General features: G+C 39.8%; 1 protein-coding gene, 1 long non-coding RNA gene and 2 pseudogenes across 2 annotated transcripts; 2 read left to right on the forward strand and 2 right to left on the reverse strand.

The window, feature by feature from the left end:
* Nucleotides 1-2401: 2401 nt before the first annotated feature.
* On the reverse strand, nucleotides 2402-93633 carry LOC101976104 (uncharacterized). The gene is made up of 5 exons (XM_078027916.1): nucleotides 93437-93633; nucleotides 73422-73548; nucleotides 61091-71342; nucleotides 15104-15230; nucleotides 2402-10353 (listed from the first exon to the last, which is right to left on the reverse strand). The coding sequence occupies exons 1-3, from the start codon at nucleotides 93521-93523 to the stop codon at nucleotides 68290-68292; spliced, it is 3267 nt and encodes a 1088-aa protein (XP_077884042.1). The 5' UTR covers nucleotides 93524-93633; the 3' UTR covers nucleotides 2402-10353; nucleotides 15104-15230; nucleotides 61091-68289.
* On the reverse strand, nucleotides 40318-42044 carry LOC101975824 (ribosomal RNA processing protein 36 homolog pseudogene; annotated as a pseudogene).
* A 10210-nt stretch (nucleotides 93634-103843) lies between the features above and the next one.
* On the forward strand, nucleotides 103844-105982 carry LOC144368970 (uncharacterized). Its single transcript, XR_013428377.1, has 2 exons — nucleotides 103844-103997; nucleotides 104542-105982. It is a non-coding gene; the product is annotated as an uncharacterized LOC144368970 (long non-coding RNA).
* A 7274-nt stretch (nucleotides 105983-113256) lies between these two features.
* On the forward strand, nucleotides 113257-114378 carry LOC101976392 (coiled-coil domain-containing protein 43 pseudogene; annotated as a pseudogene).
* Nucleotides 114379-126463: the final 12085 nt, after the last annotated feature.

Below are 126463 nucleotides of genomic sequence, written 5' to 3' on the forward strand. Positions count from 1 at the left end.
TGACACCTACATCTAAAGACACACCAATGCCCAAGTCACCACCAATGTAGTGATTGGTCAGAGCTTCTTGCTTCAGTACTGGAAGGTGTGGGTCATTCAGAGTAGCTTCCCACATATTTTCCCTTCTTAATTTGAAAAAGTACATGATGGGTCACTATTTCAAGTCCCCAAATTCTTGTTCTAAAGGCTGGTCATCCTACAATTAGAATACAAGAGAGAATTAGTAGCAAAGAGAACAGTACAAGGATATACCATGCAGAATATGTAAGAATGTTACCAGGGTTAAATTCATTCAATTCTTTAAGTATTTGATTATCTAAAGAAGTAAGATCTGAAAAATCAATCTTACTTTTTTTGTATATCTTGAATATGATGATTTAACACCAAAAGATCCATGCTGTTATTATTATTTTACCAAATACCTAACATGGTTTTTAACCTCCCATTCCCATTGGGAGGCATTGTACTTGGCAGCAGTAACATACACATACTTATAGTTAACATGAGTCTTTCCTTGAATTTCAAAGCTGAAAGTCCATTACCAATATTTATGACAGTAGCCTCTGAGGCATTTAACTTAGCCTCAATCCTTTCATCAATATTTATTTGATTATGAAGAGCCTTGGAAGTATTCTAAGCTAAATTTTAAGAAAATTTGCATGTTGAATATTTTGAGATAGGGCCACTGAAGCTGTGACCCTTGAAGCCATAAGGGAAACTAAAGCAACAACTCCCACTATTACAGAGTCCAGGAGCACATTTAGGTCTCACTAGCTGGACATGTAAATTGTTGTAAGCATCAACATGAAAACCAGCATCAACATTAAAACCAGCATCAGCATACCACAGCTCTAAAATGTTAGCTGGCAATGAGACAAAAGAGGGCTAATGAAGTGTCAATGTTCCTTTCCCTCTATTATATCTGGTGATACACTTTGTTAAATTACATTTATTACATGTACAAGATATCTATCATCCTTTCTTTTAACTTTCACATTTCCAGTAATTAAAATGTCAGGAGATTGAACATAGGCCCATAGGCCATAACAGGAACCCTCCTGTTATTTAGTTTTTGCCTACTAAATCTGGTAAAGGTTTGTCAGTAAAGAATTCTGAGGCAGAAATTAAGCACCAAACATCTTTTTGAATGCCACCTTTGCTGAAGGTCAAGATGTTATAAATCCTCCAGGAGTCTTGGTAATACCCTTGCACCATTGCCTTTTGTCAATTTTAGGAGACCAGTCCAAAATATACCCACTATTTCTAGATAACTTATGCTGTACTGGAAAAGTATTTATACAATCCATCTTATGAAAGATGACAATTTCTATCACAGAATGATTAGGAAAATGAGGTATTTGTGGACGTTCTTCTGAGATGACTGGTTTGTTAATGAGAAAGCCCCATTTTAATAACTGATGTGATATAAGATTTTGAGTCTCCAGGAACAGTACAATTAGCTGGTCTAGGTCTCCCAAATGCTGTCTTTTTCTCAAAGGACACTTTTAGACAGCAGCAAGTTTATTGTGGGACCAACACAAAGGCAATTGAGCACTATAGCCAGAATAATTAAACCCAGTCACATGATTGGGAGTAATATGGGTGTCTGTAAATCCTCTCATCATATATGAGTCATTAGTAAATACTGAGAAGGATTCTCCAGTCCACACTGCTGGGTGTTCTAAAGGTGCATCTGGAAAATATGTCCAATAGATTTCTCCCTGATTCCCATTTACCTGACAGCTCAATAGAGCTAATATTGCAGCAAGCATCATCCTTAGAGATTTAATTTTTTCTTGTTGTTGAATCATTTGTTAAGCCTACAGCATCAGATTCTTCAACTCCTCCCATGAGGGTAGCTTCACCATTGCGTCTCTCTGGGCCATCTTCCTTCCTCTCTTCCTTTGACAGTTCTTCTTGTTGGGGGAAGCCAGGTCTGGCATCTCTGGGTCAATCCTTAGTAGTTTGAATCTTGGTTCTAAGTCCTCCATGCCTTATGGTGCCTTCAGGTACCCAAATAGAATGGAAAGCACCTTCTGGGAAAATACAAGCATGACCTATACCCCACATAATCACTGGATCTGGTCCTTTCCATTGGCCAGTCTGCAGATCTTTCCACCAAACTTGGCCTAAAGGGCCTGTTGCTGTGGAAGACATGTGTCGCTCAGCTGCAGTGCAAACTTCTGAGTCACAATTTAGAAAATTTAAAACAAACAGAGCATGACTAAGGTTATTTGGGGGCACACTAGTCCTATGTCCCCCTTTTAGTTTTTGTAATTGTAGCTTAATAGATAAATGAGCTTGTTCTACAATAGCTTGACCTTGAGGGTTGTAAGTAATACCTGTTTCATTGTCAATATGAAACTCTAGGCAAAATTGTTGAAAAAAGGAGCTAAAATAAGCCAGTGCATTACCAATTTTAATCTGTAAAGGACATCTTAATACAGCAAAAGCAGTCAAACAATGAGAAATAACATGTTGAGTATTTTCTTTTGCATGGACTGTGGCAAAGATAAATCTAGAATAAGTAACTACAATTACATGAACATAACATTGTTACCAAATTGAGAAATGTTAGTTACATCCATTTGCCATAATTGATTTGGTTTTAATCCATGGGGATTTACCACAGATGGTAAAGATGGAGTATGTATAACACCGAGAGCAGTGATGTACAATTTGATGAGCTTGCTCTCTAGTAATGTTACATTTTTTATGTAAGTTAGAAGCATTTTGACAATATAAATAATGTGAAGTTTGTGCACACTCAAAGACATTTGTTGACAATAAGCTACCAATTTATCAATCTTATCATTACTTGATGTTAGAGGCCCTGGAAGATTAGTATGGACCTGTATGTGGCCTGAAAAACATGGGTGCTTTCACATTTGAACTTCCCTTTGTAGAGTATGAAACAAATTGAAAACTCTTGTGATGATGTACACCCAATAGTTAAAATTTAATTTTTTTTGTAATTCCAACTGCATATAAACTGTCAAAATAAATATTGATGGGCTTGTTTGCAAAATGACTTAAACCACAAATGACAGCTTATAGTTCTGTTCATTAGGCAAAAGTATATGAGGTTTGTATCACCTTTGTACGAGCATGACTATAAATACCTGCTTTACCTGAGCTTGAGCCATCAGTGAATATTGTTAGTGCACCATCCATTGGTTGTGCACATACAATCCTTGGAAAAATAAATGGAGTTACTAATGCAAATTGAACAATTTTATCATGAGGATAATGACTCTCTATCTGACCAGGAAAATTAGCAATAGCTACTTGCCAAGTATTACAAATTTGAAAAAGTCAATCATTCTGTTGAGAAGAAAATGGAATGATTATAATATTAGGTTCTGATCAAAGAAGCTGTAAAACTTGTTCTTCTCTTGATCACTAATTGAGCAGCAAAATTATGAAAAGGAGTTAATGACTTTTGAGAAGAGTGGGCTAAATGAATCCACTCAATAACTTCCAATGTTTGTGATATTGCCCCTGTAGGAACATAAGCAGTTGGAAATATCAATAAATGTATAGGCTCTTGTGGGTTAAATCTAGTAAGTTGAGCATTTTTAATAGCAATTTCAACTTTTCTTAAAGCCATTCTCACTTCGGCTGTGAGCTGATAAGAAGTTGGAAAAGGATATCCCTATAGTATCTGGAATAAAGGACTTAAATATGATGTAGTTAGCTTTAAATATGGCCTCAGCCAATTTATACCTCCTAATAGTTTTTGAAAATCATTGTTGTGCAGCTCCTTGACTGGGCCACAGTCTGAGGAGACTCAGTCAGAGGGTGAGGAAGACCTGGAGGAGGGCTTTGGTAAGTTATGTCTGGCTGGCCCTGCACCCACCATTCAGATCCAGCCCCTCTCCTCCAGAACAAGGTTCAGTGACTACTCTGAACTGGCTATATCCTTGCTTATGCCCCTCCAATGTGGCCTTAGGACAGCGCAGGAAGTCGGGGAGGACATTACAGGTTTTCAGCCTTTTAAAGTCTTTGAGCAGATTAACGAGCAAAATCAGCTGTCTGTGTGCACACTGCAGTTCCTTTTAAGACTCTAAAGGAGTTCAAAAGTGCTTGCTGTACTTACAGTCCAAATTCAGCCTTTGTTCAAAGTTAGCTTGATTTGTTATGCAACGAGCCTTTACCACCATGTGACTTGATCTCTATGGCCAAGATTTGTCTATCAGGGGGTGATTATCTCCTTTGGTGATCTCACTGAACTGATTATTGCACCAAACAGTCTGAGAGAAACCAGAGGCAAGGCTTTGATGCCCCTTTGGAGATGTTAGTGGGTGGGAACTGGGGAATTTACAGACCTAGAGAGATAATTAAATTACAATATGGCCATTTATGATCAGTTCACTGAATGTGCCAAAAGGGTGTGGCAAAAATACCTTTTTGGGATCAGCCTACTTTGGATTTTAGTCAGATTAAACAGGATCAGAATAGCAGTTTTCCGATTTTGTGGCGCGTCTGTACCAGGCAGCAAACAGATAAATCAGAGACTCAAATGCCTCTGAGTTCCTGGCCAAACAGCTAGCATTTGAGAAAATCAATAAAGTTTGTCAGAACATCTTCCAACCTCATTAAAAACAAAACAAAACAAAAAAACAAAACGGATGGATTCTGAGTTCATTTGCCTTTGTGCAGATGTTAGTCCTACCCAATTACAGAGTTTTACACTCAACATGGCTTTAAAACAGACCCTCCAGCCTCAATTTCAGAGACTCCATTCTCAAGGGTGGTGTTTTAATTGTGGCAGGACTGGGCATTTGGCTCAGGACTGCGGGTCTCTGTGCAGTAGGGCAGAGACCTCTTGCAGTTAGAGCAAATTAGGCCTATGTTATCTGGGGGTGAAGCCAGAGTTAGACAGGCAGTCAGTATAGATAGGTAAATCAAGTCAGTTCAAATCTAGGAGGCCAATTTTGAGTGAGTCTAGGAAGTTAGAGACAGTCCTCCTGAGGGATCTTATCAAGAACCTGCCCCTGCTCCAACCTGTGCCATGGTAACCTGTCCCAGGTATTTCCCCTCCCTACAGGGAGCTATAAGGTTGTTAATGTGTCCTTGGATACTCCACCCTGCCCTTCCCCCTTCATCCCACCTGGTTCCCACTTTTTGTCCCTCCCAGTGAGCATTCCTGGGCCTAGTCACCGAGGCAGGAAAGAGAAAGATGAGGGCGAAAGGCAGGAGAACAAAGGAAGCCTAGGACACATAAAAAGGGCAGAATACCTCATTTCTTGGGATACCAGGATACCAGCTAGGGCCCCCTTCTCCTTCACAGGAGAAGTCTATGTTATCCCTTATTAAATAAACCCTGATTTATATGCTTTCTTCAGCATGCTTCTCTAAAGTTTGAACTTCAACATGTGAGGAAGCAGAACTTGTCACCTATAATCAGATAACCAGCATTATCAGAGGTATTGGATCATGAATCACAATAGGAACTCACTGTAGTCCCATTTCAGGTATTAAAGTTCTTGCCAGGGCTGGTCATAAGTGCACAGTATGGGTGGAGATAGCTGGTAATAGTGAAAAGCTGCCATGGCCTGCAACACATATTGGAGTGCCCCTACTCTTTGGTGAGCCTGGGGGAGGCCTTGCCTTAGGTTTTTTGAACCCTAATAAGGTGGAAGTGAGGTCAGAAATGGAGGTGGCCATTAACACCACATCTGTACCAATCTTCTCACGCCATGTGGTCATCTTGCCAGTAGCACATCTCACATTTAAAAAGGATATATAAACTTCCCATTCCAAAGCCTGCCGTCATAACTTGCTGATGAGCACATATGGTGGCTTTTGGTGTCTTGGTGCCTATGATAGGGATAGATACCAATGGGGAAAAGAGGAAGATATTTGGAGTGACTGGGCTTTTCCATAAAATTTATAAACTTGCGATCCAGTTTTCCCACTTCTGGATATGTGTTGGAAGCAAATGATGAGCTCATAAACATAGTTTTATGGGAAAAACAAGCTCTAGGGCTCTAGGGTCCAATTACACAGTAAGGTGAGTACACATAGGAATGTGTGGTACATTCACAGATGAGAAGGAAAAACTCTCAATATTTTCTCCATAATGATATTTGAGGTGAAAGATATTTGAGGTGAAAGATATATGATGTACTAATTGGATCATGTAAAAACATATATCAACACTTCCCTCTGAACACAATATAACAATTCTAACCTGTAAATTGAAAATTATTCCAAAAATTCTGTACCTTTAGCTGGGGGTATAGCTCAGTGGCAGAGCACTTGCCTAGCACATGTGAGGCACTGGGTTTGATCCTCGGTACTATGTAAAAATAAATAAATAAATAAATAAAATAAAGGCATTATGTCCATCTAAAACTAGAAATAATCTTAAAAATTGCAGTAACCCCCTAGGCACTCCCAAATTACAACTTAACCTGCCTTAGAAAACTAAAATGACATCAAAACTAAAGCAGTTCTCTGTGTGAGACTACTTTTAGTAGAGAAAAGAAGAAAAGGTAGAGCCATAAGCCCCGGAATGCAGAATGGCTGATGACTGTGTAGCTGAATCTGAAATCCAAGGAACCCAAAGACACACACTGCTTCCTTGTCTCCTATGCATAAAATTTATCTATATCCTGCAATATTTACATATCCAATTAATTTAGATCAAAGTGATAATGTGAGTGTTCCATTGACCCAAAGGGTTAACACAAAGAAAAAATGTAAGGTAATATGTATTATTTTGCATTTAGCTTTTTTGTTGTTTGTTTTTTGATACTGGGGATTAAATCAAGGGTTGCTTAATCACTGAGCTACACCCCTAGCCCATTTTTGTATTTTAGTTTGAGATAGGGTATCACTAAGTTGCTTAGGACATTGCTAAATTGCTGGCACTGGCTTTGAACTTGAGATCCTCCTGCCTCAGGTTCCTGAGCTGCTGGAATTACAGGCTAGCGCTACAATTCCCAGGTGTGATTAGCTTTTGAATATGACTTATCTATACTCCAGTGTCTCATCTAAATAAGAACTTTGATTTTTCCTGTGTGGTGGCAAGTGCTTCTGTTCCTGTTAAAACCTAAAAGGGGACAGGTGTAATCTGGAGTATCTCATAAAAACTCAGTGGTAGAGGAGTTTGGAGATACTTTGCCATATACTCTCTATCTTTTAATCCCCAATGTAAAATAACCATGATAAATTATAGAGTAGAGTGAAAAGTAGCCAAAGTCAGATTGTATATAAAATTATATAAATTATGTGGGAGGTTAAAATGCTCTATGAGTATAGCTTTTTTCCCATATTCATTATTGGGCACTTGTTTCTGGTTATAGTTCCCTTCTGGTTGTTTCAAGGCTAAATAGGTATTTGTTACTGGGCAAAAGTATTTTCCTAAATTTTTTAATGTGAGTCTAGACTCCTTGGGGGTTATTCCTGAGGTCTTCATGAGGAAATCTTTGGCTTCTTCAGTATTTTAGTTGTTTCCTACCACACATGCCAGGAGCCAGGATGGGTCAGTGTCCAGCTGACCACATGGCTTCCTGGGCAACCATTGGGATCTCTCCCTCCAATGACCCTTCTTTTCACAAAATTTGCACTGGTGGCTCCTGGTTTCTGGGGTATTAAAAGACCCTGTGTTGGAAAATTGTGTTGCTCTCCAAAATTGCAGGGCCCTTAGGAGTTCTCTCATTGTATAAGGTACAAAAAAATTGGGAGGTATCAAGAATTGAAATCCAGGGGTGCTTAAACACTGGGCCACAATTCCCAGTGCTTTTTAGTTTTTATTTTGAGATAGGGTCTCATTAAATTGCTTGAGGCTTTGCTAAGTTGCTGAAGCTGGCTTTGAACTTGGGATCTTCTTGCCTCAGCCTCCTCAGTTGCTGGAAAAAATGGTGTCCACCACTGGGACCAGAATGTGTAGGGTAAATTTGAGAGTAGTAATTCAAGATAGAGAAATCTGGGGCTTATTTTCATGTTCTTATATCTTACCTATAACTGTCTTAAGATCACCATAATTACAAACAGAAAAAAATAACTGAAGATCTGATTTATGTGAATACTATTCTCTAAATGAGCTAATGTTTCTAAAAAGATTAATGGAGATATTTTAGTATGTTTTTACTATCTGTTGCATGAAACCTTTAGTAAACAGGAATACAGTATTTTATAATCCACTGTAAAGACTTGAAATTGTAGATTAACAACTCTGAGGAACAAGCCTTCTTCTGCTAAAAGAATCTACTTTTTCTCCAGTTTTTAAAAGTGAAAGTATTGAAAAATCTTTGATTTATAATAAATTTGCATCCTTCCAGAGACAAGGTTTCTAAACTATTTTATACTACTTATGAGAATTTCTTTATTTCTCCCACATCACCTAGGGTTGTTTAACAAATTTTAGGCAAAAAAGGCAATCCCTCATTTCCCTCTCATGGTACATCAAGAGAAGTTTTGCTATATTTCTTATATTTCTAAAGGTGTTTTCTTTATTGTAGATATTTTGCTGTCTTTTAAGCACATATTTCAGGCAAATATCTTTCCCCATCCCCTATAGGTATCAAGTTTCTAATGTTAAGAAAAATTTGAAATTTGAGTAAAGACTTGGGCACAGTATTTACACTGTTTTGGGTTCTATGTACTATGACTTCTCCAGTGATAAGCCACGTTTGTGCAATTGCTAAAAGTTCTGCAACAGTTTTTACACTTGAATTACCCCTCCCTGTTATGATTAGTCTGGTGAAGGGTAAACCATATTCTTTCATTAAAACCTTTCCCACATTCTTCACATTGAATCTCTCCATTATGAATTCTCTGGTGCTGGGTAAGGCTTGATTTATACCTAAAAGCTTTCTCACATTTAGTACATTGTAGGGCTTCTCTCCTGTATGAATTTTCTGGTGTTGAGTAAGGCCTACTTTTTGAGTAAATCGTTTGCCACATTGTTCACATTTATAGGGTTTCTCTCCAGAATAAATTCTCTGGTGCTGTGCAAGGCCTGCTCTTTGAGTATATTCTTTCCCACATTCTTTACATTTGTAGGGCTTCTCTCCTGTATGAGTTCTCTGGTGTTGAGTAAGGCATGATCTTCGATTAAAAGCTTTGCCACATTCTTCACATTTGTATGACTTCTCTATAGTATGAATTACCTCATGTTTGGTAAGGCATACATTATTTTTAAAAGCTTTCCTACATTTATTACATTTGTAGGGCTTGTCTACAGTATGAATACTCTGGGGTCGAGTAAGGCATGATCTTTTATTAAAAGCTTTGCCACATACTTCACATTTATAGGGCTTCTCTTCTGTATGACTCTTTTGGTGTTGACTAAGGGTTGAAAATGCCTTAAATGTTTTTTCACATTCTTTATATTTGTAGGTTTCCTCACTGCTATGCAATACCTGGTGTTTAAAAAAGAACTTGCCACATTCTTCACAATTGTAGGGTTTCTCTACACTATGAATTCTGGGGTGCATAATAGAGAGTGATCCTTGATTAAAAGTTTTGCCACACTCTTTAAATTTGTAGTGTTGACCACTGCTATGGTACCTGTGGTCTTTAGAAAGTGGTGTGGAACTTCCTGCTTGAACATATTCCTTAAATATGTGGGGCTCCCTTTCAGGATGAGTCCATTGTATTGAGGAATGCTTGCAGTTGGATAAGAAGCTCTCTCACATTCCTCACATTTGCAAGGCATCTCTTGGCTCTGAGTACTTTGATGGTGCTTTGAGCAATGAGGAGGGACTTTCTTACATCTGTCATCTTTGTGAATGTTCTGGGCACAATTACCACACTGATGTTCCCTTTGATTGCAACTAAATTTATTATGTGTTTTGCTAGATTCATGCTTTTTTCCTCCAATGTAAGGGCACTGGTAATTGCTTAGCATAGAGACCTGGCTGAAGGTGTTGCTTGTTTCATCACATGTGTTGCACACTTTCCAGAAATCTGTATCTGAATTTTGATTAAGCAGTAGGGAGTACATAGGGGCCTTCCCACAATCATTAAAAGTGTATCTTTGAGTACAAGAATAAATCTTTTGTTCATTGCAGAATGATGGACAGAGTGTAGAGAAATTTTCAAAATCAATATTTTCAGAAACTTGTCCTTCAGTTATAAATTGAATACTTTTCTGAGCTATTAAATCTTCTCGAGGACTGTCGATATTATTAAGGACATTTTTATTAAAAACTGTCGCTATTAATGTGTCTTCTTTATAATATAATTTCTGATCTTCATTGTTACTTACACTGTTCTGTATTTTATTTTGTTGTAAATACTCAAGGTAACAATTTTTATATCTTCTCTTTATCACTTTTATAAATAAATGTTCTCCGTTCAGTTCTGGTAAAATATCCTGGGTATGATGAGAGGTCATGGCTAGAAAAAAATGAATATAACAATTATTTTACATATTATACTTATAATACACTTTACAAATCTAACATACAATTATAGCAGTCAGAACTTCAATAGTATGGCATCAAAGACATAATTTCTCCATAAATATATGAACTAAATAACAATGGACAGACAAATGTACTTTGTAAGAATTACCCAAATCATCTGAGAATTCAATGTGCAAGAGAAGTACATCATTAAAAAGAGTAATATAGCAGAGAAAAGGAAAATGTGTTTCTTTTATTCACTACAGGCCTTTTTCCTCAAGAATGTACCATTCTACAATTAGGAAAAATCAACCAACTTCCTTCTTTTCTCTCAAAAGGAAAAGGAAAATGTAAACATGAACATTTTTGGCTTTCTTGGCGACTGCCTGAAAAGCACTTTCTGTCTACCATGAGAAACCTGGATATAACAAATGTTGGATGACAATAATACAGATATTCAATAGGGGCAGAGAGTATATGGTCTCTAAGGAGAAATATGAAAAATTCTTTTTATTGGTAAGCACACATTACACACAAACACACACACACAGGCACAGCCTATGTCAGTATTACCTAGATAAAGTCAACACATGGAGATCAAGATAAATAACTTGGTGTTTAATTTTATAACTTTGGTTATTTACTGATTCATTTCATTAACAAATTAAATTTGTTAAATTCATGAATTTACCAAGTATTTAATGGTATTTGAAAATATAATATATGGTGCAATGACTAATTCTAGCTAAGGAACATTTTATCTAATCATCATTTTAGTGTTTAGAAATCATTGTATTCATTCAATTAGCATTTGTCAAAAATACAGTACATTTGCCAGTGCGGTGGTATAAGCCTTGATTCTGCACAACTCAGGAGTCTGAGGCAGGAGGATCCCAAGTTCAAATTCAGCCTCAGCAAACTAGTGTGACTGTAAATAACTTAGCAAGACCCTGTGTCAAAATAAAAAACAGTAAAAGGGCTTGGGATGTGGCTCAGTATTTAAGTGTCACACCATGGGCTCAAAACTTCTTATGTCCTTTAAAATAATATATTGGGCTGGATGTGGCTCAAGCGGTAACACGCTCACCTGGCATGCACAGGGCGCTGGGCTCAATCCTTAGCACCACATAAAATAAAATAAAGATGTTGTGTCTACCGAAAACTGAAAAATAAATATTAAAAAATATTCTCTCTCTCTCTCTCTCTCTCTCTCTCTCTCTCTCTCTCTCTATATATATATATATATATATATATATATATATATATATATATATATCTCCCTCCCTCTCCTCCTCTCTCTCTTTAAAAAAATAATAAAATAAAATAAAAAATATATATAGCGGTCTTTCATCAACACTTCGAACATGCAGGAGTTGGTAACCATTTCACTCTCTGCACTTGTGAGTTCCACATGTGAGTCAGATGAGGCTGCAAATTATTTTCTGTGGCTGCCTTATTTCATGCAATGCAAAGTCCTGCATATTCAACCCTTGTCACTTTAATTGAAAAGATATCTCTTTTCTATTAGTAATTGATTGTGTATAAATACCATCTTTTTTACTCATCCAACTCCTGATGAGCACATAGGTGGAGTCTATGTCTTGACTACTGTGAACAATATTTGCACTGAAGCAGTAGGGAGCTCTCTCTTCAACATGATGATTTAATCTCCTCAGGATACCTATTTAGAACTTGTATTTCTGGATAACAGGGTCATTCCACTTTTAATTTTTTATGTGTGGTGCTTAGGATTAAGCCCAAGGGTGTGATACTATTGACTTACTACACAAAACCCTTTAAGCTTGCTAATTTTGAGACATGGTGTGACAAGCATCTTACATGTTCTCCCTATTACCTAAGATTTCAAACATGTAGCACTGTGCTTCCTGTTTTTCAGTTCTTTACTAACTCCCATATTGTTTTCCAAAATGACTATTAATCTACTATTTGCTGGCTGTTATATGGACAAATCCAAAGTTGTACAATACTCAAGGAAAAATGGACACTTGCTATCAAAAGAAAAAGTTATGAACTAACCAAAAGACCTAAATAGCCTTGTGAAATAAGTTTAGTTTAGTGAAATAAATGAGAACACAGAAAACTGAGTAAAATTCAGATAAAAAAATCATTACTAGACACAAGCAAAAATTGTGTACATGAAAGACTTCTTAAGAAATAGTGTCTGAGAGAGTGGGGTGGGGGTTGAGCACAGCTGCAGTCTTAGCAAATTGGGAGAATGAGCCAGAGGGGCCAGCCTCAGCAACTTAGTGAGATTGTCAAAAATTAAAAATGAAAAAGGCTGAAGAAAAGAACAATGGAAAAACAACTGAGTTCAATGTCCAGTATCAATTTTAACAGTCTGAGAAAAGATAAATATGAGCAAAAAAAAAGAAGTCAAAATTAAAGAAGTTCAATTATGTCTAAGTAGAAACAAAAAGATACAAAGTGAATTGTACTCAATTTTTCAGTGATCTCAAAGAGAGAATCTTGAGAGCACCAAAAGAAAAATGTGCAACTGAGAAGGGTAGTTGAATATAATTATTAGTCAATTTATTAATGGAAGCCTTGCAATACAGAATGAAACAGGAGAATAGCATCAAAGGGGTGATAAAACAAACTTCCCAACTGAGAATACTATAACCAGAAATACTATACTTCAACATAAATAAAAATAAAGATTTTAAATATGTATAAGTGCACCCAAACATTATAATTACTTGAACTTTTTTTCAAAAGATACTAAAGTGAATTATTCATATTGAAAAATGAAATAAATGTGCACAGCAACACAAGTCATATAAAATTTTAAAACTTTCATTGTAAGGAAGATTCATGTACCAATACAGAATTCAATTTTACTGGACTAATGGGTCATAGAACACTTTTTCTATAGAATTTAAAGTATAAAAACATAAAAATCATCATAAACCTCTAAATATGTATGAAATATAAAAATAAATGTGTCATCAATAACATAATTTTCAAAGGATACATAAATATAATAAATTTTGTTATGAATTGAAGTCAACTTGTTGCCAGTTAAAAACCTAGTGTAAGTTTAAAATCACTTTTTAAAATTTTTTTTTATTATTAGTTGTTCAAAACATTACAAAGCTCTTGACATATCATTTAAAATGATTTTTATAAAATATCAAAGTAAAAGACAAAATACTCATAGAATAAAGGGAAGTGAAAGAGGAATCAATTAATGTCATGATAACAATCTATGAACCACAAGATAACCCAATTAAAAAAGAAGGAAAAGAGAATTAAAGGAAGCAGAGGAAACAAATAAAAAGTTACAACTATATGCAGATTATCAGAGACTAAACCTAAAGATGCAATTTGAAGGCAAAAGTGTATAAGAATATTGCACACAAAAGTGATCAGAGGCTGCTGTGAAAATGATTATCGTATGTGCAACATACTTTAAAACAAAAACTTATGAGATACAAAGTATTTTATCTCAAATGTAATTTTATTGGCAAAAGAAAAAAATTAAAAATTAAATAAAAATAGAAGCAAATATAATTGTATTGACAATGGAAACAAAAATCAGACATAATTTAATTTCATCTTACTTGCCCTAATTTGTGAAATATTGGAAATGGCCATTGAATTATAAAGTGTAGGTAAAAAAAATAGAAACATTAAATGAGGGAGGAAACCTACAGTACAACTCAAAATCTACTGTATAAAATGAAATACAGAAAAGGAAAAAATAAAAAGAAAATTTAACTAACAAAATTCAGAACAACCATTGATTGATTATTGTGCAAACCCTTTTATATAACTGTAGTTATCACCTATAACCATATAAGCAAAATGAACAGTCATTCACTAATGACAGAAAAGTTCCACAGAATATTCATTATAAGTATTTATAATGAGCTCTGATAAGGAAATTTCAAATAATAAAAACATAAGGATAAAAGAGAAACTACTTTCTGATACTACTATATTATAATAAATTCACCTATAGGTCTCCAGAAATGTGCACAGATTTCTGAGAGACATGTCAAATGATGAAAATGCCATCAGATCATGCTGACCTCATAAGCAAAGGGGAGTGCTTGGGATGTTGATTTGACTCAACACAGACATCCATGGAGAAGAAGGAGGACATTAAAGAAGAGCAAACCATGCTCAATATAGGACAGTACAAGAAATAAACCTAAGCTCCTGCAAGACCATTTCTGTGGCATAATAACTTCTCCACCAACATTTGAATTTGGCTTCTTCCTTGCCTTTGGACCTCTCAACTGTGTCCTCTGTTTCATGAATTTCTGCCCACCTGGGTACATAGCTAAGGGCTCTCTTCTTTGCACCAGGGGAGGGTGTCCAAATACAGCTTAGAGGCAATGTGTTCATTGGAAAATGAATTGAGTATCTGTTGGGATTATTACTGAGAATATTGATGCTTCTATTCTATCTATAAAGGGAAGAATTTGGATTTTGACATGTAGGTCACATCTTTCTATATCGCTGCATTACTATAAGTACCACGAATTTTAAGTGAAAAATATACATCATTTCAGGAAAAAGAAAGATTAAGGACTGAAATAAATGGCATTAACATTTTCTTCTCTGTAACAAAAATTTCCCAATCCTTTTTCTTGAAAGCAAGAATCTGAAACTCATTCATGAAGAGCAGAAGTGCTCAATAGATATTCTGCAAGGTACGAAAATTATACAATTAGGAGTTCTGATTTATTTGGAATTCTGAAGGGAACTCTGCTCACCCAGGAAGACCAGGTTTCTGTAGGTCTCTAGCATCACTTCTTTGTATAAGTTCCTCTGAGCAGGCTCCAAGCATTCCCATTCCTCTTCAGAGAAATCAATGGTCACATTGGTGAATGCCAACAGTTCCTGAAATAGGAATAGATAAATTAAGAGCACATTGACCATTTAATCATTCACAGAGCTTGAAAGTTGGCCGAAGATGAAATGATAGTTAGTAGACCTGGCTCTTAACTGGTGAGTGTTGTTTATTATTCAAGAAAATACTTCATAATAGTGATTTTCTCTATTATAAAACTCTGAGAAAAGAGTGTCACAAATCCACAAAAAAGTTTTTATACTCTAATTTTACAAAATAAAATGAAAAATTAAGGCATCAACAGAGCATATTCATTTTAATTGTGAATTTATATATCAAATGATAAATTGTCTATTTCTCACAGAAGAAAATTGTGGTGAGAAGAAGGGTGATTTTAAGTGCACAACCATTATATAAAATGAGGTTAATGTCTGTGAACTGCAGGTAGAATAAAATGAAAGCCTACAGGACTGTGGTCTATTTCAGGACCTCCAGTAATAGAGCCAATGTCTGTATGAAACAAAAGGCAGCAGAGGTTGCATTCCCCAAAGCAAGCCACAAAAATAAAAATTACTAAGAAAAAGAGTTTCTGTATCAAACATGATGGTTTATGTAGATTATTTAGAAAATCCTAACAAAACACCTCAAGTCAAAGACAAAGAAATATAACATTATAGGGAAAATGTGGCAGACAGCATTTAAACCAAGCAAATAAGGTTAAAAGAGTTGAAGAACAAATAGAACAAATTGGTACAAAGTGTCAGTCAATATAAAAGGACACATCATCACTGCTGTGATGTCTGTGGCCAAATCAAAACTAAATGACATAATAAGTATTTCAGCAGACTTTCCATGGCATTGTAGAGATTGAGTCTCTTCTAATCATTCTGTTCTTTTAGGACTTATTTTGTTATTAGGGGAAATGAATGTGCATTTTATTAAGTTTTGTTTATATATAGATAGTGGAGCATCCAGATGGAATGAAAACAAAGCAGGGTTCACTTCTTCTAATGACCCAGAAACATCCTCAATGGGAATCTAGGAAACCAAGACAATCCGATGTCCATTTATCAAAAAGAAAACCTTTTGAATCTCGCAGGTCACGTATGCCTGGCCTGGCTTTGATGAAAGTAAAAGAACAGAGGGCTCCTGATATCAGAGGGATATGTGTACCATATATGTTTTAAACAGAGTTCAAGTTGACTGTTGTGATAAGAAAGTGAAGCAAATTGGATTTAAAACATGTTAAACACAATACTGGAACAGTGGAGAAGTAACAGTCTGCATATTCCATAGTAGTTTGGGAGGAAAATTCAATGCTGCCCCTGACCTGGGAAACTCCTGGAAAACAACTACATCTTCCTCCTACTTCTCTAGGCTTCCTTCTCAGGAATGATTACCTACCATTCAAATCCATATCGGGAAAATATGGGACTTATTAAAAAAAAATGAGTCCCAAGGATCTTCCTTTGTAAGCTCAAGATTACCTTACCTACTAATCACTGAGCTCAGACCTCTCTGCTTTCCAAATTTATTTATTTAGTTTTAGATGAGAAAGAGCCACTATCTGAAGGTAAAAGTATTCATACTCAGAGGGATTTTGTTTTCTGGTTAGGATTGAATTCAGGGACTGTTTACAGATTTACCACTAGCAACATCTTTAGATCTTTTTACTTTTTGAAACATGGTGTCCCTAAGGTTCTAAGACTAATCTAAAATGTGCAATTCTCCTCCATTAGTGTCCTGAGTAACTGGCATCTCAGCCATGCATCACCCACTATGCGTGGCCAAATTCCAGTCCATGGGAAGCAACAAAAGTGTAAAGAACTTACATTTGTCCCTGAAATGGAAAAGCATCCATCTTTTTCAGAAAGTATGTGTAATATTTGGTTACTATCTCCATGATAACCATTTACTAAACAGAAATCATGTGAATAATTCTAGGATTTGCCAAATCTTATCTCACATGATTCAATATTAATCTCTAATATTCAGATGATAAGATCTATGACAAGTTGATTATCACATGTCTTCATGGATGAGGAGGTGATAGCTTGGTCTATATGAAATTCACCTAGGCAGCTACCAATCAATTTTTAAAACCTACATTCATTTCTCTGCCACCATAATGGTAGATTTTTCCTATTCATTATTTTTCGTAAAATTTCCAAAGCTAAGCCCTGAAATTCCACTTGAAATCACTTTCCAAAACACAGAGCACATGGGAATCCCATGAAGAACCCTCTGTAGAAGAATAAATGCAAATAAAACATTTAAATAAAGTAACATATGTCTGATTTTTTTCCTAAAATTCAACTTTATCCTGAAGTATTGGATATATATTTTTAATTTGAAGACTGATAGTAAAATACATCTTACAATTAGGGAAAAGTTGAAGCTGAAGTAAGTAAAGACATCTTTTGAAGGTGACAAGCCTGGGAAGAACCGTACTGAATCAGACCCAAGGTTAAAGTCAAGGCATCCTGACACTTTGGACATTCTTCATCCCCATTCTTACTCACTGAAGTACATTGTGGTTTCCTGTACACCCAGAGGGTGTGCGTTTTTTAGAATACTCTCCTGGAACTCACAACTCAGAGAAAATATATAGAGTAGAACCAAAATTCTTTATTACCCCTACAACATAATTTATAGGCCATCAAAATCTCCATATAATGGAAGTTAAAGGAAAAATATTCATGTTACAAGGGGTTACAATGTAGATAAAATGATAAAAGAGGTTCCTCTAGGCCCCAGGTCAATCAGTGTTCCCCCAAGTCTCCACTTGGAAATCTGTTTTCTAGAAATAGATGATCAGGAGGCTGATGGTCAACAGACAATCTAAGAGAAATACCCCCATGGGTACCAAATGTCATCCCAGACGGTTCTGAAATCCAGCACCAGGGAAAGAATAGGACACTGGATAAGGACATGCCACCTAGTAAAGTTTCTGTTGTACTGAGCTTTCCACTAGTGACATAAATATCTAAAAGTCACAACTTAGGAGTGGAAACATTTATTTCAGCTCACAGTTTCAGAGCACTTAGTCCATAGTAGTCTCACTCCAAGACAGAAACATCATAGAAGAAGAACATGGAGAAAAGCTGTTCATCTCATGACAGCCAGGCAGCAGAGAAGGAGGAAGATGCTGGGAGAAGATGATTCTGTTCAGAGCTACCCCAATGATCTATGTCCTCCAACTAGTTCTCTTCCCAATAGTCCAGTCAGTTGTTAGTGGACTGGTCCAAAAAAGAAGTCAGAGCCCTTATGGTCTACAAGCCCATCTCTCCACCTTGCCGCAACTGGGGACCATGTTTCAACATATGAAATTTTGGAGACATTCCACTTATAAACCAGAATACTTGTCAAAGATATGGTGATAAGATGAGTGTGCCTAGGAAAGAAAAAAGAAGGCACAAAGATTTTCAAAAGCAGATCTGGTGATTATTCTCTGCTCTCAAACTATGTGAAACATTAACCTCCTAAAAACATACATTTTCAAAAACCATCATCCATTACTTAGGGGTAAATGACAATTAAGATAAAGCATTAGCTTCAAATATTGCATGGGTAAAAATTGTTAATAATCCTGTGATCTGCAAATGAAAAAAAAATGATATTTTGGAATCTGTAGAGGAAACTCGAAAATAAAGAATTTTTTTGTCAGCCCTGTGAGCAGCTATCTAAGTTTTGAGATCCTACCTCTCATATTGTGGGAGAATCAGAGAAAATAAATAACCCTGGGGAGAAAGGAAAAGCTGATTTCTGATGCCAACAAAGCTCATCCTACACAAAGACCACATCCACCAAATTGGCTTCTCCCAATGTGGTGCTCTGTATCCTCTGACAAACTGTGAAGACACAGAGATATCAAAAGATGGCTCTTTGTAATGACAGATGCCCACACTTTTCAGCTGCTGGCTGTTCTCCCACCCTATAGTCCAGAGAGGTCAAAGGGCTATCATTCCATAGTAATGAACTTAGATCAGCTGAATCTGGCTCTACTTTTATTTTTTTTTATTTATTTTTTTTTTATTGTTGGTCGTTCAAAACATTACGCAGTTCTTAATACATCATCTTTCACAGTTTGATTCAAGTGGTTATGAACTCCCAACTTTACCCCGTATACAAATTGCTATATCACATCAGTTACCCTTCCATTGATACATCAGACACTAGAAAAGCAATATGGCTCTACTTTTAGGCAGGATATTTTCCCTCCACAGCTGATTCTCCCTTTTACAAAAAAAAAAAAAAAAACAAAAAACTGCAGATTCTACATTTTCTAACATTTTAGATATTCCAGCACTATTTTTAGATTTATTGTATGACTGGGCCTCACAAGCAGAGGCCATTCCAGAATTTACACAATTTGATGAAACTGTGGAAAGACACCCCTTCCTCTCTTACTGCAGGCCTGATTGGAGAGTTTCCTCCCAGAATCCATGAATGGGGAGAGGCCCAACACAGGCACAGAGTTCCAGGAGGTACAATCCAAACCCTGGCTGAATGATGTCAGAGTGGCACACTCTTGGCCACAGCTTTTCTCAGCAAGTTGCTTGCTCAGAAAGAACTTTTGCATCTTGGCACAGCTTCACTCTAGGCTTCAGGAGATACCAGAACTGTCCCCTTCTTCTTTACTGGGCTACTCCTGTATCTTTCTTCTACACAGGGAGTCACAAGTGTGCATGTGTAGTATTATAACTCAGTTGATGCAGCAAGCCAGCTCTGGCCTCAGCACAGGAGAACAGCAAAAGCCAAGCCTGGCTATACCAGCAAGGAGGGAGCTAGGTGAGGCTAGTGTCTGCATGACCAAGGCTTCTGACACTTTCTCTCTCAGTCTATTTCATCAGAGCAAAAATAGATAAATAAATAAATAAACAAACAAACAAACAAACAAATAAATAGTAATTAACCCCCCCAAATACAATTATTAAGCACATATAAAATTGTTGTCATACAGCAGGAATACTTTTAAAAAATGAGTTCAAAGCAAGAAAACACATATTTTAGCTAGCTCATGTAAGGAGTCTGCATAACCCACATTTCAAGAAGCCAACCTATTTAGAGGAATAAACCTGTATGCAGAGGATAAACCTGTTTGCAGAATTCAGAAGCTCTGGAGACAGATAGATGGATGACATGTATCTCCAGAATGATTCAGTCTCTGGAGGAGAGGTTTGGAAATCCAAGGATTTAACTCTGGGAGCTCAACACCTTCTCCTGTCCTCCAAAAAATTTATATAAGAAAATCAAGCAAGTTCAAAGAACAGATTGATAAATTCAACTCAATTAAAATGTAGAGAAGTTCATGAAAATGTAGTATGAAGTGAAAGGAACCCTGCTCCCTGAGAAATTATCTGTATGAAAAAAATATAAATAAAAATGCATTGTCAGTAAAATATGTAAAGCCGAAAGAATTAATAATTAAATGTAATAAAATGATGGAAATTGAGTTAAAGTAAAAACCACATGAGAAAAATGCTGAATGTCAGATTATGAATAAAAGTAATGTAAAATGACATCAAAATAAGTAAGGGTAAGTGTTCATGAGGAACAAACACACATGAATGAATGCTCAGATGATTGGCACATTTCACTGATAGTTACTAGTAAATCTGAATTTATGTATAATATACAACCCACTGTATTTCCCAATGAGTAAAATATTCATGAAACATTAATATTTGGGAAAAAATTAAGAAAAAGACACTGTCAACATCATCACAACACAAACTTGAAACAATTCCAGATCCACAGGCAGTGCAAGGAGTAAATTAATTAAGTAGAACAGAGCTCCAGACAGCAGCACAGCATCATGTGTTTAAGAGAGCCAACAAAGAAGTGGTTAAAAAAGAAAAGAAAAGAAAGAAAGTCTTAACATAATCCTAATGGAATAGCAATGAGAAAATTAAGTTATACAAAGCTCAAAACTACTACAATCAAGCAAAAACAAAAAAAAACAAAAAAGAAAAGAAATTATTCTAAGAAATACATGGTAAAATTATGAGCAGTGACTAAGTAGTCACAGGACTGTCATTATCTCTGTGCAGAAGGAAGAGGAGGTCCGTGAGACACACCAGAAATGCCAAAACCCTTATGTTTATCTAATGAGGACTTCAGGGGTGTTTGGATTCTCATTTTTGAAACACAGCATTGCTTTATGGAAAGAATCTTGGTTTCTTCAGAGCATTTCACCTAATTCACTCCTATTTTAAACCATAATTAAAACTCTTAAACTCATATCAAAAAATAAAAATTTCAAGTACATGGATAAACTAGAATTGTATGACTAAGATTTTATGAAGGAGACAACAGGGAAATAAATCAGGTCAGTAGCCTGTTGTACTCACTGTTCAAAAGGGAACTCACAAATTAGAATAAATGCATCCCCACAGTTAGGGAGCATTCACTATAAAGTTGCAGCCCTGCAGGGGTCATTCCTAAGGAGTGAGTGAGGACATTCTGAGCAGCTAAGGAGAAGTTTCTCTGAGGTCAATGCACCCTTTTCAGAGTGTGGAAATGCTCCCTTTTCTAGGGTTATGATTCTCACCAGTGAATAACACATAGCTAAAGTTAAAGTCCTGACATTTAATGTCTGCTTTCTGAAACCACTTCTATCAAAAAAGAGTGTGAATTTCCACAACATCAACCAATATCCTAACAACTGATTATCCAATAATTCAATTTTGACTCTTGGTAGAGATCCCACAAGTTTATGGCTCAACCCTGCAGTACTTTGCCTAACTGGGATTCCAGTTACCAACCTTATGATATCATCTATCCTCTTATCTACTTCCCATAAATTGGGGGACCCTACAACTACCTTACATGTTGAATAATTTGATATAACTATTGACTCAGAATAAAGGAAAACATTTGACTTTGTGTACCATCTTTTCATAACTCAAGAAATTAACACAGAAAAGATGCACGGAGCATGAAATGTGGCAGTATATGCAGCAGGTTTGAAATCCTAGGGAACTGTCAACTGAATACATTGATCCATCCATCCTTGGTGTTCTTCCAGCATCATATTAGAGACTCCCCCTGCCTAAGCTGGGCATGGTGGCGCACAGTTGTAATCTGAGCAAGTTGGGAGGCTGAGACAGAAGGATCAAGAATTCAAATCCAGGCTCAGCAACTTAGAGAGGCCCTAAACAGCTCGGTGGAACCCTGTCTCTAAGTAAAATATAAAAAAGGGCCAAGGACATGACTCAGTGGTTAAGTGCCCTGGATTCAATCCCTGGTACCCAAATTTAAAAAAATAAGTAAAAAGAATCTCCCTACTGATTATAACTTTGATGATCCTCTCTATGTTAACTAAAACCATCCAAACACTCACAAACAAATAATTGAACAGTTTGCTTTTAGTGGGCAGAACAAAATATTTGTTAACTTAAAACTGGCTTATGGGCTGGGGTTGTGGCTGGGGTTGTACCTTGCACATGTGGGACCCTGGGTTCAATCCTCAGCACCACATAAAAATAAATAAGTGATATAAAGGTGTTGTGTCCAACTACAACTAAAAAATAAATATTAAAAAAAAAAAACTGGCTTAAATTTCCATCCTGCCTCTAGCCCCATTGATACCGACTCACCTCATCCTCAGCTAAGACACACTCTTTTCCAGTCCCTTCCTAAGTACCTGCTGGCTTCATGGAAAAGCATTCTTTGATCTTATTTCTGAATTTCTGTTGTTGTTGTTGTTGTTGTTACTGGGAATTGAACCCAGGGGCAATTTACTACTGAGCTTTGTCCCCAACCCTTTGTATTGTTTTGACCTTTCATGGTTTCACAAGTCCTCCAGGCCGACCTTGAACTTTGAGTTTCTGGCCTGCATGTCTGTGTCCCTGAGATTCCTGGCATTCACTTTGATGCCCAGATTGATCTAAATTTTCTGTTCTTCATCAACCTCACCCATTCCTACCTGCCATGTGTTCTCTAGAAATGGGTCAGGGTCCACTTCATGCTTTGTACATAACCCTTTCTCCTCTTCCACTGAGACTTATTTTAAAACTGATTTGAATTTTTCTTCTACTTTTTCCTCTGTTTCCTAACCATGAGGAAAACTAGATTAACCTACTTCCTGTCTTAAGTCAGAACTTAAGCCAGGTTTTATGTCCTTCAGCTCATGTACCACTGGAACCAAGAAATCTGGACTTTAGAGCTGATGCAAGAAGTTCTGAGAAATAGCTCTCTCAAGGCTACAAGGGAATTATGACTTCTGACAGGGCACAACTGGTGGGTAATATATATTTTTTATTTTTAATTGATTTTATTTTTTAAATACATGACAGCACAGTGAATTACAATTCTTATTACACATATAGAGAACAAATTTTCATCTCTGTTCTGGTGGGTAATATTTGAGGCACTGCTTAAAATAACCTCTGTTCACTGGCAATTAGAATCACATTCTTTGGGACAGGAGTCCCTCTATTTTCTTTAATTCTTTTTTTTTTTTTTTGTAGCATAGCAATAACACTTTTATTTTTTTCCTCAAATCCCTTTTCTCTGTATTGGAAAAGGACTAGGGACAAGGACTAAGATTTTGCTATCATATTTGGTCACCATGAAGAAAAATGAATGCATCTCCAGCCTTCTCAGGCAAGCCTGGCACTCAGAGCAACCCCACTTTCACACTGAGGATGCAAGGTGCTGATTAGTCCATTGACAGCTGAGTCTGGAGAATTAGGAGACAAATGCATTTGCCTCAGGTTGTCCTGGGTGAGGGGTAACTGTAAGTAAAGGAAAGGTCTGATGGGTCTTTCCAGGACCTGCCAAGGATCCTTGTCTTCTCTTCATGAATGGTGTGTGTTGCTCCATCATGGGCCTACTCTGGGAAAAGAAAACTTAATGCAGTGAAGTCATGCCAATATGGACAACGGGTAATCTCCTCAGGAGGCACACTGCAACCCCTGGATTCTACACATCAGATTATCTACAGGGAAATATCTGATCCCTCTGTGGACATCTATGGCATAATTGGTGTCCAAGTTGTGGTAAAATAGCATTAGGGGACCTAGGAAATATTTCCCCAGCTGGTCTGTTTTCAGGGGTCCCTTCTGTTGACCAGAGAGTGGGAGAAAATCTTTACTACAAGGACATCAGATAAAGCACTACTTTCCAGGATATTAAAAGAACTCAAAAAACTTAACACCAAACTAACTATCTATCTATCTATCTATCTATCTATCTATCTATCTATCCATCTATCTATCTATATCCCAATCAACAAATTGGCTAAGGATCTAAACAGACCACTTCTCAGAAGAATATATATAATTTATCAACAAATCAATTTTAAAACTGTTCAACTTCTCTGGTAATTAGAGAAATGCAAATCAAAACTACTATAAGATTTTATCTCACTCCTCCTGTCACAATGGCAATTATCACAATAAAGAAATAATAAATGTCAGTGAGGATGTGAGGAAAAGGGTACATTCATACATTTCTGGTGGCACTGAAAATTGTGCACCCAGTATGGAAAGTAGTCTGGAGATTCCTTAGAAAACTTGGAATGGAACCACCATTTGACCCACTCCTTGCTACCCATTCCTTGATCTATACCCAAAGGACTTAAATCAGTATTCTATAGTGATGTAGCTACATCACTGATCATAGCAGCTCAATTCACATTAGCTAAACTATGGAACCAACCTAGATGCCTTTCAGTAGATGAATGGATAAAGAATCTGTGGTATTATATACACAATGGACTATTACTCAGCATTAAGAGATAAAATTATGGCATTCCCAGGTAAATGAATGGAGTTGGAGAATATCATGCTAAGAGAAGTAAGCCAATCCCCCAAAAAGCAAAGACCAAATGTTTTTTTTGATAAGTGGATGCTGATCTATAATAGGGATATATGGGGGGAAAGAATGGAGAAACTTTTATTGGGCAAAGGGGATAGAGGGGAGGGGAGGTGGTATGGGGGGACAGGAAAGATGGTGGAATGAGATGGATATCATTATGTACATGTATGACTGCACATATGGTGTGACTGTACATCATGTACAACCATAGAAATGAAAAGTTGTGCTCCATTTATGTACAATGAATTAAGATGTATTCTGCTGTGATGTATAACTAATTAGAACAAAATTTTTAAAAGACCTTATATGAACAAGAAAGAAGGTACAGCCTTTGGAGTTCTCCCATGGACACTGCAGATAGATCAATCAGTAGCCTATCAGTGAAAAAAAAACTTGACCACACAGTAAAAAAAGTGTCATCTGCCTTTATGGCATGACAAACACTTGTGATTTACTACAGGAGGTTGAGAAACCCACTCTAGGACAGCCCACTACTCTATGTGTTCCTCATGGAGTCCACCTCGCTGTTTACACTCATTTCTTCTATAATCCTACAATGAAACCTCAGGGACTCTGTTCTTCAAACTCAGAGAGCTCAGCATGGATTTTGAGTCCTCACACTTTGAAATACCTAGTCTCCCTTCATCACATCCCTTGATCCCATGTCTCTGTGTTCACACCAGCCTTCTCAACTCCACCTCCCCAGGTGCTGGCACTCCCCCTCCCTCTGCCACAGTTATACCTTCCAGTCTGCTGCATCTGAGCCTCCAACTGGTCCCCAGCTCCCCCTCCCCCTCCCCCTCCTTGCAGTCTGCCAGCCTCTCCTAGTAGGCACAGTCTCACATTCTGCCCAGCCTCTCCTTCATCCTAGGATTCACCTCACATGCCCTCCTATCAGAGAGCACCCGGCTGGGCCAGGGTCAGCGCTGGAGCCCAGCCCTCTGTTGCCCCCTTCTCCTCCCCTTTTTCTGTGATTGAATAAAGAGGGAGTCACACTTCTCTTTTACCGTTTGCTTGCTTTGCCTTTAACTAACACTTCTCTAGAACTACGCGGAAAACAGTACTAACTGCTGGGGAGAATTGAGGGGTGGTAAGAGGAAGAGGGCAAGGAGGGTTGTTGGGGATGATCAATGCTCTGAGTCTTGATGTAGAGACAGAACGTGCTCCCTCTATGGTAATTCAAGGATCTTTATCATTTTGAAGTTTGCCCTGTTCTTGCTCAATAAGATCAAATTTATTATATAAAATTTTGGGAGGGATGTAAATGAGTACTAGAGGACATTTTGTAGTAATGGATATAATAAGTTTGTTGACTGTAGTTCTGGTTTCATGTGTGTGTAAAAATGTCCAAACATATATATATAGGTTAACATATGTTCATCAAACCTCCATAAGGCTGTAATAAAGTGGGACATATCTAAAACTGATGTTAAAAAGGAAACATACAGTCTTTAACCAGTACACTATAAAAGGACAAATAATTTATTAGCAAGTAATCAGTAACTTGGAAAAAGCAAATTTTGTGAAAATAACAGTAAAGAAAATCCTAAGCAAAAGAGCAAAATTTGAAAATAAACACAACACAGAGTATCACTGATGTCAAATTTGTTGCTTTAAAAAAACAAATGAAATTGAAAAAACTATGATAAATTTGACAAGTAAAAATTGTGTTAATTATATATTATATAATTGTACATATGCAACAATGTTTCTATTAATGTTGGGGAAATATTCTGGAAGATGTAAGATAATTCTATCATCATAGAGAGTAATGACAAGCCCTAAATGGTATGAATTACTATGTGCATAGGCTATATGCTACAGCCATTGTACCTGAAGTCTATCCCTATCCCAAAAACCAGTAGTCCACACGTGTTTGTACAGCATAGACCATGTAATGAAAGGAATAATTAGGCTGTGGAATTGAAACAATACCCTTCATATATCCCTTGATATTAGACAATGATAAATGATAGAGATTACAGTTCAGGAAAGAAAAAAAATGACATTCCCCCTCCCCCAAAAAAATGATGCAGGAATAATTGGACAACTGTGTGAAAATAAAATGCTATTGTACCCTTCATTCATACCACATAAGAACTCATTTCAGATGCAATAAGTTCTGAAATAAAAAGAAGATATAAAGCATTGAAAAGTTGATGTAAGAAAGGGTGGGCTAGGGTGCATGTAGTGGTGCACACCTGCAATATCAGGTGCTCTGGAGGCCAAGGCAGGAGGATCACAATTGTGAGGCCAGCCCCAGAAAGTGAGCAACACCCTGAGGCAAAGTAAAATTTTTCAAAGGGCTGATGCAACTCAGTCATAGGATACACTGGCTTCAATCCACAGTATCACAGAAGAAGGGTAAAAATATCAATAAATATAAAAGAGAGTTATTTTTCTACAAAGTTACGCAAAATAATATTTTTTTAAATTTTATAAATTATACAATATTAATAAAAATTATATTAATCAAATGATATCAATAAAGGGTGCAGAGAGATGAAGTCATAGAGTAAAAGAAACTCATTTCCTCACATATAATCAAATATAAAATGAAAAGTTCAAAGAGAGACCCCAAACGAAAAGCAGGCAAAAAATTTGAAGAGTCACTGTTTATATGAAATATCTAAGTGTTCAATAAACATAAAAGACTCAACCTCTTTGGAAATTAGAGAAATGTAAAATAAAATCACATCATACACACAAAACTAAATAGTATTGAAGAACATATGGAGTAAATGAATGCTCATGAAGTGAAGGTGGAATTTAAGTTGTCATTATCTATCTGTGGAAACTATTTTTCTACTAAAGATACATGATACTCCCCCACCAGAAGCAAAGGCTCCTAGAAATGTGAACCCTAATGACGTAGAAGGACACAGCTGTATTGCTCAAAGACCTGAGGCCCAGGGGTGTGCCTAAGGAGCCTGTACACTCAGGAAGAGGAACAACAAACTGTGGAAAATAATGGTTTCTAGGAGCCAGACACAATTATGTCATAGTACATACAAATATTGTAATAGTGTACAACATGTCAGTTTTCCATAAATGTCAAACAAATGTTGCATGTAACCCATAAGCATATTTTTAAAAGAAATGGGGACAATTTATGAGAAAATAAAATACATAGAAGAATATAAAAGACTCAATTACACACTCAATGTGTAGATGACAAATGTCTTCATTACCAAGGTGATCATTTCCCTCAAGTTAATCTGGAATAACATCCCATCAAAATTTTATTGTGCAAAAGCAGCAGTTATCAATTGTTGACGCTAATGTATATGATTGAACTATTATTATAAAAATAAAGACCCAGGATTCACAATACAGAAAATTCCACAGGTATGTCACACTATTGTCATGTATGTAAGAAATAAAAAAAAAGAAAGAAACATTTAATGTAATGAACGATACAATGCAACTTAAAGGTAGATGTTAGAATTGGAGGCACAGATCACTGGCAGAGTTGCGCAGCATGGGTATGGCTCTGAGGTTACAGCACAGTTCTCCCCTAGAAGCAGAGGTTAAGGGGGTTGATATCCCTAATAGTCTTAGGGAGCTGATGACTCTCCCTTCATGATACACCCAACAAACATCTGCTCCTGTTTTGAGTCCCTCTTAAACAGACTCCTAAATGAGTTGAGAAACTTCTATACAATGAACAACTGAGAAAACACCTACCATCAAATGAGTAAGAAAAGTTGGGGTACACTTGGGCATTAGTCTGCCTTGAGCAACGAGCCTATAGTTGGGACAAGATACCCCAAATCCAGTGTCACCTTGAGTAGAGAAGATTTGGATCATAAATATAGCATATTTAACTAAATTGCCTGTAGTTGGGCCTGAATTTATCTGGTGCACAGAGAGGAAGGGACTAGAAATACACAAGTATCAAGACCAGAGGACAAACTAGTGGTTTTCCATGGCTGTGCATAATCCCTGGGGCTTCTTCCCTGGGACAAGGACAAAGGAAGAGTTGAATCTCAGTGTCCCAGTTTATCCCTAGAAGGGATTTGCCAGCAAATTCTGCAAATTGCTGTTGTTAACAGCTGAGCTTCTATGTGGCCAGCACCAGAGTTAACAGGGGAACACAGTTCACCACAGGAAGACCAAGTGGGAAAGCAGCACTTCCTGAGGCCCACCCCTCTCCCTAGCATCTTAGCAGGAACCTGGCCTGCCAATTCTTTCTCTAAGGAATTTGAGCATGCACCAAGTGTCCCGACTTTAATTCATTCCACTCAACAGACTGCATCCCCAAACCCCAAACCCTAGGAGAAACGGCAATTGTGCATATGTGTATCTCCCCAGATCGCAGAGGAGGGGTTTCACATTGGTGTGCAAGCACTTCTGTGTGCTATAGTCCCCACCAGGAGTGAAGAAAAGTGGTTAAAAACTATAGATCCCGGTTTTGCTTCTGTGTTATGTTTGTTATTTTGTACCAGGGATTGGACCTTTGGGCACATTACAACTGCAACACATCCCTGGCCCTTCTATTACTCTTTTTTTTTTTTTTTTGGTCGGGGGACAGGGTCATGTTTAGCTGCTTAGGGACTTGCTAAGTGGCTGAAGCTGGCTTTGAACTTGTTATCCTCCTGCCTTGGCCTCCTCAGATGATGGGATTACAGGCATGCACCACCATGCCCACCTACACATCTCTGCTTATTCCCTTTATTTCTAGAAGAGGTTCACGGCTCCTTTTCCCAGTGGCTACTAGGCAGCCTAAATTCTAGCAAGTTCGCAACAGGAATTTAGTGCATCAGTCAAGTGTAAGACTTCCTGCAGCCTAAGCAAATCTAGAAAGGTAATGAGGGTTCTGATCTTATGGAAATGGAAGAAAGAACCTCTTTTACACGGTTGGTAACATATAAATTTGGTACAAAATATTTTTTATAAATAGCATGAAAGTTGTTTCAAAACTAAATATAGAACTACTATATGATGCAGTGAAAATAATTCTGGGTATACAGCCAAAGGAACTGGAATCTCTCTGTTAATAAATGACTTCATACTCATCTTCACTTGGCAGTATACACAGTAGCCAAGGTAAGGAAATAAGTGTCTTTTGGATAAAGGGTGCACCAAGAGATTCCTCCCACCTGCAGGACACTCAGCTACTCCTGAGAGACTACACCCCTAAATTCAGGCAGCTCTCTATCAGGATAAGACCTAGGTACTGACGTTCATGAGACCCTCCAAGAGAACTTAGGCCAGCTGTGGGATCCTACATTAAGCAGTTCTAAAACACAGGACCAGGAAAATATCAGCGAGAGGGATGAGAACCCAGTGACAAAGTCTACATGGGGGAAAGTCATTTTGACCACGTGAGGATGGACACACACAAATTTACATCATGAGACTTTTTGTTTGTTTTGTTTTTGGGTTTTGTTTTGTTTTTTTTTGTTGTTGTTGTTGTTGTTTGGTTTTTTTTTGTACCAGGGATTGAACTCAGGGCCACTTAACTCCTGAGCCACATCCCCATCTTTTTTTCTATTTTATTTAGACACAGGGTCTCACTGAGTTGCTTAGGGCCTTGCTAAGTTGCTGAGGTTGATGGAGCTCAGGATGCTCCTGCCTCAGCCTCCTGAGCCACTTGGATTACAAACTATTGTAACAGACTCAGGGCCACCAAGCCCAACACCACGTGAGTTTCATACAGATTCACATAAATGTTGTATCTCACATGGGAACATGTTTGTTAAGAGAAATGTGTGGGATTTATGAGAAACTAAAACATACAGAAGTCCATAAAAGTCTCAATTACACACCCAATGTACCAGTGACAAAAGTCATCATTACAACAATGACCATTTTCTCCACACTTATCTATATTATCCCATCAAAACTGCTCTGAACATATATGAATATATCACAGTAAATTTCACCATTATGTTTATCTATAAACCAGTAGTTTAAAACTATAAATAAACAGAAGGAAGACCAGGAGAGGATGGGGAATGAGGAGCTAGGAGGAGAGGGAAAGGGGAAGTACCACTAAAACGGAGCAAATTATATCCATGCTTCTATGATTATGTCAAATGAACCCCAACATTATGTATGAATATAATGCACTAATAAAAATATTCAGCATGCTTTATTTGTAATGGAATAAGGAACCAAAGAATAAGTTTCTAAAATTTATCCAAAAGTTAAATATATGTTCATTTAGCCAAGAAACTTTTAAATTATTAAAGCAAAAGGAGTAGCTATCATTATGAGATAGTGTATATTATGAAACTATAATACTACCATAATGATCAAGGAATCACAACATTAAAAAATCCATAGAAGAATCCATATAATTGTATTCTTTTTTTCTTGTTGTACTGGGGTTTAAACCTAGGGCGCTTAACTACAGAGCCACATCCCCAGCCTCTTTTATTTAGAAATAGGGTCTCACAGAGTTGCTTAGGGCCTCACTAAGTTTCTGAGGCTGGCTTTTAACTCCTGATCCTCCTGCCTTATCCTCCTGAGCCGCTGGAAGTACAGGTGTGCACCATGTGCCTGGCTGAAAATTATATTCTTAAATTTAATAGAACAGTCTTTGTAAATCCAAACATATTTAGGCCAGTCTCAGCAACTTTTCTCAAAATAAAAAATTCTGATGTCGCCCCAAAGAACCACTATCAACAGTAAGCTTCTCCTCAGCAAGATCATTACAAAGATTGTCAGCAGGATTTTTTTCCCCCCAGAGCGCTCACTGTGGTTTGAACTTTCTCTTTCTTATAAAAGGCCAGTTTGGAGACAAATGTAACAAACTCTGTCTCAAGAGAGCTTGCTGTACATGTTATTATTTTTGTTTTCCTTGGTAAAATAATAACCTATGAAACCTCTCTGTACCCTTAAAATATGGGGGAAAAAAAGAGTAGCTGCCCTGTAACCACGCACTGACTATAAATCTCAGAGAAGTTCCCTACCAGGGTCCCCGCATTGCTCCCTCCGGAGGCTGCAACTTAAGTAAACCTGCTGCCCGCGAATTCCTCAGGTGCCGCCCCCTCCGCCCTACATCAGAACCAGGGATGGAGCTCCTGGTAAAGCACCCTGCAGAAGGAAGATTGGGAAGGAGGGAGAAAAAAGCAAGAAAGCCAGCTAGCTCAGGCGGACGGCGGCAGCGAGGCCCAGAGCCACTGCTCCTCTCCAGCAGGAAAATCCACGTGGATAGACTTCTCAGACCACCGCCCACCTGTCAATCACCATCCACCAGGCTCCTGACTCTCTAGGGCCAGCTGAGGTGGTGCAGCAGGCTGGGCAGGAGCTCCGCTGCCGTCACGCTCCCCACCTGGCTGGCCAGGGGCCTGAGGGGACGCTGCCAGGAGGAGGGCTCAGGCCGCGGAGCCCGGAGTCCCCAGCAGCTCCTGGTCCCACCGCAGCCAGTCCCGCGGTTCCAACGACCTCCCTCCCCGGGCTCAAGAGGCCCCGCCACACTCACCATTTCCTGGCGCTCGGGAGCCAGGCGGCCGCCAGGGATCTTCAGCACCCGCAGGGCAAAGCCAGCGAGACCCCAGGGCTGGCGACAGAAGCCTAGAGCCAGATCGCGAGAAGGGCAGCTCAGAAGGAAAGTGCCCGGCCAGATCGCGGAAGCCGCTCCATCCTCGCTGGCTGTGCCGGGATTAGACGGTTCTCCCCGAGTGCTCTCCGCTGCACAGGGCTGCAGACCCGCCCCGCAGGCTGAGCCCAGAGAGCCTTCTTTCTGAGTGACAGTAGATGACATCCAACCCAGGAATCAGTGAGGCCAGAATGACAGGTTCCTGTTGACAACTTTTATTTTTTTCTCTTGTAGTTAAAGCAACGTCCGGGACTTCTTAAATTGACTTCCAGACAACTCACGTATTATCGAATCAAGCCTTGAAGCACACCTGCCACTGACCGGGAACATAGTCTGCTCCGGATCCCCCGAACAATTGCAAGGACAATTTCAAGGACGCTTCTTTTAAGCTTAAAAACCACGAAAGGGACGTTAGGGGGTTTGGCCAAAGCAAGCAAGCGAAGTTACAGAAGTGGTAGATTGCAGTCAGGCGGCGGGAAGGTTAGCCAATCACAATTAGCCCAGTCACCCCAGTTACTGAAACAAAGCCCCCTTAGATAGTACCATGTTCTTGAGGGTCTCTACAAGAAAAGGAAAAACAACTTGCCCCTATGTTGCATGGCTGTGTTACAAAATGGAGTTATTAAACAAAATGGAATTACTTTGGCTTGAGATCACACCCTTGAGGACTGTGAATTGGACAAGAGGGCCTCAGGCTACAGCTATCAAGGCAAAGTTTCCTCTTAGAAGAGTGATCTAGCACCGCCAGGGAACATGTGCGATGAACCTCGCATACGAGGTGATTTCAACTTATGAATTATATGTCTGCACAGTATTCACGAGTGGAAATAATAAAATGACAATTACTGTGCAATTTCATTTAACTTTCCTGCTCTCTTGTCGTGTGACTCTGCAGATTGACCTGGAAAGCAATCCCCTAAGGCAGCAATGTCCAATGAAAACCATATGTGAAGCACAAGGGTAACTTAAAATTTTCTAATATTCGCTTTAAAAATTTAAAAGAGAGAGGGTAATTGATTGTAATGTCATAATCGAATATATCCAGAATATTATCCAGATTATTATCATTATGTTCATGTAGCCCCAAAAGAATGTGGGCAGGATTTTTTTTTTTTTCTGCAGAGATCTCACTGTGGTTTGAAGTTTCCTCTTTCTTGTAAATGCCAAATTTACAGACAAATGTTGTAACAGACTCTGTATCAAGAGAGCTTGGTGTACAAAAGTTAGTATTTGTTTTTCTTGGGAAAAACCTGTAAAACCCCTGTGCTAAAAATATCAGAAAGAGAGTAACTGTTATGTAAACACCCAGGGAGGATAAATTTCACTTTGTTTCCCTGGATGAAGAGATTTTTCATCCTTAGCTCCTCCGGACAACTAAAGCTTAAATAAACCTGCTTCCTACAAATTCCTTGGGAGCCTGACCTCAACTGTCCTACACCAATGTCACATGTATAAAATTACTAATGAAGCTTATGTATTTTTGGAACTATATCCCAAAACTCACTGGGTTTAAACCTTCCAGGATATCTCATATTAGACAAGAGAGCCTCAGGCTACAACTAATTGAAGGCAAAGTTTCCTCTTAGAAGAGTGATTTAACCACGCAGGGGAACATGTGTGATGAACTTCGCATACAAGGTAATTTCAACTTATGAATTATATGTCTGCATAGTATTCACGAGTGGAAATAATATAATGACAATTACTGTGCAATTTCATTAAACTTTCCTGATTGTAATGCCATATTGCAGCAAACACATTCAGATTTGACTATTATAGGTCCCCTGTCCTCTGAAACAAAGAGCCTCGTCCCTTGTTTTTTATTTATTTATTTATTTTTTAGTTGTAGGTGGAAATATAATCTTTATTTTATTTTTTTAAAGTGTGGTGCTGAGGATCAAATCTTCATGTGTGCTAGGTGAGTAAGTACTGAGCCACAACCCCAGTCCAGGTCCCCTATTTTTTATGCCATAAGTGATGGACACAGTTCCTTAATAATATTTCTCCTCAGACCCAATATCCCAGGGAGACAGTGCCTGAGTGAGGATAGGGAAGTGTCCAAAGCAGGACACTCTTTCCCACTGAAAGGTTTTCACAGCTCCATTCCCATTGCAGCTATCAGACAGCAAACAAAGGAAAATGGGGTCCCAGGAAGTGGGGGACACATGTCTTCAGATCTGTCCACAGGCTTGACTCTATTGTTTCAAACATGAAATGAATACTTCTTATTTGACAATTTGGCCTTAGACTTAATGGCCAGGCTATGACGTCTGTTTCATCCTGTGGTCAAAGCCCCACAGCTAATTAGCTGGACTGGGACTCAGCATGAGCTGTACCTTATTCCAAATCCAAAACCCCTCCACCAGAAAAAGGAACTCATGCAACATTTCTAATTCTCATCAGACTTGGAATATGACAACCTTTTTTTTAAAAAAAGGAGCATTTGTGATTATATGTATATAAAATACAGTACTATGTATTACATATCAAAACACAAAGAGAACTTTCTCATATATCTGAGTCATTATGAGACTCCAATTCCAGGATCCAGGGAATCTTGGTTCAGCTTACATCAAGGGCAAACACCAGCTAGAATTAATATCAATTCCCATTTGCAAATAAAAATATAGGCTGATTTTGAAAATGTGGTAGATTAAATCGGGGTTTATGAAATATTCAACTGGCTGCTCTAGCGGGATGTAAAGGACCACCAAGTCCTATGATTTCAAAACATAGATGGATATGAGCTGTAGAGAAATGCAGCAAAGATCTTCTTTATTATAGGCATAGAATAAGAGGAGGGCAAGGGGACCTGTGATTATTGGCAGTGCTTTGAAACATCTGATATTAGTATCTGGAGTTCAGACAAAGAAAATCAACATGTTGTATTTGGGCATGTGGATGGCATTAGTCCCTATTAAGAAAAGGTTATAGTAAACTTGCAAAAGAAAACTGGTGTGAGTGGCAGATAGTGGTGAAACAATTATTATCTGCAAGGTGTCTTCCAGGGTTTTGTCCATGATAGAGCCACAGCACATATGTGTTTAATAGTCTCCATGAGGATCTTCATCTGACTAAGTCCTCCAAGAACATCCTCAATACAGGGAAAACATAGGCTTCTACATATCAAATGCCTTCTTGGCAGTATGCATCCCAACTGAGAACTGCCCAGACAGGACTGTATGAAATTCCTTCAAACCTGCTCCTGTTGGGAGAAAACCTCTCTCTTCCCTATTTTGAAGTGAGCACCTAGAGAAAACATTCCAGGAGGACTTTTTGACACAATTTCTTGTCTTTTTTGTTGTTGTTGTTATGGGAGGTCTTTAGAAACAGAGCTGTCAACCCAGGTTCCTCCTAGGGGCAAATGCTTGGAGACCACAGGTGCAACAGAGCACATCATAGGGCCCAGAATTTGACTAAGGGAATAACAAACCTAAATGGCTGAGAATCAACTGAAAGATGACTCAAGCTTATCAGCTGGGAAATTGGAAATTAATGAAACATTGTTATTTTATTTGCCACAAGGATGACAGAACAGCCAAAATAAAAAAACTATGCCAATACCCAGAAAATACTGGCTTCAGAGAAGCGGCTACAGTCAGAAATTTCTGGTGGCAGTCTAAGAGCTGCAGCTTCAATGTGATCATGCTCTGCCTGTAGCTACTGCAATGTTACATGTGCATGTTCTTTCAATCAGTATTCCATTTCCACAAATTCTATCCTCATTAGGAAACCAGTTTGTTATCAGATAAATTGTGCCCCTCCCCAAATCTCATGTTAATGTTCTAACAACCCAGTACCTCAGACTGTGATTCTATTTGCACATATGTTGCTTAAAGACATAATTATTGTTAGTCCAGTTATTTGATGTGGGGCCTAATCCATAAAGCCACTTGGTCCACTTATAAGAAGTGAAAATAAGGACATGGATAAGCATAGAAAAATGTTGTGGAAACAGAGACAGAAAACGGCAATCTACATGTCAAAGTGTGGGCCTCAAAAGAAATCATTCCAACGAGGATGTTGATGTATAGCCTCTGGAATTAGGACAAAATACATTATTGTCCTGAAGCCCACAATTGTGGCAGTGTCTTATGACAGCCCTATGAAACAATGTAGCCCTCTAGGACACACAAACACTGTCCGTGCTGCATAGTGGAATGAAGGTGTAATTGTATCGCATCACCTTCCACCAACATTGAAAGGCTAAACTGCTGCAAGAAATGACATTTCTTACTGGAATATTCTGAAGGCAAGTGAGGACACACAGCTTCTTACCTGGTGGAACCACAGTGATATTGTTATGCAGCATCCTATACGGGCAAAGACCAAACAGACTCCATGTTACCCTGAGACTCCATATCATGTAAGAATGATTCTCCCATGGGAAAAACCTGTCTCTGTGCCCATTAATGATTACCTAGCACAGCATACTTGGCAACATAAAATGGCAATTCTTATACAATGTAAAATTGTACAATTCTTGTACAATGTAAAATTGTTCTCTCTTTGGTTCTCATTTTTCTTGGGCAATGTACCCTTGTCCGAGATTGATTGTCTGGATGTTAGTAACCATTCTCTAACTTGTACTCAATTAGGGTCATTGTGACCCACTTCCCTTCTGCTTGCTTGCTGCTATGCCAACCTGGAAAAGTCTCATGGGAAATACCAATGTACCCATTGCATTGTTTTTCCTAACTGCTCGATTCAGGTTCTGTACCCCGCTTGCTAGCAGTTACATCGGCTTAGAGAGGAGTTTTGTGGTTTTTCTCATAAAGACCCTAAAATGTTGAAGCTCTAGGCTATTTTCTGCAGACACAACTTGGTTCTGTAAGAGGCAGTCCCAGCCAGTCAGAATACAGACTCTTCAATTTGGACAAAACTGGAACTTGGTGTGTTTTCTCAGCAAACTGCCCCACAACAATGTGTTTTGTGGTAGGGCATAGTTCCAAAAAAAATATGTAGCAAAGTTTAACCTCCTTTGTATTATCTCACTCCTCTTCATGTAAATACTGTCCTGGTAAGGCTGTTATTATTTAAGTCTTGTAGAAGGACTAGATGCACAGTGGAGTCAACTGCTACATGGGCTACCTGGGGCTGGAAACTAAAGCAAAAACTGGTAACAGTAAAAAAAAAAATACCCATTGCCCAGTACAAATTGAAAATTATGTCAAATGCTTTCTCTGTTATTTCTACAAGTATGTGATCTGAAGCTTTATATCTACTGGGATGCACAAGGTAGTAAATACAGTCCAGATAACTTTGGGAATGAAAATGTAGGTCATTCAAGTGGTAAAGTGCTAGAACAAAGCTGAGAGAAGTCTCTACACTTGGGTATTTGTACTAGCTCTATCCTGGCCATCTCAAGTACCTGCCTGTGAATACACTTCTCCAGAAGGGTCATCAAACCTCAGACCAGAGATATTATTGTTGGTTATGTGGTGTACTTGATTTTTTTTCTCAAGGAAACAGAGTTAATAAATGGCTTCCTGATGATCTGTATGGAACTCTGCAAAGAGATCTCCTGACATCCAGTACAACATGTAACACTGACCACTCTGACAGGCACCACAGGAAATGCTTCCCTTGAAAAATTGTACACCAAGATCTGGAATATATAAATATAAATATACACCTCCATCCAGGGGTAACACCAAATTACAGAGTAAGGTCCCTAGATAAATAGCTCAGTAGAAAAATTATGACTCAATGCCTAAATACCCACCCTGGCTAGCCATGCATGCCCAGTGGTATTAATATGAAAGACTGTCAGAGTTCTAATATATATCTAATAAGGTCCTCTGCAGTTCCCCTCTACACACCCCCACATACATGTAAGGGGAAGGTGAAAGACTTCTCACATGTGCTCACAGAAAGGGCTTTTCTGGATTAGTTTTTCTGGACTGTCCTCTTTTACCTGTGGGTGCTTCCTGATGAATGGACATAGGATCTTGTGTTTGGCTTTGTCAACATCCTTAAATGCTCCCACTCTGAACATTTTTGTGGCTACAACTTTGGAACTTTTGGACACATCAAGAAACAGATTTCTCTCTTGAGCATCTTCCTTCAAATGAACTGGATAAGGGACAGTTTCTAGAATGTGTGCCTGGTTAAAAGATTTCTAATGCCAAAAACTTTTGGCCACTTCTTCAAAATTTATTTCAGTGAATCTCTTTCAATAATTAGGCCTCCCCAAGCACTCCTAGGGGTACTGACTTTTCATCTTCTCAACTGTATAAAAGTATGCAAACACAAATGGCCTTTCAAATTCTTTGGACAGTTATCAATGCAGCCAAGGGCCTTAGTTTAAGAAAACAGATTTGGCTTCAGAATTTACATTTTATTACCATTCCTGTGACCCTAGAGAAGTGATCATGCTTTTCAGGCTTTACACACACACACACACACACACACACACACACACACACACACACACATACAATGGGGATCACATTGGCATATACTTCTTGGAAGATCATAAAATGTAAATGAAATTAAGCTCATGCAATTTACATTTTGGTATCAACCATAGAAAACCCTGAAACTTTGACATGAGAATAACAATGGGTGAGAGACACCAGAGGACAACATCTAGGAGGCCTGAATTCCAGCAGATCTTGTGTAGGTCCTTCTCTTCTGGGACTAACTGCACTCTGCATCAGCAACATGCTTTTTGAAATCAAATGAACCTCACATGTGGTTCATTTCTGATAATAAACCTTGCCCTGTTATCCTGCTATGTTTAGAATTAGATGGATGTATGGCCCAGCACACACAGTGGGTCCCAACGCTAAGCAGTTAGTGACTCAATTCTTTTTTTTAATATTTATTTTTTAGTTATAGGTGGACACAATATCTTTATTTTATTTTTATGTGGTGCTGAAGATCAAACCCAGTGCCTCACACATGCTGGGCTAGCACTCTACCTCTGAGCCACAACCCTAGCCCATACAGAGTATTTTTAATGACTAGACTTTATCCCTATCTTCTTCCCCCCAATTTGGATCTTCTCTCCAGCATTCTCAGTAGTTCTGATAGTTAGATAGTTTTCTGCTTTTAACCAGCCAGAATCCATTCACTGACTTAAAAAAAAAAAAAAAGATTGACACATATGACACCAGGGACCCTGTACCACTCTCCTGGCAAGGCAAACTATACTGGTAGCTATGATCCTAGGCTTACAATCAGGAGAGAGGAGCATTTCAGCTTCCATTTCTATCATCAGGACATCTTTCTCTCATTTCAGAGACATCAAGCAATAGATGTAGTTCTTTTTTTATTTTCCCTTTTGTGGTACCGGGGATTCTCTACAACCAAGACACATTCCCAGCCCTACCCTACATTTTTCCTTAGGTCCCGAGGATTGAACCCAAAGGCACTTTACCACTGAGTTAGATTCCTGGCCCTGGCCTTTTTTTTTTTTTTTTTAATTTTGAGACAGGCTCTTCCTAAGTGTTTAGTGCCTCGCTAAACTGCTGATACTTTGAAGCTTTGAACTTTGATCCTCATACCTCAGCCTCCCCAGCTGTTGGGATTACAGGCATGTGCCACTGTGCCCAGTTCAGGAAAGCTTTATGTCCCTACCTCCTATTTCCTCTTACAGTCAAAACCAAGTAGTTCTGTGGGAGTGGCTGACCCTTTAAATAACTGTCATCTTTTCAGGACCCAGATTTAAGTAGGAAGAGAGTCTGATCTGACTTTTCGTTTGTGGAAGGTGTAGGGTTGTGTTAGACCAGGACGCAAGAAAAGACCACTGACTCCAATTAGAATCAAATTGAAGCAAGCTTATTATTTCGACCGGCCGGACTGCCTTTTCCTCCCAAAACGGCAGGAACAAGACAGCAGCCCCAGCTTTCCTACAGCCCAGCTTTATAGCCCAGAAAGTTACACAAAAAGGGGGGTTACAGATAACAGAACTCTGACAAGCATCACACTAATGGTAGTTTACATTTTTTGCTGGCTCCAACATCAGAATTTATGAAGACCATTAGAGCCTCAGAGAGGGTCGTTGTCTGGCCAGGGAAGGCCAATATTTATGAGGTGTCACTAAAGTTTCAGAGAGGGCTGCTATCTGGTCAGAGAGCCAGGCATGGGTGAGTTCAAGGCACGGGCAGGCATTCCAGGCAGGTTCAGAATTTGCAGTAATTTATAGTAAAGCCAAAATTAGCTTTTCATGGCTTTGTGGTGAGAGGGCTCCCAATTTAATAAAAGATCAGGTTGGGTTTATCAGTTGGTTGTTTATCCCTATAAATCCCTATAAATGGTTTTTTATCCCTATAAATCCCACTAAAAGAGTTCTAGGTGTTTTACAAAATAGTAAAATAATGAAAAATAACAGTTATGTTTATGAAATGATTCCTATATAAAGTCCCAGCCCTGTAGCCACAGACTTCATGGTCCCGTTTCTTCAGTACCAGAATCACTGGTTTAAGACTAGGAAGGAAGAAAGGCAGGAGGACATAATGAACCAAATCCAAATACAGGCAGTGTGACAGAGCAGAAGGCTGAGCTATTCTTCTTGTCCTGCTCTAGGGGGAGTCCAAGAGCCCTAATCTTCTGAGTTCAAGATTGGCTGTGATCTTTCCTCGCTCTTGAACAGCAAAGAAGCAGGAGAATGAACCCAGAGATCCATGTCTCCACAGATCCTTGTCTCCCTGGGCAGTGGTAGACAGATGACAGTTCTTCAATACTCTCTGCTCAAAGGGAGATGTCTCTTGTCCTTGCCTGCATTTCGGTACCTCTTTCGACTCAAGAAACTCTCCAGCTTCTTGCTGCGCTTCAGCTCCTTGAACTTCTCAGCTAGGACCAACTGACGCTGTTAGATTTCTTCAGGAAGTATGGTCGATGACCCTGCTGGGCTTGAGTCCGCCGCCCCAGCTTCAGGGCCTGGCGAAGCTCCTGCTGTGCCATTTCTTGCTGTTCCATTCGCTGAAGCAGCTGCTGCAGTTTCTCATGCTCCTCCCCTGAAAGGTGCTTCTTCAATTGTTTTTTCACAAGCTCCTTCTCTTTGGCCATGTCATTTAAGAATTAATATGTTTTGTCAAACACCTCAGGATTATATTCCCCTGACAGATCATCAAAGCGGGGGTCCCGGGCCACCTTTTTTACTGACTGGAACAACCTGACGTAAAAATGGCACTCGAACCTTGGCTGACATCTCCAGAGGCCTGTGCTTATCTGTAACACATGCATTTTGGACAGGTGGTCTAGAACATTGCTTCATAGTGCTGTTTCCAGCTACCAATTGTTTGTATGTCTTGGTTCCCACTTGGCTCTGCAATTTCAACAGTTCCTCAAATGACACGTCAGCTATACCGCTCGACAGGTGACGGGCCACGGCTCCGAGCTCCTCGTCCCCGCCCTCCGGAGACTCACGTGGATGCTGCACCGCGGCCACCGCTGGGGGGACGGGTTCCCTGCATCGCTCCCGCTCTTTCGGAGGACAAATGGCACTGCTTCCAGTGACTCGATTCTTAATAATAGTGTGCAATCAAATTGAAGGGGTGCTACTTCTCTATCAGAAAATACAGTTCACTGCAACACAGTTCCCTAGGCTAGGTGGCTTAAGAACAATATCAATTTTTTTTAAAAATAATTCTGGAGAATGGAGAAGGTGCAGTAATAAATATCTTTCTTTCTAGAGACTCACATTGCTCTGATGGTCTTCTATGGAACTCAAAGTCTTATTTTCCCCATAAAATTAGAGTGCAGTGTGCTCTCAGTGGAGAAACAAGGCCAACACTTACTGAGCATGAAGTCATCCAGTTAAAGCACCCAGCTCATATGGGAAGACACTGAAGCTTTATCTCCTCTTGTCCTTTTTTTACACAGCATAGTTGAACTCATCTTAGTTTAAGGTAGATAGAATATAAAATCTTACCCTGTCTTCCCTAATTCCTGAAAATCTTTTAATCCTCTTGTCCATTTGCTTGTCCCTGAGCATATGAAAAAACATAAAAGATATCTCTGCCCCACGGATGGTAGACCTTCAAGCTTTGAATTTTTCCACTATCTACTTCCTTATTATCTTCTACTTTTCTGCCCCCAACTTTGTGGTGCCAACCTTGGAAATTGTACTTGTGTTGTATATGCATGTATGGAGGTGTATATTGTGTGCTCATGAGTGGGTAAGAGTAGAAAATGGCTCATATGAAGAGAGACAGGGAAGGGATTTGTGGAATGATAGGTGTTATCATTCCAAAATAAATATTATGGGAGGGGGCAGAATCCTACTTGAACTCTGCTCACTTGTGGTCTAGACCAGTCCCTTTCTTTGTCTAGGCCTCAGTTTCCTGATAATGCAATGAGGAGTTCTATGTGAACCAGTATATGTATGTACTGAATGAGGACATGGTTGGGAGCTCCATAAATATTGCTTGAGGTGCCAATGTGGGTCAGGCTTGCATGTGCAGTTTTACTGGCCTTCTGACTTGGCTTTTGCAGATGTACATGAGGCTTGGAACAGCCAGATCTCTGTTACAGCACCATATACTTATGCACAATGCACAAAGGTCTTGGCCCTTAGGGCAATTCCCGAGCCACATCCAGACTCCTCCTGCCATGAACAATAAGCAATAATTTGTAAGAAAAACCCAGGCAACCCACAAAGGGGAAGGGAATGGATGAGTATCTACTGATCAGGCATTTCAATGAAAGATACAAAATGACCCCCATGTATATGAAAATGTACTCCACATCATTACTCATTAAACTCAATTTAAAATTGCAATGCAGGGCTGGGGATTTAGCTCAGGTAGTAAAGCACTTGTTTGGTGTAAGAATCTTGTTTCTATCCTCAGTGCCAGACACATTTAAAAGACAGATGACAATGTGGAAAAAAAAAAAAAACGTCATAGCTTAAAACAACTAATGAGAGTTATAAGGATGTAGAGCAATCTCATTTATACTTTATGATCTTCTAGAAAGTAGATGCCAATCTGATCCCCATTGTGTGTGTGGGAAAGCCTGAAAAGCATGATAACTTCTCTAGGGTCACAGGAATGGTAAAAATAGTCACTTACACACAGGTATGCATTTAAATGTTCACAGTCACTTTCAAAAACTCTGTGGTGGCATCTCTTGGGATGGAAATAGACTGTATTTGTTGATCAGAGGTCCTACTCTTAGGCATATACCCAATGGAAATGCCAACCTGTGTTCACCATGTGAAAGAATGTTCACAGCAGCATTACATACAAACTGGAAACAATTCAAATATGTATCAAAAATGAAAGGATAAATAAAATGATCTATATTATCTCTAAGTGGGAGTTCAAACAAAAATTAAAATAAAATGTCACCAAAAAGGATGTATGAAACTTGAGAGTGCATTGTGGACTTCATTGAAACATATGTTACAGAATTGGGGTCCAGATATCCTACATCCCAGGCCAGCCAGTCAACTCCACAGTGAGCACATGGCATAGGATTCTTTTATCCTGGCTTGACCCATTAAATTTTATCAATTTTTGCCTGATTATTTGTGAAATTGCAAGAAAAATAGTGATTGACCACATAATAATCTCTGGTTGTTCCTTTAAAAGCTTCTTGTGGCTAGATAGCCATACAGATGCAGGTTTAACTTTCTCTAAAAAACCTTTAAGCAATTTAAATATGACATGTCATTGAACACCTTAGTAATAGAACTAAGGCTTCAAATTCTATCCTGTTATGAGGAGAAACACATGCTTTCTTGTGGAGTTCCTCATGACTAAAACACTCAGGGTCACTCCAGGGGAACTGGGCTATACAAAATAATCTTTTTCTTTGGGTCCTGTCATGATTCCTCTACCTTAAGGGTCTGGAGAGAGAGAGAGAGAGAGAGAGAGAGAGAGAGAGAGAGAGAGAGAGAGAGAGAGAACATGCTGACCCCTTTTATTGAGGAGAAGCCATTCAAATGAAGCAAGGGGTCAGGTTTCAGGGGGTTGAGTCTAGCTTTGTGATGTCTACTGTCAGCAGGTTGACTGACACCTAGGAAGACCACACCCAAAGGCAGAACAAGAGAAGGGGACACACAAAGGATGTTTCCATGGAATATCATGAGATCAGGTAACAACATGAGATCAGGCCAGAGACTCTGACCAATTATACAAAAACACTGAGCATGACACTGAAAGAGGTATTTCTCTCTTTAATACCAGGTGGCTCTCACGAGAAAAGCTGCATTGCAAAACAAGATGGCTTTGGATGTAATTGCTGCAGCTCAGGGTGGCACTTACGTCATTATCCAGAGTGAATGTTATGTTTACATTCCTGACCACTCTTCAATGTAACTAAAATTAAAGATTTCTATTTTTAAATAGATTTTATGCCCTTGCCTCTTTTTTCATGGAATTGACTTTTTAGCCCATGGTTTTGTTTTTGTTTTTTTTGACACCAGTGAAAGAAACCGCTGACATCCATATTATTGGTGTATTTAGATGCTGTTGTGTCTATGGCATCAATCTTTTTCCAATACTTATGTCTTCTTGTTTTGTTTATAGTATCTGCCTCCCAGGTGGCTTCACAATATGTTTCTACTAAACCAGAGAATTGCCCTGGCTTCCTAGATAGACCTTACTCATAATCTGAAGCATTTTGCTGACAGATAGCAAGCCTATAGGACTATGCCCTGATCAGCAGGAAGTATTTTTTGATTTGACTTCATCATCCCTTATCCCCTGCATGATTCAGGGTTTCCAGTCCTTGAGTGGGGGAATGTTAGGAAGTAGCCATCAATGAGCAGAGAAATGCATAGCAAGGTCACAACTGTTCTTTAAATTTCTTTAGGGTCTTCTTTAAACTATTTTCAAAGTAGATGTGCAAGCAAAGAGTGGTAGTTAATTTGCAGAAAATAAAGAGAAACAAAGGAGCTAATGGGAAAATACAACAAAAGAAAAGAATTAATGGGCCAACTCTTGACAGGAATCATTAATGTTGATGTGAAGCTAGGAATTATGGTTATAGGTATCTCTGCTCATATAAAGGTAGCAGCACAGACACATTAAAATAACATCTAACCAGCTACTGAGCCCACATTAACATGGGATTGACTTATACATAAAGATCCCCTAAATAGGATGACGACCATGCCCATCCCAAGGGGATCAACTAAAGTCAAAACTGCACTGCCTAACATATAGGATGAGGAGAACACCTGATTGGCAAAGGGTACAGAAGATGGTTCTGTTCTCCTGTTAAACATAAAACATTAATAAATTTGGAGACAGTCTTCTCTCCTTTGTTGTTCTCTGCTTATAGACAGCCCACTCTCTCTTCAGAGTGCTCTCTGTTTAAGCCTCACTTTGCCTTTTTTATTTCATCTCACTTTCACTTGTAATAAAGTTCCCTTATATGACTTTTGGGCTATGACTTTAAATTTTCTTTCATCCAAACACAAGAACCAAGGTTTGGAGTTTCAGCTCCTTCCTTTCCTGTGAAACCCTCAAAAGGCCCTGCCACAGTGTTCTTGGATGAGGGGACCCTCCAAGGGCCTGCTGGCAGGGGTTTCTTGGAATTGTTAGACAAGTCTGATGCCCTGTGACCTCACTCTAGCTTCAAGTCATGGATAGGCTTTCCCAGAAGCAAGCACTTCTCTCTGGGAAGGCTGCCCACCAGTGGCCCTGTACTGACAGGGATGTGATGGAGACCAGACAGACAGTCTCCCAGGTGTTGAGACAAACAGATCTCCCAAGAGACACTACATCAGAAGAAAGTAAAAAGGCAGCAGTTCTCAGGTACACCTAGGACTGGCTGTGGAATGACCAGAGCTGTTGCTGGCCCTCAGTTGGCCCTCCAGCTCCCCACTAAGCCTCCCTGCTTAACTGCTGAAAAGATCACTGTCATCCTGACCTTCCACTAGTGTTTCCCATTAATGAAGGTAACTTGGACCTATAACTCAGTTCCCTGTAATTTGAAATTGCCAAAAAGTTGCAAAGAGATGGCAAACAAGAGGATGAAATAAATAGTAACTAATTACTATGAGGCAGAGGAAATGTCATAACTAAATGAGAAATAATGATTACTGCAGACATGATGTGGACTCCTCATATCTTCTCCTCTTTTCTGCAGTGTGCAGCACCTGTGGTGTTGCCTGTGGTTGGTCAGGGATACCAGATGTTTTAAAGTGTACAATTGGTAAAAATTAGGCCTCCCATTTAATATTTTGGTTTAGAGGTAACATATTTTCTTTAGATATGACTGAAGAAACACACAGCTTTGATCGTGCTGACAGATAATTTGCCATTATAACAGGGGCAGCTGACAACTGCTGATGGAAGCTTTTTCAATAATCAGTAATGCTAGATGCCTACAGCTGGCAGGGAACATGGAAGGTCCATTGAATAACTCCATTATCAATCAATTGTGGGGTAGCTTTTGAAAAAAAAATACCATGGTCAGGTTGCAAATTGTCCAGAAAATCAAATGCATGTAAAAAAGTTGTGACTAATTTCAGATTGAACTGAAATGACTTACCTAAACATGACAAAGTATCAATGATGACAAAACACTAACACTATTCTGAGAACAATCAGGAAGGGAGTGAGGCCTGAAATCATTGTACTGCCAGGAGAGAATTTAACCCCTTGGAACAGGAGGCACAGTCTAGCACTCATGGCAGCCTGTGCAGAAACAGAGTCCTTCCCTTTGTGCTGGTAGACTTGTCATATCTGGGTGTGATGACAGATCAAAGCAGCAATAGATTAGTAGCCAGGGCAGTGCAGGCTCAGTGAGCAGCTTGACTCTGATTGGTCTCATCAGAGAATGGGCTTTTCCTGTGGGCTTATTCATGTGAGAAAGTTTTAATAAGCAGTTGTGATTTGTTTTTGCCCCCCAGAGTGATGTATAGACAGATATCTTTAATCTGCTAGACTTGAGTTTTCAGAGTGGCATCCCAAATAAGTCATAGGCAACCACCACAGTATCTATTAAAACGTAGGAAATTTCCTCAAGGGGAGTATTTGTCAGAGTTCTGTGAAGGGCCTTGAAATCTCACTCCTGAGCAGAGGTACTATGAATGGTGTTGGTCCTGAGAGCTGACACTATGGTTCCAAAGCCACTGTGGTCTAGTGGAAACCATCAAGTCTGACCTTAGCCAAACTATAAATAAGACTCTGGGGAATCTTTGTGACCTGAAAGCCCATTGAGTAAGTGAAATGACAGGTGACATGAAGATGTGAGCAAGGGGAACACCCTATTGCATGTTAGGATAGCTCCAAATTAGACAAGAATTAGCTCAACTAAAAAAACATTTTTGTTACAAAGATTACTGTAATCTCAAAGTAAAAAAGGAACTAATACAAAACTAAGTAAAAGTCTGGGTGAAATATAAAAATTATTTAAGGTTATAAAAAGTTTCAAAGAAGTAAGACTTATAAAGCATTTCATATGGGATAGAGTTGATAAAGTTATGGATCTTTCTGGATGCTAAATAATTAAATAGGTATAAATGATAAATTAGTGTTATTATAGACATTATGCTTCTTGGTTCAAAGCCATTGTACAAACCAAGTTTTTTTTTGCACTAGTTAAATTCATCTTCTACTTTCTTTGTGAAACTTATGAACTATTGCCTATTAGTGTTTTACAGAAATTATACTCTAAAATAACAGCCTGTGTTAATTAAAGACAATGAGCAATCACCTACAGAACAGATATGATATTTACTCCCAGCCCTAATATTAATTAAATGCAAGAAGTAACTATAATATAAATTAAAGACATAAAAGTTAAAACCCTTTACCCTCACTTCAAGACCAGTAAAAGTGAACGGCTTGGTGTTTAAAACCAAAACTTGGAAACTATAGCCAAGGAAGCAAAAAGCTAATATAAAAGCAGATGATATTTTTGCCCTTTTCCTTTAAGATCAGTCAACACCTAGGGAAGGACAGAACATCTCTTAGAACTCTGCAACTCTGGTGAGTCACCCAATCTTCCAATCAGGGGTATTGTGAGGACCCTAGGGAACAGGAAGCCAACCAGTGCACAGTCTGAAAAAAAAAAAGGAGGATCATTGGAGTGGGACATGTACATGATCTTCCAAAGGAAGCCAAGTGTGATCAGCAAGGCTCTGACCCATCCTGACAGATGGCACAGCAAGTACAGCAAGACTAGAGGAGCCAAGAAGCTTCTCACAAGTTTCCAAGCATGATCGCTGAGAAATTTCAGTCAAACTTTAAGTAGACAGGAACAAGGTCAATTTTTACTAACTTGGTCTTAAATACATAGCAGGAAAGCATAACCAAAGCAAAGTCACACATGAACTATTAAAAGGAAAGACAAATCCTCTTAATGTAAAGCATAACCAAAGCAAAGTCACACATGAACTATTAAAAGGAAAGACAAATCCTAACATAAGATGTATCTTATGTTAGCCCTACCAAAAGTACATAAAGGACAGGAGGTTACAAAATAAGGGTTCTCATATGGGGGTGTCTGATAAATATCACAGAAGACTGGCAGAGCCACAGGCTTGTCCTCAATTTAAACCTGATTTCACAGACATACAAAACTTCCCACCCTTCCACTAGGCTAGCTTGACATATTTTTCATTGATTTGGTTTTATAACTCTAATATATCTCCCTCAGATGAGTCTAAATAATGTAATGTAGAAAGCCCTAACTTTACCCAGAGACCCCCAAGTGACATTGCTAAAGGGATCTCAGTACAAAACAGAGTTAATTACACTGAGAAAGCTATTTTACAAAAATCAAGTAGCATTAGGGGACACCTGTGACATTATAAAAACTAAATGTGTATATGTTTCTAACAACTCTGCTAATGTTTCTAAAGCCCTGAATGGCTTCCATTCAAACTCAGTGACATGGTAGGTTCTACCTTAGGCTTGAATGTGTTTCTGTCTTCATGGTTTTCAGAAACTGGCTGAATTACTAATTGTTTTCCTAATTGTTTATAAGAACCATTGCTTTGCTGTTCTACTTATTGTTGTCTAGCATGTCCTCTGTCCTATGCATACCACATCCAGTTCCTAAGCAACTGCTACCATGGACCTCTATGGCCCTGGTGCTGAATAACTGTAACTGTTCCTGCACCACCTGCTGGAGAATAAGAATTATGTGTCACTTATCCTCAACTTGGCCTTCTGTCAGCATAAAGCAGCCAGAATCAGTTCATACTCAACACTGTAAAAGAATTTATAGACCCAAATTCCTTGGGGGAGGGGACAATAAGGGTCAGACAGATGCAAGTGGTGGAAACACAAAGTTAAGAGAATAATTCTATCAAATTGACCCACTTTGGTGACCCCCACATTGTTTCTTTTCCAAGGAGTTGTTTACTGGCAGACCTGCCTGGCATACATGGACAGGATAGGTTATATTTTTCAGCAAAATACCTATTATCTGCCAGAGAATTGAAGACCTGAAATAATGCCAATAAGAGGAACACAACTTATTCTGAAGTGGGAGGACTTCTATAATAACACTGAATGTAAATGATCTCAACTTTCCAAGTAAAGGACACACTGGTAGATTGAATTACAAACAAAAAACAAAAACACTATGTCTTGCTTGCAAGAGACACACAAACAGGCACAGACACCCATGGACTAAAAGTGAAAGGATAGAAAGTGAATTTTCATTAAACAGAGTCTAAAAATGAGCAGGAGTAGTGACCCTCATATCCAACAAAGCAGACTTCAAATCAAAATCAATCAGAAGGGATGAAGAAGGTCACCAGATAATGGTAATGAGATAGATTTATGAAGAAGATAAACAATAGAAAATGTTTATGTACCAAATATCAATGCATCTAATACCATAAACAAACATAAAAGCTCAGATATCCTGGCACAATAATATTGAATAATTTCAGCATAACTCTCTCACCAATAGATATGCCATTCAACACAAAATTAGCAAAGACACCTCAAACCTATAAAATATTTTAAATCTAATGGAAGGAACAGGTACCTACAGAATGTTTTATTCAACAATAGCTTAATACACTCTTTTCTCAGCTGCTCATGAAACTTTCTCTAAAATAGACTATATTTTAGGCCACAAAACCAGTCTTAGAGAATTCCATAAAGTTAACACAATTTTTTGATCTTAATAAGTCATAAAGGAATTAAGTTAGAGGTCAAGAGCAAGTAAAGCCACAGAAACTATATAAAGACATGGATACCAAAAAATGCACTATAGAATGAGTATATTATAGGAGAAATTAGAGGAGAAATGCATCTCTCTCTCTCTCTCTCTCTCTCTCTCTCTCTCTCTCTCTCTCTCTGTGTGTGTGTGTGTGTGTGTGTGTGTGTGTGTGTGTGTGTGTGTATTATTGAGGATTGAATCTAAGGCCTCACTCATGCTAGGAAAGTGCTCTATCTCTGAGCTATATCCCAAGCCCAAAACTAAAATATTCTTTAAAAAAGAATACAACATGCCAAAATCTCTGCAGTTCTAATAGGAAAGTTTTTAGCTATGAGTTTCTAATTTTAAATCAGTAAAATCCCAAATAAACAACATAATTGTGTATTTCAAGTCCAAGAAAAAAATGACAATGCCTAACTCAAATATTTACCCTATTAATTACTACAGAACAAGAATTAGAATTCCTGGTATATCATCTCTAAGAAAGGGGTACTGTAAAAACCATGTCCCTGAATGCCCCCTTTTCTGTTCTCAAAATACCTCATCAAGTTAAAAGAACAGTAACAGCAGGCCTGGGCTGGGAAGTCCAGATACATGTTATCTGGAAGAACTTGGGTTTTCTCCTGTGCACACTGGGAACAAGGGCAGGCTAGTGTTGCCTGTATAAGCCTCTATCAGGCATGTACACCAGGATAGCTGCTCCTTGTACACCAGGATAGCTGATCAGACAAGCAAACCTAGAAAGATAATGCTGCTGTTGTCATCACATAGAAGACCTCTCTCTCTCTCTGAGTGGGGTGGATGTAGAACTGAGGACATAGTGGAAAAGATGCTTGTCAGCTATCCCCCAGCCACCACTGTACAAATGCCATGAAGAAGGCCAAGCACTGTGAGGGTTGGAGGAGCTCCCTGTCAGCCTGTGGCTACTGAACTCTCCGTGGAGCATCCCTAACCTCCCACAAGCTTTCTCCAATAAGGCACACATCTTCCATGCTCTCTCCAGGCACTTTCTTTGACTTTGTATCGTGTGCTCCACCGCCCCAGCATAACTGGGCTGTGGATGTGACACCAGGATTGCAGACATTTCTTGCCTCCCTTCTCTGGGAGAAAAAGGGAAGATGATGATGTTCTTTTATCAAATGGCAGGACCTACAATCCACGGCTGGGATTAAGAGACACAGACTTTTCATGCATTTCTGCATTTAGAGCAGCATATTCCACAACAGCCAACTCATGGAAGCCGCCCATGGGCACATCAAGACTCAAATGGATAAAGAAAATGTGGCACATCTACATGATGGGGTTGTGCCAGCCATAAAGAAGAATGAAATTAGGACATTTGCTGGTAAATAAATGTAACTGAGAACATGTTAAATTGGAACAAGCCAGACCCAGAAAATTAAAGGTTGAATGTTTTCTCTCACCTGCAACAGCTACAGAGAAAAAAAGGAATAAACAAAAGTAATCTTGTGAAAAAGAAGGGAGAGAGGTAGAATAGAAACAGGTAAATAAGGAGATGGGGTGGGGAAGGAAAGGGGAAGAACTGGGGAATTAAGGAAGGAAGTCAGGGCCTAATCTGACAAGATGAAGATTTGGGCCTACTTTTTCTTCTATAAGGCATAGGATCTCATGTCTAATTCCTAGGTCCTTGATCCACTTTTAGTTGAGTTTTGTGTATGGCAAGAGATTGGGGTTTAATTTTATTTTTTTCTGCATAAGGATTTCCAGTTTTTCCAGCAGCATTTGTTGAAGAAGCTATCTTTTCTTCAATGTATTTTTTGGCACCTTTGTCTAGTACGAGATAACTGCATTTATGTGGGTTTCTCTCTGTGTCTTCTTTTCTGTACCATTGATCTACATGTCTGTTTGGTGCCAATACTATGCCATTTTTGTTACTGTTCCTTTGTAGTGTAGTTTAAGCTCTGGTATTGTGATTCCTCCTGCTTCATTCTTCTTCATGAGGATTGCTTTGGCTATTCTGAATCTCTTATTTTTCCAAACAAATGTCATAATTACCTTTTTTAATTCTATAAGAAATGACTTTGGGGGGGGGGATAGTAGAGGATAGGAAAGGGAGCAGAATACAACAGATACTAATAGGGCATTATGTAAAAATGTGGATATGTAACAGATGTGATTCTGCAATCGGTATTTGGGGTAAAAATGGGAGTTCATAACCAACTTGAATCTAATGTATGAAACATGATATGTCAATAGCTTTGTAATGTTTTGAACAACCAATAAAAAAAAAAAAGAAATGACTTTGGGATTTTATTTGGAATTTCATTGAATCTATATAGCACAATATTGATTCTACCTATCTAAGAGCATGGTAGATCTTTCCATTTTCTAAGGTCTTCTTCAATTTCTCTCTTTAGCGATCTGCAGGTTTCATTGTAGAGGTCTTTTTCCTCTCTTGTTAGATTGATTCCCCAATTTTTTTTTGAGGCTATTGTGAATGGGGTAGTTTTCCTAATTTCTCTTTCAGAGTATTCATTACTGATGTATAAAAATGCATTTGATTTATGGGTATTGATTTTATATCCTGCTACTTTGCTGAATTCATTTATTAATTCTAGAAGTTTTCTGGTGGAATTTTTTGGATCCTCTAAGTATAGAATCATGTTGTCAGCAAATAATGATAGTTTTAGTTCTTCTTTTCCTATTTATATCCCTAAACATCACATTACTGGCTTTATTTTTTATTTTATTTTGAGACAGAGTCTCACTGAGTTGCTTAGTAACTAGTCTGTCTAATTGCTCTGGCTAGAGTTTCAAGGACTATGTTGAATAAAAGTGGTGAAACAGGGCATCCCTCTCTTGTTCTGATTTTTAAAGGGAATGCTTCTAATTTTTCTCCATTAGAATAATGTTGGCCTTGTGTTTAGCATAGCTTTTACAATGTTGAGGTATGTTCCTACTATCCCTAGTTTTCCTAGTGTTTTAAACATGAAAAGGTGCTGTATTTTGGCAAATGCTTTCTCTGCACCAATCAATATAATCATATGATTCTTATCTTTAAGTCTATTGATGTGATGAATTATGTTTATTGATTACCATGTTAAACCAAACTTGCATCCCTGGAATAAAACTCAATTAATCATGGTGCACTATTTTTTAAATGTTTTTATATGCAATTTGCCAAAATTTTATTGATAATTTTTGCATCTATGTTCATCAGAGATATTAGTATGGGATTTTCTCTCTCTCTCTCTCTCTCTCTCTCTCTCTCTCTCTCTCTCTCTCTCTCTCTCTCTCTCTCTCTTTTAATGTGTCTCTGTCCAGTTTTGGCATCAGGGTGATAACTAGCCTTGTAGAATGAGTTTGGAAGGATTCCCACATTTTCTAATTCATGGAATAATTTGAGGAGTATTGGTATTAATCCTTCTTTGTGGGTCTTGTAGAACTCAGCTGAGAATCCATCTGGTCCTGGGTGTCTTCTATCTCCTTACTTGAAATTGATCTGCTTAAGTTGTATATGTCCTCCTTGTTCAGTATGGGTAGATCATATGTCTCTAGAAATTTGTCAGTGTCTTCTAGGTTTTCTATTTTACTGGAGTATACATTTTCAAAATACTTTCTAATTATCTTTGGTATTTCAATAGTGTTTGTCTCTGATATTTCCTTTTTCACCACAAATTTTAGTAATTTGAGTTTTCTCTCTCCTTCTTTTCATTAGTATGACTAAGGGTATGTCAATTTTATTTATTTTTTCAAAGAACCAGCTGTTTGTTTTGTCAATTTGTTGAACTGTTTCTTTTGTTTAAATTTCATTGATTTCAGCTCTAATTTTACTTATTTTCTGTCTTCTACTTCTTTTGGTGTTTGTTTCTCTTTTTCTAGGGCTTTCAGATGTAATGTCAGGTCATTTATTTGTTGACTTTTTCTTCTTTTAATGAATGAGCTTAATGCAATGAACTTTCCTCTTAGTACTGGCTTCATAGTGTCCCAAAGGCTTTGGTATGTTGTATTAGAGTTGTAATTTACCTCTAAGAATTTTTATCTCCTCCCTGATGTCTTCTGTTATCCATGAATAATTTAATAACATATTATTTAGTTTCCAGGTGTTGGAGTAACTTCTATTTCTTATTTTGTCATTGATTTCTAGTTTCATTCCATTATGGTCAGATATAATGGAGGGTAGTGTCTATTTTTTTTGTATTTGCCAAGAATTGCTTTGTGTCATAACATATAGTCTATTTTGAAGAAGTAACCATGTGCTGCTGAGAAAAAAAAAGTGTATTCACTTGTTGATGGATGAAATATTCTATATATGTCTGTTAAGTCTAAGTTATTGATTTTGAATTGAGTTCTATAGTTTCTTTGTTTAGTTTTTGTTTGGGAAATCTATCCAGTGGTGAGAGAGGTGTGTTAAATTCACCTAGTATTACTTGTATTATGGTCTGTTTGATTCTTGAAGTTTAGAAGGGTTTGTTTGATATACATAGATGCCCCATTGTTTGAAGCATAGATATTTATGGTTGTTATGTCTTGTTAATGTATGATTCCCTTCAGTGTGAAATGACTTTCTTTATCCCTTTTCACTAACTTTGGTTTGATGTCCACTGTATCTGATATGAAGGTGGAAACCCCTGCTTGTTTACACAGTTCATGTGAGTGATACATTTTTTCCCATCCTTTCACTTTAGTGTCTGAGTGTCTTTTCCTGTGAGATGAGTCTCTTGAAATAAGCATATTGTTGGGTCTTTTTTTTTTTTTTTCAATCCAATCTGCCACTCCATGACTTTTAATCGATAAGTTTGGGCCATTAATACTCAGGGTTATTATTGTTTGTATTTCTGGTCATTTTGGTTAATTTTTGGTTTTTAACTTGACTTGGTTTCTCCTTTGATTGGCCTTTTCTTTACTCTAGTTCTTCCCTTTGCAGATTTTCATTATTTTTCATTTCTTCCTCATGGAATATTTTGCAAAGAATGTTCTGTACTTCAGGGTTTCTTGCCGTAAATTCTTTTAACTTTTGTTTATCATGGAAGGTTTTCATCTCATCATCAAATCTGGAGGTTAATTTTGCTAGAAATCAGATTCTTGGATGACATCCATTTTCTTTCAGAGTTTGGTATATGTTGTTCCACGATCTCCTGGCATTGAGGGCCTGGGTTGAAAAATCTGCTGAGATCCAAATTGGTCTTCCCATATATGTAATCTGATTCCTCTCTTGTGACCTTTAAAATCTATTCTTAATTTTTATGCTACTCATTTTCATTATAATGTGTTTTGGTGTACATCTGTTGTAGTTTTGTACATTTGGTGTCCTGTAAGCCTCTTGTATTTGATTTTCCAATTCATTCTTCATGTTTGTGAAATTTTCTGATATTATTTCATTAAAGAAATTGTGCATTTCTTTGGTTTGAATCTCTGTGCCCTCATCCAGCATGATAAATCTTAGATTTATTCTTTTCATGTTATCTCATAATTCTTACATGTTCATTTCATAGTTTCTTATCATCTTCACTGTGTGGTCAACTCTATTTTCAAGATTGTATATTTTGTCTTTATTGTCTGAGGTTCTGTCTTCCAAGTGATCTTGTCTATAGGTAATGCTTTCTAGTGAGTTTTTTTTTTTTTTTGGTTTATTGTTTCCTTCATTTCAAGCATTTCTGTTTAGTGTTTTTTTTTTTCAGAATCTCTCTCTTTTTGAAGTAATCTTTCACTACATGTATTTGCTCTCTTATCTCTTTTTTGGAATGATCAATTTTTGCCTGCATTTGCTGACTTAGGTCATTCTTTAATTCGCAGATCATTTTAATTATATATATCCTTCTCTGACATTTCATTTACTGCACTGTCAGCAAATTCTTTTTAAAAAATTTTTGATTTGTTTTAATTAGTTATACATGACAGTAGAATGCATTTATTCAATATGATATATCATACATAGATAGGATATAATTTCTCATTTTTCTGAGTGTACATGTTGCAGAATCTTATTGGTCATGTAGTTACATATATACTTACAGTAATAATGTCTGTTTCATTCTACTATTTTTCCTATCCCCATATCCCCTCCCTCTCCTCCCACCACTTCTCTCTACCTAATCTAAGGTAGCACTATACTTCCCTAGTGCCCCGCCTTGTTGTGAATTAGCATCTGCATATTAGAGAAAACATTTGGTCATTGGTTTTGTGGGATTAGCTTATTTTGCTTAGCACAATATTCTCCAACTCCAACCATTTACTGGCAAATGCCATAGTTTCACTCTTCTTTAAAGCTGAGTAATATTCCATTGTGTATATATACCACATTTTCTTTATCCATTCATCTATTGAGGGATACCTAGGTTGGTTCCATAGTCTAGCTATTGTGAATTGAGTTGCTATAAACATTTATGTGGCTGTATCACTGTAGTATGCTGATTTGTAGTTTTTTAGGTATAAACCATGAAGTGGGATTGCTGGGTCAAATGGTGGTCCCATTCCAAGTTTTCTTTTAAAGTTTATTTTTTTGAGAGAGAGAGAGAGAGAGAGAGAGAGAGAGAGAGAGAGAGAGAGAGAGAGAATTTTTTATTTAATTTTTTTTTTAGTTTTCGGCAGACACAACATCTTTGCCTGTATGTGGTGCTGAGGATCGAACCCGGGCCGCACACATGCCAGGCGAGTGTGCTACCGCTTGAGCCACATCCCCAGACCCCATTCCAAGTTTTCTAAGGAACCTCCATACTGCTTTCTATAGTGGTTGCACCAATTTGTGGTCCCACCAGCAATATATGAGTGTAACTTTTACACCACATCCTCATCAATATTTATTGTTGCCTGTATTCTTGATGATTGCCATTCTGACAGGAGTGATATAAAATCTTAGAGTAGTTTTGATTTGCATTTTTCTAATTGCTAGAGATGTTGAACACTTTTTTTCATATATTTGTTGATTGATTGTATTTCTTCTTCTGTGAAGTATCTGTTCAGTTCCTTAGCCCATTTATTGATTTATTTATTATTGAGTTATTTATTTATTTATTTTGGTGTTAAGTTTTTTGAGTCTTTTATATATGCTAGAGATTAATGCTTTATCAGAGGTTTTTATTATTGTGATATCTTGGTTTGTTTGGGGCACTTTCCTCCCTTGTTTTTTCATGTTGTTTATGTGTCTTTCTCTCTTGCAGTGCAGACCAGAGACACTGCAGCTTCTATCCTATAATCCTGTGCAGTCCATGCAGGTTATCAGTACCTCACCATTAAGGAGGACATCAATATTTATAACACTCAATGCAACCAATATGCAGCCATAAATCAATTAGCTTCTAGTTTGGCATTTACAGTTTTGTCACTATAAACAGAAATGATGAGTTTGTTTATTTTCTATCATGTAGCCAGCAGGTTTGCATAAGGGTTTACAGTTTCAAATGGTAGACAGAGAGGGAGGCTGATGTTTAAAAGTTAGAATGTGAGAATATAGAGATATTAGATTACAGGACTAGTAAAGGTTTAATCAAAAGAAGTTTGCTGTTAGCAGGAGAAAAGGGAGAGAGGTGACCCCATGCAAGGCTCCCTGTTACCTCTTTAACAGAATGGTGACTGTTGGCACACCTAGAGGAGAGACCTCTGGTGCAACCAGGCCCATGGGACCTTGGTGATGATTTCCCAGGTTGTTGTCCTTAGCTGGAAGAAGCCATGTCCCTGGTTGGTAGTGACATCAGTATCAAGCCTGTAGGTATATTAAAGTTGGGCTTCCAGGCCCCAATCAGGGTCCCAAGGTGAAATCTGCCCCAGCTAAGTATGGCAGAGGTGGCAGTGGAGGTAACACAAGATGGCAGTGCAGGTGTCATAAATTAGAGGCAACTGCTTTCAGAGTTGGAGCTGGAAGGAGGGGCTATATGATGACTTTGGTTGGCCTATTTTATGATGCTGCTGTGTGATGTGTGGTGCTGCAACAGGAAGCTACCTCCTGGCCCTGTGCGATGTCCCACAGTGGAGATTACCATGTGGGGAGGGCTACGGCAGTGGCTGCCATGTCCCAAGATGGAGGCGGTTGGGGGGAGCCACCTATTGGTGAAGAGGGAACCCGAGTGCCGCTTCTCTCAAGGCAGATAGGGCATTCCTCTCCAGAGGGGCCACCGGTGGGTTTGGCCTCTCGGACCTCATCTAGGCTATTTGTTGACATTTAGTTATGCATAAAATTTCCTTTATTTTTGTAAATCCTGTGTTGCTGTTTCTACTTTCATTTTGAAATTTTGATAATTTTATTTTATTTTATTTGTTAGTCTAGCAATCAATATTGTAACTGTATTAAACAATCAACATTCAGTTTCCTTGACTCTATTTTCTATTCTTCATGTCTTTTATTGTTGCCTTGTTCTTCATTATATTTACCTCCTGCTACATTTGAATATAGCTTGCTTGTTTTTTTTCTAGTTACTTAACATGTAAATTTAAGTTCGTGTTTGGTAACTTTTGTTTCATAGTGTAGGGTTTTATAGCTATGAATTTCCCTTTGAGGAAGGACTACTGTTTTTTTAAAAAATTTTTTGTTATTCTTTTTAGTTATACATGACAGTATATTCCGTGTATGTATGATATGTCAAAGTACATTCTAACTTCCCATCCTTCTGGTTGTACATGATGTGGAGCTACCGTGGTCCTGTATTCATATATGTACATAAGAAATGTATGTCTGAATCATTCTAATTTATTCCCATCCTCACTTCTTTTCCTTAAATTTCTGTTGTCTAATCCAGTGAAATTCTATTCCTCCCTTTATTGTGTGATAGCATCTACATGTCAGAGAGAACAACCAGTCATTTTTTAATGTCTTATTTCACTTACATGATAGTTTCAGTTCTGTCCACTTAACAGCAAATGCCATGATTCTATTCTCCTTTATGGCTGAGTAATATTCCATTGTGTATATATATATATACCATATATTTATTCATTTGTTGAAGGGCACCTAGGTTGATTCCATAACTTAGATACTGTGAATTGAACTGCTATAAATATTGATGTGACTATGTCACTATAGTATGCTGATTTTAAGTCCTTTGAATATATGTTGAGGTGTGGGATAGCTGGATTAAATGGTGGTTCCATTTCAAGTTTTCTGAGGAATCTCCATATTGCTTTCCACAGTGGTTATACCCATTTGCACTCCAAAAGCAATGTGTGAGTGTACTTCTTCCTGAGGATTACTTTTGCTGCCCTTCACAAGTTTTGGCATGTTGTGTTTTCATTTTCATCCATCCTAAATTATTTTCTATTTGACTTTTTTCTTCTTAATGAGTACATTATGTAATTTATACATATTTGTTAATTTTTAAGTTTTCCTTCTGTTATTTTCTTTTCTATATTAATTTCTTTCCTTCTTTTTAAATATCTTTATTTTTAGGTGGTGCTGAGGATCGATCCCAGTACCTCACATGTGCAGGGCAAGAATTCTGCCACCAAGCCACAGCCACAGCCTCATCTTTTCTAGCTTAATTTCATTGTTGCTACAAAAAAAAAAATACATGTCCTGATTTCAGGGCTTTTAATTTATTAACATTTTTATGGCCATAATATGACATGTCCTGAACAGTGTTCCTTAAACACTTGAGAAAAATGTCTCTTCTACTTTGTTGGGCAGAATATTCTCTATAGTTATCTAAATAGAGATTTATATTGTTCAGATAAGAACACAAGTTAGGCTGGGCCATGGTGTGACCCTTTCACAAAGCAGATTTCAAAACTGGGGGAGATAGGTTAATTGTCCCCAACCATAAAATGTTTACAAACAAGTTCTTTAGTGCAACAGTAATAAAATCTTTTCATGGGGACTTGAAAGTTTGATGCAATCCTGATGTCATTCAGAAGTCGAGAGGTGGAGCTGGGTGGGGCTGTATGACATGAGTGACAGGAAGATGAAGTTGAGGAGCCATCCACAGGGGTGGCAGAGGTGAAAGGGTACCCTTTACATTTTCACTTTCTTCCTACCTGCAAAGGCTATGCCAAGCAATGGTAGAAGCAGCTTCTCTGACCTTAGTACCTTTCCTTCTGGCCCATACCCTAGGGTTATGGATCCCCTTTGTTACCAACTTTCAGGAGAAGAAATGTGGTATTCAGAATGTGACTTCTTTATAGGGGCAGATTTACCTACTCCTCTTACCCTAGATGTCCCATTGGATGGGTACCTGATAAGAACTCAGCCAAAGAGAAGAAAAGATGTTAGCAAAGGGTAAATGAGCAACTGCAGGGAGAAGAAAATTATTCCTAAGAAATTTCTGAGTCTAGGACAGTTGCAGCCATTATTACTTTTGTAATGCTGGCAGATGGAAAGAGGAACATTTGGTTGACCTATTGCCAGAGAACACCAGGCGTATGACAGGACATGGGGCAGGAGTCTTGAAATACTCTGGCTTCAGCTGTCTTTAATTGGCCATGTGACCTCCCTCAGCCAGTTTCCTCCTGTCTAAAGTAAAAGACAAGAATCAGGGATGACTGTGCTGCAAAGAATAGTACCTGTGGAGACAGAGTGAGCTGTTTTTGAAGGTCCCCATCCCTGACTCTTGTGTTCTTGCTTGAAAGGACTCCAGGCAAGACATGGAACCTACTAGGACAATAGAAGAGTTTATTAAAAGGGATAGAAAAGGCAAATAGAGTGGCACATACCTGTAATCCAGCAGCTTGAGAGGCTGAGGCAGAAGGATTTCAAATTCAAGGCCAGCCTCAGCAACTTAGCAAAGCCCTAAGCAACTCAGTGAGACTTGTGTCTCAAAATAAAATATAAGACAGGCTGAGGTTGTTGTGCAGTCAGTAGCACCCCTGGGTTCAATACCTGCTACCAAATTTAAAAAAAAAGTAGGAAAAAGGAGAAAAAGAGGTAGTGGCTCCTCCCACAAATAAGGATAATGCACTCCTCTTGCCCTTCAGTTTCATTGGGAGTTCCAGAAAATTTTTCAGAGAGCTCTATTTTTAATTCTTCATTTTATGTTACTCATGAAAACCAAGATATCAAACAAACCTAGTTAACCTTTAAAGTCATCTTTTTCCTGCCAAGAAAAAACATTAACAGCAATAAACACTTATTTTAAACATCTGTGCATCAAGTAAAATTTTTGCCCTGCCAACAGAGTTGATTAGTCTCTTGAGTGTTTTTGTTTGTTTTTGTATCCTGGGGTGCCCAGGACCCCTGTATCACTAGCACTTTGGCATGGAATAGACTTTGACTGCTCTACCCCATCCCAGCATCACACCACAAGGTGTTTATGGAGTGCTGTGGAGCGATGGCAGGTCAATGGCCTAAGGGCCTCTGCTGGACCAGTCAGTGTACTGTCGCTCATGAGGGCTGGTCTTTCTTTGAAGGACAATGGCTGTCAGCTCACATTCATCAGAAGAATCTTCTTCAGCTGCATACAGCACTGGCCCTACATTATTTTGGAGCTCATTGGATAAGGACTAGTGCACAAAGCACTCCTTTGTCCCAAATATATGTCACATTTTGCTGGGGGAGATGTCTGGGCTACACCTATCCAACCCATGCATTGTGGGAACTGCTGTGTGCAGAGATGGCTCCATTTCACTCAGTTCACCATAGTCCACAGTCACTCTCCAGGAGCCCTTAGGGTTCTTCACCAGCTGTGACTGTTCTGCAATGTTCTGCAATCATTGTCTCAGGGAGGGGTGGAAGTGATGGAGGCCAGACGTTCCATCTCCTCTGGAGAGCAAACAATGATGTCCACCCCAGTTCCATGGGTGCAAAGCCCATCCTGCCAGAGCATTTCTCCTCCCTCCTGAACTCCTTCTGGAATCTGCTAGAAACCCATTGCAGGGGCTACAAATTAAGAAAGGACAGAGAGCTCCTCTGAGGCCTTTGCAGAAGACTGAGAGTTGGACCTGGAAGGGGATACATTTTATTTCTACAGGTGACTTATTAAGTCACACAATGTCAAGTTCACTTTTCATGGTATTTAGTTCAGTTTCAGCTTAGGTCTCACACTAGTTTATGCTTTGAGGTCATTGTCAAGTCCTAGAATATATTGTCTAGTCTTTGCCTTCTTCTTTTCTTCCTTTGCATCAGGAGGAAGTTTTTGTTGGTTTCTTTGTTTTATAATCCTAGGCCTTAAACCCCTAGACACTCTATCCATGAGCTACATCCTCATCCCTCTTCATGAGTTTTTATTGGCTCAGAGAAAACCACTATTCACATTCCAATTATTCAGCCTCAAAGTCAAGTTGAAATGGCTCTGTATATTAATGGAGGTTTGTCAGGGACTGACAGTACATTGCCATAAAGGAAATTATTTTGCAGGGCTTACCACCAAAAGAATGCTTTTCTTTGGCAACTAACCATCACCATTAGTAGAAGTAAGAATATATATATAGTTTCCAAGGAAGTTCTCTTACTGACGGCTGTAGATGACAATTATTTCAATGTTAAAAGAAAAACAATGTGTTTTGAAGTTTTAATTTTAAGTATTTCTCAAACTTACAGTTTTGGATGTTTTAAAATAAGAATTTGAAACTGTAATTTAGGTTTGTAACTTTTGTAAATTTAAGTGCATTTAATTTCTGAAAATTTGTTTGCTTTAATTTAGTTAAAATTGGACATTGTGAATGTTTGTAAAATTTAAAGGCATGACAATTGTTTTCTTAAAGAACTTGTTGACCCCTACCATGCCTGTGTACACACATATCATCCAAATCCACACAGCCTTTGTATACACTGCACACGTATCAGATGTACACACCATGCAGCCTTGCTTGCTGTGCTTTTCCTGCCTGCACTGAGACACCCACTTGCACCAACGATCAGGCTCACTCCACATATCCCTGCAGCACTGGGCTCCTCCAGGCCCTGTCTATTGCTTTATGCTCAGCCACGAACCTCCTTACCCAGATGGCACAGAGGAAGTCCCTTGTCCTCTGGAGAGGTGCCCACAGTCTCAGGAGCCCTCAATTACAAACAGATCTTTGCTGCAGCCTAATAATTTCTTTTCCCTCCAGAGGATCCAGGTGGACAGATGTGTCCACAGCTACAGTAGAATGAGTGTTTGCCCAAGAGGCCTGAGTGACTTCTGAATCTTCAAGACCCACATCTTCTAGGAGTGTCTGAAGTGGTAATAACAAATCCTGGAGTGCTTACATGCCCCTCATCAGTTCCACTGCAGAGAACTCCGGCCAGTTGCCCTGTTGCTTCTTTGTAAGGTGTGTGATGGGAGGAGCAGACTGACAACCTTAACACTGATGGTTTCAAATGCAAAAATGAATGAAGTGAGAGCACATGTGTGGAGCAGGAGCCCAGGAGTGAGGGGCTTGTGCCTGGGAGCAGATAATGAAGAATGCCACTCTGCAAGCACAATGCTCAATGGCAGCACTTCAGAGTACCTTGTACCTTGTCTACTTTGTGTGTGTTTGAAATTGTCATTATAAGATGCTTATTGACAGCAAGTACCAATATGACAGAGGATCTAAAGGGCATCAAATCCAAAAAAGAAAAATTAAAAGGGAAATCTTAGTGCAGGGTGCCATGATTTCTCAAGTTGGCGATGATATGGCAAGATTGCCATAAGTCACTGAGTCAATCTTAAGGCAGGAGGCAGAACCATCTTTATTCACCAGCTGGTGGGCCAAAGGGTCCAAGGCTACACCTTCAACCCCTTCCTGGGATAGAGGACACCTTTTAAACATGCCAATTTATTAAATCATATGTGTCTGTCACTATGAGTTAAGACTACAAATATCAGGAGATCCAAAATGATAAGCAGAAGGGTAAGTGTGGTACATCATCTATAAATTATTTGAGATTATCTTCACTCAGCCTTGAGCCAGGGAGATTTAGGTTTGGCATTGAAAACTATTTTGTGGCTCCTCCCACTTAATGGGTTATGCAATATCAGTGACCTCTGTCTTCACTCAGCTAGGAAGACCACTTTTGTGCCTCTGGAGTTGAGCATAACCCATTGGAAACTGGACATCTCACAGCCCACCTCCTATCTTAATTGGTGAAGAAAATTCTAAGGGAAACCTTTTATGTTTTCCTTATATAAATAAAACAAACACAGGTTCTTGCTCTCTCTTTCCAACTTGGAAGCTTGATCCCTAATATCACAGAGCCATCTTGCCCTTCCTTTATAAAATTGCTTACTATTTCCTGTGGTTTCTATGCTGTTTTTTGTTTTTTGGCCTTAGCTTTTATTCCACAGCCAGCTCGCTCCACACAGAGGAATCTCAAATTTCATTGCCCACATGGGACATGTGTGAGAGGAAAATGTGTCAAAATGACCTTAGTTGAGTACAAGTTGAAGAATGGTCACCAACATCTACACAAACATTCTCTGACATGGTACATTACCGAAGAAAAATGGAAACAAACAAACAACAACAACAACAAAAAAAAAAAAACCAGAGCAATTGAACATGGTATAAGAACAGAAACATGTGTATTTCTAAGCAGGGTGTGCTAAGCATAATCAGTATGATGGGGGGGGGGGTTCTCATGGAAGAAGCATTTCTTACACGACATGGAGTCTCAGGATAAGGTGGAGTCTGTTTGGTCATTGCCCATAGCTGGGCCCATAACAGTGAGAAGGGATCTTCAACTCTATTGACTGCCAGTGAATCAACCTTTGTTAGCAGTTTCCTTGACACAGCACTTGGGGATGCTGTACAAGTCATGCATATGTTCAAATGATAGTGCTCACTCTGTTCTCCAAGTTTCTTTAAGAATGTAGCAACCAGAAAATAGAATCTTTCAAAGGCAAGTCCCTTGAGTGACTTTTGAGACAGCAACCTATGTGTTCCCACAGAAAAAACCTACCATCCTTGGCTCTCCCCGTAGGGCTATGGAAGTCTGCTGGTAACTCCCTTAAAATCATTTAAGCCAGGAACAATAGCACACACCTGTAATCCCAATGGCTCAAGAGGATAAAGCAGGAGGATGAAGAGTTCAAAGCCAGCATCAGCAACTTAGCAAGGCCCTAAGCAACTCAGCTAGACTGTCTCTTAAAAAAAAAAAAAAAAACTTCTCTCACTGAACATTTAAGATTTGTATGGGTATATATTTCTTTCAAGGCACAGTGGCACATGCCTGTAATCCCAGGGTCTCAGGAGGCTAAGGCAAGAGAAGTGCATTTCTGAAGCCAGCCTCAGCAACTTAGCAAGATCCTTTCTCAAATAAAAAAATTAATTATTTTCTCAAATAAAAAATAAAGTAGAAATGTTGCTCACTGGTATAGAAGCCCTGGGTTCATTTCCCAGTACCAAAAAGTAAAGTGTCTTTTATTGTGATACTGTTTCACATATAGGTCTTAAAAAATACCAGTATTCCATGTTAATTTAGGTAAAGTACAGATAGGGTAATCACCCTTATTGCACTTGATCTCTTGTTTCATCGGTTTAGCAGTCTCCCTTCTGTATTGAAGGTGACTGGTTATAAAATTCTCATAGATGACTGGGCTCAAGACTTACCATCTGGAAGCAGTTATTTCCTTTTTTGTTTGGGAAACTCTGATTATCCTTCATGAAAACAAGAAAAAATAGGGGGAGATGTAAATATATAATTTTTTAAGTGAGTGGCTTATGCTATACTGCAGTTATAGTGAGGCAAATAAATGAAACACACCACATACACCCCTCACTTTTAAAAAAGAAATGTGAACTTCCCATTTCAAAGCCTGCTGTCCAGACTTGCTGACAAGCACATAAGGTGGCATTTGGGGTCACAGTGCTCAAAATAGAACCACATGCCATTGGAAAAAGGAGGAAGTCATAATGAGTGACTGGACCTTTTCTTTAGAATTTATGAATTTGTGATTCAGGTATTCCACTTCTGGTTATGTGCTGAAAGTGAATGAGGGGTTCATAAGCACAGTGTTAGGGGGAAAAACAAGTACTAGGGCTCTAGGGTTCAATTATACTGTAGGGTAACTACAGCTATTAATGTGTGGTGCATTCAAAGATGAGAAGAAACACTCTCAATGTTTTCCCCATAGTGATAAAAACTTTGTGAGGTGTGAAAGTTATGTGAATTACTGATTGGATCATGTGATATGTACATGTATTGAAACTTTCCTCTAAACCCAATAATTACAATTCTTCCCTGTAAGTTGAAAATTATTCAAAATGAATGCAATAACTCAGGCTGGGGTTCTAACTTAGTGGTAGAGCACCTGCCTAAACTGGGTTTGATCCTCACCAGTAAATTAATAAATGTATAGACAAATAAATAAATAAATGTATCAGGTTCAACAAAAAATATTTTTTTAAATACAATAACACCTCAGTTACTCCAAAATTACATTTAACTTTCCATAGAAAGTTTAAAAAATATATAAAAAATAAAATAAAATATTAAAAACTGATATCAGAAATTGAATCCACTAGTGCTTAAAAATCACATCCCCAATTCTTTTTGTTTTATATTTTGAGACAGGATCTAAGTAGCTGAGATTGGCTTTGAACTTGGATCCTCCTGCCCCAGCTTCTTGAGTTGCTGGAATTAAAAATATATAACACTGAGACTGACACCTGTAGTATAAAATTTTAGAGTACTAAATCAAAATAAAGAACTCTGGGGCTTATTTTCATGTTCTTATACCTTATCTCTAACTGTATCAATTTCTCCATAATTACAAACAGAAGAAATGAATATAGATCTGATTTATGGGAAAACTATTCTCCAAATAAGTTGCTATTTCTAAAAAGATTAATGGACATATTTTAGTATGTTTTTATTATCTGTTATGTGTAACCCTTAGTAAAGAGGTACAGTGTGATAACTCTGACATAATACCATGATTCAATACAAAACAATGTTAACACATTAACACTTTTTACTTTTATTTAGTAACAAAATCCATACATACTCTGAATAAAGTGTTTCAAAATCCACTGTAAAGTCTCAAAAATATAGATTAACAACTCTCAGGAACAAGTCTTCTGATAAAAAGATCTGTTAGGATTGTTTTCTCTAGTTTTCAAAAGTGAAGATATTGAGTAATTTTTGAGACAAGTTTTGTACACTATTCTATGATTATTTGAGAGAATTTTTTATACTACATTAGCCAAGGGTATTTAATAAATTTTATGCAAAAGTTAAAGGCAGGGCTAGGGCCGAAGTGCAGTGATAAAGCACTTGCCTCAGAAGTGTGAGGCACTGGATTCAATCCTCAGCACCACATAAAAATGAATAAATAAAAATAAAGATGTTGTGTCCATCAATTACTAAAAACATTTTTTTTTAAAGTTAAAGGCAATTCCTCATTTTCTTCTCACTTCAAGTTATGAGGTACAGATAAGGGCTTTGCCATATTTTAAAATATTTTTTCAAGGGATTTATTCAGTATAGATATTTTGCTGTTATCAATTGGCCTTATATCTAAATATAAGGCATTTTATTTCAGGCAAATGTCTTTCTACATTTTCTATAGATATCAGATTTCTAATGTTAAAGAATGTTTGAAATTTGAGTAAAGATTTGGTATTTAAATTGTTTAGGGGTTCTATGCATTATGAATTCTCCAGTGATAAGCAATGTTTGAGAAATTGCTGAGGTCTGCAACAGTTTTTACACTTGTATTATCTCTCCCCATTACTCAGTGCTTCAGTGAGTAAGGAATTAACAACTATAGACACATTGTCACATTTGGGTCTTTGTATAATTTCACTCTCCTATTATTCCTGTAGTGTGTAATAAGAGTTGAACCATTTTTAGCACAATGTTAACATTTGTAGGACTTTTCTCTAATATGAATTTTCTGATGTTCAGTAAGGTGTGGTCTTTGAGTAAAAATTTTTCCACATTCTTCACATGCGTAGGGCTTCTCTCCAGCATGAATTCTCTGATGTTGAGTAAGGTTTGAGCTTTGAGTAAAACTTTTCCCACATTCATTACATTTGAAGGGCTTCTCTCCAGTATGAATTTTCTGGTGTTGAGTAAGATGTGGTTTTTGAGTAAAACCTTTCCCACATTCTTCACATTTGTAGGGCTTCTCACCTGCATGAATTCTCTGGTGTTGAGTACAGTGTGAGCTTTGAGTAAAACCTTTGCCACACTCTTTACATTTGTAAGGCTTCTCTCCTGCATGAATTCTCTGGTGTCGAGTAAGGCATGTTTTTTGAGTAAAACTTTTTCCACATTCTTCACATTTGTAGGGCATCTCTCCAGTATGGATTCTCTGGTGTTGTGTAAAGTATGCTCTTTGATTAAAACCTTTGCCACATTCTTCACATTTATAGGGTTTCTCTCTGGCATGAATTCTCTGGTGTCGAGTAAGTTGTGAGCTTTGAGTAAAACTTTTCCCACAATCACTACATTTATAGGGCTTCTCTCCAGTGTGAATTCTCTGGTGTTGAGTAAGGTATGCTCTTAGATTAAAAGCTTTCCCACACTCATTACATTTGTAGGGCTTCTTTCCTGCATGAATTCTCTGGTGTTGAGTACGGTGTGAGCTTTGAGTAAAACCTTTTCCACACTCATTACATTTGTAGGGCTTCTCTCCTTCATGAATTCTTTGGTGTTGAGTAAGGCTTGAACTCTGAGGAAAACCTTTCCCACATTCATTACATTTGTAGGGCTTCTCTCCAGTGTGAATTTTCTGGTGTTGAGTAAGATGCGGTCTTTGAGTAAAACTTTTTCCACATTCTTCACATTTGTAGGGCTTCTCTCCTGCATGAATTTTCTGGTGCTGAGTTAGGTGTGATCTTTGAGTAAAATCTTTCCCACATTCTTCACATTTGTAGGGCTTCTCTCCTGCATGAATTTTCTGGTGCTGAGTAAGGTGTGATCTTTGGGTAAAATCTTTCCCACACCCTTCACATTTGTAGGGCTTCTCTCCTGCATGGATTCTCTGGTGTTGAGTAAAGCATGTTCTTTGAGTAAAACTTTTCCCGCATTCTTTACATTTGTAGGGTGTCTCTCCTGTATGAATTCTCTGGTGTTGAGTAAGGGTTGAGCTTTGAGTAAAATTTTTCCCACACTCATTACATTTGTAGGGCTTCTCTCCAGTATGAATTCTCTGGTGTTTGGTAAGGGATGAATGATCCCTAAAAGCTTTGCCACAGTCCTTACATTTGTAGGTCTTCACTCCATGATGAATTCCCTGGTGTCGAGTAAGGTGTGCTCTTCGATTAAAAGCTTTGCCACATGTTTCACATTTGTAGGGCTTCTCTCCTGTATGAATTTTCTGATGTGTGGAAAAGGCTGAATGAGCATTAAAAGCTTTGCTACATTTCTTACATTTGTAGGGCTTCTCTCCACTATGAATTCTCCGGTGTTCAGTGAGGTGTGCTCTTCGATGAAAGCCTTTCCCACATTCTTCACATTTGTAGGGCTTCTCTCCAGTATGAAGTCTCTGGTGTTCAGAAAGGTATCCTCTTTTTGTTAAAACTTTCCCACATTCTTCACATTTGTAGGGATGCTTTCCAGTATGAAGTCTCTGATGTTTAACAAGGCTTGATCCAAAAGTAAAAGCTTTGCCACATGTCTCACATTTGTAGGGCTTCTCTCCTGTATGAATTCTCTGGTGTTTGGTAAAGGTTGAATGATCCTTAAAAGCTTTGCTACATTCCTGACATTTGTAGGGCTTCTCTCCTGCATGAATTCTCTGGTGTTTAATAAGATATACTTTTTGAGTAAAACATTTCCCACATTTTTCACATCTGTGGGGCTTCTCTCCTGTATGAATACTTTGGTGTTGAGTTAGGACTGAAAAATTCTTAAAAACTTTTTCACATTCCTTACATTTGTAGGTTTCCTCATTGCTATGCCAACTCAGGTGTTTAGAAAGGGTTGAGCAATTATTAAAGGATTTGCCACATTCTTCACATTTGTAGGGTTTCTCTCCACTATGAGTTCTGTGGTGTTTAACAGGGGGAGGTTCTAGATTAAAAGTTGTGCCACATTCTTTAAATTTGTAGTGTTGATCACTGCTATGGTACTTGTGTTTAGAAAGGGGTGAGCAACTCGATGCTTGGACACACTCCTTAAATTTGGGGGGCTCCCTTCCAGGATAAGCTCCACTGTATTGAGGAAGGCTAGCCGCTGGGTTAGAAGCTCTCTCACATTCCTCACATTTGCAAGGCACCTCTTGGCCCTGAGTACTTGTATGGGTCATCAGCTTTGAGCACTGAGGAAAGGCGTCCCCACATTCCTCATCTCTGTAAGAGTTCTGTGCACAATGGCCACACTGATGTTCTCTCATATTGCAACCAGAGCTGGAGTTCTTCTCTGTTTTGCTACATTTGTAATTGTTTTCTCCAATATAAGTACACTGGTTGCTTAGAGTAGAGACCTGGCTGAAGGTGTTGCTTGTTTCATTACATGTGTTACACACTTTCCAGTAATCTATATCTGAATTTTGATTAAGCAGTAATGAGTGCATTGGGGCCTTCCCACAATCATTAAAAGTGTATGTTTGGGAACAAGAAGGAACTTTTTGTTCATTGAAGAATAATGGACAGTTCGTAAAGAAACTTTCAAAATGATCCCTTTTATAAACTTGTCCTTCAGTTACGCATTGAATATTTTTCTGAGCTATTAAATGTTCTTGAGGTCTGCTGATGGTAAATTTTTCATTATGCATAGTCAGTTCTAATTTGTCTTGTCCTTTATAATATGATTTCTGACCTTCACTCTTACCTACATAGTCTCCATTTTTTTGTTGTTGTAAATAGTCGAGATTACAATATCCATATCTTCTCTTTATCACTTGCTTCAATAAATGTTCTAAGCCAGGCTCTGGTGATATTTCCTGAGTATGATGAGAGATCATGGCTGAAATAAATAACAATTACTTTACATATTATACTTGAAATATCTCTTGCTAATACAACATGAAATTATAGCAGTCAGGACATTAGCAGGGTGGTAGAATAGTAACATTAAAGGCCACAGTTACTCTGTAAATATATAGACTAAATAACAATGGATAGACAAAATTACTTTGTGAGAATTACCCAAACCATGGTGAGAGTTCACAGTATTCACCATGAGTATATCATTAAGAAGAATAATGTGGTAGAGAAAAGAAAAGTATCCACTACAAGTCTTCTCCTTGAGAATACACCATTGTACAATTAGGAAAAATCCACCCACTACCTTCTTCTCTCTCAATAGAAAAAGGATAATGTGAACCTTGAACAGTTCTGGCTTTCTTTGGAATTGTCTGAAAATCACTTTCTGTCTATCATGACACAGATCTGGATGTAAGAGAGATTTTGGATAACAATAACACAAATATTCAAAAGAGGGTAAAGAGCCTCTGATCTCTCAGTAGAGATTTAGACAAACCTTTTTAATGGTACACACACACACACACACACACACATACACACACACACACACATACACACACAATGTCAGTGTTACCTGGATAAATTTACTACATGGTGATCAAGACAAATGACTTGATTTAATTTTTATAATTTTGTTCATTTACTGATTCACTTCATTAACAAATTCAATGTCATGTATTTATTAAGTATTTCATGGTATTTTTAAATTATTTAAAAAATAATTTAAAATAATTATTTCATATAATTATCATGTTACTGCTTACAAAACACTGCATTCATTCTATAACCCTTTGTCAAGAATACAGTACATTAGCTGATATAGTGACACAAGCCTGGAATTCCCACAACTCAGGAGGCTGAGGTAGGAGGATCCCAAGTTTCAAACCATCTGCAATAATAGAGTGAGGCCCTAGGCAAGTTAGAAAGACCCCATTTCAAACTGAAAAATATAAGAGGGCTGGGGACATGGCTCAGTAGTGCTTTGGGGTTCAATACTTGGTAACTCCCCCAAAAAAGAATATAATACATGATACTCACTACGTAGTATAATACAACTTTTGACCTTCTGATGCCCATTAAAATAAGATTTTGCAGACTTTGGCCAACATTCCCCAAAACACAGAAGTAGCTGGTAACCATCTCACTCTGCACTTTTGGTTTCCACATATGAGTCAGACGAGACTGTGACAGGGTATTTCAATGAATAAGTATATAAGTTATATTAAAGAAACTGCTTTATGACACTAATATATTACAATGCCTTCACCTAGTGGTATCCATGAATGTGCAGATTTTTGAGACACCCCCAATAGTGGAAATGCTGTCAAATCACACTCACCCTCACAAGGAAAAGTGTTTGAGTTGTTAATTTGAATGTACTGGAATATCACCACAGAAGAAGGAGGAGACTTAAGAAGTTGAATACATGCTAAACATAGGGCATTACCTGTCCTTCTAGGACAGCAAAGGAAATAAACTTAAGCTTCTGGAAAACCATTTCTCTGGCATGATAATTTTTCCACCAACATTTGGAAGTTTGGTTTCTTCCTTGATCTTTGGGCCTCTCAACTACATCATCTGATTCATGAATTTCTAACCATCTGGGTACATGACTCAGGGCTTTCTCCTTTGCTCCAGAGGAAGGTGCCAAAATACAATCTAGATAATAAGATGTGTTCATTGGAAAATGAAATTATTACTTGTTGGAATTCTCCCTGTGACTACTGATGCTTCTATTCTGGTACCATAAAGGGAATAAACTGGACTTCAACATGTAGGTCACATCATTCCATATCACTGAATTACTGTAAGTACCACTAATCTAAAGTGAAGGGTATATATCAACCCAAGAAAGGGAGAAACGAAGGACTGAAAGTAATGGCATTAACATTTTCTTCTCTGTAACAAAAACTGCCCAAGTCTTTCTTTATCTTGAAAACAAGAATCTGAGACTCATTCAGGAAGAGCAGAAGTGTCCAATAGATATTCATCAAGGGAAGAAAATTATTCTATTAGGTATTCTGATTAATTAGGAATTCTGAAGGGAAGCTCTGCTCACCCAGGAAGACCAGGTTTCTGTAGGTCTCTAGCATCACATCTCTGTATAAATTCTGCTGAGCAGGCTCCAGGCATTCCCACTCCTCTTCAGAGAAATCAATGGCTATATCCCTGAATGTCAACAGTTCCTAAAATAAGAATAGATCAATTAACAGCACATTGACCATTTGATAATTCACAGAGCTTGTAAGTTGACTGAAGATGAAATGAGAGTTAGTAGACCTGGCTCTCAAATAAGTGGGTCACTTTAATTATTCAGGAAAATACTTTGAAACACAGTGATATTCTCTATTATCTAACTCAGAGGAAAGAGTGTCATAAGTTTAAAAAAAGTATATATACTATAATTACAAAAAGTAATTATAAAAAGTAAAATTAAGGCATTATATTATAGTAATATACACTTTAATTCCAATTATATAGAATAAGATAAATCATCTATTTCTCAGAAGAGAAAGTTATAGTGAGTAAGAAGGATGGTTCTCAAATTTTAAACGCACAGCTACAAATCAGAGATTTATTAAAATACAGACCCTAGTTCAGTGGGTCTGAGATTGGACATGGTTTTCTGAATATGTAGCAATGATCCCAATTTAGTGATCCTAGTGCCAGTGGTCTAAGAGAAACTCTTCAATACCAATGAGGTAGACCACTATAAGAAAAAAACATTGAAGGATCTGAGTTCAAGTATTTTAAGAGATTTATGTACTTTATTAAAATAACAACTATCAGTGACAATTCTTTTTGAACATTTCAAATATATTCTTCTCATTCTAAATATTTTCCATGTCTTAATGCAGATAACCCAAAGAATGTGATGGCAGTAATTGTATTAATCTTTTATGACATTTGCCAAACACTGGTAAAAAATGGTAGATCCTGATTTTTACCCAAGTTTATTTGAGTTGCAATTCAGAAAAAAAAAAATGCAGGGGAGCATTAAAGTCGAGATGAAATGGGAATGTTAAAAGAATTTTCAGAGTAAGGCAATGATCATAAATGAGAAGAGTAATGCAAACATGTTAAGAAGAAACAAGATCAGATTGATCAAATGATATTTAAGTTTCATGTAGACATACATAGAAATGTCAACTTTATACACTGAACCAAAAGACAATTTTTCATGCAAATGAAAATAAGTGGAATCCACTTGTGAAATATAAATCAATTTGGGGTGGATGCTATTTTAAAAGACACTATTGAGATACACATATGTAAGGATAGAGAATAAAATAAGAGCCACATTGTTCATTTTTTCCCTGTGAATCAAAATTTATTTTGAGGTACACTTTATAATTTTCAGGCACTTAGAAAGATATAATTTTTTCCATTTATGGAAAATGCAAGGAGATTATGAGGTGCATGTCTCTGAGCTGCAAGTGGAATAAAATGAAAGCCTGTGGTCTACTTCAGAACCTCCAGCAATAAAGTATCCCTGGTAAACTAAAGGCAGAGGCTGCATTCCCCAAAGCAAAACACAAAGAAAACTTACTAAGAAAGTAGAGTTTCTGTATCAAATATGATGGTTTATGTAGAATATTAAGAAAAAGTCTACCAATACACATGAAGACAAAGAGACAAAAATTACTGTATGGGGAAAATCTGGCAGATAGCATTTATACAAAGCAAATAGGGATAAAACAGCTATAATAGAATAAATTGTTACCATGTGCGAATCGACATAAAAGGATACATCATTAGTGGCCAAATCAAAACTAAATGATATAATAGGGTATTTCAGTAGACTTTCCTTGGCATTCTAGTGATTGAGTCTCTTCCAATTATTCTGTTCTTTCAGGACATACTAAGGGGTAATGAATGAGCATTTCATTAACTCTTGTGCATTTATAGACGATGGAGCATCCAGATAGAACATAAACAAAGCATGGTACACTTCTTCAGCAATATCTAATGACTCATACATACATCCTCAGTGGGAATCCAGGACACCAAAGCATTCTGATATCCATTTATCAAAAAGAAAACCTGTCAATCCTACAGGTCATATATGCCTGGCCTGGTTTAGGTGAACGTGTAAGAACAAAGACCCCAGCCTAGGGGGTATATCTGGGCATATATATTTAAAGAGTTACAGTTGACTGTTCTAAGAAGAAAAGAAAGCATAGTGGCTAAAACATGTAAAGCACAAACCTGAAATGTAGAAATATAAAGGTCTAACCATTCCAAATATAAGGTACTTTAAAAGGAAAATGCAAAGCCATCCCTTACCTGGGCTACACACCTGGAAACCAACTACATCTTCCTCCTCCTTCTCTAGGCTTCCTTCTCAGAAGTGACTGCCTACAATTCAAACCCATATCTGGAAAACATGGGTCTCAAGAAACAAAAAACATGGTTCCTTCTTTTGTAGGCTCAAGATTTACTTAATAACAAGTCACTGAACTTTGACCTCTCTGCTTCCCAATTTTATTCATTTAGTTTTGAATGAGAAAGGACCCACAACTCAATTGGAAAAAGTATTTACACTCAGTGGGATTTTGTTTTGCAGTAGGGATTGAATCCAGGGACTCTATATAGATTTACCACTGAGCAACATCCATAGCCCATTTTATTTTTTATTTTAAGACATGGTGTCCCTAATTTGCAAAGGCTGATCTCAAACATAAAATCCTCCTGCACTAGCCTCCTGAGTAGCTGGCATCTCAGGCACGTATCACCCACCATGCTGGCCAAACTCAGTATTTATGTCTACAGAGGAAATACATGTATAAAGCACTTACATTCATCTCTCAAGAGGAATAGCAAAAGCATCCATTTTTTTTCAAAAAATATTAAAGAATTCTGTGTTTGGGATTGGAGTCTCTGACACATGATTGTGGCATGCTTGGTGATTGGGTAGTTTGTGTGCAAAGACACAAAATGCTTGGCTGCTAGGAAGTTTCTGTGCAAAGACATGAATGCCTGACTACTAGGAAACTCCTGTGCAAAAGCACAGGATGCCTGGCTGAGTGTTCTTCGAGGAAACTGTTTCCCACGCTTAGAATGCCCAGCAGTTTCCCCTTGAACCTACTAAGATAACTATGCAGGCGTACTATCTAGTTTCTATAGTGATGTTCTTGGAGAAAAGGGCTCTGTGACTGTATTAACCTAGACCTTAGCTCAGTTAGCTAGCACTCGGGGTTAAAGGAATACTAAATTACAATGTGGTCACGGTAATGGCGGGCTAGGTAACTTGTGAGATAATAAACATGGCTGCTGGGAGGAGCAGCCCCTTCTCTTCTTGCACATGAGAAACCCACAAAGAACACTTTGGAGAAGAAGAAAGGCAAATAAAACATTTAATTAAAATAACACAAGGCTGAACTCCTTTTCTAAAATCTAACTGTATCCTGTGGCTTTGAATATATTTTCTCTTATTTGAAGCTCTACTAATTAAATACATTTTAAAGCTAGGGAAAAGTTGAAGCTGAAGTAAGAAATCTTTTGAAGGTGATGAGCCCAGGAATTGCAAAGCTGACTGTAATTTAGACATGTCAGACCCAAGGTTAAAGTCAAGACATCCTAACATTTTGGACATTCTCCCATTCCTATTCTTACACACTGAAGTACACTGTGGATTCTTATACACCCTGAAGTGTGTGGGTATTCTCCAAACTCTGGGATATTCTCCTTGTATTCACAACTCAGAGAAAATGCAGAAAGGAGAATAATTTGTGTTTCCCCCTCAACACTATGATCCAATTTGTAGGCCAACAAAATCTTCATGCAATGAAGGTTATGGCAAACACATTCAAGTTCCAAGGGGTTACAGATATAGACAAAATAGAAAAAATGAGATGCCACTAAACCCCAAGTCAACCAGTTTTCCCCCAAGTCTCCACTCCAATCATAAGTCTGTCCTCTGGAAAGAGATAATCAGGAGGCTGATGGTCTACAGACATTCTAAGAGAAATACCCCTGTGGATACCAAGTGTCATACCCAGATAGTTCTGAAATCCAGCACCATGGAAAAACTGAGTAAGAACATGTCACCTAATAACGTTTGTACTGAACTTTCCATTTCTGTGACATAAATAGCTATAAGTCACAACTTAGAAGTGGAAACATTTATTTCAGCTCACAGTTTCAGAGCACTCAGGACATGGTAGTCTCACTCCAAGACAGAAACATCATGGAAGAAGAGCATGGAGAAAACCTCTTCAGCTCATGACAGCCAGGCAGCAGAGAAGGAGAAAGGTGCTGGAAGAAGATGATCCTGGTCAGGGCTGCTCCAATGACCCACCTCCTCCAACTAGTTCCCCTCCCAGTCTATTCAGTTGTTAATGGGCTAGTCCACAAAAGTCAGCACCCTCATAATCCAATCATGGCCCAAAAGCCCATCTCTCTACCTTGATGCAACTGGGCACCATATTTCAACATGTGAGATTTTGGAGACATCCCAGATATAAACCACAATACTTGTCAAAAATATGATGATAAGGTGACTGTGCCTAAGGAAGAAAAAAGAAGGCACTAAGGTAATGAAAAGAGTCTGGTAATAATTTGCTCTCCACCAATGTGAAATATTAACCTCCTAAAACAAGCATTTTCAAAAGCATCATCCACTACTTAGGGGTATATGATAATTAAAATACTCTGTCAGTTTCAAATATTGCATGGGTAAAAATATTAATAATCCTATGAATTGCAAAAGGAAAATTGATATTTTTTAATCTGGAGGAAACTCAAAAATGAAGGATTTGTTGTCATTCCTGTGAGCAGCTATAGAGAGAACAGGGTCTATGTTTTGAGATCCTGTCTCTCATATTGTGGGAGAATCACAGAAAATGAATAACCCTGGGGAGAAAGAAAAAGCTGATGTCTACTGTCAACAAGGCACCTCCTACCCAGGAACCACATCCACCAAGGTGGCTTCTGCCAGGATTACATTTTGTGTACACTGCACAAACTGTGGATACCCAGAGATGCCCAATGGTGGCTCTTTGTAACCAATGATGGTTCCAGCTGCAGGCTGATCTACCACCCCACCATCCAGTGGGTAATAAGGCCATATTGCCACAGTAGTGAACTTAGCTGTAACTGGAGCTAATTTTAGGCAGAACAAAGTCCCTCCACGGCTGATTATCCCTTTTGCCTAAAATCTGCAGATTTCTCTATTTTCTCACATTCTAGGTACTTTAGCACCCTTCCTAGAGTTCTTGCATGACCTGCAGTTCAGTGGGTGACACAAGCCCAGCAAAGCCACCTGGGCCTCACAAATAGAAGACACTCCAGTGCTCAAGAATCATGACAAAGTCTTATACAACTGTGGAAGGACACCCCCTCCTTTCTAACTGCAGTTCCCACCCAGAATCCATGACTGGGGAGTGTTATCAGGCTTCACACAGGCATAGAGTGCCAGGAGGTGCATCCAAACTCTGGCTGAATGATGTCAGAGTGACACACTGTGGGCTGCAGCTCCTCTCAGCCAGTTTCATACTCATAAGGGAGTTTTGCATTTTTTTAAGTTATTGTTGTTTGTATTCTTTTTTTTTCACTTTTATGATTCTTTTTTTTTATTGTTGGTCGTTCAAAACCTTACACAGTTCTTAATACATCATATTTCACAGTTTGATTCAAGCGGGTTATGAACTCCCAACTTTACCCCGTATACAGATTGAGTTTTGCATTTTGGCAGAGTTTCACTCTGGCCTTTGGGCACTGGCAGACTTGTGTTCCCCTTTCTTTACTGGGCTACTCCTACTCCTCCTATACATGGAGCCACAGTGTGTGTGTCATACTACAACTCAGTGGCTCCAGCAAGCCAACTCTGCCCTCAGCACAGGAGAACCGCACAAGCCAGGCCTGGCTGCACCAGGAAGGGAGCCAGGGAGACTAGTGCCTGCATTACTGAGGCTTTGGACAATTCTTTCCTAGTCTATTACATCTCAGCAAACAAAAGGTGCCCAAAAAGTAATGTAATTATTAAACACATTTAAAATGAGAGTTATAGAGCAGTATTTTTTTTTTCAAAAGAGTTAAAAGAAAACAAACATCATGTGAGGAATTTGGTTGTCTTACATTTTAAAAAGAAAACCTGTTTTCAATGGAATAAACATGTACATAAGCTCTAGAGCCAGACTGATGGATAATATGTATCTCCAGAAATAATCAGTTTCTGGAAGTGAGGCTTTAATTGAAGGGTTTAACTCTGGGAGTTCAACACCTGCTCCTGGACAATAAGAGTTCTATATAAGAAAATCAAGCAAATCCAAAGGACAGATTGATAAATTATACTCCATTAAAAGGTAGAGCAGTCCATAAGAATGTGGCATGGGGCAAAAAGAGACTATCTTACCTGAGAAGTTATCTGTATGAAAGAAATAAAAATGGAAGAATGTTCTCAGTAAAATATGTTAAACAGGAAGAAGTTATAAACACACAAATTAAATGTAACAAAATGATGGAAATTATTTTTAGATTTAAAAACCACATAAGAAAAGTGTTCAATGTCATAGATTATCAACAAAAGTAATATAAAATGACATCAAAATAAGTAAGGGTAAATGTTCATGAGGAACAAACACGCATGCATGCCCAGATGATTGGCACATTTCACTGACATTTCCTAGTAAATCTGAATGCATGCATAAAATACAACCCACTGTTTTTTCCCCAATGTGAAATATTCATGAAACATGAATGTTTGAGGACATATAAAATATTTATTAAGTAAAATTGCTGAAATTTCCCTCCTGCCTACTCCCATGGAGTCTGACCCACCTCCACCTCAGCCCAAACACAGTCTTTTCCTGTCCCCTCCTAAGTATATGCTGGCTTCACAGTAAAGGATTATTTGATCATACATCTGAATTTTGTTGGGGGGGGGGGTACTGGGAACTGAACCCAGTAGCATTTTAAAACTGAGCTACATCCCCAGTTCTTGCTATTGTTCTGACCTCTCATGATTTCACTAAGTGCCCCATACTGAGGACATATGAAGACTATTACAATGATCAGCAGGTTCTGAATTTTCTATTCTTCATCAACCCCAGCCATTCCCACCTGGCAGGTGTTCTATTTGCTTCTCCCTAGGAATGTGTCAGGGTCTATTTCATGGTTTGAACATAACCCTTGCTGCTGTTCCACTGTGGCTTATTTTACAACTGACTTGTTTTTTTCTTTCTCTTTTCCATCTATTCCTCCCTAACCATGATGAAATTTAGATTAACCTTCTTCATGTCTTCAGTCAGAACTTAAACCAAGTTATACGTCCTTGAGCTCATGTACTGTGGGAATCAAGAAATCCAGAATTTGGGGATGGCACAGGAAGATCTAAGAAATAGGTCTCTCAAGGCTTCAAGGGAATTATGATGCTGGACAGGGCTCAGCTGGAGGGTAGTCTTTGAGTCATCACTTTAAAAGGACTTCTGTTCACCTTGTAATTAGAATCACAACCTTTGGGACAGGAGTCCCCTGTTGTTGGGGACCGCAAATCAAGTAATGTTGCTTGAAAAGGAAACCCAGAGCAGGAGGAGGAAGAGGAAAAATGTCAGCATCTCAGGGTGTGCTGTCATTCAGGGATGTGGTCATAAAATTCTCAGAGGAGGAGTGGAAGTGCCTAGACCCTGCTCAGCGGGAACCGAGCGGGAACTTAAGTAGTGGGCACCCAAGGTAGTGGGAGCCGCCCAATTGCAAAACAGCAGAGGTATATATACCTGATTACACACAGCTTGACTCAATTAGCATCATCCAGTTACAGCAATCAGCCAATAAGAAATCCCTACCATCTTAATGGCTTGGTGGCATTGCCTCACAAACCACTCCTCCTGTCAAACTGTCTGGCACCATTTCGACTTGATTTGTGGTCCCCAACATCCTGTGTTTCTCTTTTGGTAGAAAAGCAACAAAACTACCTTTTCCTTTTCTTCAAAACCTTGATTTCAGTAGGATGAGTATTGAGAACAAGGACCAAGCTATCAGTGTCAAATTTGGTCACTGTGAAGAAAACCGAGAGTGCCCTGCTCCAGCCCTCTTGGGTGATCTGGTGCTCTGAGCAACCCCACTTCCACCCTGAAGAGCAAGCTGGCTGATGAGCTCATCGATAGCTGAGCCTGGAGAATTAGGAGACAGGTGAGTTGCCTCAGGTTGTCCTGGAGGAGCTGTTCCTGTAAGTAAAAGGAAAGTCTGAGGGGCCTTCCCAGCAGCTGCCAAGGCCCCTTGGCTTCAAGGACCTCTTGTCTTCTCTCCCTGAATGGTGTGCGGCTCCACCATGGGCCTATTCTGGGAAAAGGAATGCAGTGAAGTTATGCCAACATGGACATCTGGCAAGCTCCTCCTGTGTGCACACTGCGACCCTGGATTCCACACATCAGGTCTGCTACAGGGGAGCACCAGGTCCCTCTTTCTGTGGGCATCTATGGCACCATTGGTGTCAGAGTTGTGCTTAAGTGGCAGCTGGGGATCTAGGAAATGTGCCCCCATCTGGTCTGTTTTAAAGGGTCCTTTCAGTTGGTCCTGGTTTGGGGGATCCACTCTGGTTCACTCTGTGTTTTTGATTGAATGTTGCTAGCCCTTTGACACATGGGCAATTCTGCATTGATCCCATCTATAGACTCTTCAGAATAATCCTGGCTAAGAGAGCCAAGTATGAGTCTGTCTTTAAAAAGATGATATTCAACTGTAACAATAAGGCCACTGAATGACTTTCTTAACTATTATAATCTTGCTATTGGAATTGTCAGAGGTAGGTAAATGGAAGAAATTCTACATGTGCAGATATTCATGTAGTTGCATGAGCAGCCCAAATGGCCTGAGACTACATTGATGGTGTAAAAAGGCACTGCTTCTTGAAAGGATAGAAAGACACCAGAAAATGAAAGCTGGGCCAGCACTGTTTCTCAGCCTAATCCCAGGCAGCTGCAGATCATCCCACTGTGGGTCAGGAAAACCAGCCCTATGTCAGAAGAAAATCCCAGAAAAGTTGCTGGGGATTAGAGAGGTAAGTGAAGAGGACCCCGCTCTGCCCTGCCTTCCAACTCCCTTGACCAACCTGGAAAAAAAGCCACAAAGAACACGGCAGCTGGTGGTGGAACAGCTAGACTGGGACTTAAGGAAGAGATGGTCTCCTTTTAAGATTTACACAACACCCCATTTGCCCAGGAACACTCAGCACAGGGGCAGAGAAATTGTTCCTAAGACAGTATTCTATCAGCCTAAATGTATAGGAAGATGGAGGGGATAAACAACTGCAAAAGGAAAAACAGCTGCGGATAAAAGCAGATGGCCAGAGTAGAGAGAGATCTGCAACCTCACAGGCTCTGGACAAAAACAGCACCTAATTTCTGACTAAAAAGGCCAAAGGCCCTGGGCTCCCCAGGCTGCACTGCAGCTGCACCACAAGTATCAGGGCTCATGACCATGTGGAGATAAATAGGGCACCTGTCTGGCCTCAGAGCCAGGTCCAACCACCCAGGCCCTGACTGTCCACCAAGGTCAGGGTAGCTGAGGAGAGACCAAGCCTCCAGTGCAAGCTCCCCAACCTTTAGTGTTCTGAACCTCTGAATATTTGCTTAAAAGCAGATGGCTCTGAATGGAGTCCTGCCTTCTGCTCAGAGCTCAGCAGGTACAATGGCCTCCTGGAGTCCCCAGGAATACAGGCACCTGCGTCTTGGTCCTGCTGGTTTCTATAGAAGGGGGATCCTAAACATCTCTGTATGGACTAGGTGTGGTTGTGAATGCTTGAAATCCCAGAAAGTTGGGAGGTTAAGGAAGGAGGATTACAAGTTTGAGACAAGCCTCAGCAACTCAGCAAGCCCCTATGGAATCTAGATAAGAGCTAAACAACCTAGGGATACCTTGCCTCTAAACAAAACATAAAAATAGCTGGCAACATGACTTGCTGGTGAAGGGAACCTGGGTCAATCCCTGGTACAGAAAAAAATAAAAATCTCTTTATAACAACAGTGAACTTCATTGGACAGACTACCCTGGCCATAGAAAAATCTCCAATGGGTGGAGGGGGCAAACTGACATACACCCGTCTCAGCTAATTGATCTTACCTTTAAGGTAAGACCTGGGAAAACAGAAACTAAAGCCAGCTATTGTTGGGTTGGCAGCCCCCACAAAGAGGTCATCAAAAGAGCCTAAAGACAGCATGGGAATGGTCTCCCTTCATGGAAAATATGTCCACACTGAGAGGAGGCTCAGCAGGAGCCCCTGGGTGCAACTGAGAGTGGGGACTCATCTGAAGTTGAAGACATTGTGATAATCATAACAGTGACATGTCAGGCTCAACCACATCCTGTGCTCCAATCCCTTGAATGCAACTTGGGATATGAAGACTAAGGCAGAGTTTTGTACATGCCAGGTTGTCCAATGCAGCTCCTGGATAAGATCTGCTGTGTAAATTAAGTATTCAGATGACCTTCTCACCCAAAAAGCCATGACTCCACTCACAAATGCCACCAGATCATGTCCTGATCCAGTCTCCACTTGCCATCCAGAAAAAGAGACAGCCTGCTCTGCTGGAAGTCAGCTAAAATGAGAGTAAGGCTGTGTAGGTCAAAGGGACAATGAAGATGATGATCAATGTCATCACAAACATGATGTTGTTGAAGAAGGAGGTCACCTGCCCAGGAAGAAACAGTACCCCCTTAAGAGAAGTGCTGATAGGAATACAGCCTCTTGTGGACAAATTCTTACAATAAGTATGGAATTGGCTTTATCAAATACTCTGTAGTACTCCAGCCCTGCTTGTTCAAAAAACGAAAGGGGAAAAAAACTCACAGTGATGAATATCAACTTGTACAAGAAGACCTAGGAGCTATAACTAACATTGTTTAAAATATTCAGCCAACAGGACATAATTCATTGCTAACTGCAATGCCAGGTATCTGTGGCTGGTTCATAGCACTACAATGAAAAGATGAATTCTTTACATCCCACTGAAAAGAAATGCCTAATTACCATTTGCTTTTGAGTGACAGGAATTCAATATGAAAATAACACATCACCATAGGGATTTAAACTCTCTTCTATATTGTTCAATGAGGTTATCATAAGTTGTAGCTGAGAGGGTCAGAGCTGGATAAAGGACTCCTTTTGCATTATGTGAATGACCTGCTTACAGCCAACCCTAACCAAGAACACTGCCTCTCAAATACTACTGCTGCACTAAACCATCCCACCTCATGTGGTGGGGTGTCCACAAAAAGGCTCAGTTTTGTAAAATAGTCATCTATCTGGAATTCCAAATGAGCCTGAATGTCAGATTAAAAGCAGGCTATATTAAGAAGTCAGAAACAAGAGACAGAAATATATGTTCCTGGGAATGTCATGTATCTGCCACATTTGGGTCCCTAATTTTAGACTAATAGCTAAATGTCTGTCTTTTAGGAAGCCCTAAAAGGATCAGAAATCAAACATTTGACTTGTACACCAGAAAGCCAAGCTTCCTTTGAGAGGTTAAGACAAAGCCTCATGACAGCCCTGCCCTAGGCCTGCCTGACTCATAAAGGAGTTAAGATTAAATGAGAAACAAGGTACAGTCCTTGGATTTCTCATACAGGCATTGGAGACATACTGTAACCAATAGCCTATCTGTCAAAACAAATTGACCTCACAGAAAAAGAAAGGTCCTCCTGCCTTCATGTCATGAGAGCCGCTTGTGATTTACTACAAGCGGTTGAGAAAACCTTCTAGGACAACCCACTATTCTGCCATGTTCCTTATCAAGTCCTGGTGTGGCTCAAACAGAAGTACTGGAACAGAATTACTGGTGTCAGCTGACTGCTGGGAGGGTAGGGAGATTCCAGACTATCCTCTGAGACCCTTCAATGTCAACCTCAAGAGAAACCACGCCCACCTTAAATCAAACAACCCTCATGCTAGCAGATGGTATGACTGCTCAGAGAGCTTAGAGAGTCTTCAGAAAGTGTTTTTTCTTCAATAGTCTATCATTGAGCCAGACTGGGCTTCTTCAGTGATAAAAGCAAGTTCATGGACAATGGCCAGTGGGTAGCTGTATACTCTGCAGTCAAGAAACAAGACAGATTGAAAGCTGAGGCTTTGCTCCTAAAACTTCAACCCAGAAAGTCAAACTAATTACTCTGACAAGAGCTCTCACTGACCAAAGGAAAGAAGGTAAGCATTGAAACTATGTGGAAGGAAAGAAGAGTCCTTGCAGCTAAGAACAATGGTATTAAGCATGCCCTTGAAAATATTGGCATTAATATAGACTACAGTCACACCAAAGCAGGTGGCAACTAAGCACTATCCTAGTCATCTGAAGACTGGCATCTAAGTGACCAGGAGAAATTAGGCTGCTGACAGAGCAACCTAAATGGCAAGAAAGAACAAACTCTTTATCAGGGCCTTGAACCTCAGCTTGAATCAGACCGATTCACGTCTTTTCATACTGATGAGAAGAAAAGGGGTAAAGAAAATCTTGACTTCTAGGATAACACTGAAAAGTGCAGAAAGACTCTCATGGGCTCACACTTCTGCATGAAAAATGGCCTGCTCTTGATAAAAACGCTTTCACAAGACAGCTCGCTATGGGAAGGGTGGCTTGGTCAATTTCTTCAAGCCCCACCAGTGAGGGTCATGCCTGCAATGGACACATCAGCAAGGAATTCAGAACTGTGTCTTTTGCACTCAAACAATCCAAAGACTAAGAAGCAGACTACTATAAATTCAATATGTAAAAATGTAATCTTTCTATGATTCACAAGTACAGAAATGCCCTGTGGTAGAAACTTGCAGGTATTTGCTTGTATTGGTAGACTCCATTTCTGTATGAGTTAGGCTTATTCTACCAGAATAGAAAAAGCTTCAGAAATAACTAGAGTCCCCTGGAAGGAGATGATCCTAAGACATCCCTTCCTCAATGCAGAGTGACAGCCGAATATCTGTCACTGCAGAAGTGGCTCAACAAGTGAGCAAAACATTGTACATCCAATGGGGAAGTTACATGCTTTTTGGAGACCCCAATGTACAGGGAAAACAGAAAAGGGAAACCACACCTTTAAAAAGATGGTGGCTAATTATGCCAAGAGACCCACTTGCAGTGGGAACAGGTGTCTGTCAAATGCCTCCAAAGGGGGACCCACAGCAGCAAGATTAAATTGAGCCCACAAAGAAACAATATTTTAGGGACCATTCCTTTTATCAAGGTGGCAGAGGGGAAAATATGCCAAAAGCAATCCCACCCCCAACAAAATCTAGTTAAAATACCATGTAGAACAATCAAAGAAACTTCTCTACAAGAGTGTGCTTATTCCAGGTCACTACCAAGGCTGGAATTGCCTCTCTGTCCATTCTAGTAAAAATCTAAAAGAAAACATTACAACAACAGGCAACAACCTTCCATTCTAGGGACCCCTTCATCACCCAGGTTGCACAGGAAGCAGCTTAGAGATGTAGTCACCCATTTTTCCATAAAAATTAACTGTGGAGAAAATGAAAATAACCCTCAGTACTCTGCCACTGTGACTTATTTTAAAACTTACTCCCCCCCCCTTCCTTTTCTCCCTCTCCCTCTTCCTAACCATGGGAGGAGCAAGATTAACCTTCTTCCTGTCCTTGGCTAATTATCTCTCCTTCAGCTCTTGCACATAGGAATGAAAAAATCAAGACTTCAAGGCTGGCACCAGGAGATCAAAGAAATGGCTATCTGTATAGGATACAAGTAAATGAAAACTCCTGAAAGGGCACAGCTACAGCGTAGCCTTATCACCAAAGGCCCATTGTTCCCCAGGGAAGTTAGAATCCCAGCCTCTGAGACAGAAGTCCTCTTGGTTTCTCCTTCACTAGCACAACAAGAAAACTATTTTTTCATTTTCTCAAATCCTTGTCCTATTATGGGATCAGCTGTGGGACAAGGACAGAAAGCAAGTGCTTCTCTAGTCAACATGGAGATGTCTGCTTTCCCAGTCTGTCAATGCATCTTTAAAATAAAGTTACTTGCTACCCAAATCTGAATTTGACACAGATGACAGTGTACAAAAAGCCTCACTAAAAATTATACCCTCAGAAAGGGATATAATTTAAAGTTAAATTAAAGTCTCCATTAAAGTCTCCATTCCAACAACATTAGAAACACAACTGCACTTGAGTCCCCCGTTTCCCAGTGCTCTGAAGCTCTCAGTGTAAAAGACCCTTCTATGTTTGATGGGGGCAGATGTGACAGCAGCAGCAGGGGAGGCTCCTTAGAAAGAATTGGGCCCTCGATAATATCATTTTATGGGCTCAAAAGCTGGCCTAGCATACAATTTCTTTGCTTTTTGTTTCGTTTTGTTTCTTTGTTTTGGTTTGTTTGTTTGTATGCTGGCTGAAACCCACCTAAATCTTGCCTCTTAGGAATTATTTTTATGCCTTTCAAATACTATTGATAAAATACATAGCTTGGATGAGCCCATGGTACATACCTGTAATCCCAGTGGCTTGGGAGGCTGAGGCAGGAGGATTATAAATTGCAGGCCTCTGCAACTTAGTGAGGCCCTAAGCAATTCAGAAGGATCCTGTCTAAAGAAAACTAAAAAGGGCTAGGAATGGGCTTCAGTGGTTAAGCTCCCTCAGTACCAAAAACAAACAAACAACCTGTAACTTAAGAAATTCTGAGCTTGAAATTAGTGAACATTTTTAATTTTTTTCCAAATTGACAAACTCAGGGAGGGGGCACTGCTGAGTTGAATACAATAATGCCTGACTCTAGGGATTTCAGGTCTGTACCATCATGCCCAGCAAAGTTCAGATTATTGAGGAGGACAGTAGCCATATGAGGTGTCCCATTCGTGATAATTCATTGATGTATAGAATTTTGAAACTAATCCTATTTTTGGCTTTGCCCAATAAGATCAAATTAATTTTTAAATATGGTGAAGAAGAGCAGGAAAAAAGGATTATAAAAGAGAACCGGGGGACTGGGGATGTGGCTCAAGCAGTAGCGTGCTCGCCTGGCATGCATGCAGCCTGGGTTCGATCCTCAGCATCACATACAAACAAAGATGTTGTGTCTGCCAAAAACTAAAAAATAAATATTAAAAAAAATTCTCTCTCTCTCTCTTTAAAAAAAAATATATTTAAAAAAAAAAGAGGACCAGGGAGTACATTAATGTAATGGCTATATTAACTATGTTGACTGTGGTGCTGGTTTCATGGATGGATATAAATATTTATATATATATAAACAAAACAAAAAAATCATATATATACATATATAAATATGATTTTTTGGTTTTGTTTTTTGGCAGTGCCGAGGATTGAATCTAGGACCTTGTGCATGTGAGGCAAGTACTCTACCAACTGAGCTATATCCCCACAATAAAGCTATAAAAATGAGATGTATCTAAAGCTGAAGTAAAAAAAGAAAACACATTGTTCAATAGTTGAACTAATAAAGAGCCTAAGAATTCATTAGTTAATCATCAATCTCAATAGTTTGGAGAAAGCAAATTTTAGGAGTATAGAAAGATAGTCCTAGGGAAAAGAGTAAAATTTAAAGATATTGAAAATGAACATTTCCACAGTGTTAGCATGTCAAATGTTCATGCTACTAAAAGAAAAATAAGATAGAAAAAACTCTGGTTATATTTTAGAAGGAAACATTATAAATAAATTAGAATATACATATACATGCCTAATTTAATGTTGGATATACATTCAGGGAAATGCTGTAAATCTCTGTAAATTATGTGTATGCATGCTTTAAAAGGAAAATGTAGGGCTGGGGTTGTGGCTCATGGTGTAGTGCTTGCCTAACACATGTAAGTCTCTAGGTTCAATCATCACACAAAAATAAATGAATAAAGGTACTATGTCCATCTACAACTAAAACAAAGGGAAATACACAGAATTTATTTTAAAAAATTAAAATTTACAAAAGTAAATAAAAGACTCAGTTATACCATGTGTAGATGATAATGCTATAAATCACTGTAAAGTGATTCTTCATTTTGCAGTCATCACCCAGAGCACTGATACCTAGATGGTTCACTACGACACACCTAGGCTGTGATAACTGTCACTGTACATGCAGTCCATCACCAACGAAAAAGTCATTAGGCCACACATGGTCATATGCTATAAAGTCACAGTAGTCATGTACATCTCACAATAAAATGAATAAATAGACCTGTTGATACAAAGACAGAACTTTTAAAAAGACACTTGCTATTTAGACAATGATAAATGACAAAAGTTTGCACTGGAGGAAAGTACAAAAATTGCATCTATTCCAAAGAAAGCTGCTGGGAAAATGGGATATCTGGGTGACCCATATGTGCTGTTGTAGTCTTTCCTCATATCACATCATAAATCATTGTCAGAGGTAATACATAATTAAAGATAAAAGCAAACCATAAAACATTCACAAATTATTATAAAAAGGGAGTTAGTTACAAGGTGGACATGGTGGTACATACCTGTAATACTAACTTCTTGGAAAGCTAAGGCAGGAGGATGGAAATTTCTATTCCAGCCTGGGCAACTTAGTAAGACCCTGTCTTAAAATAAAATTTCAAATATGGCCAGAATGTAGCTCAGTGGGAAGAGGGTCCCTTTGGTTTCAATTCCAAGAACCACAAAAAAAGGAGTTCTTTTCAAAGGTATACTAAAAAACATGTTAAAAAAATTAAAAAATTGGGCAACATTAAAACAAAAATTTTATTCATCAAATGCTAACATTAAAAGGTAAAAAGAGAAGTGACACAGTGGAAGAAAATAATTCCCTCACATATAACCAAAAATTTTTAATAGCAAAGGAAAATTCAGGGACACCAAAAAAAGCAGGCTTGAGCAATTTATACAGAAGATAACTCAACAGCCAATAATCATGAAAACATTCCAAATCTTAGGAAATTAGAGAAATGTAAAATAAAATCACATCAGATATATAAAATTAAACAATACTGAAAAATATATGGAAAAATGAATTATAATGAACAAAAGATGAAATGTAAGTTGTTGTTCTATATTTATGGAAATCTATGAAGATACACAATACACCATCAGCACAGACTTGTAGAAATCACTGCATGTGTAAACCATGAAAACACACGAGGACACAGCAATATTGGTCCGAACAACTGAAATCCAAAGGCGGGGAAAGAGGGTGTACATTCAAGAAGACACAAATAAAAAAGTGGGAAAACAATGGTTTTTAGGGACCACCCATATCTTTTGTCATATTACACTCAGTTTAACCATAGAAAACATCAGATTAGTATTAGAGAGCCATCTCAACCCTGTGATACTTCATGTGTATGCATGCTTTTCAAAGGAAATATGTAGAATTTACCAGAAAATTAAAATATACAGAAGCAAATAAAAGACTCAATTACACACACCATGTGTACATGATAAAACTCATCCTTCCAAAGACAATGATTTTCCTCCCAGTTAATTTGTAACATTTTCCATCAAAATTTCAGGATGTTTTCCTTTTATTGAATGAAGGGGCAAAACAAAACACCCTACAACTCATCTGTAAAGTATATACAAAATTAGCCAAAAAACCCTGATTTGTAAGAGCAAAACAAGTAGCTATCATTACCTGACACTAACATATATTATGAAACTGTAATATTACATTAATAATAACTAAGGACTCATAACACACAAAATCCATAGGTGAAGCCACATGAAGGTGAATTTTCTATTGTCAAAACCAACAGGAAGGCCAAAGTAAATCCAAGCATATTAAGAATTACATTAGACTTCAATGCATGGTCAGCCCAATCTAAAGGTAGGTGCAGGGACTGGTAGCACAGCTCACTGGTAGAGGGTGCATACAGAATGTGCAAGGTCTGGGTTCAAACCCCAGCACCACAATAAAAGGCAGATGTTAATGGAGGATAATGTTGGAAATTCCTCAGAATAGGAGACTCCTGACTCTCCCTTCATATATGGATACACTGAATAAATATCTACTCATGTTTCAAGTTCCTAGACAAAGTCATGCCACAAGTAAATTTAGAGACCTAGGAGAGGAAGATTGGGACTCTCCATATCCTAACTCTAAAGTCGTCTGTGGTTCGCATTTTAATTTATCTACTGCTGAGAGAGGAGGGGACTACAAACACACAAGTATCAAGACCACAGGAAAAAGTGATTTTTTTATGGACATGCAAGTACTTCCATTGGCTTCATTACCTGGGACCAGGGAAGACAATGGGTTAAATCTCATAGGTGTCAGTTTATCCCTAGAAGGGCTCTGGGTCTGCCAGCTCACTCTGCCAACTGCTGCAGCAGATGAATGAGCTCCTATCTAGCCAGAATCATGAATTTAAAGAGGAAAATAAAGGCCACCACTGTTAGCCTAAGTGGGAGTTTGGTGCTTCCTGAGCTCTCTCCCCCACTTCACCCCAGTAATAACTCCAATTCTTCCTAGAAGGAGTCTGCCCATGCACTGAGAGCCTCAACACCTTTTCTTCCTGGGTCTCCATCCCAGCCTTCTGAGTTCTGCAAACAAAGGTAACTGAGTATGTGCAAATCTCCACAGATCACTAACAAGTGGTTTGATATTGAAGGGCAAGTACTTCCTTGGGCACAATCCCCACCACTAGAGAAGAAAAGGGGTCAAAAAGTACAGATCTCAGAAAAAGCCACAGCACACTCTTCCAGTGGCAACTTGACAGGCTAGATTTCGGAGAGCAGTGACTGCGATTGGGGGTCTCTGATGACCTCATGGCTGTGGTGCACATGCTGCCTGGGACTGTTTCTGTGCAAAGGCACAGGATGCCTTGCTGCTATGGTAAAGTCCTGCCCAAGGAGGCTCTGTGCAAGTCTTATCAGCTTTAACCTTGATCTCAGGAACATAGCTCCCAGGGATACAGAAATTCTCCTGCCAGACAACCACAATGTTTCACCAGCTCTGCTGCTCAGTAACTTCAAACAATGGACTTCCTTGAACGCTACACAAAGCTCCTAACATTTCACATTGAAACTGTAGAAAAGCTGCAGATGTTTCTAATTCTGAAACTTTCCTTAGTACAAAGAATAATGCTTGCATACTTCTTAACCTGATAAGGAGACATATATAAATAAAGATTGCTGGTGTAACTCTTTAGGTCTGCTTCTCCATCAGAAAGGAGTGCTCCACATGATTCAAACTATTTATGTTCATAATCTATGTGTGTGAATCTTTCCTAATTCCCTATTGCCCTTCACCAGTACCACAAGTTTGGCCACAGGTGGTGGAAGCACTGGAATCTAACTTGTATCAGGGCTTAATGCACCAATCAAATAGCAGACCCCCTGCAGCCTGAACTATGCTATTAAAATGGTTACTATCAAAAAGTTGCAAGACAACAAGTTCTCCAGAGTACAGCCACATGGAAAAAAGAAAACCTTTTATAGAATGTTGGTTAGAATATAAATTTCATTTTGTGTGTGTGTATACAAATTCTTCAAAAAACTAAAAAAAATAGAACTACCATATGATCCAGTAACAAGAATTCTAGGTACATATTTAAAGAAATTGGGGGCTAGGTTTGTGGCTCAGCGGTAGAGTGCTCATGGGAGACAAATAGTTCACAACCTGGAGAGGAGAATTCGGCATTGCAATAAGGACAGGGAGCTAGAAACCTAGGGGTTCATCTAAAACTTAGGCATTTATAAAGAGCCAGGCTACAGGAAAGGCTCCTCTGGGTTAGACATGCTGCTTCCCGCACGTTCGGAAGGCCCAGGAGGTAGGGGAGCTGAGGTCCCCGCAGACCCCGGCTATTCTCACGCAGGAACACCACGCACAGAGTTGGACCCTTCCTGAGGATGGTCCCTGGTCTCACCGCACAGCCGGGGCGAGGCCGGGCTGCTGGCAGGCTGCTGCCCAGACAGGGCTTCAGTCAGGGCTGAGGCGACCACGCAGGGACCCGAGAGGGGACTGGGCCCCCGCCGCGGCGGACCTGCGCTCCGCTAGGATGGCCAGAGCGGCTGAGGGCGGCGCTGCCCCGAGGAGGACTCGGGGCTGCAGACTGGAGAGGACGGGGTGTCCCACCCACCGTTTCAGGTTCCCGCCGCGCCCGTCCTGCCAGTTGCACGCAGCGCCCGGGCTCCAGACGCCCCCGCTCACTCACCATTTCCCGGCGGTCGGGAGCGCAACGCTCTCCTGTGGGTTCCCAGCGCCTCCGTAGTACAGTGACCCGGACAGCAGGAGCGAACATAAAGACAGATCGGGACAGCAGCCGCCCCGGATGGCAGAAACCCGCCCCCTCCTCACGGGCTCTGCGCTGGATTGGACAGATCTCAATGTCACGCCTCTGATTGGACAGAACTTTAGTGCCCGCCCCCTGAAACGGAACCCTTTGAGCCAACGCTCTGAGTGACGGTAGAGTGCATCCAACCAAGGATGAATAAGAACAGAATGGCAAGTTCTTGGCGACGTTTTCTATACTCCCCCTAGTAGGATTTTAGCCCAGGGACACTTATCACTGAGCAACTAACACCCAGAGTCCTTTCACTTTTTTTTTTTTTAATTATGAGATAAGGGCTAAGTTGCCTAGGCTGGCCTCTAACTTGGAATTCGGGGTATTTCAGTTATGCCCTACCATTCCTATTTTCTTTTTATTTGAAGTTCTGTACTTTGAATCCAGAACTTCAAACAGCAGCTGTTTTAAGGTTCTGCTGAATAGCAATATCTAGACTATCCAGAAAGATATTTGCATTGAACCATGTCTCATATTAACTTTGATCATATCACTTTATTAATCATTTGTGTATCTATTTTATGAATTTAAATTATATAATAACCATTACTTTAAATTTTATTTAATTTTTCTGCTCTCTAGTCTTATCAGGAAGTATCTTGAGCTTTGAATTGGTAAACAATACCCTAAGGCAGCAAGCAATGTCCAACACAAATTGTGAGTCACAAGTGTAATTGTGACTTTCTATCAATCACACTAAAAAATTAAAAACAGCCAGGTGCAGTGGCTCATGGCTGCAACCACAGTGGCTTAGGCGATGGAAGCAGGAGGGTCAAAGGTTCAAAGTCAGCCTCAGCAACTAAGTGAGGCCTTATGCAGAATATTATCATATGTGAACAATATAAAATTATTAATGAAGTGTATATATTTGGGAGCTATAATTTCAAAGCTCATTCTTCTTCAAGACTCCCAACACACTTATTTTTTTTTAATATTTATTTTTTAGTTCTCGGCAGACACAACATCTTTGTTGGTATGTGGTGCTGAGGATCGAACCCACGCATGCCAGGCGAGCGCGCTACCGCTTGAGCCACATCCTCAGCCCATGCTCCCAACACATTTAAACAGCATGGTACTGGTACCAAAACAGGCGGGTGGACCAATGGTATAGAATAGAGGACACAGAAACCAATCCACAAAATTACAACTATCTTATATTCAATAAAGGGGCTAAAAGCATGCAATGGAGGAAGGATAGCATCTTCAACGAATGGTGCTGGGAAAACTGGAAATCCATATGCAACAAAATGAAACTGAATCCCCTCCTCTCGCCATGCACAAAAGTCAACTCAAAATGGATCAAGGACCTTGATATCAAATTAGAGACTATGCGTCTGATAGAAGAAAAGGTTGGCTCCGATCTACATATTGTGGGGTCGGGCTCCAAATTCCTTAATAGGACACAAGAGTTAATAACAAGAATCAACAAATGGGACTTACTTAAACTAAAAAGTTTTTTCTCAGCAAGAGAAACAATAAGAGAGGTAAACAGGGAGCCTACATCATGGGAACAAATTTTTACTCCTCACACTTCAGATAGAGCCCTAATATCCAGAGTATACAAAGAACTCAAAAAATTAAACAATAAGAAAACAAATAACCCAATCAACAAATGGGCCAAAGACCTGAACAGACACTTCTCAGAGGAGGACATACAATCAATCAACAAATACATGAAAAAATGCTCACCATCTCTAGCAGTCAGAGAAATGCAAATCAAAACCACCCTAAGATACCATCTCACTCCAGTAAGCTTGGCAGCCATTATGAAGTCAAACAACAAGTGCTGGCGAAGATGTGGGGAAAAGGGTACTCTTGTACATTGCTGGTGGGACTGCAAATTGGTGCGGCCAATTTGGAAAGCAGTATGGAGATTCCTGGGAAAGTTGGGAATGGAACCACCATTTGACCCAGCTATTGCCCTTCTTGGACTATTCCCTGAAGACCTTAAAGGAGCGCACTACAGGGATACTGCCACATCGATGTTCATAGCAGCACAATTCACAATAGCTAGACTGTGGAACCAACCCCAATGCCCCTCAATAGATGAATGGATAAAAAAAAATGTGGCATTTATTCACAATGGAGTACTACACAGCACTAAGAAATGACAAAATCATGGAATTTGCAGGGAAATGGATGGCATTAGAACAGATTATGCTAAGTGAAGCTAGCCAATCCCTAAAAAACAAATGCCAAATGTCTTCTTTGATATAATGAGAGCAACTAAGAACAGAGCAGGGAGGAAGAGCAGGAGGAAAAGATTAACATTAAACAGAGTCATGAGGTGGGAGGGAAAGGGAGAGAAAAGGGAAATTGCATGGAAATGAAAGGAGACCCTCATTGTTATACAAAATTACATAAAAGAGGTTGTGAGGGGAATGGGAAAAAATAAGGAGAGAAATGAATTACAGTAGATGGGGTAGAGAGAGAAGATAGGAGGGGAGGGGAAGGGGGATAGTAGAGGATAGGAAAGGTAGCAGAATACAACAGTTACTAGTATGGCATTATGTAAAAATGTGGATGTGTAACCGATGTGATTCTGCAATCTTTGTAATGTTTTGAATAACCAATAAAAAAAAAAGACTCCCAACACATTTCAATTCACATCAGCCACACTGCAGCTTACAGAGATCTGACTCCCCTGGCTTCACTTCCTACTTTTCATGCCAAAGGTAAAGAATAGGCTTTCTTACTAATATTTCTCCTTGGGGCTAAAGCCCAAGACAGACTCTACCTTCAGAAAGACAAAGAGCTCTGACAGGAAGTGTGAGGGTGACCTTAGGCCTGAGCCTAAGCAACTCCATTTTAAAAACTCCAGTTTGAAACCTGCAGTTTCACCAGGCACACCCACAAAGCCCTCCAACATGGCCACAAACAAGTTACTTTCCCTCACCTTGATAAACCCAATGAAGCCCAGGGGCAGGCTGTCCTTGCCTGATAAAAGGGAAAGGCAGAAGATCAGGGTGGAGACCAGCAGACCAGATGTTTCTGACCCCAGGGTAAATGATGTCACTGAGAAATCTGGTGGCAGCTTGCACCAAGCCTCCAGTGCAAGCTCCCCAACCTTTAGTGTTCTGAACCTCTGAATATTTGCTTAAAAGCAGATGGCTCTGAATGGAGTCCTGCCTTCTGCTCAGAGCTCAGCAGGTACAATGGCCTCCTGGAGTCCCCATGAATACAGGCACTTGCTTCTTGGTCCTGCTGGTTTCTATAGAAGGGGGCCCCTAAACATCCCTGTATGGACTAGGTGTGGTTGTATATGGTTGTAATCCCAGCAATTTGGGAGGCAGGAGGATTGTAAGTTTGAGGCAAGTTTACTGAGGTCTTAACCAATTTACTAGGCTTTGGACAACGTAGGGAATTTCTGTCTCAAAATAAAACATTTTAAAAAGGCTGGGAATGTGACTCAGTGGTTAAGGGAACCTAAGTTCAATTCCTGGTACCAAACAAAAAAAGAAAGAAAGAAAGAAAAGATCTCTTTCTGGTCAATGTGACTTTCTTTGGGTAGAGTACCTTGGACATAAAAAAAAGCTCCAATGGGTGGAGGGGGCAAACTGACATACACCCCTCATAGCTAATAGATATTTTCTTTAAGGCTGTGTCTGGAAAAACAGAAATTAAAGCTAGCTCTTATTACGTTGGCCACCCCCACAAAGAGGTCATCAAGGAAACATAAAGACAGCATGGATAGGGCCTCCCTCCATTAAAAATATGCCCACATTGATACAGGTCCAGTAGGAGCCCCTGGGTCAAATGATAGTGGGGCCTCACCTGAAGTTGAAGGCATTGTGATAAAGATAACAGTGATAAGTCAGTCTCAACCACATGCTGTGCTCCAACCCCTAGAATGCAAGCAGGAAAACAAAGACTAAGGCAGAGTTTTGTACATGCCAGGTTGTCCAATGCAGCTCCTGCATGAGATCTGCTGTGTAAATTAAGTACTCAGGTGAACTTCTCACCCAAAAAGCCATGACTCCACTTACAAGTGCCACCAGAACATGCACTGATCCAGTCTCCATTGCCATCTAGGAAAGGAGACAGCCTGCTCTACTGAAGGTCAGCTAAAATGTGAGTAAGGCTGTGTAGGTCAAAGGGACAATGAGGAGAACGATCAATGTCATTACAAACATAATGCTGTTTAAGGAGGAGGCCACATGCCCTGGAAGAAACAGTACCCCTGAGAGAGAAGTGCAGCCTCTTGGCTTTGCATTTTAATGTGCATATGGACTGCAACCAGCAGCACAAATAGGTTACGGAAAGAGTTCTATGATTCTCCCAGGTCACCCAAACTCCTTCTTTGTGGCCATGCTGCCCTCCCATGCCTGATCCCTGGCACACATGATCTATTCTTCACCACTATAGTTTTCAACATTTGGAAAATCATAAATGGAAACAGAGAGGATGTAAACTTTTGAGACTGGCTTCTTTCACTTAGCTAATCTCCTTGAGATTCATCCAAGTTGTATTTTTCAATCATTTGTTCCTTTTTATTGCTGATTTATCATAAATGTATCTCCATTTGTTTATCCATTGAACAGTTGTAGGACATCTGGTTTTGTTTCTGGTTTGGGGTGATTATTAACAGAGCCAGCTAAACATTCATATACAGGCTTTTGTGTGAACATAAGTTTTTATTTCTCTAGGATGAATATCTAGGAATGAGATTTGCTGGGTTCTCTGGTGGGTATGTTTCACTTTTGAAGAACTGCCAAACTGGTCATCTTAATCATCACCCAGGATGCAGCTAAGAGGGGATGATCTCTTTCTGGGGACAGCTGCATTTAATGACCAACTGCTTGAACAAGATGCACAGACCACGAGATGAAGGAGAGAATCAAAACCTTTTTGCGTTGATTTTGATGGAAACTTTTTCAATGGTCAGTAATGCCAGATGCCTACAGATGGCAGGGGACATGGAAGGTCCATTGAGTACCTTCACTATCAATCAATGTGGAGTATCTTTTGCAATAAAAGGTAGACCATGGTCAGGTGGCAAATTGTCCAGAAAACCAATGCATGCCACAAACCTGTGACTAGTTGACAGGTTGAACTGACATGACCGTCCCAAACCTGAAAAGTGTCAATGATGATAAAACACCAACACTATCCTGAGAAGATTTAGAAAGGGTCTACAGTCCAAAGTCATCAAACTGTCAGGAGAGAATTATAACATTTGAGAAGGAGCCAGTCCCTGCCACTCATGGAAGCCTCTGCAGAAACAAAGAGTTCTCTTTGTGCTGTCCTAGCTGGGTGTGATGAAAGATCCCAGCAGCAATAGAGTAGCGGGCAGGGCTGGCTCAGTGAGTAGCTTGGCTCTGATTGGTCTCATCAAAGGCCCCATCCCTCCTGTGAGTGTATGCAAGTAGGAAAGTTTTAACAAGAAGCTGTGATTGTTTTTGTGGTCCACAGAGATTCATGGAGGGATGTCTAATTTGGATGGCTCCAAATTAGACTAGAATGAGCTCAATTAAAAAGAGATTTTTGTTGTAAAGATTACTGTAATCTCAAAGTTAAAAAGGACATAATACAAAACTATTTAAAAGTTTAGGTAAAATATTTAAGGCTATATGAGTTTCAAGAAAAGCAAACTTATAAAGCATTTCATATGTGATGGAGTTGATAAAGTCATAGGTCTTTCTGGAGGCTTAATAGATATGAAGTGTACATGAGTGTTATTATAGACATTATGCTTGTTGGTTCAAAGCCATTGTATAAACCAATAATTTTTTTTGCACCTGTTAAATTCATCTTCTACTTTCCTTGTGAAACTTATCAACTGTTGCCTGTTAGTGTTTTACAGAAGTATTACTCTAACAGAACAGCCTGAGTTGATTAAAGACAATGAGCAATCACCTACAGAACAGATAGGATATGGTGTTGACTCTTAGCACTAACATTATCACTAATTAAATGCAAGTGGTAACTAGACTATAAATTATAGACATTAAAGTTAAAGCCCACTATTCCCACTTCAAGAACAGTAAAAATGGACTGCTTGGTGACTAAAGCCAAGGGAGAAAAGTGCTAATGAAAAAGCAGACAATAATTTGGCCTTTTCCCTCTAAGGTCAACCAGGACCCAGGGAATGACAGAACCTCTCTTAGAATGCTGAAACTCCTGAGACACACAACCTCCCAATCAGGCATATCATGAGGACAGGAAGCCAACCAATACACAGTCTGCAAAGAGGAGGATCATTGGATTGGGATATGTCCAGAATGCTACTACCAAAGAAAACCATGTGTGGTCAGCAAGGCCCTGACCCATGTTGACAGATGGCAAAGCAAGTACAAGACTAAAGAAGCCAAGAAGCTTCTCACAAGTTCTCAAGAGTGATTCCTGGGGAATCTCAGTCAATTCTTAAAGTAGACAGGAACAAAGGCAGTTTGGACTAACTTGGTCTTAAACACCTTGCCAGAAAGTATAAGCAAAGCAAAGTCATGGGCTGGGAATATAACTCAGCTGGTAGATGCTTGTCTCACAGGCACAAGGCGCTGGGTTCAATCTCCATCACTGCAGAAAAGAAAAAAAAATCATACAAACTATTAAAAGGAAAGACAATTCCTCTTAATGTAACTTAAGGTGTGTACTATGTTAGCCTTGACAAAAGGACATAAAGGATAGGAGGCTATGAAGGAAGGGTTCTCATGCAGGGGTGTCTGACAAGGATCACAGAAGACTGGCAGAACCACAGGCTTGTCCTCAGCCAATTTAAACCTGATTTCACAGACCCACAAATCGTCCCACCCTTCCACTAGACAACTGAACTGTTTTTCATTGGTATGTTTTCTATCCCCAATATGTATGTCTCTGATTGGTCTAAATAATGCAATGTGGCATTCAGAAGCCCTAACTTTACCCAGAGACCCCTAAGTGACACAGCTAAAGAGATCTCTGTACTAAACAGAGTTATCACCAATGAGAAAGCTATTTTACAAAAATCAGGTGGCAGTTGGTAGTTAGTAGTTTAAGCATTTCACAAGGGGACACCTGTGACATTATAAAAACTAAAAGTGTATATGTTTCTGACAATACCGCTAATGTTTCTAGAGAGTTTAATGGCCTCCATTCAAAAGGCACGCTAGACCCTACCATAAGCTTGAATATGTTACTGTCTTCATGTATTTAGGAGACGGCTGAAATACCAATTATTATGCCCTAAGTGTTTACAAAAAATAATGCTTTGCTGTCCTCTGTATTGTTGTCATAGTATGACCTCTGTTCTATGTACACCATATTCAGTCCCCAGGTAACTGGTACCATGGACCTCTACTGCCCTGCTTCTGAATACCCATAACTGTCCCGGCCCCACTAGTTGAATAGAAAGGACCATGGATCACTCTCCCCCAACTTGGCCCTTTCTAACCAGAAAGCCGTCAGAATTAGTTAATACCCAATACCCTAAAAGAATTTAGGGACCCTACATCCTTGGTGTGGGAATGATAAGGGGCAGGTGTGGTGGGAACACAAATTTAAGGGAATAATTCTATCAAATGGGCTCACTTTCCTGACTCCACATGCTTTCTTTTCCAAGGAGCTATTTACCAGCAGACCTGCCTAGCATAATGGACAAGATAGGTTATATTCCTCAGCAAAATACCTGTCATCTGCAGGAGAAATGCAGGCCTGAAAAAATGCCAATAAAAGGACACAAGTTATTCTGAAGTGGGGGGACTTGTGTGGCCCTTACACAGACCAGGTCTCAGAACTCAGGGAATGAAGGATAATTTCCTATAAGAACACGTTCCAATTAAACCTAGTCAGCATGTGCCGAAGTGGCCTAGAGTGTTCATGGCAATGGGGACTTGAAAGTCAGAGGTAGACCTCCATCAGTCAAAAGTCAAGAGATGAACCTGGGTAAGGCTGTCTGGAAATTTCTGCGGGAACCCCCCAAAAACTGGAAAGCAGGAATAAAAGGAATTCTGTCCCTCTGCTCTCAGAGAAGTCACATTCCCTTGAGAATGGCTTCTTCCCCCTTTCTTATCCTTTCTGATAAATTCGTTCTTGTTACTCTACACAACATTTTTTAAGTAGTTCTGAATTGATCACAAGAATCAGTGTTTGAAGGGAGATGTCCATGCTGTCTCAACTATCCAGAAGGCCCCAGTGTTGAAACAATCACTAATACTGCTAAATTGGTGGTGGTGGGGGGGGAATGTTTCAGCATAGCGATGCCATTTTTTGGTGGCATGAAGCTTATGAGGACAGGCCAGCTGCATTCTTGAGTGTACCATTTTTATTTTTCACTTTGACAATCACAGAATCTGAGTTAAGCCACCTAATAATAGGAATCTCATGGTGGTGTTTCAAAGGCTTTCAAAACTCAGACGTTCCAATTTGAAGAGAGCTCTGCAGCAAGCTGAAAGGTACTTTTCCAACTGATATCCATGCCAGGGAGGCAATGAGTGGCACCCACCAAGGGCACATCCAGGAGGAGGCTGCTTCCCTTCACCAGACATTCTCATCAATAAAACCCTCAGTCACGGAGACTTATGACTCAAAGTGGCGGTGAGGGGTGTAGAGTGCCAAAACAGTGAGTAACCACAGCTTCTCAAATTCCCGGAAGGCTTTTGTATTGTATCCCACTTAAATGATACCAATTTTTTTTAATTTTTTTTATTGGTTGTTCACAACATTACAAAGCTCTTGACATATCATATTTCATACATTAGATTGAAGTGGGTTATGAACTCCCAATTTTACCCCAAATGCAGATTGCAGAATCACGTCGGTTACACATCCACAATTTCACATAATGCCCAATTAGTAATTGTTGTATTCTGCTACCTTTCCTATCCCCTACTATCCCCCCTCCCCTTCCCTCCCATCTTTTCTCTCTACCCCATCTACTGTAATTCATTACTCTCCTTGTTTATTTTCCCATTTAAATGATACCAATTTGTGGCCGGCCAGTAAAAATACCAAGTGAACTTCCCAGAAAGATCAAGTATGTCCTCAGCACCCAAAGAGCTCAATAAGAGGTCTAGGATTTCCTTTTAGTGGTAAAGAGAGAAAAACAGACCCCAGCGTTTCATTATCTTTCAGATTTATTAGGCAGTATAAGTCTGCACAATACTCCATATAGTACCTAGAGATTTTTCTCATTATGAGTCCCATCCATTTGGTTGCACTTTACCAGTCACCTGTACTTGGTAAAGGCCATCCCCCACTCACTGTCTTGACAGGGTCACAGTGAGAAAAAGTGCTGGCAAAGCCGCTCTCCCACAGTCTTGACAGGGTCACAGTGAGGATTAATGCTGGTAAAGCCACGCTGGTTGGTGGGAAACCAAAACCATGAGACCCCTTTTTTATGTAATTGGGACTTTTCATTTTCATGCTTATGTTTCTGACAGGAGGCATGCATATGTTAAATGCCAAACAAATTAAATTTCAGATGGCTAGAACATAATAGGTAGTTCATGCCTTGAAGGCTGTTCTACTACCCCTCAGCATATCAAGGACAAAGTAGAAGGCTGTTCTTCTATCTCAGTACATTGTGGACAAATCTGATAATGAATGACAATCATACTCTGAAAAGTCATGAGAATTTTAGGCACCACATTGATTATATCAACTAGAACCCAAGCCCATATTTCCGGCCTCTTAGAAAACCTAATCATTACGCTTATTTTACAAAGTTCACCACATGTAGTCTCATTTTTGATTAAGGAAAGTTATATTATACATTTAGGAAAGTTAAAACATATAAAGATATATTCTTCTCTTTTTATAAACCTTTTTTTATTTTACATAGGGATATATGATGAGCATAGTTAATATTGGTGGAAAGTGGATTGATGTTTAGAACTTACTTTCTATTGAGAAAGATTATAAAGATATGAGAACTAGTGCACCTTGACTGAGAAACAAAAAAACTCTTTGAGAAAGCAGTTCAACCAGTTTTATGAGAATAAATTTAGGAATTAATTAAAATAGCTTTATAAGACACAGTTTTATAAAATAATATTAGAAATATTATTTTATTTAGATTCTTAAGTTTAGAAATTCTTAAGTTTTTAGTTGTATGGGTTTCTGATATGTTTTAAGAATGATTTATAAACTTTAGTGTGGGGAGCCATTCTCACACGTGATTGGGCAACTCCCAGATTGGGTGTGAGGCACTCTAGCTAAACTGAGTCGGAGCTTTCCAGACCCTCTCCTGGTGCGAGAGCTTGTCCGTGTGGGGGTGTGACTGGCCACTGACCCGGAGGCCAATCACTGACCCTGAACTTGGAGTGCTGCCCCCCTCAACCTTCATTGGATGGAATTCTCCCCTGAATTTCTTGTTCCCCAATAAAAGGCTACTCCCTAGCATGCTCTGCCTCTCCCTCTCTCCTGCTAGCCCTAAGTAATCCTTGCTTCTCTACCGGGTGGTTCGAGGTGTGAGCCAGAGAGGTGGGAGCCGTCTCGGACCTGGTCATAGAAAAAGGTAATTGAGTCTGTGTGTTTATTTTGATCTCGCTAGCTAACTTTTATGCCAAGAACCTCTTTAATGAAACCAGTGCACTGGTCGCATGGTGGAACTTTAGGATGTTTTAAGTATAAGATTTAAGGGGACTTTTTTAGATGGGAATTTTAGATTAGAAATAAAGTACAAGTGTACTTTAAACTTAAAGGTTAATGATTGGTTAGGAGACTTAGAGTCTGGTTACGCAGTTTGGCATTAAGAAATAATAAGAAAATAGCATATCTTGGGGAAAATAGTAAATCTTGGGAAAATCTGAAAAATGTAAATTAGTGAAGTATTTTATTAATGATTCTTTACTTTTAATAATTAAATAACTAAAGGTCATATCCTGGAAAATGTAAATTAATGTTACATTTTTTGTACCCTCAATCATGGTTAAGGAAATGTCATGTCTTGGCAAAGTTTTAAATTATATAATCAATGACGTATTCTGAATCTATAATGATGAGAAAATTGTAATAAAAGATGACCCAGAGAAAGCTGCATTAGAGCTCTCTCTCTGCAGGTTGCTCCAACTGAATGACTCCTGTCTCATCTTTTTTGCCGACGCCACTCATCCGTCAGGACTCCCTGGACCCCACTAGGGCAGGACCCTGGCATGTACTGAAAGATGTGGTAATCCTGTATGCATCAAACTTGGCTTCTGAGTGCCCAGTGCACTGCCCGTCATCTCTATGGTGACTGCGTTGGACATCAGTGAGAGAAGTATTTGCATTGAATCCTGCTCACCCATTGGCACCCTCAGGCCCAGGAATTTGAAGAGATTTCCTGATCAAGCTGCTGCAGAGGGCTTGCAACAGCATGGCATGCTGCCAGAGGAGCACTTTAGTGCCTGCCTCTGGGCCTCGGTATAGCTCAGTGAAGCCTAGAGGTAAGGCTGGGCAGAACTGTGGACAGTGAGGGTGGGATGTCTCCAGAATCAGCTCTGGAGTATCTGAATCTGGAGCCCAGGCTCAGCATTGCACCTGGAGCCTGGTGATGGCTGGAACACCAGCCTCCAGGTTCTGTGGAGGCCTAAGTGCATCTTCTGGTGGCCTCACAGACATCCATGAACTATACAGTTGGAAGAGCTGAAGCCTGCATCCACAACATGTGGTGACACCCAGAAGACTGAGGAGATCATGGTCAAGTGCTAGAGGAAGTAGAGCCGGGATCCAGGTGGGTCAGAGAAGCCTCAGACTGAGCGTGGGCAGGCTGGATCTAACACCCAAACCCAGTTCTGGGAAGCCCACGACGGGGGCAAGTCACCTCATCTCTCTGGGCTTCAGTTTCCTCCTCCATGACACATATGATAATAAACAATCCCTCAAAGGGCCAGGGCTACCCAGGGGACTGACTGGGCACCTGACACTGTGCCTAATCATAGACTGCAGTCAGGGGTAAGGTGGAAGCTGTCCTCACGGAGGGCCCTCAAGGAAGCTGGCACTTCCATCCAGCCTCCAGGGCCCAACCACAGAACTCAGCAGCAGCAGCAGCTCCCAAATCCTGTGACCAACTCGACTGTAGCTCCTATCTCAGCACCCAGGAGATCACCGACATGCCCAGAGTAAACTTGCCAGCTTCTGCAGCCCCATCCTGAAGCTGCCAGCGTGAACTTGGTCTCAGAACCTCCTGATGGCCTGCAGAGTAACACGACTGCCACATGTCCCTCCTGGTGCCAGCATACCCCAATCAACATCCTCAGAGAGGACCTGATGCTTTGGCTCTCAGACATGGCTTCTAAACTTCCCTAGAGCAGCATGGCAGCCTGCAGTGCCCTGGGGTCTGGGATTCTATAGTACTGCTGTGTGTGTCAGGGCTCTGGAATTTGACTGCCCAGGGACCACTGGCATCAGCTTGGCATCCAGAAGCACCTCCTTGTCTTCATCCTAGAGTGAATTGAAAACCCCCTTCCTTTCTAAACTGCCTGACTCAGGCCCTATTCCAATACACAGTTTAGATCCCGAGTCACCTGATGTTCAAAACTTACTCATGACCTACTTTTTCTCCCAAAGCTTCCCTGACATTTTGAAGCTAAACTTAAAAGATTGGAGCGAGGTCCCCTCACCCCACAGGCTCACGTGCTTGAGGTAGCCTTCGAGGTGTACACTGGTAGAGATGAAAAGGCCTCTCGGGCTCAATATCAAATGGTAGCCAAAGCATTTCAACATCCTGCCACTACAATCACTACCCTTGCAACCCTCAGAAGATCTCCTGGAGCAGGCTACAAGTGGGTCATTGGGTTGGATCCTGCCCTAATCCTCGCCTCCTCCTGGTCCCTATCCTAAATGCCACCAGGCAGGCCATTGGGCTGTTCATTGCCCTCTTGCCCAGTGAAGCGGGAGGTCATCCAGCCCGCCACACTGCAGGCAGACCTTCTGCGACTAGCTATAAATGACTGACGGTGCCCAGGATCCCAGCACCCAATGACCACTATCATAACGCTGGAACTCAAGGTAACCATTGTGGTAACAGGTAAGCCCATCTCTTTCGTTTTGGTTACCTGGGCTACATTCTCAATACTTGTCCAATTTGGGGGACCCACCTCTACCTCCACAACCTTCATTGTCGGGGTGGAAGGCAAACTATATCAACCACTAAGAACCCCTCTTCTTACATGCTTCATTCATGAGATCCCTTTCTCCCATTCTTTCCTCATTATTCCCCAATGCCCCACTCCCTTGCTAGGCAGAGATCTCCAGAATAAATTCAGCTCATCATTTTCCCACGTGGGTCTCTCTCCCAGATTCATCCTCATTCCCACTCCTCCTTCTTCTATCACCTACAACTACCCCTTCATCAGTACCCTTGCCCTGGTGCTTGGACAATCTCCACACATGGGACATTCACAACCCCTCTGCAGCCACACACCAAGATCCCATCCACATCACACTCAAAACCCCATCTCTCTTTCCATCCCAATCCCAATACTCACTACCTCTGCAGACTTCCCTCATAACACACCCATTCTCACCATCAAAAAGCTCTCAGGCACCTTCCATCTGGTCCAAGACCTCCGCGTCATCAACATAGCAGTGGTCCTTTACACCTCATCACTCCACATTCTTGCACTCATTGGTCCTCCATCCTCGCCTCCACCACACACGTTTCTGTCCTAGAGCTTGAGGATGCCTCCTCCTCCATTCCCTTACACCAAGATTCCCAAGACCTCTTTGCTTTTATCTGGACCTACCCAGATACCCAGATATCCACTCACTTTGCATGGCCAGTCCTTCCTCAGGGATTTAGAGATGGCCCCCACCTTTTTGGACAAGCTTTTGCCTGAGACCTCTCCACCTATCCTTGTCACCATCACTCCTCCTCCAATATGTGCTTGACCTCCCTTCTCTGCAGTCCCTTCCTTTATTGTGTCACAGTAAAGCCTACACGGCCAAGTTACTAAACTTCTTGGCCTTATGAGGATATCCCATCTCCCTCTCTAAGGTTCAGCTCTCTCTTCCTACAGCCACTTATTTGGGCTTCTAGCTAACCCTGTCCCACAAGGCCATTATAATGGATCAAAGAAACTTCATTTCTTGCCCTCCTGTTCCCATTATCAAGCTTAAAATACTCTCATTTCTGGGATTAACAGGATGCTTTAGAGCACTCTTTCCATTAGGATCTCACTGATCGAGGACCTCACTTTAACCTTCAAAAGTTTTTCTCTAGATAGGGCAGAGGGATGGGAGGGGAAGGGAGGGGGCAGGGAGGTAGCAATGATAGTGGAATGTGATGGACATTATTATCCAAAGTACATGTATGAAGACATGAATTGGTGTGAACATACTTTATATACAGAGATATGAAAAACTGTGTTCTATTGTAATAAGAATTGTGATGCATTCCACTGCCATGTTTAAAAAATACACACAGTATGTTCTCCATAAATACCCATGGAATGGAAGCATAAGTCTTGTGGGCCAGGCTTTGTTGAGAATGGTTTTTATTACTTAAAACCACATTCTGAGATAAAATGTACACTTAGTCTCTATGGAAACAGTGTGGCCGTGCCTTAAAATATTAACCAGGGCAACCACATGAGCCAGCAATTCCTGTCTAGGTATCTCCAGGAAAGTGGAAATGTACCTTCACACTAAACTCAGCGTCAGTGTACAGAGCATCATTACTCACAATGGCCAAGAGATGGAACAGCCCACATGTCCATCAGTAGACAAAAATATCAAAAATGTGATGTATTCAAGAAATGGAACCACATTAGGTCTTGAAATGGAATGAAGCCCTGATACACAGAGCAAATTGGATCACCTGGAAAGCACCCTAAGGGAAGGCTGGGGTGTAGCTCAGGGACAGAGCACTTGCCTAGCACCTGAGGGCCCTGGTTCCACCCCAGCACTGAGACACAAAGGCATTAAAAACTGTTGAGTGCAAGAAGCCAGTCCCAATAGTCCATAGACTGCTTAACTCTGACCTGCCCAGAATAGGCAGAGGCACAGAGACAGGGAGTGGATTAACCTGTCCAGCAGCTGAGGGCAGGGAGGGTGGGACTGCCCAGGGTGCAGGGTTTGCTGCTCTTGGGTGAGAAAGTGCCCCAGAGCAAGAGCAGTGGTCCTGCAGCTCCCTGAGAACACTGAGCACCCCAAGTCACACACTTCAACACAGTAGGAATGGTGACCTTTACCTGAAGTTTATATGAAACACAAAGCAGGGTGTGGAGCCACGTGCCTGTTATCCTGGCAACTTGGGAGGCTGAGGCAAGACAATTGTAAGTTCAAAGCCAACGTCAGCAACTTAGCAAGGCCATAAGCAACTTAGTGAAACCCTGTCTGAAAATAAAAATACAAATGGGCTGGGGAGGTGGCTCAGTGGTTAAGGTCCCTGGGTTCATCCCCTGTTTAAAAAAAAAAAGAAAAAAAGAAACCTTGTGATCCGTGTTCTTGGTGACTCCATTTCACAGATATAGACAAACTTTAGGGAACTGCTCAGCCTTGATCCCCAGCATCCTGCCCATTTACACCATGGCAGCATAAGCAGAGCTTGGCCAGCCTGCCTCCCAGTCCTGGAGGAACCCAGTGTCCTCTGCAGCAGGGACTCTGAGTAGCCTCATGCCAGGAGGCCTCCCAGGCCTGAAGGAACTCGAGTGTCCTCTGCAGCAGGGATGCTGAGCAGCCTTGTGCCAGGAGGCCTCCCAGCTGCCCTAGACTTATGCTCCCCCAAGCCAGTGCTCCTCCATCCCCTCTGCTTCTGTGAACAGCAGCCCTCTGAGTCTCGCCTGCCTCTGCACCATGGTCTACAGCTCCAGTGAGGTCCAAGCTGCTGCTTGGCCACAGTAGGGGGTCAGCCCCTGGCTGCAGAGCCACCTGCTCCTGTGCCATCTGTTGTCTGGACCCCAGCTTGCGTCACCATGTAGACGAGGACACCATGCTTACTGCTCACTACTTTTGTGTCCTGTGTATGTGACAACCTGTCTGAATCCATGTGGCGAGACAAGCCCTCACAGCCCACCTTGGTGGGCACCACTGGCCAGTGGCTGGTGCCAGGTGCTCCCCACAGCCCCCAAGGCCACCACACAGCTGCCGTGGGCACACTTAACAGGAGATGCAGAGAGAAATACATGTCCCCAGGTCCCACCACTGCTGGAGCCAGGTCCTGTGGCCAGTGGTCTTACCCAAGCTGTTATCTGGTAGGACAGGAACTTAAAGTGAAGACCATTCCTGGTTTGTTCTAGTGCTTGCTCTGACCCCTCCTAAAGATCTGCCTCACCTTCACTACAACAGATTCTGAGCAGTCAAAGCTCTCAGAAGCGTCCTGCAGGCCTAATGATAGTGGTCTCCGGGGAACTTCTGGGTCGGACTCTCAAAGAAGCCACCAAAGATCTCAGATGCAGTGGAGAAGAACTTGCACAAATTTCTTCACAGGATTGGAAATCAAGCTGGTGGTCTTAGGCTGTATTGGAATGCTGTCTCCAAGATGGTCACTGGGGTACTTGAGGCAGGAAGCTCTCCTTCATAAGGGACACTGGAATGTGGCACCTCACCCAGCTGACCTTGTAGAACCTCTTCTGTCAAGATGACAAGCTGACTCATTCCTGGGAACCAGAGCAGCAGACTCTGAGAAGCCTCCACTTACATTTGTGGTGGAAGACATGCTTCAGTGGTGACAGGGTGTGGAAGGAGGGGTGTGCAGGGAGGGTATGTAGGGAGAGGTGTGCAGGGAGAGGTGTGCAAGAAGGGGTGTGCAGGGAGGGGTGTGCAGGGAGGGTGTGCAGGGGGTGATTGTGCAATGAGGGGTTGTGCAGGGAGGGGGTACAAGGAGGGAGGTGCAGGGAGGGGGATGTATAAGGAGAATGTGCAGGGGGTGGTTCTGCAGGGAGGGGTGTGCAGGGAGGGGAGGTGCAGGGAGGGGTTTTGCAGGGAGGGGTGTGCAAGGAGAAGTGTGAAGGAGAGGTGTGCAGGGGGTTGTGCAGGGAGGGGTGTGCAAATAGGGGTGTGCAGGGGGTGCAAGGAGAAGTGTGAAGGAGGGGTGTGCAGGGAGGGGTGTGCAAGGAGGGGTGTGCAGGGAGGGGTGTGCAGGGGGGGTTGTGCAGGGAGGTGGGTACAGGGAGGAATGTGCAGAGAGGATTGTACAGGGAGGGATGTGCAGGGATAGATGTGTAAGGAGGCGTGTGCAGGAAGGGGGTACAGGGAGGGATGTTCAGGGAGGATTGTACAGGGCAGGGTCTTGTTCCCTTCCTTGTTCTGTGAGGCTGGGGATCAGCACCATGAAGCAGCTCCATGCTGTTAACAGGCTGCTCTGGTGACACAGGACCAGGCCTGGCAATCTCCAGACCTGGGAACAAATCCCAGAGCAAACCCAGTCCTCCGCCTGAGGTTGGCCCAGCTCATCTGGGTGCCTTGCTCCTGCCCCATGAGTGCCAGCTGGCTGTCAATGAGCAGACATGTCAGTGACGGCTCCTGGCAGCCTCACTTCAGGTAGTGCCAGCCCCTGTCCAGGCAGGGGGCGTCTGGGGAACACACTCCCATGCCCCCACCTTGAGGAACTCACTCTGCCCTCCCAGCTTTAGTGGCAGCAGAGCCTCGTCAGTTGAGGGACGTCCCTTCTGAGTGGTCTTGAGCCTGAGTAGGGAACACGCAGGGCCAGACCTTCTGGTCTTAGCAATGCCTGCGCTTCCGCCCTCATGCCGTATGGGCTAAGGGGGTGCAGAACTTGGCTCAAGAAGCTTGGAAAGGCTGGGGCCTGTGCTGGGCAGCCTTCCTGGCATCTGCAGCTGCCTTTGACTCACTCATTATGGCAAAGGTAAGAGGACAACAATGCCACCTGCTTCAGACAGAAAGGGTCTGGGATGGACAGCACCAGAGCTAACATTTATAGGCCCTTAGTTCAATCAGGAAAGGTAGATGGGCTGGGTGTGGTGGCACGGGCCAGTCATCCCAGTGACTCTGGAGGCTGAAGCAGAAGGATTTCAAGTTTGAGGCCAGCCTCAGAAACTTAACAAGGCCCTAAGCAACTTGCAGAGACTCTGTCTGAAAATAAAACATAAAACAGGGCTGGGGATGTGGTTCAGTGGTTAAGCACCCTGAGGATCAATCCCCAGTACCAGAGGCGGTTAAAAAGGAATTTACCTGTAATCATCTTATTTTTAAGTGAATTCAGGTGAGGCCCAGGAGGACCTCTGAAAAGGGACTCAGCCAGGAGTGAGCCAGGGTCCTAAGTGGCCAAGGCTGTGACAGCACCTAACTGCAGAGCCAGGGATGTGATGACCCCAGTGAGCCAGGCTGAGGAGCAGCTCGCAGGCCAGGAGGAAAGAGTGGTGGAGATGACTGGTAGGACCTGGCCTGCTAGGGGTGCACCAGCTGGTGGCCAGCAAGGGCCCAGGGATCTGAACCAGCCAAAGGGCCCTGGGCGGCTTTGGCCACGCTCACGCAAAGCCACGCCCTCTGCCCGCTTGCCCCAGCTTGTTGGGGAGATGCTGGGGATGGAACCCAGGGCTCGCACAGGCTGGGCTAGTGCGCCGCCAACACCTCAGCTCAGTCCTTGCCCAGTTCCTAAGAGTCAGTTTCAAACCCAGAACCTGATTGAAGAGGCCACAACTGCAGAAGGAATCCTGACTGTGACCCCAGGGCTGCAGAAGACCTAGGGTCTTGTGAGCTTAGAGGACTACACGCAGAGGCTCTGGACACTTTATTACTCATGCACCTGCAAACGGGGACACTCAGAACAGGGCGTGTGCCCGCTGCACAGGGGCAGCTCTCCTGGTATTAGAGGAGGCCCTTTACTGCACAACCTAGGGCGCTGCTTGATCCCCACCCAGGTCTGGAGGCGAGCAAGTGGCCAGCTCCCCTCTCCTTGCCTCCTGGTCCTGTGCTTTGAGGTCCTCCTTATCTCTCCCCCCAGGAGCAGCGGCTTTCTAGGCGCTGACGTGACCCCACACTAACACCACCTGTGTCCCTCCCATCCCTCCCCAGGAAGCTCTGCTCACTCTGCTATTGCTATAATTTAAGACCATAAACAAATGTCATGAGATCTAAAATCATAAGCAGAAGGGGAAGTGGGTCAAAACGACCCTAGTCAAGCACAAGTTAAAGAACGGTTTCTAACTTCTAGACAATTGTTCTCTGATAAGGTACATGGCCCAAGAAAAATTGGAACCAAAGAGAGAATAATTTTACATTGTATAAGAATTGCCATTTTGTGTTGCCAAACATGTTTTGCTAAGCAACTATTGATGGGTACAGTGTGGGGTGTTCCCATGGAAGAAGCATTTCTTACATGACATGGAGTCTCAGGGCAAAATGGAGTCTGTTTGTCATTGCCCATGTAGCCTAGCTCATAATATATATGCTTAATAGTCATTTTACATGCTTTTTGGTGAAATGTCTACTTTGGTCATATATTAAGTGGGTTATTATTGATTCCTGTCTTATGACTGAATTTTTTTGTTGAACCCAGAGATGCTCTACTCCTGAGCCACACCCCCAGCCCTTTTTATTTTTTATTTTGGGATAGGATCTGAGTTGCAGAGCCTGGCTGTAAACTTCTGACCCTCCTGCCTCAGCCTCCCATGTCACTGGGACTACAGGCATCCCTGCTATGCTTGGCTTGAATTTTTTATATATCCTGGCTATGAGTCCTTATCACATGTGTGATGTGCAAACATTTGTCCCCATCTGTAGCTTGTGTGTTCATTTTCTTAATTGTGTCTTTTGCAGAAAAGAGGTTTTTAATTTTGATGAAGTTCAATTTTTTTAGATCATTCTTTTGGTATATGGTATATCTTGCCTAATGTCAGGTCATGAAAAGATTTTTTGCCTATGTTTTCTTCTAAAAGTTTTATAGTTTGACTTTACACATTTATAACTATAATCAAATTTGTTTTACCACTAACTTCTATTACATCATCCAAGACCTAAGCAATTGTATTTTTATTGCATTTAAATTCACTCAACAGCTGGATGTGGTAGCCAAGCCTGTAATCCCATTGGCTCAGGATACTGAGGCAAGAAGATCAGGAGTTCAAAGCCAGCCTTAGAAGTTCAGTGAGGCCCTAATCAACTGAGTGAGGCCCTGTCTCAAAATAAAACATAATAAAAAATAAAAATAAAACATAAAAAGGAACCCCTGGATGGTGGCACCCTGTGAAGTGGCCGTGGCAGCCTCTAGGGAAAGTGACGGCGGGGTGGGGGTTTTGGATCCTGACTGGACAGCTGGTTGGAGGCGCTGGGAGTGGTCCAAGTCATTTACAATTCCTACATCCTTGGTGTCCTTCAGGAGGAGAAGGAATAGAGAAGTTGGACACTCTGCAGGGTATCCTATCCACTTTTCTCGAAGAAGATTCCCTCCTTGATATTCTCAAGGAAATTGTGAAGAATCATCTGAAACTCAGAATGTTGTCACCTGAAGTGAAAAAAGAAGATGAGGTACAGGCCATTGGTACCCTCATGGAGAAGCAGGCACAGATTGTGGGGAAGCCTAGGATGGCGTTAGAAGAGGACAAGCAGAGCAGCTGCTGGTCCGGTATCTAATGGAAGAGATGGAGAGAATGAGGCCCATGAGAAGGAGGGTTCCTAGTAGGTATAAGATGAACGTTGGTTCTGATAAGTCTGTTTCAAAACACCAATGTGGAAGATGTCCTCAATGCCCAGACATCGAAGAGAAAGTCCTTCAGGATGAATCCCCAAGGACGAAGGAATAGGGCAAGCTGCAGAGGGAGAGAGAAAAACTAGACAAGCATGAATGCGAAGAAAAGGACATCGAGAGGAGAGCAAAAGTGGTGACTCTGGCCTGTTCGGTTCTTCCCCTGTTTCAAGAACCTGATGAAAGGGAAAACTGGTTGTATGTATGTGTATTTAAGAGAAATGAGAGAACACCGCACAGTGATTTTCCAAAGCACTTCCCCCATGATTAAAAGGAAAATCACAACCACTTCTAATTACAACATGTGCCATATTTTGGTGATGCCAGTGATCAGGTTATTACACTTGATGTCAGTGCCAAAGAGCTGCAGTTGGGGCAATCTTTATATTTTAATATTGAAGCCCTGTGCCCCTTTTGGCTCCTTTTTTTTTTTTTTAAATAAAATGTCTTCCCTCACCTTGGATAAATAGCAAGATTAAGAAAGCTAACAGAATTTTCATCTGGGAGAAGCAACATGATCATTTCTGAAACAAAGGGCGCAAGTACAAATTGTTTCAGGGACAATATTTACTTGTAAATCTGTAGTTTTATGGATGACACAAAAAGCTAATATGGAGCCAGGTGGAGCAGTGCACACCTGTAATCCCAGATCCTGGGGAGGCTTAGGCAGGAGGATCATAAGTTTGAGGCCAGCTTGGGCAACTTAGTGAGACCAGTTTCAAAAAAAAGAAAAGTGGGGAGCCTGGAGACTTACCTGAGTGGTAGAGCACCACTGGGTTCATTCCTCAGTGCTGCCAAACAAACAAACAAAAAACTACTGTGAACCCTACCTGGATCCAGAGTTTATGTTACATGACAGCAAAGTAGGAAAGTGGGAAGAAATTAGTTGGAGTCTGTTCAAGATCAGAGATCTTTTTTTTTTTTTAAAGAAAGTTTCAACCTGTGGGAGAAAAAAAGTATCTTTTTAGGTAAAGATAGTTACATATTTTCCTCATTTAGGCTGTAATGTTAAGAAGGATGTGTCAATTTTGTGGGCAACATAGTATTGTTAAGCTAGATTTGTTTTTTTATAATCATGAATTCTCTTGAATGCCAGTAGAAATTTTAATCCCAATTTTTCCTAAAAATGTTAGTATTAAGACCTGGTAATTCCTGATTTAGAGAAACTGAAGAAATCGTCCTTTTAAAGAAAAGAAATACTAGAAAACTTGAGGTACTTAGCAGATTCATTGAATGAATGAACAGAAAAACTGCCTGGGAGAGTCAAAAGTGAGCAAGAACTTCCCATTTCTACCTTTTTCACAAGCCACATTTAATTATAAATAAGGCTTTTCTCTACTTAACTTCAGGCAATAGTAGATTGTCAAGAAGCCTAAAGAAGAGGTGGGATTTTGGCTCAGCGGTAGAGCGCTCCTCTAGCACGGGCGGGACCCAGGTTCTATCCTCAACACCACTTAAAAATAAAGGCATTGTGTTGTGTCCATCTACGAGGAAGAGGAAGAGGAAGAGGAAGAAGAAGAGGAAGAAGAAGAGGAAGAAGAAGAAGAAGAAGAAGAAGAAGAAGAAGAAGAAGAAGAAGAAGAAGAAGAAGAAGAAGAAGAAGAAGAAGAAGAAGAAGCCGCCGCCTAAAGAGAGCATTTTCTCTGATAAGACAATGTAGATATTTTATACCATGAGTTAGCAAATTACCAACTGCAGGGAAAATTTGGCCATATTTTTTTAGTGTGATACAAACTAAAAATGGTTTTTACATTTTCAGAGGTTATAAGATAAAGAATACATGGTAAAGACCATATCATGGCCATAAAACCTGAAATATTTACTATCTAGACCATTGGAGAAAATTTGCTGATCTTTGTTTTATATCATTCACTATGAGATTAACAAAAACTTTTTATCTTTGTGCAGAAGATTGAAAATAAAAAATCACAGTTAAGGAAAAGGAAATTATATTACCTCTTCATAAAGCCCTAAACATGGCATTGCAAAAATAAACACATTTTAAAAAAATAAACTTTACTTAAGCAAAATAAATAAATAAAACATTAAAAAGGACTGAGAATGTGGCACTGTTGTTAAGCACCCCTGGTTTTAATCCCTGGTATCAATCAATCAATCAATCAAATATATTGCCTTAGCCAGGACACTGGCATACACCTGTAATCCCAGCTGCTCAGGAAGCTGAAGCAGGGGACACAAATATAATGGAAGCCTGGGAAACTCAATGAGACCCTAAGGAATTAGTGACATCCTGTCTCAAAATAAAACCTGAACCAGGGATGGGGATATGGCTTAGTGGTTAAGGGATCCTGAGTCAAATTCCCTGTAGCAAATATATATATTTATAGTTTGAGCAATTTAGCAAGACCTTGTCTCAAAATAGAGGGATGGGGCACTCAGTGGTAATGTGACCCTAGGTTCAATATCCAGTACTAAATGTATGTATACCAAACACACTCACACACACACACACAGAGAGAGAGAGAGAGAGAGAGAGAGAGAGAGAGAGATAGGCTGGCTGAGTCACTGGAATGATAGGCATGTGCTACCAAGCGTGGCTGGTAACAGTCATGTGTGTGTGTGTGTGTGTGTGTGTGTGTGTGTGTGTGTGTGTATTGGGGATTGAACCCAGGCTCTTGCATTTGCTAAGCAGGTACTTTACCACCAAGCTGCATCCTCGGCAATTAAAAAAAAAAATTTTTTTTTTAAAGAGAGAGAGAGAGAGAGAGAGAGAATTTTAATATTTATTTATTTATTTAATTTTTAGTTTTCGGCAGACACAACATTTTTGTTTGTATGTGGTGCTGAGGATCAAACCCGGGCCGCACGCATGCCAGGCGAGCACGCTACCGCTTGAGCCATATCCCCAGCCCGGCAATTAAAAATTAAAAATAAAAAAGGCTATATTGCCTTCCTTGGTGCAGTAGTGCATTCTTGCAATCCCAGTGACTCCAGAGGCGGAGGCAGGAGGATCACAAGTTCAAGGGCAGCCTGGGCAACTTAATGAGACTCTATCTTGAAATAAAGAGGGCTGAGGATGTGGCTCAGTGGTAGAGCACTTGTCTAGCACATGTGAGGCTCTGGGTTCAATCCTCAGCATCACATAAAAAAATAAATAAAAATAAAGTGTCCATCTATAACTAAAACATTTTTTTAAGTTAGCTGGGTCTTTGAAAGATCAATAAAACAAGAAAAAACTAAAATTCACAAAGTATCTATATCAACTTTGAAAAAGAGGTCACCAATACAGATCATATGTTAAAAAGATAGAAAAATATTACAAATGACTTTATGTCCACAAATTCAACAACACAGATGAAATAAAGAAGAAATCCTTGAAATAAAAATGTTCTCAGTAACTACATTCATAAAAGCCCCAAACAATTGTAGTTCTACCAAGTAATGATACAGATACAGATAAGATACTGTGTGAGCCCCTTTATATGAAATTCTGGAAACTGAACTATAGTGCAGAGAAGGTACTGTCAAGCGCCACAAGGAGAACCAACTGCAAAGAGCACAGAGGAAACAACTAGGGTGATGAAATGCTTCCTGTCATGACTGTAGCATATACATAACTGCATATATTTGTCAAAATTCAGATTGCAGCCTCAAAACTGGTACAATACATTGTATGTAAACCATACCTCAACAAAAAGAGCGTGTTACTAATCATACTATTAATGGGGGTTTTTTTGCTGCTATAAGATAATCTATTATAGACTAGCCTATAATTTTCTGTAACAATGGCACATACAATAATTAAAAACAGCAAAGATGCTTGGTTTCTTGTTTCATGTATTGTCCAGTACAGCTGTGGACAATGCTGAGTCCTCAGGAAGTTCAGGAGGTTGCTATTGAGGAAATCCAAGAGGATCATGTCACATCTCTGAGCAAGGGCCTGGGAAGTCCATCTCATACTATTAATATTTAAATGCATGGTTTACTAAGCATTTTTTTACTTGTTCCTTAAATAATCCCCATAAACAGGGATACCAAACTTGAAAGCAAAATAACTATGCAAAGTCACACAGGAGAGTAAGCAGCAGAGCTGTTCCTCTAATCTAACTTTCCAACATGCAATATGAACAGACTCTAATGGGAAGACCTCATGACTTTCTGTTCCTATACAGGCCAAGGGTTGCTTTTCTTGCTACTGTTGTTATTTGTGTGTCATAAAATCCACTTAGTGGATTTCATTTCCCTCCTTTTTTAAAAAGTGATAAGAGGAGAGTGGAGAAAATGGGGCAGAAATGGGAAAATATCGGAGATCATTATGCTTGAAATATCAAATATTGCTTATAAAAACTGCAACACAATTTGTAAGTTTTGGTGGATTAGGCTATCAAATAAAATGCTACCTCTTACTGTGGGTCTTAGTTAAAAAATAAAAATTGAAAACCATTATTATAGGCCAAAAAAAGGCTAGCAGTGATTCTGGCTACCATGGGATAAAGAAACGAAGATCCCTGGGAATACTGCCTGATGATGAACAAATGGGTGTGAGGAGTGAGGGAGAAAAAAGCAACTCAAAATAACTCCTAGGCTCCCAAAACACTCAGGGACACCTTGGTGGATAATCCAGCATTGTTAATCTCATCTGATTGCTTCCAACTTACTTTTTTCAAACTACTCTCCTCTCGCTCTCCTTCCTCCCAACCTTATGCCTCTGAGGAAAACCTCCTTCTCAATCCAGGTATCCATGATGGATGGTGATAAACAAATCTGCACTTTATACACAGAGAATGCTCACTGCTTGGTCCACTAACTGCCAGAGATCCCAACAACGTGGTAATTCTTCATTCTCGTAATAAGACTGTCCTCTAAAAATAACTCAAGAAAAAAAAACTTGAAATGAGACATAATTTAGGCCTTTAAAAAAAAACAACTTGGAGAGATGGGTTTTGAACATCAACACTTCCCATGATATTCCAATTTAATGTTTCTAAAATACTGTGATTCAAACCTGTTATACAGAACAATTATTTTATATGCTTTTCCTGAAGTTCTGCCAAAATGGCTATTCACATTAAAAAATTCTAAATAGAAAGCAAAAATGGAACATATATGTTATGGGGGTGGCCGACTTTAAAGAGAAAACATAATGAAGCACCAAAACAAATGCTTCCCTGAAACCTAACAGACCATAAATAAAGAGTCCTCAAAATATCCAGCGCCCTATCCCTTCTTCTAGCTCCACATTGATCTATAACACAGATTCCCTGCAAAGCTCATTTGCAAATGTGTCACGACCTTTCTGACAATGTATCAGAAAATGTTTATAAAATGGTGTAAAAAGGACCAGAACTGAGGGCAGCATTTCAATACACTTCAGCATAAATGAACCTCATCAAATCCCCATAAGAATGGAAGAGGAAACTAGTCCTACTTTAATACAAACAAGAAAAGAATCAACTAATGAATTTGTAAAGGCCACAGAGCTAAGTAGGGAAGTTCAGACTCTCACCAAGACTCTTCTGATGCCAAATCCAATGCTCTTTCTTCACTGTGTCAGTCAACAACAAGTGAGAAAGAATGTACTCTCTGGTATCTCCAGTTCAAGAGAGACATGCTTATTTTCAGATTCTGTGACAAGGGACAGAGCTGCCAAAACTAGACTACCTTCTTGATTCTACCATGGCCTAAAGCCCTGGCCTACTCAGGAGACAAGTTAAAGACCAGAAAAGGAAAGAACAGCAAGAGTGGGGAGAGCAGTTCAATCAGCAAGTCCACATGAAGATGGCCAAGGAGGAATCCGGGAGAGGCAGGCATGTGTGCAGCTAAGATGAAAGCAGGGGCAAGGAGGCAGTCACCAGCAACAGGGGTCCAAAAGACAGGCAGGAGGACTTCCACAGCAAACACTAAAAGGCTTACTAGTGCCAGATCACATGCTGGGTACCTGAAGTATCAACAACACAATATCTCTGACTTCAAAGGTTTAGATTAGTGAGAAAGACAGATAAATGATGAAGTGCTAAAAATACCCACTAGGTGCCCAAAGTGCAGACCTTACCAAGGGCAGTTGCAAGGAGGAGGGTTGAAGTAAGCAGTGGTCACAGGGTGGAGGGAAATGTAACAGTCTCCACTGAGAAGAAACTCACTTGTTAATACAAGATAGAGCAAGAATGTTTCTGGAATGGCCTGTTGTAGTCACTCCATCACCATTCACTGTATGACTCCATTTATGTGAAATTTCCAAAACAGGCAAATGCACAGAGACGGGAAGTAGATGAGCAGTTGTCTGGAGTTGAGTGAGCTGCAGGAAAATGAGTATGAGTTCATTTTAAGGGAATAGGCTTTCCTTCTGAGGATGATAAAAATGCTCTACAATTGATTGTAGTGGTACAAATATACTAAGCACTAAATTAAATAGTTTTAATGGGTGAATTCAATGCTACATGTATTATGTCTCTATAAAGCTATGATAAATGCACAACTCCCTGGTTGTATGTTCTCATAGAAGTTCAAACAAAACCTGCAACTGTTTTTATTATTGTCCCTAAGAAGCAGCATAGTAAGTGTAGGAGACTTGGAGCTGCCTGGAACAAGACTTGAGCTATGGCTGCACCACTTGTACCCATATTTATGGGGACAAGTGCATGGAGTACTGCATACATGGCAGACAGTAAGGGTGCCTGGGTGGCAGGCCACTCCCTCTGCTAGGCGCCTGAGTGGCAGGCCTTACCCCTTAGGCACAGCCCTCTGTGTGAGGCCATGTGTTGCTGTCCCGCTGCTTGCTCCACAGCCTGCTCCTCAATTGGTCTCTGCCAGGACAGATGGCAAGAAACTGCATTGGTGGCTGCCTGTAATCTGCTCAGCTACTGCTTTAGTATATTCACATGGTAACCGCATAATAAAATCAAACCTGCTTCCAGCCTGGTCTTGGGAGGTCTTAAATAGCAACTCTGCAGCCACACTATCCTCTACCCTGTTCCATGGACCTCCTCACTGGATGAGAGAGAACTCATGCACTTAACCTACCCCAGCCTCAACATCCTCAGATGTGAAGACAACCTCTGCCTTTCAAGAAGATTTCAGGACTGCTTTAGCCATTTGCATGGAATGCCAAACCGCGGACACTGCAGACGCTAGTGCTCAGGAGGATTCTGCCACTAAGTGAGGGTGAGACTGACTCAAGGGCTTCCACCCAGATGTTTCAGCTGCTTGCTTTTTCTCATCTTTACTCCCGAGTTGTAGGATTACAGCTGTGCACAACACCCCTCCCAAATCTCTCAGACATTATTCTTAAGTAATTCTTCAAGTACACAATTGTTACTTGGTTCTAGTAATGATTTTTGTTTGAATTTTATTCAGTTTTCTGTGTTCGGGTTTAGTTCACTAAACTAAACTTATTTCAAATGTTTATTTAGGTTCTTTGGGTAATTCATAACTCTTCTTTCCTAATGTTCAGTTCCTAGTGTTGCATTTTGTTCCATTGATTACTCAAGTGTCCGTTTTTCTTTGTGTCCTGTACTCTTTTTGGATTTGTCCATATAAAAGCCAGCCAATAGTAGATTAGTAGTTATTTTGGAAAACAATAGGACGTTAGTAAAGGCCTGAAAAACAGGAAGCACTGTGCCACATGCTTGAAATAGCAACTCCGCAGCCACACTCTCCTCTGCACTGTTCTATGGACCTCCTCACTGGACAAGACAGTAGTATCACAAGTTTGAGGTCAGCCTCAGCAACACAGTGAGACTGTCAAAAATTGAAAATGACTGAGGCAAAAGGCCATGGAAAACAGCTGAGTTCAATCCCCAGTATCAATTGAAAAAAATCTAAGAAATTATAAATGAGCAAAAAAACAGAAGTCAAGATTAAAGAAGCTCAATTAGCTCCAAGTAGGAAAAAAAAAAGACTTAAAGTTCAGTTTACTTAATTTTTCAATATTAACAAAGAGAGAACCTTTGTTTTGGTACCAAAGACTGAATTCAGGGGCAGTCAACCACTGAGCCACATCCCCAGCCCAATTTTGTATTTCATTTAGAGATAGGGTCTCACTGAGTTGCTTAGCACCTCACCATTGCTGACACTGGCTTTGAACTCACTATCCTGTGCCACCGCACCTGGATACAAAGAGAGAATCTTGAGAGCACCAAAAGAAAACTGTACAACTGAGGAAAGAACTTGAATATAATTGTCAATTTCTAAGTAGAAGCCTTGCAATACAGAAAGGAACTAAGCAATAGTGTCAAAGGGGTCAAAGACAAAATTACCAACTAAGAATACTGCAACCAGAAATACTAACCTTCAAAGTTGAGGAAACATAAAGACTTTAAATATATATATAAATGCACCCAAACATAAGTACTTGACCTGTACTTCAAAAAATACTAAAGTAGATCCTTCATATTGAAAATTAAATAAATGTGCATAGCAACACAGGTCATGTGATAAGAAAATGTAATATACCAATATGGATTTCAATTTACTGGAATGATGGGTCATAAAACACTTTTTCATTAAATTTGGAAGACTAAAACATAAAAATCACCATAAACCTCTTACAGAGTATATAATATAAAAATAACTCTGCCATCAATTACATACTTTTAAAAAGATATATAAATATACTGAATTTTGTTTTACAATTGAAGTTAATTTCTTGCCAGTTTAAGATATATTCTAAGCTTAAAATGATTTTTAGAAAATACCAAAGTAAATGACAAAATACTCATACAATGTGTTGAGGGCCACAGCCAAGTCGGGATGACGCATGGCATTTTTGCCAGAAGTAGTGGTTGAGAGGTGATGCCAGCGAGCCATTAAGATGATGACTTTTGAGTTCTCGAGGAGTTCCCTTTGAGTTCCAGTTGAGTTCTTTCGGGGATTCCTGAAGAGTTCACAATGGTTGGGGAAGTGCTGGAGGAGGGATTTTCCATCAGTGGTTCCTGGAGGAGCCGCATAGCGTTTGGGAGAGTTCCTGGGGAGCATGTGTGGAGTGTGCTGGTGGAGTTCAGAAAAAAGTTTGTTCCTCTTTTTATTTTTTTTTAAGAGAGAGAGAATTTTTTAATATTTATTTTTTTAGTTTTTGGCAGACACAACATCTTTGTTTGTATGTGGTGCTGAGGATCAAATCTGGCTGCATGCATGCCAGGCGAGCGTGCTACTGCTCGAGCCACATCCCCAGCCCAAGTTTGTTCCTCTTGAGTGGCTTGTGATTTGTGCCCAGCCAGACTTCGGCAACAATGAATGAAGCAAAAGAGGAATCAAAGAATAAAATGAGTGAACCACAAGTTAAAGTAATAAGAATAGAAAGTAAAAGAAATGTAAGAAGAAAAGAAAACTTATTAAAAAATACAACTGTATGCAGTCTACTGGAAACTCTAAATCTAAGGAAGCAACATAAAGGCAAAAAAAAAAAAAAGTAAGGATATTACATAAAAAAGTGACCAGAAGCTGGGTGGTAAAAATTACTATAAGAATAATATTCTTTAAAAAAATTATATGCAATACCATCTATTTTATCAAATGTGATTTTATTGGTAATAGAAACAAAAATGAAATATAAAACAAAAAAGTAGAAGCAAATATAATTTGATTGGCAATGGAAACAGGATCAGGCATAGCTTATTTTCATCTTATATTTCCCTAATTTGTGAAATACTGGAAAATGCCATCTAATCATAAAATGTAGGCTAAAAAATAAAAATATTATTAACTGATATGAGGAAACCTATACTACAAGATGAAATTTACTCTATAAAATAAAATACAGAAAAGGAAAAAAAAGGAAATTCAACCAACAAATTTCTGAATAACCATGGACGTGTTATTTTTACAAACACTTTGATATCACTACAATTTTCTCCTGTGCCTATACATCCAAAATGAGCAGCCACTGTGAATCACTGACATTCACTATGGCAGAAAAAATTGCACAGAAAAACCATTGTAAGTATTTATAATTATATTTGATAAGAGAATTTCAATGAATAAACATAAGTGATATTAGAGAAACTGCTTTATGATACTAATATATTACAGTGGTTGCACCTAGAGGTCTCAAGAAATATGCACAGATTTCTGAGATGCCTCAAATGATGGAAATGCTATCAGATCATGCTGACCCTCACAAGTGAAGGGGAGTGCTTGGGCTATTAATTTCAATGTACTGAAACATCCTTGCAGGAGAAGGAGGAGACTAAAGAAGAGGAAACCATGCTAAATATAGGGCAGTACTCCCTCTTTTAGGACAGCAAGAGAAATAACCTAAGCTTCTGGCAAACCATTTCTGTGGCATAACAACTTCTCCCCCAACTGTTGGAAGTTTGGCTTCCTCCTTGACCTTTGGACCTCTCAACTGTATCCTTGGCTTCATGAATTTCTATTCACCTAGATACATGGCTCGGGGCTCTCTCCTTTGCACCAGAGGAGGGTGTCCAAACAAAGCTTAGAGACAATGTGTTTATTGGAAAATGAAATCTTGAGATTCTCCCTGTGACTACTGATGTTTCTAATGTGAGGAAAGCTATATCTATTCTGGTAACATAAAGGAAAGAAATTGGATTTTGACATGTAGGTCACATCATTCCATATCACTGAATTACTGTAAGTACCACTAATATAAAGTGAAGGGTATATATCACCTCAAGAAAGCGAGAGGCTTAACCTAAAAAAATGGCATTAACATTTTCTTCTCAGTAACAAAAACTTCCCAAGCCTTTTTCTTGAAAGCAAGAATCTGAAATTCATTCATGAAGAGCAGAAGCTCCCAAAGATATTCTGCAGGGGAAGGAAATTACATAGTTAGCAATTCTGATTAATTAGGAATTCTGGAGGGAGGCTCTGCTCAACCAGGAAGACCAGGTTTCTGTAGGTCTCTAGCATCACATCTCTGTATAAATTCCTCTGAGCAGGCTCCAGACATTCCCATTCCTCTTCAGAGAAAGCAATGGCCCATATCCCTGAATGTCAACAGTTCCTGAAATAAAATAATAGCACATTGACCATTTGATCATTCACAGAGCTTGAAAGCCTCCTGAAAATGAAATGGGAGTTAGTAGAACTGCTCTCAAGTGGGTGAGTCACTTTAATTATTCAAGAAAATACTTTGTAACAGTGATATTCTCTATTATCTAACTCAGAGGTAAGAGTATCATATGTCCAAAAAAAGTGTATAGATCAACTTTTGTGAAATAATATGTAAAATTAAGGCATCAACATAAGAATATACATTTTAATTGTGATTTTATATAAGATCAATTGTCAATTGTTTTCAGAGGAGAAAGTTATGGTAAGTAAGAATGATGATTCTAAAATTTTAAATGCACAACCATGAATCAGAGATTTACTAAACTGTGACCTGGTTTTCTGGATATGTAGCAGTGATTCCAATCTGGGGATCCTATTGGCAGTGGTCCAAGAGAAACTCTTGAACAGCAATGAGGTAGATCACTATAGGGAAAAAACCACTGATGAATTTGAGTTCAATTTTTAAGGTATTTATGCACTTTTATTAAAACAGCAACTAAACAACAATCCTTTTTGACCATTTCAAATACATACTTCTCACTCTAAGAGCTTTTCATGTCTTAGTGCAGAAAATCAAAAGAAAGTGACAGTAGTAGTGTCACTCTACCAGTAAATGGTAGAGGCTGATTTTTTACCCAAGTTTATTTGACTTGTAATTTGGGGGTGCATTAAAGTCAAGGTAAAGTTTGCATGTTAGATCAATTTTCAGAGCAAGGCAGTGATTATAAATGAGAAGACTAATGGAAACATGTTAAGAACATACAAAATGAAATTGATCAAATGATATTTGTGTTTTATGTATTCACACGTAGAAATGTCAACTTTATACATTGAAACAGTAGACAATTTTTCATGCAAATGATCATATATTCCATTTTGTAAAACACACACATCAATTTGGGCTGGATGCTATTTTAGAAGACACTATTGTGATTCACACATTTAAAGACAGTGAATAAAATAAGAGCCACAGTTACTGAGGCTTTTACAGTCTTCATTTTTTCCCTGTTATTCCAAGTTTATTTTGAGGTACACTTTATAATTTTCAGACTCTTGGAAAAATGTGATGCTTGTTTCTTTCACGGAAAATGCAAGGAGGTTATGAGGTTATGTCTGTGAGCTGCAGGTGGAATCGTCCAGGAGTAAATTTGGCAAACCAAAGGCAGAGGTTGCATTCCCCAAAGCAAGGCACAAAGAAAAACCACTAAGAAAGAAGAGTTTCTATATCAAATAGGAATGTTTATGTAGATTACTTAGAAAATCCTACCAAGATTCCTAAAGACAAGGAGAAAAAACATAGCATTATAGGGAAAATCTGGCAGACAGCATTTACACCAAGCAAGTAAGTTTACAACAGCTGTAATAGAACAAGTTGTCAAAGT

The sequence above is a fragment of the Ictidomys tridecemlineatus genome, chromosome 12, assembly GCF_052094955.1.
Source record: "Ictidomys tridecemlineatus isolate mIctTri1 chromosome 12, mIctTri1.hap1, whole genome shotgun sequence".
Classification (NCBI taxonomy): Eukaryota; Metazoa; Chordata; class Mammalia; order Rodentia; family Sciuridae; genus Ictidomys; species Ictidomys tridecemlineatus.

Coding starts and splice junctions, on each gene's coding strand:
- LOC101976104 (XM_078027916.1), bottom strand. CDS start 93,523: ATGTTCGCTCCTGCTGTCCGGGTCACTGTACTACGGAGGCGCTGGGAA. Junction 73,549..93,436: donor CTCCCGACCGCCGGGAAATG/GTGAGTGAGCGG, acceptor TTCTTATTTTAG/GAACTGTTGACATTCAGGGA. Junction 71,343..73,421: donor CAGAAACCTGGTCTTCCTGG/GTGAGCAGAGCT, acceptor TATTTATTTCAG/CCATGATCTCTCATCATACT.